At 32.4% G+C, this 144,179-nt stretch overlaps 4 protein-coding genes across 6 annotated transcripts; 2 read left to right on the top strand and 2 right to left on the bottom strand.

Moving 5' to 3' along the window:
• Positions 1-27,868: 27,868 nt before the first annotated feature.
• Positions 27,869-57,839, bottom strand: LOC143076244 (kinesin-like protein KIF22). 2 transcript variants are annotated; one of them, XM_076251974.1, is made up of 16 exons: positions 57,724-57,839; positions 53,277-53,426; positions 52,355-52,482; positions 50,571-50,728; positions 49,888-50,033; positions 49,001-49,174; positions 38,979-39,054; positions 37,175-37,219; positions 35,908-36,052; positions 35,324-35,459; positions 33,953-34,209; positions 32,835-33,008; positions 32,127-32,210; positions 31,402-31,526; positions 30,114-30,173; positions 27,869-28,568 (listed from the first exon to the last, which is right to left on the bottom strand). In XM_076251974.1, exons 1-16 carry the CDS (start codon positions 57,822-57,824, stop codon positions 28,545-28,547), a joined length of 1,983 nt encoding a protein of 660 aa, XP_076108089.1. In that variant the 5' UTR covers positions 57,825-57,839; the 3' UTR covers positions 27,869-28,544. The 2 variants fall into 2 exon arrangements, with proteins under 2 accessions (XP_076108089.1, XP_076108090.1); XM_076251975.1 differs by having other exon boundaries at positions 33,959-34,209.
• On the top strand, positions 53,844-57,046 carry LOC143076242 (zinc finger protein 862-like). The gene is made up of 2 exons (XM_076251970.1): positions 53,844-54,729; positions 55,080-57,046. Exons 1-2 carry the CDS (start codon positions 54,205-54,207, stop codon positions 56,673-56,675), a joined length of 2,121 nt encoding a protein of 706 aa, XP_076108085.1. The 5' UTR covers positions 53,844-54,204; the 3' UTR covers positions 56,676-57,046.
• A 1,131-nt stretch (positions 57,840-58,970) lies between the features above and the next one.
• On the top strand, positions 58,971-69,165 carry LOC143076243 (PAXIP1-associated glutamate-rich protein 1-like). Of its 2 annotated transcripts, none has more exons than XM_076251973.1 (4): positions 58,971-59,070; positions 60,597-60,898; positions 61,338-61,420; positions 68,104-69,165. In XM_076251973.1, the coding sequence occupies exons 2-4, from the start codon at positions 60,606-60,608 to the stop codon at positions 68,484-68,486; spliced, it is 759 nt and encodes a 252-aa protein (XP_076108088.1). In that variant the 5' UTR covers positions 58,971-59,070; positions 60,597-60,605; the 3' UTR covers positions 68,487-69,165. The 2 variants fall into 2 exon arrangements, with proteins under 2 accessions (XP_076108088.1, XP_076108087.1); XM_076251972.1 differs by lacking the exon at positions 58,971-59,070 and adding an exon at positions 59,410-59,439.
• A 9,597-nt stretch (positions 69,166-78,762) lies between these two features.
• On the bottom strand, positions 78,763-126,555 carry LOC143076241 (mitogen-activated protein kinase 1-like). The gene is made up of 10 exons (XM_076251969.1): positions 126,408-126,555; positions 105,738-105,864; positions 100,931-100,986; positions 88,958-89,147; positions 86,995-87,127; positions 82,718-82,789; positions 81,996-82,075; positions 81,466-81,544; positions 80,441-80,673; positions 78,763-79,328 (listed from the first exon to the last, which is right to left on the bottom strand). The coding sequence occupies exons 1-9, from the start codon at positions 126,512-126,514 to the stop codon at positions 80,441-80,443; spliced, it is 1,077 nt and encodes a 358-aa protein (XP_076108084.1). The 5' UTR covers positions 126,515-126,555; the 3' UTR covers positions 78,763-79,328.
• Positions 126,556-144,179: the final 17,624 nt, after the last annotated feature.

Here is a 144,179-nt window from a genome sequence, read left to right as displayed (position 1 = left end):
ATTTTAAATCAAATCACATTTAAATCATGTAATAACATTTAGTAATGAAATACTATCCTTATTACTTGTTTGTGAGAATTTGTCTCTTTCTACATTGTTAATTGAGATGAATCAAGTTACAGCATGCACGGCTGGTATGTTGTACACGAGTCTATAACAGACTGCATTGGAGGGTTTTTGCTCGAATGTTATATTTTGCGATTTACGTCTACGTTAAGTAAAGTTGTTGAAATTTACATGAGGCAAACATCGAAACGAGTCTTTGCCATAATTCGGCATGAATACAAAACAAAATAGAAACTATCATTACTAATACTCCTGGTAAAAAGAAATACACGTGGATAATTAAACTTATATTTAAGGTGGAACTTTTTATTTTAATCATCACTGCTACTTCACTGAAAGTTTTAATATTAAATGCGTCGTGATTGTAACATTATTTTCAAAGCAAAATGCGTTCAGATCACAACCTATACATTTAGATTTGTTTCAAATAAAAAAAAGATTCCCCTTACTTACTTCTACCTCTGATCACTGATTCATCTTCCAATTTAAATCTAAATATATGTACACATTCTTTAACGTTTTTAAAGTCTAACCCTTATTTTGACAATTCTGATCGATTTAAAAGTACAGTAATAACATTGATAACGTATGATTTATTATCTGCCTGTGAAATGCAACAATAAAACTATCCTTCAATACAATATCCGTTTCATATCACCTCATTCCTTAGGCATACGGTAAGTTCAAAGAAATGTTATCTTTTAAGTTGTTTGGTAAATCAGTTCGGTCTAAGTACATAGTTTGCAGTGTTAAATTTTCATCTATTTTGGAAATCACATTAAAAAAAATGTCTAATTACCACGCCTGGTAAACCATCTAATCTCAACCAAAATGTTGAGACGGAAAAAAGTATTCTGGCACTTCCTGTTGAGTCTTTCTGGTTCAAAATATCCAAAATAAACACAGGGTAGGTCGACTTTTCGTCAATATACTGAAAATCGATGATTTTTTTGTAAAATAGGAGAATGTCATGCCATAGATAATTGAATTAGGATTTGTTCCGTATATAACACGGACCAATATGATTTAGAATGACATTTCTCCTGCAGGTAAATGTGGTCAGTGCAGTCAGCTATTGACAAAATGACAGTGACATCATTGATAAACTAACGTATATATCAGTAAATTAGTATTTTTCTAAAACCTTATAAACATAAAATTACAGTTTGCTCTTTCTCTTTACTAAATTAATTTTATTAAGCTAAATATGTTATGAAGTAGATCATGTTGAGATTTCCTGGTATCGGTTGAGATATTCTGGAACAATGTTGAGATCTTCTGGTGATTGAAATTTTCAACAAGCTTAGTATCAATTATACATACAAATGTACAACCGCCAAAATTCATAAACTTGCCGTATATTGTTTGACATTTCAACTGTCATTTTAATCTTATCTTTTACAACTGTCATTTTAATCGTGTCTATATAGTTATGACAGGCAGCTTCTAAAGAGACCTTCGGTTGTAATAAAGTGAATAGTGAATAATGAATAGCTGTGCTTTTTCTGTATTAAAATTCTAGCGCTGGAGATTAATAGTCTAGTGCTGATGATTTCAGTCATTTCAAAATAAAGTACAAATTCGGAATCTGAACTTTAAAAAAAAAAGTTAAAATAAATGCAAATTAATTTAAAAACCCAATAGCATATTGCTTTGTTGATATTTTTTTCAAAATATGCAATCTTACAAACACCTGAGAAAATTTTATTTCAAAATTGTGTGCCAGCTGGTGTTAAATTTTGTCCATCCTGTTACTTTTTTTAACTGATAGCAAAAGTGATAATAGAAAAGAAAATATCCAATGAAATGTGTGGCTCACACTTGCATAGCAGTGTTCATTTGCAATCACATTGACATTTATCATTTATGAAGATTTCCCCCAAAAAAATTGCAGATAGTCGGAACGTTAAGGAAAATCATAACTTTTCTAAATTTTCAAACGCTCTAAAAAAAAAATTGCGGAGACAGTGGCATTGAAAATTTACTATTGTGTCCCTTTTCAATGATACTGACTGGAAACTTAGTCAATAGATCAGTTATGTTGATTGTCAAAATTATTATTCGCAGCACAATCGTCAAAAGCATTATTTTTTTACAGAGATCGAAGTACGATCATGGCCTAGTGTGACAGGGCCTGGAGTATACTATAAATGTTGCTGAATATTACCAAATATTAAGGATGTGCCCTGAATGCAGTTATGAACAAAAAATCTAAGTTGTAATCATTTCAATACAACACGATTACACTAAGTTCACTGGGGTAAAGCGGATTACCGTAACTGCATTCACGGTCATCCCAAGATGTCGGATGAAAATTTAGGTCAGTTTCTGTGTTGTCTGTTAAAGTGTTTCTATATCATTTTATTTACAAAGCATACATTGATACGATGTAAATTTATAAAAGACTCGCACAGAAATCACAAATTACTACAGAGAAATGTGCATGCAACGGAAAAATCGATTTGAAAAAATCGCTAAGATGACCGTAACATATAACAAGGATGACCGTGATTGGTATAAAGATGACCGTAACTTGTTAAGGATGACCGTAATTTGTAAAGGCTGGCTGTAATTCATAAGGAATGACCGTAACTTTTAAAGGAAGGCCGTCAATTCTAATTCAATATCCTTTTGTTGAGTTTGTCTCAGTAGGGGATTGGTTAGCGGATATAAATATGTTTCATAAATTTCTTTCTAACTATTTGCCGTATTTTTGGTTCATGATAATGGTACTAAATTGCATATTTCTCGTTAACAATGAAATAGTTATTGATAACGAAGTTAAAATTTTAATACAAATTGACAGCGATACGACGAGAAGTTGAAGAAACATGAACTTCAAGTGTGTCCCTAGTACACGGATGCCTCATTTACACTATCATTTTCTATGTTCAGTGGACCGTGAAAATAGGATAAAACTGTAACTTGGCATTATATTTAGAAAGATCAAATCATAGGGAAAATGTGGACTGATGCCTCGTTCACACGTACCTTTAATTCGAATTGCATTCGAATCGAATGCGAATCGAATTCGCGTATCGCGTCCACACACTCTTCTTTTTTTAATTCGAACTGATTCGAATTGGCTTATTCGAAATAACTAATTCGCATTAGAAATATGTTTTTGTTAATCCGAATTAAAAGTTAACGTCGTTAGGACAGTAAAGCTACTTTGACGCGCATTCCAATTCGAATTAAAATTGACGTTAGGACACTAAACGTTTCAAACTTTCGAATGCGAATTAAACTAATTCGATTTAGTTAATGCGAATCGAATTCGAATTACATGTGAACACAGCATCAGTTTCAAACTGATTTGACTTCAACGGTATAAAAAAAAACATTTTTTATTACATATATGTTTTTTTAAAGAATACAAGAAATAAAATAAAAAATCTTTTGGCTTGTAGTTGGAGGTTGTGCTCCGCATTTTTAACTCACTGGGCCACGATTGGCCCCATGAAAGCTTATGCCATCACTTGGCGTCCATCCTCGTCTGTCGTCGTAAAATATTTCAAAAAATTTCTCCTCTGAAACGATTGGGCCAAATACCTTCAGACTTTAACTTAATGTTACTTAGGGTATCTAGTTTATAAATTGTATCCGATAATATGATCCATCGACAAACATGGCCGCCATTGCTAAAATAGAATATAGGGGTCAAATGCAGTTTTTGGATTATATCTTAAAAACTAAATCTTGTACAGCCAATCTGACATGGAGTACAATTATAAAATTGGTCAAGATCTATCAGCATTGAACTTTTCAGACTAATCAAACAACCCATTGTTGGATTGCTGCAATAAAATTGTTAGTTTTAATGAAATTTTGCAGTTTGTTATTATTTTGGATGTTATTATAGATAGATATAAAATGTAAACAGCAATAATGATCAGCAAAGTAAGATGTACAAAAAATGTAATACGACAAAAATTTCAATTGACCCCTTAAGGAGTTATTGCTCTTTCAGGACAACTTTTCACAATTTGTTTATCAAGTTGGCTAACATTTTTAAAAAAAAAATTCTTTGAGAAACAGGTGAGCGATTCCGGCTCTTGAGAGCCTCTTGTTTTCAATTATACTTGTAAAGTGTCATTTTATCGCTCTTTTGTTGCATGTTTTCCCAACTTGTTCATGTACATGTCGAGTTGCAAATTCATTTTAAAATTTACACTCTCTACATATATTATATGGTGAATAGATATAGGAAGATGTGTGTATGAGTGCCAATGAGACAACTCTCCATCCAAATAACAATTTATTAAAGTAAATCATTATAGGTCAAGGTACGGCCTTCAACACGGAGCCTTGTCTAACACCGAACAACAAGATATAAAGGGCTCCACAATTGATAGTGTAAAACCATACAAACGGGGAAACTAACGGGTTCATCTATATAAAAAAAAACTATGTTTTTGAAGAACGTCTTTTTTTCTTCTACCTATAGGATAATACTCTCATATAAATACGTTTATCCCAACACGATTAATCATTTGATACTAAAAAGGTTGTTATATAAATAAGAATATTTCTTATAATTGACGGTCATCCTTTCACAATTACGGTCATCATTTACAAATGACGGTTATCTTAAAACCAATTACGGTCACCCTTGTTATGAATCGCTGATTCTGTTACGGTCATCTCGATTGTGATTTACGGTCATCTTAGCGATTTGTTCAAATCGGAATTCCTGTTCAATGCATATTTCTCGGTAGTAATTAGTGATTTCCATGTGAATCTGTTATAAATTTACATCGTATCAATGTATGATTTGTAAAGAAAATGATATAGAAACACTTTAACAGACAATACAGATAATAACCTACTTTTTCATCCGACATCTTGTGATGACCGTGAATGCAGTAACGGTCATCAGCTTTACCCCAGTGAAGTTGTACGTCACTTATAGAACTTGTATAAAGCAGTTTCAAAATCGTTATTTTTTTTTGTGATAAGTAATATAATGACAAAAAAGACATATTTTACTGACAAACAGATTATCACCACCATTATGAAGTCATCCTGTATGACAAATTAACCCTAGAAAAGGGTGTCTGTTCGATTGTTTAGTTTTTAACTATTTTCTTTCTTTATAAATGGAAGCATTTTCGACATTCAATAAAGTCTGTTAGGAATCGAAATCATCTAAAACATAATAATAAATAGATATTCTAAAATAATCTTATTTATACTTGTAAAGCATGCATTTTTCTATCGGCAATTTTTGAAATTGTATCAGTATTTAGATTTTAACTCACCACAGACAGAAAACATATATCAGGTTAACCGCAAAAAGGTAAACTCGAATAGTACCGCTCACTGATATAGTTTCGTTGTTCATTTTCGGAAATAACTTTATTTTTACAATAGAAATTACATTTAATTATTTAAATTAAACTTTAGCATAGCTATTTTAGCAGTTTTTGTCTTTAAATAGTAATATTGAACGCGTGTTGGATTGCTAGTCGTAGTTAATTTGAACTTTGAAACCTCAGTGTCCATATTTTAACAATAATATACTTAATGACACAAAGTAACCAGAAAGACTCAACACTGTGACAGAAAGACTCAACCAGTACCTTTATATCTCAACCATTTAGAATTTTTCATTTTCCTGCTTAGAATAGGCTTGACAAAAACTATTTTTGCAATTTACAGACGTGGTAATCGTAAAGCATAAAACACACACACACATAATTGACATATTTTCTTGCTAGATCATTAAAATCATAGCAGTTTTATCGGATTCAAAGAAAGTAAACATGATAATCCGCAGGAGAAAAGTGATTGTGACTTCAATTTCAGATATTTTGAAACAAACAGAGACATATTAGCTACAATTTTCAATTATCTTTGGCATGACATTCTCCTATTTTACATAAAAATCATTGATGAAAAGTCGACCTTACCTTTGTTTATTTTGAAAATTTGAACCAGAAAGACTCAACAGGATGTGCCAGAATACTTTTTTCCGTCTCAACATTTTGGTTGAGATTATATGGTTTACCAGGCGTGATTACAGTGTAACAGCATCAAAGTATGAAATTTTTTACTTTTTTGTTTGATTTGTAATTTGTTTATTATTTTTTTTGCGTGATGACAGAAAACAATCAAGCAGGATTACCTATATGTACAGTTTTGAATATGGTCATAAAGATTTAATCATATTACTTCAACTCTAAATGGCAAGATATAAAACAAAATATTACTTTACTTTTCGTATTAGTTGTGAAATATTTAAATTAATTAGGACAGATTGTAATGGCAACCGTTTTTTTTTTGTGTTATATAGTCTTTTTGTGTAGGCGATAAGAAATTTACCGTATGTTGTTCTTTGCCTCTTAACGTTAAATGCTAAATTAAAATAAATTTAGAAGAGTGCTATCCAAATATTTTTGCTGTATATACATTCCCTAAAGATATGCCATAAGCTTTCTTTAATTTCAGTGCAAAAAATGCACAAATCAGCTTCTGTTAAAGTACATTTATGAAAAACAGAGTTTGTGTATACAAGTCTATGTGATAACTTGAACTGAAAATTCTGAAGATTACTGTTTTTGTTGATTGAAATGCCATCGAGTACATTTTCCCCCAATCATCGATTTTACACATATAGTTGTAAATCATTTGTTATGTAATCTTGATGGATTTTCCTTAATATTTTCTAGAAATAGTTGATAAATATATCTACATGTTGGTTTTTTTAAGTTTTTCTATAATATCATTTTCAATAATATATAATCTACCGTGATCTGAAATTGTGTTCTTCCAGATACCTAGGATTGCACTAATAAGACCATAGTATTTAACAAAATTGTTTTTGACTGCAACTGAGTTTTACGCAGTTCAAATGTCAGTATGTTTTTTCCATCTGTGATTAAGGCATTTATAAACAATGGCAACAGTAGTATACCGCTGTTTAAAATTCATAAGTCGATAGAGAAGCAATAAATTGGGGTAACAAACTAAAACTGAGGGAAACATATCAAATATAAGAGAACTACGACACAAGAGAAACACAACATAATGACGTAATGACAAACCAAAATCTAACACGTGATAAGGGTCCTTATGCCGGCGTCACACTTTGGCTTATAGCCCGGCGTGCATCAAACGTACAGAGAAAATTGGCAAAGTCGGTATAAGTTAGTTGCACGCCAGAGGAACGCTAAGCAACCGTTTAACACGCGTTGCATACGTTTGAAGTACGTCGAAATACAAAGGTATACGCTTAGTGAACGCTTCAAATCGAGGAACTTTTTAAGCAGCATAAAAAAATTCATCAAGCTCAAGCGTCTGTCTAGCGTATACTTGTAGGTGTAATAACACCATTGATTTTCCCCTATTAGTCTTTGTTCATTTGTCACGTTTCAAAAAATTGTACAGTATTTACCTTTATTTCAACCAAAGAAATACTTTGCATGAATAAAGTTTAATCCTTTCCAGTGCTACAGTGAAAATGTCACATTACATTTCATTTCATATAAGAAAGTAACCATCACCGGAAGTAAACAACCCAATTTTTACACTGTTATTAACTGGTAACCTGTTTTGGTAACTATGTAACCTTAACTTTCAAAAATATTTTATAAGACCATCAAATAAAAAAAGAATGATGCTTTCAGACACCCAACATACATGTTTATGACTCAGAAAAATTTAAGTGCATTGAAATGCAGGGTTAATTTTCTACAACTGTCAAATTCAAGGGAATATTTTATTTGACCTACTTTCGTATGCAACCGGATGTGACGTATCATGATTTGGTGGTATTACACCACCTGTACGCTACACGCACGTAATACATACGCTACAAGTTTGAGACACGTTTAAGGCACATTGTTTATGCTTTCAGGTCATTCAACTTTAACTAAAACGTATGCGGGTGTGTTTTGTAACAAACACCCCATAAAAGAACGTCCAAGATATGTCCGGGACGCGTCTCAAATACGTTCAAGAAACTTTTTTTCTTTCGTAGCGTGAATTCCATATACGTTAGACAAACGCCAGACATGCACCAACATCAGTTCTTGAACGCTCGATAAACGCTAAGGGACGCTTCTCGTACGCCCAATACACGCTTAAAGCTCGTTGTGCACAAGCTACAGATATGATTGACAGGTTGAATGCATCCAAAAATACTAGCGTTTTGGCAGCGTACACGATTTTTTAACACGCCCGGCGTACGTCGGAGCTATACGCTTATGTGTGACCCCGGTATTAGTTACTTGGAAAAAGATACATCGTATGGATCAACCAATTCGTAAAATTTACGGAGTGTCATTTTTAATCTGTCCTTCTCATAACATGTTTGAGCAGTTCTGCGTGAGGAGCACATTCCTTCATTTAAAGTCCGTATAGTGTGAACATGCACGGGAATAACTTATCAATTGAGATATATAAACGCCATACGAAGAGGCAGAGGGTATGTTACTGCTAAGAAATGGTAAATTCATTATTGGGAAGTTGAAATCGACCCGTTTATCATAGATATTCGTGTGAAGTCGTCCATCTATTGAGGAAAAGGTCTAGGTATGCAGCACTCCTTCTAGTATCAGTAGTATGCTTAATTTCAAGTTTACTGGCATATATGAGATGCAAGTATTGGCTGAAATGTGGGTAATTCAATGATAGGACATATCAATATATCGGAAAGTAACATTAAAGAATTTCGCAATGTGCTTTTTCTGTTTGTCTTTTAGAAGGGATTGAATGAATTCTTCTTCATACGTGTACAAAAACAAATCGGCAAGTACGGGTGCACAATTAGTACCCATTGGAATACTGACTGTCTGTTGAATATGAATCCTCCAAACTCAACAAATGTATTGTCGAGCAAAATGTCCAGCATTTTGATAATATCATTTTCGGTTTATTTTCTTGTTGATTCAGTGTGGTTCTTCACAAAATATGAATTATTGTAACACAAAACAAGACATTTGTATTTACGATTCAAATTTTTATAGAAAAAGCTCTGTTTTATGAGATGGTGAAGTCGATCTTTCAACTGAGCATGGGGAATAGAAGTTATGGTTGTATGTCTTGTTTGCATTATTTCAATCTTTTTAAAGAAGAAATTTAATTTCAGCTCTTTACTCAGTTCAATGGTCCACAGTTACAACAGCCGTATAATTGTTTGTTTCAATTGTATTAGAACAGCAAACCCTGAATTTTAGCAAATACTAATCTGTGTAAATTTCAAGCTTATGTTTATAATATCGTCTTGCAAACATCACTGAGGAATTGAAATCTTATTTTTTCAAATAATGTATACAATTTATTATTTTGAATTTTGTTGTTGATAAATAGAAGAAACATTTGAGTATTATTTTTTTTTTTTAGCAAAAAATGGCTATCAAACTAGTTGATGACGGAAAATGTCTGATTTCAAGTTTCAATGCTACAATTGACGAAATAAATAGATTGTACCACAGTAAGACAAGGTATTGTATAGTTAAAATATTTTTAACACTGTTTAAAAACTTGGTCGTCTATTTATTTTCGATGCAAAATTCCAATTTTTTATCATTTTTTATAACGTGGGCACCAGTAGCAAAATTTCATAATTGAAAGATAACGTACATTTGTGTTCTTGTATCAATCGAAATATACTTAACTACAGATGATAACATGTTTAAATCACAATTATGTATCAGAGATACAGGATAAATATGAATGAATCAACAGCTGCATCATTTTGTACAATAAACATGAAGTAATTGCATCAAATAAATTAGCAGCATATTATATACGACTCAAGAAAACTGCAAATTTTAATATAGATTCAAACCGTTGATAAAAATATTAAAGGAAAGGAAAAGGGAGTATGTAATATAAACTTGTTTCGATATAGTTTCAACAGAACGATGGAAATGATTTATAATTTTGAACAAGTCATCAATTCTCCAAATGCGATGCAGTCAAATGTTATTAAATCTTTAAACGAAATCATAGTATACAGAATTTATTAATATCTAAAGGATTTATTGGCTCTTGGTTAAGATGAAAATTTGCTGTCTTGGTATGGAATTAAACGACAAAAAAAAAGACAAACAATAGTCTTCACCAAGTGACACCAAACTTACAATATACCGGTGTTGATGAATAAAGGGATGAACGAACAATTTCTAGCTTGACCAGAAGAAACAACGAAATTCAGATTGCAGTGTTTATAGTTTATAAATGCATATCAATAGCCTGCTGCAATTTCGTTTGCAGACGAATTGCATAGATAATATTGAGTATGAAATATTTCGGTATTCACATATATCAAATCTTTTTTCTGACTGTAAATTTCGAAATTCTAAAGAATTGTTTGCCAGCTTAAAAAATCAGTTTGATTTTTTGGTTATTATAAATTATGAATTTTAAATTTCTAATTTGTTTAATAGTATATCAGCCCATGCAGCAAGATATATCAGCAACAGTTTCAGCATGAAACAAGAAGAAGTGTTTGGATTTGCTGGTACAACAATTGGAAACTTTTGTCGTGAATATCAGTCGTACCATGCACAGATGATAACAAATGGTTAGATTTAATAATTCATTTTTCATGTCATATTTTCTCTGCAACGTGCAGTGAAGTAAAATCACAAAAATACTGAACTCCGAGGTAAAATCAAAACGGAGGGTCTCTGATCAAATGGCAAAATTAAAGGATAAAACACATCAAACGAATGGACATCAACTGTCATATTCCTGACTTGGTACAGGTATTTTCAAATGTAGTAATGGTGGATTGAACCTGGTTTTACAGCGCTAAACCTCTCACTTGTACGAAGTCGCGTCAAATTTAATAATATTGATAATAATACGTGAACAACACAAATAGACACAATCGGTAAACATCTTACGAATAAAGGTAAAAAGTATAATTCGGTAGGTCATATGAAACGTGGGAATTGGCAATTGGGTAAAAAAATATATATACTGTTACCACAACTAAATGGATGATTTCTATTGGTGGAAAATGCTTCTGTTTCTTTCTTATTCAAAATTATTTGTTCATTTGTTTTTGAACAGTGAATTCAAATAAATTTTTTTTAAATTTATATAATTAAAACGAATGATTTTAACTTTATCTACTCAATTTTTTGTTCATTTGTTTTTGAACAGTGAATTCAAATATTTTTTTTTTAAATTTATATAATTAAAACGAATGATTTTAACTTTATCTACTCAATTTTTTGTTCATTTGTTTTTGAACAGTGAATTCAAATAATTTTTTTTAAAATTCATATAATTAAAACGAATGATTTTAACTTTATCCACTCAATTTTTTGTTTCACTTGATCATTCGAAGGAGATCAAAGTTTACAAAGTTTTGTGTGAACCTTTTCTATATGATATGATAAGATGTTATTACACACTAGATTGATGTCAAAAGTAATTTTTTTTTCATAGAGCGGTTGCACCAAGTCACCAATCAACACTTTGGTGTTGACATAAGATATCATTCATGCACTCGTTTATCAAAATTTACTCTCATAGAATATTTTTCAATTTATATCAGAATATTATCAGAAAATAATAAAATTCGACTACCATTCCAAGATGTTCATTGCAAATTTTGACAATGCAATTTTCGGTTGTCATATCTCCTCACATTTTAAAACTACTTTGACTTTTTTCCTACAAAGGGCCAAGTGAGCTTTTCTCATCACTTTGTGTCCAGCGTCCGTCGTCGTTAACTTTTACAAAAATCTTCTCCTCTAAAACTACTTTGCCAAATTAAACTAAACTTTGCCACAATCATCATTAGGGTATCTAGTTTAAAAATTGTGTCCGGTGACCTGGTCAACCAACCAAGATGGCCGCCACTGCTAAAAATAGAACATAGGGGTAAAATGCAGTTTTTGGCTTATAACTCAAAAACCAAAGCATTTAGAGCAAATCTGTTTTATCATATCAAGATCTATCCACCCTGAAAATTTCAGATGAATCAAACAACCGGTTGTTGGGTTGCTGCCCCTAAATTGGTAATTTTAAGGAAATTTGGCTGTTTTTGGTTATTATCTTGAATTATATTATAGATAGAGATAAACTGTAAACAGCAATAATGTTCAGCAAAGTAAGATCTACAAATGGGTCAACTTGACCAAAATGGTCAGTTGATCCCTTAAGGAGTTATTGCCCTTTATAGTCAATTTTTAACCTTTTTTCGTAAATCTTAGTAATCTTTTACAAAAATCTTCTCCTCTAAAACTACTGGGCCAACTTTATCCAATCTTTGCCAAAATCATCATTGGGGTATCTTGTTTAAAAATTGTGTATGGTGACTTGGTAAACCATTCAAGATGGCCGCCACGGCTTAAAATAGAACATAGGGGTAAAATGCAGTTTTTGGCTTATAACTCAAAAACCAAAGCATCAAGAGCAAATCTGAAAGGGTAAAATTGTTTATCAGGTCAAGATCTATCTGCCCTGAAAATTTCAGATGAATTGAAACAAACCGTTGTTGGGTTGCTGCCCGTAAATTGGTAATTTTAAAGAAATTTTGCTGTTTTGGGTTATTATCTTGAATAGTATTATAGATAGAGATAAACAGTAAACAGCAATAATGTTCAGCAAAGTAAGATTTACAAATAAGTCAACACGACCGATTTGGTCAGTTAACCCCTTTAGGAGTTACTGCCCTTATTAGTCAATTTTCAACATTTTTCATAATTTTATGTAGATTTTACGAAAAAAATTTCCACTGTAATTACTGGGACACGTTCATTATATATAGAGATAATTGTAGCAACAAAAATTTTCAGTAAAGTAAGATCTGCAAACACATCACCATCATCAAAACACAATTTTGTTATGAATTTATCTGTGTCCATTGTTTAATATGCATATAGACCAAGATGAGCGACACAGGCTCTTGAGAGCCTCTAGTTTATTTTTTCTTAATCTTTGAAGGTATACCGTAACTATCGTGAATGTGAAAGAGTTCATTTCGAAAATGTGTTTATTGTATTGTAACATATTTTTATTACTCATATAACACTCAAAATTGGAATTTATCATTTAAAATTGAAAATGGAAATGGGTAATGTGTCAAAGAGACAACAACCCGACCATAGAAAAAAACAACAGCAGAAGGTCACCAACAGGTCTTCAATGTAGCGAGAAATTCCCGACCCGGAGACGTCCTTCAGCACTTTTCCTTATATGCTCTCTATATAAATGTGGTATCAGTGCAATGGAACAACTCTCTATCCAAGTGTGACGGAATTTGCTTTCATTAGTTAATACGGTAAACACTTAGTCAACCGTTAGTGGCTAAAAAAAGGTACTTCTTTAACACAGACGTCCCGGGTTCGTGTTTTTGTGGAGACAAGCAATTTTGTAATGAAATGCATGCTCTCCGGTTACACAAGTAACACATAAAAAGAAAATAAGTATAGGTCAAAGTACGGCCTTCTTCACTGAGCCTTGCTCACAAAGAACAGCAAGCTATAAAGGGCACCAAAATTACTAGTCCAAAACATTTCAAACGGTAAAACAAACGGTCTCATCAATATAAAAACAAAACGAAAAACAAGAACCACATATGAAACACACAAGCAAACGACAACCACTGAACAACAAGCTCCTTATGTGTATTTGACCCTTTAATTAATATGTTTTAAAGTTATACTTATAATTAAAATCGTATTTGCAGATTTTGGAGACCATCTATCCAGAAGCGTAGTAATTATAATAATTATACTCAAATAGAATAAATATCCAAAACAACGAGTTGTTGCGTATTTATTTTGGCAGCCCTTGTAGTTCATTATACACATTCAGATGATAGTCTTTACCTTTACTCCAAGCTGTTAACGTTTTGATTACTTTTATTTTACACTAGATATCTATTCTCACAGTATTTCTTTGATTTTAACTAAGCATAGAAAACGGATTTGGTAGTACTTTCCTAATCGATATGTTCAAATGACATAAAAAAAATCTTCATACTGGTTCCAAAACATATGTTGTCTATATATTTTTCTCTAAGATAAGAGATATAATTTCTACTTCCGGTTTTCAGAATTCTGTCCTCATATGATATCTTTTTTTCACTGATTAAAATAATATATGATTTCTCAATACTTTCACTAGAAATAAGGGAAATAAGTAGCATCTTCCATTTTACTAAAGGTGGCTTCAAGTGTTCTTAAAATATATCACTTCCACAAGAATAGCATTTTGGAAAAAAAAGAGGATCATGTACATAAGAAACAAGGCAAAAAAAAAAAACCAGTTCAAACATTAGACTAAAAAAGAATTTAATAACATGCTTCATGTAGAATAAAAATAGACACGTCAAAATTAAACACAATTCAGAAATGCATAACTATAGTTATTATAATCTCCCAAAAATAGTAACTATAAAAGGACAATAATTTGGCAGTTTGCCACTGACAAGTAGAACTGCGATGATGGACTGCATTGAGAGTAAAATCAAACTTAATGCATCGACACATATGATATATCCGTACTTGTATCTTACTATTAAAAACTACAGCTAGTATATCAATAACCGTAAAATTGGCTTTTTTGGTTGTAGTTTTATTTTGGTTTATTTGTTTTTCCCTTAATGAAAGTGCCAAAATTAAACACACGAAAATAAAGCAAACACTAAATTATGAATCGCCAAAATCGATGACCGGTACGACGATATCGTAATGTTAATTGTTTGGGGTAATATCTTATGCTATTATATCTTCATATATTTCCTATAAATATACAAATAGCTAAATCTTCAAATAAATATTGGGTATAATTTGAGAACACTGTATATTTTTTATTTAATTGTCAATCTTCTAAAATTGTTTAGAAAACACTAACAATAACATAAACAATAACATAAACGGGCAAAAAAGTGAAAAGCTTGCACACTGCTGTTGTTCCAAAAAAATTGAGCGAAGCACCAAAATTACACGAACCAAAATAAAACACAGTGAGTGAGAACCGACAAAATATTCCGACGCCAAAATTTCAAAATTTACGGTTTTGGTTACAATTTAAACACAAACCACACCGTTTACAGTTAGATATAAAAAGGATCAAGAATGACAATACATTATTACTGTTTAATTAGAAATGATTGTGAGGTTTATACCATTGCAAAAAGAGATACCAGAGGAACATTCAAACTCATGGTTCAAAGATAAACTAACAACGCCATGGCTTAAAATAAACAGAAAAACAATAGTGCATTTATCAAGTTCAGATATTCCAATGATTCAAACAGGATTACAACACACATGACAGATATTCAACATTTTTGATACGAGACTCACTGCATTTCAAAATGGACATCAGTTTCTTCATCTGTGTAAACAACTTTATTCTCCAACCTTTCTATCAGATCATGTAGGACAATATAATTTATTGACTACAAGGCATCAGTACAGCCTCATCAGTGTCTGTGCAAACAGACCAGAAGTATGTTCCTGATTTAAAACCAAATTGTAAACCTGCTCCGTAACCCGAGATGTATCAGTTAGGACAACAGTCCAAAAGTATGTTATTGCAAACCTGATTGTAAACCTACTCCATAACTCAGGATGTAGCTATGTCCAGCAACTTGCATCTTTAGAATTGGACAACATATACTTTTTAAATAGACAACTTTACATTTAAAATATGTAGAAACTAAGGAACCTCACAGTGTTCCTATTAATTTAAGATATTATAGATATTGAATTACATGTATGTCTTCCTATTGATGTTAAATATATTAATACTTTGGATATAGTGATGTTGACTGTCTAGGATAAATGTATTTTAAACTTTTCTTTACTCACACAATGTTAAAAAAACGGATGGCAGTATACATAAGCATTTAATACTACCTCAGAATCTAACAGTACTTTTTTTTGCTGTGAATTTTGACAAAATCTTTGAAAGAATTGTTAAATATATAAATGCATAATATAGCATGCATTGAATGATGAGAGCTTTGAGCCTGAAAAGAATTATTTTATGATTGCCTCAAATGAACAGAGTGCCATTTACTTCACATATTTGTTTCTAAAATTGTATCATGTTTGATTACTGAATTTATAGTTATCAAAGACATGCTTGTATGCAAATTAACAAGCACATGGGATATCTCCATGCATATACCTTGCATTTGCACGCAAACAGCTACAAGTGAAATGCAAAGTCCCATCTCCTCGTAGAGAACCCTCGCTCCACATTTCTTTTCGGCAGATTGTTATACAGGCAGTTTTTCCCAATTCTCACACTCTCAATTGCAATACTAAATGTATTTCTTAAGGTGTTCAAATCCATTATTAACCAATCTGGTGCAGCTTTCACATTTCAGAAACTGATACTGAATATCATTTTTATAATCACGATAGCATTCTAATGTGTGATTCCTTAAACATGTAAAATATTGAACATTTTCATTGGTGTTTGTTATATTTTTAAAAACATTGTTATCTTTTTTTTTTAATTCTTTTTTTCTTTCTCGGGACTTTATTGAAGTTGGATAAATCTTAATCCTAAAGCTTATGGGGCACTCGGCTGGTTCATCTGAGTTTTTGGACTTTGATGGAATTGTATCACTGGTTATTTCTAAAACTTCATTTATCCCTAAGCATTTCGGGGGGAAATTCTTCTAAATCTATTCCAGCGCCAGTTTGATAGACGACTGCTACTATACTAGCATATGGGCTATCTCCATGCAGACCTTGCACACCCCGGTTGCAGATGAGACGCCTAGTCTCTTCACCTAAGTAAAGACCCCTCGCTTCACATTCCCCGGCTGTCGTATTGTCGGGCATGCAGGTTCTTCCTCATACTGGAGGTTGCCAGCTGACTTGCTCAGGCAGGAACTCAAAATTGTCTTGTACGCTGAGTGTTTCCCTAGGGCTAAAACCAGATTGATTAATTGGTTTTTTTTTTATGTTAAAACTGTTTATTCATTCTATAATATATCTTTCTGCTTTAAGCCAGTAGGATTTTGCTAGGACCATGTTTTTTTTTACACACAGATATCCCTTATGTTACATTTGGTATTGTTTGTTCGGTCCTGGTATTTGCTCATTTACAAGGATGAGATCTGGACATTGCGTTAAGCCTTCCAATTGATATTTTATCGTGTGATTTTCTATGTTGTGACGTTATACTATTGTTTCAGAAATAGGGAAAAGGTTTGGTACCATTTAAACGTTTAATCCTGCTGCAAATGTTTGCTCATGTCCTAAATAGTTATCAAAGGTACCAGGATTATAATTAAGTACGCCAGACGCGCGTTTCGTCTACATAAGACTCATCAGTGACGCTCATACCAAAATATTTATAAAGCCAAACAAGTACAAAGTTGAAGAGCATTAAGGATCCAAAATTCCAAAAAGTTGTGCCAAATACGGTTAAGGTAATCTATGCCTGGGATAAGAAAATCCTTAGTTTTTCGTAAAATTCAATGTTTTGTAAACAGGAAATTTATTAATGACCACATTATTGATATTCATGTCAACACTGAAATGTTGACTAATGGGCTGGTGATACCCTCGGGACGAAACGTCCACCAGCAGTGGCATCGACCCAGTGGTGTAAATAGTTATCAAAGGTACCAGGATTATAATTTAGTACGACCGACGCGCGTTTCGTCTACATAAGACTCATCAGTGACGCTCATACCAAAATATTTAAAAAGCCAAACAAGTACAAAGTTGAAGAGCATAGAGGATCCAAAATTCCAAAAAGTTGTGCCAAATAGGGCTAAGGTAATCTATACCTGGGATAAGAAAATCCTTAAAGTCAGGAATCTCAATCTAAAGTCAGGAATCTGATGTACAATAGTTGTCGTATGTTTATGTTATGTATACGTGTTTCTCGTTTTGTATATAGATTACACCGTTGGTTTTCCCGTTTGAATGGTTTAAACACAAGTAATTTTGGGGCCCTTTATAGCTTTTTTTTCGTTTTGAGCCAAGGCTCCGTGTTGAAGGCCGTACATTAACCTATAATGGTTTACTTTTATAAATTGTTACAGAACTTATATATATTAGAAGGAGAGTTGTCTCATTGGCACTCACACCACATCTTCCTATGTCTACTAATTGAAATTTGCTCTAGTGGTAGAGTTTTACTTTAAGTTAGTGTGGGTTGTCAGGACATCTCAAATAATACAAACAGAACAAAATTTTACCTGAAAAGTTACACTCAAATACATTAAACATTTCATCTTATCGACATTGCCAACATCACGAATATACGTTGTGAACGATGTAAAAACAAAAAGTACAGAACATATAGATAGAATACAATGTAAACACAATAAAGACACTATAAAGTTGACATTGCGATGTTAACAATATCGACAAAACATCGTGGACTGGACATACTTTTTACTTTGGGGACATCGCTCTGTTTATTCGCGTTCTATATATTAGTTTACCTCTGATGAACACTGTATGTAATCTACAGAATGTCTATATTTGAAGTGTGGTGATAGATTAACAAAACAATGAGATTACGTGGATTGCTTGATATTCAATTACAAAACAATTTAGAAAAGCTGAGCTGATAATGAATAGTACGGCTACTCTAATGATGTTTAAGTATTATATTAAGTAATGTTGTCAACGGTTAACCGGTTAACCGGTTAAACGTTTGAACGACCCAATACCGAATACCAAAAAACACTAACCGGTTAACCGAGCTTTTTTCAATTTTAATATATTTAATTTGCATTGAAATCATAAAATAGTTAGGATTTATTTAAAAATGGTGGTCGTGGTACTTAATTTGACAGATCAATTGTCCAGTATATTGATTGCTATTGTTAATCCAAAAACATAAAATTAATTAGAACTTGTCTATCAGCTCGGAACAAGATCGTAAGAAAACAAAATTACTATACATGTGTATTTAACAGTAACTTTAAATCAGTAATACGATAAAAAAAAAAACGATTTACTTCATTATTTCATATTTGATCACATATTGTGTAGACCTCAATCTGAATGTGCAACCTCTGTCGTGCAAGGCTTTGTCAAACTTTAAACGAAAAATTTGTGAATGTAATCAATGTATACTTGACAGTAAGAGTAACATGCTCAATCATTTCAAATTTAAACACTCCACATGATTTTCGGAGAAAACAAGAGAAAATGAAAGAATCATCGGTTTCAGACATATTTTACTCTACGAGATCAAGACGTTAACAATGAACAAAAATATAATCAGGGACCATTACCCTTAAAGGAAGTCTCATTATTAATTCGGTTTGAATCATTCGTACAAGAAGAAACACATTGACGATTTCGGTCAGTGTTTCTGGTACGAATAATTCGCACCGAATTAATAATGAGACTTCTTTTAAAAGTAATGGTCCCTGATTATAATTTTGTTCATGGTTAATTTTTTTATCCAATTAGTGGTCTTTCCACAATAACCTGATTTTCTTTTGTGTCTTAATATTATGTCATCGGGAACTTGAAAAATGGTTCTTTCTAAAGAAAATATTTATAAATTTTAATAATTTAAATACTAGTAAGAAGATTGGTATGAGTGCCAATGAGACAACCCTCCTCTATCAAATTTAACTATTATAGGTGAAAGTACAGTTATCAACTCGGATGCTTTCTAACACTGAATAGCAAGAAATATAGGGCCACAAATTGACTAGTGTAACCCAATTCAAACAGGAAACTAATGGTCTAATCTATATAGAAAAAAGGAAACGAGAAACATCAATGAACCACATGAGCAAACAACAACCACTGGACACCAGGCTCCTAACTAAGGAAATGTTCATAAAAAAGCAACAGGTTTTACTTTTTAACAGATGCCAACCTTTACCCTCACCTGATAATTACATGCTAAGTCGCTTATAATTTTGTTCATAGTTAACAATTGATATTAATCTTTCAACATAATCTTGGATTTTTTCACTCTCCTTTTCTCCTTCTGTGCTTTTTATGCTTCGTTTGCGCTAAGACTTTTATTATCGCAATGTCGTAGCCGAATATCTAACCGTAGTTGGGCAAATAAGAAATATAATTTAGTGTTTTATATAGTTGTTAAACAAACATATATTGCATTATAAAGTTTATTTCATTTGATAATGGAATCAAAAACACATTGGGTCTATGTTCTACAGTGGTTGAAAATACATGCCAAGAATTCAAAACTAAATATATTCTTATAAAAGTCCTCGGTAATTAAAGCAGCCAGATGCTAAAACGCATATTTTTAAATTCATGTCAGCATGAATGCAACAATCTGTTAAATAAATTTTGAAAACAAATATCTGTTCAATGCCCTGAATAATGTTATTACAGGGGACCTCAACATGATATTTATTGAATGAAGTACTTGTTAAATGAAAAAATTGACATTTTTGAAATATATCTAATTTATTAGTACGATAAATTTCATATTCCTGGATTCTAAATATCCAGCAATTACACGGACAGCTTTATTTTGATACCATTTCCGACCTCTTCGCTTGGTATATAAAGGCAACAGTAGTATACCGCTGTTCGAATTTCATAAATCGATTGATAAAAAACCAAATCCTGGTTACAAACTAAAACTGAGGGAAACACATCAAATATGAGGAAAACTACGACACAACATAAACACAACATTAAAATGTGACACACACAGAAGCGAACTATTATATAACAATTGCAATTTTTATGACTTTTTTATCCGCGATAACAACAGCAGTTTTAGTTCTTTGTAATATCAATTTCACGTGTATCACAGCTGAAATCTACGACCACAAACTGTCTTCATTCAAGAATCATTGTAAATTTATTCTGTCAGAATAGAAACCATGTGTCATGAATGTGAAGAAATCTTTACTTTTGGTGTCATTTAAAATTGTAATTGATTCATTCGAAGATATTATTATTGCATTTGGATGCCTATCTGTCGTCTATTTTTCTCCACCATCAAGACCTATATAAAACATTTTGTCCACTTGATTAAAACCTTACGGGTCACGTGTCTGTGCTATCAAGTTGTCTTTATAAACTGTTATCACAGAGATATGTCTCGCTATTTGGAAACTTCGATAAAACAAATGGTGAAATTAAAATAGCAACACTTTAACATGCAAATATTCAAAGTCAATGAACCATGACTGAAGGTACATGGCTAAAAATCTCCATGGAAATGAGATGTCACAATGCTTATACAATGCAAACCAATTACCATTGACTTATCATAAGTAGTTCCTTTTAATCAAACCTAAACACAAACTAATACGTGTAAAGTAAGCAAAATTTCAAAGTCAATTAATCATAACTGAGGGGGCGGGGTCAAATAATGTCCGTGGTAATGAGATGTGCCAATGCTAATACAACTGCATACCAAATATCGTTGACCTACCACTAGTGTTCCCCATAAACCCACCTTATCACAAACTAACACATGAAAACTAAGCAAAATTTTCAAAGTAAATAGACCATAACTGAGGGGGCGGGGTCAAATAATCTCCGTAGTAATAAGATGTGCCAATACTGATACAACTGCATACAAAATATCTTTGACTTTTCACAAGTGGTTCACCATAAACTAGACCTAATCACAAACTAATATATGAAAACTAAGCAAAATGTTTGAAGTCAATAGACCATAACTGAGGGAGCGGGGCCAAATAATGTCCATGGTAATGAGATGTGCCAATACTGATACAACTGCATACCAAATATCTTTGACTAACCACTAGTGGTTAACCATAAAGTAGACATAATCACAAACTAATGCATTGTTGACACAGCCGTCGTCGCCTTCCCCAACGCCGGAAACAGCATACCTATGTCTCGCTTTTTAACTCCTTCAAGCGAGAAAAAAAATAATCCCATTTCTGCAGATGCAATGTGAACTCATGTTTGTTAAAACTGGATAAGTCCTTTTACTTCATCGCAGACACGTATCATCTTCAAATACTTATCGTTTCATTCATAGTTTGAGTGATTGCTAATGAGACAACAATCTTCAAAAGAAGATAACAAAAATACCGCACTCTACTCGGAAAGTCTCTTATCAAATGACAAAAACAAAATCTTAAATACATCAAACGAATGGAGAACACTTAATATATTTTTTGACTTGGTTCATGGTACAGGTATTTCCTTTTGTAGAAAATAGTGGATTCATCATGGTTTCATAGCTAGCTAATCCTTTCATTTGTATATCAGTTTTATGTTACACCATTTATTAGTCATTTTCCTGGGAGTTTGGTGTTTTTGTTATTTCACTTTTTATAAATCGACAATACATGAACAAGACAATTTTAAAACAAAAACATTTAATGTACAAAGAAAAGTAGAACTTTACTCAATAAAAGCTCCTATCGAAATCAGATCATCCTGAGATCAGATCCTCAGGAAAGGTGAGACTATCCTGTTTGCATACGGCATCCTGATACAGGTAACTGAAAAAAACTAGCAGTTGGGTCGATTTTTTATGTGTTGAAATCATTTAAAAAATGCAAGACTCTATGGTAGGTTGGATCAATTTTAATAATCTGATTTGATAATTTTTTCATTTGCCTAATTGACACTCATACCACATCTTCAGATTAAAGTCAATGGATTTATAATTATGCAGCAAACAATCATTATAAAGTACTAAGTTTAATGCACAAGATGCATACTTTAAAGTAGCATGTCAAATCCAATTACAAATAGTAAAGAGCTGATATCACAGAGGACCAATACTATAAACATACCTTGACTTTTGCAACAAGAGTGTACACGCTGAAATGTCTCACCTTCTTTACTTACCATTGATATAATGCTGATAGTCCTAAGTATAAAGCTTTATTAAAAACTGACATTAACCAAGATAACTAAACAAAGACCAATGAACCATGAAAAAGAGGTCAAGGTCAGATGAACCATGCCAGGCAGAGACGTACAGCTAACAATGCTTCCATACAACAAATGTAGTTGACCTATTACTTATAGTTTAAGAATAATAGACCAAAACACAAAAACTTAATACTGAGCCATGAGCCGTGAAAATGAGGTCGAGGTCAAATAAAACCTGCACGACTGACATACAGATCATAAAACATTTCCATACACCAAATATAGTTGACCTATGGCATATAGTATGAGAAAAACAGACCAAAACACAAAAACTTAACTATAACCACTGAACCATGAAAATGAGGTCAAGGTCTGATGACACCTGCTAGTTGGACATGTACACCTTACAGTCCTACCATACACCGAATATACTAGCCCTATTCCTTATAGTATCTGAGATATGGACTTGACCACCAAAACTTAAAGTTGTTCAATGATCCATGAAAGGAGGTTGAGGTCAAGTGAAAACTGTCTGATGGGCATGAGGACCTTGTAAGGTACGCACATACCAAATGTAATTATCCTATTACTGATAATAAGAGAGAATTTAACATTACACAAAATCTGAACTTTTTTTTCAAGTGGTCACTAAACCATGAAAATGAGGTCAAGGACATTTGACATGTGACTGACGGAAACTTCATAACATGAGGCATCTTTATACAAAGTATGAAGCATCCAGATCTTCCACCTTCTAAACTATAAAGCTTTTAAAAAGTCAGCTAACGCCACCGCTGCTGGATCACTATCCCTATGTCGAGTTTTCTGCCACAAAAGTTGCAGGCTCAACAAAAATCACATTAGTAATGCTGACTATTAGAAAATGCTTGTTCAAAGTCAGGAACATGACAGTTGTTGTCCTTTAAATTTGTTTAATGTGTTTGAGCTTTGATTTTTCCGTTTGATAAAGGACTTTCTGTTTTGAATTTTACTTAGAGTTCCGAATTTTTGGGAATTTACTTTTTACCTAGATAAAATAAAAAAAAGAAGATTTGGTATGATTGCCAATGAGACAACTATCCACAAAAGACCAAAATGACACAAACATTAACAATTATAGGTCACCATACAGCCTTCAACAATGAGCAAAGCCCATACCGCATATAGTCAGCTATCAAAGGCCACGATAAGACAATGTAAAACAATTCAAGCGAGAAAACGGCCTTATTTAAGTAAAAAAATGAACGAAAAACAAATATGTAACACATAAACAAACGACAACCACTGAATTACAGGCTCCTGACTTGGGACATGCACATACATAAATAATGCGGCGGGTTAAAACATTCCAAGACGAAACAACATTAAATATAATACAAAATATACACTTTTTATTTACAACATACACATATTGACATGAATGTCAACTGTACAATTACTGTTGATATCTTAAATGCAATATTTACAACAAATAAGTTCTTCATAGATAGAATAAGTAGAAATCAAAGTAACTAGTGAAGGAAGTGAAATAAAGAAAAAATACTTCTTAAATATTTCATTTTTCATGGTTTTAGTGTGTCTTAAAATAGATAAATGCATGTCTTATAATCTAAATTTATTAAAATATCATACAATAGAATAAAATTAACTTTAAAAGACAAAAGTGGTATACCACTGTAGAGAACAATTCAAAATTACTTATAATTAATAAGAAAATTAAAAACCAATTGTTCAGAGAACAATTGAAGGTCTTTCCACAAGTAAAGGTCTATTTTGATATTGAAATATGAAAAATCAGTTTAAAATGTTAGTTCCTATGGCTTTATGATGTATTTATATGAATTTAAAGCAAAGGTCAAAATCTAGAACGTCCTTTTAACCTATGACCTTGACCTAAATTTCAAGGTCACAAATCAAGGACCTTAAATCATAAGACCCTAGGTCTTTAATATGTTTGGTTAATGAGTAATACCACTTTACGCGTAATTCTAAATGTAAGATGGACAAAAACTCCAATTTATTGTATGCGCACCCTTTCAACCAAAATATACAAGTAAGGACATGTTGCAACTAACAATTTAGGAAAAAATATTTGTCAATATGTCATACAGTATTTGAAAATAAGTGAAAATAAGCCAAAATCAAATTTTAGAATATGACCTTGACCTTTGACCTTGACCTTATTTTCATTTTTTTGGACCAAGGATCTCAAATCAAGAGACCCTAGGTCTCTATCACTTATGGTTTACCAGTTAGAAACGCATATCACTTATATCAAATGCATAAGGGGAAATAACTCTCATATGGAGTTTCCAGATAGCTTCGGTCCAAATGAATTGCCTAATCCTGAAGAAGTAACAAGCAGTTTGGTAAAATAAATTTGTCGTAATCTTTTACGGTTGCGAAGGAGTAGTGGCCACAAGAAAAACAGTGTTTGGGAAGATAACTCTTACAACGTAAAGTATTTTGTTACGCAGTTGTAAATTTTAAAAGGGTATAAACTATACGACACCATATTCCAAATATCTAAGCGACATCTTTTGAAACATCAATACTACGCAAGAAAAAAATTTAGGCGGAAGAAAAAAAAAAAAAAAATAATAATAATCAGAACAAATACAATAGGTCTTTCCACGGAAAAGTGGAAAGACCTAATAAACTTGTTTAAAACTTCAATAGTACATCAGGTTATACATGTACATATATTCTTAACTCCTTAGAAACATCAAAATAAACATTTCAATAATGATTTTAGATTAAAACCACCATAGATAAACTATCATACCAGGATTAAAACTTTGTACACCAGAAACGCGTTTTGTCATCAGAAGACTCATCAGTTAATTAAGAGTTAAAATGGCAAAAAAAGTAAGAAGTTAAAGAACATTGTGGACTAAAAATTCCGAATTTTTTTTGTCAAAAAGAACAAACTTCTTCCAATCTTAATAATAAACATAAAAGAGATTTATTTATTTGTATGAATACACTGTGAGGAAATTCTAATAGACATTACCTGCAGTGACTGATATAATAATCTTCAACAGTAAAGGTGACAGAACATTAATAATCTAGATAAGTTTTCACATTCAAGATAAAAGATTAACAATCTTTTACATTTCAATAAACAAATATAAAACATGTACTATGCATTTGTATTTGTATTGGTTTTCAAAGGGTTTACAACAAATGACAATTTATAATATAATTTTTAATGTTCCACTTTCAACAACAGACACCACTTACTAAGGATTCATTACTTTTTATAGTGAAATACCAATTATATTGTTTAAATTAGAAATAAAAATTTATTTAATGTTCAACAAAGTATAGATTTTTATCTTACCTCCTATACATTTCTAGGAATGTGATTGGTTAAAAGCGTCCTCGTGGAAACCGTGTATATTCAATATTAGGTTAGTGGAGTTACGTCCCTTTATATTCCATATAAGGTAATAAGGAGGTGGGGCTTATTTCATACACGGTTAGTAGTGGTGTTACGTCCCTTTAGAAAAACAAAACAGTACTGAGAAAAAATCTTAAAGGTTTCAACAGACGAAGAAAGTGATGATAAAGTGAACTAAATTCAGAAAACACATTTAAATCTAACAAGTTGTCATTGTTGGCATCATGTTAATGCTAACTGTATTGAAGACTTGCCCATTTTGATAGGTCATTAGTCTAAATTTTACACGTTAAGATAGTCGGTAAGATAAATTCGTTACATAGTGTGCTAGTGATGTAATACGGTATATATGGAGTCAATAAATTCCATATGGGAATCGAGCTTTGCTCTCACCCCATATGGAATTTACTGACCCCATATATACCGTATTAGGTCACTAGCACACTATGTAACTAATAATATATACTTAGGATAAATGAAATTAAATATCCACAAAAATACAAATTTCAATAAAGTTGGTGTATAAATAAGAATCACTGTACTAAAAAACAAAAATATATGCCTTATTTTTCTATACATATAGATGCATACACCTTTGCTGCATCCATATGTACTTGTGTATATCAAAACTCCATGGGATGCAAATTTTCTTACTACATACAACAGTAGTAATTTATTTTCTGTTAATCAAAATATTTATTCAGTGATCTCAGGATGACTTAACATAGCAGTGTTCTATTGACTAGAAAAAAGCAAATAGAAAAGCTGAATTATGACAGCTTTGCACTCAGTAAAAATTTTAGTAAGATTTAGTTAAGGAATGACTAATATTTTTTCCGTCTACAAAAAAAACCAAAACATTATAACTGTGGTACACACTGAATAACCAGTGTAGTGTGTTATTGAAAAGTGTGCTTCAAATTTTTTAGGTTAGTTCAAAAACACAGAAAAATATACGTCATTTCTAACAATTTAATTCTTAATTCCATTTTTATGAGTAAATCATAAATAAACATGGTTGATGATGATTCAGTCACATTACAAACTTATGTCTATTAACTGATAGACAAAAAAAAGTTCAGCCAATCAGAAGACATGTTACATACAAAATTGAATTATTAATCTATAAATTACTTTTTGGTCTTACTTTAAATGTTGATAACCCAATAGTTACTTGCATTTGGAATTTTGTCTTGTATTTACCTTTTGATTATGGCTTCTGAATAATTTCTGTTATTGTAAAAAGAAATCTTTAACATTCATAACTAGGACAAGGATCATTTTGTAGTAGGACTGGCTTGCTAAATCATTGAGTACCCCATCCTATCATATCTTTCGATTATCTAAATTTCCCGATCTTATCATATATTGAAAACCATTTTTTGAGGATTTCTTGGGTACATGTAAATCTCAAATTCAAATGTTTAAATAATTACACATTTTCTTTAGGCTTTGAATGCAGAGATTGGCAAAACCATGAAATCAAATGTCCACAAAATTGCAAGTTTTCCTAAATTCACAAAAATTGATACCCACGAAAAATATATGAATCCATAGTGTTATCAGGCTATTCAAGTGGCTTATCCTTACCAGTTATAAGATAGCAAACCCAACTCCCCCCCCCCCCCCCAAAAAAAAAAAAAAAAAACCCAACCAAACTACTGTGCTTTTTACATACAAGGTATTTGGCCTCAGTCTAGGCAAATATCTTTATAACAGTCTAATATCAATTCTCCTTTTAAGTACAATACAGATCTTAACTCATGTTATGTATCTATGGCCATACATAAAGTTAGCTTCTTTGGCAAATTTTAAGCACCATGTTTGTAAAAAATATAATCCAATACTGTAAATTCAGAAATTATTGCGATGTTTTTTATTATTACTCCGACAGGGTTATTATCTTAATAATTTAAACTGGCATTTAATGTATTTCAGACTTATTTCTGAATTTAAAGTATACAACTTATAAATTTGAATGCTTAATACTGTTAAAAGAAATTTCATTGACGAGAACCAAATCACAATTTATAATATGGGTACAGAACCAAAAACTGTCAATACAGTGGACATTTTGGAGATAACCGACACTGATAGAAAAACCAGTCGTATAACTTATGGACATACTAATAAATATACAGAGGTACACATGTTGTGGGTAAATACACTATTGACAGTCTATTACACACAGTTCTACACATAAGATAGCAATTGAAATGTTTGAGATCATTTTGTATATTTTGTTTCATGATATTGAATATTTGTCTGTACTCCATTGCTGTCTTTGAGTATTATTTTATTATTATACCCATTCATGCTACTGTTACGAAATTACTCTGAAAAGATAAAAAAAAAAAAAATATTTAACTGGAAAAAAAATTGAAACAGGAATAATCAATGTGAGGCTGGATAAATCACTTTCATACTGAATAAAAAATTGAATTAAGTATACATATATCAGTGCCATAACAGATCTCATTTTCAAACAGTAAACATAACATGTTTTTTTTTACTGTCAATGACATGTTCACACTAAATCCATTGGATGTATGCTGATTGATATATTAGTCTTAGATACAAATTTTGTTTAAATTAGTTGTTATTAGCTATGAACTAGCTTAGAGATATTTTGTTTAGCTATGTGTTGTTCTGTATAAAACCATTTTTAACTGCTTATTACAGTTTTGTCTTATGTTGTGCTGTTACACCACTGTCCCACATAAGGGGGAGAGTTGGACAATTCAAACATGCATTACTCAGTAATATTCTGCAATGTGCTTACACCATATCTTCCTATATCTATTGCCTAAGTTAGACATTGGCGGTTCCAGGGGGGAGGGGGGAACCCCCCCTTTTTTTTGGACGATCAATGCATTTGAATGGGAGCATATAGTTGGAAAACCCCTTTACTCTGGGTTGGGAACCCCCCCCCCCCCCTCTCCTTTTAAAATGGCTGGATCCCCCCTGGTTAGAAGACTATTGTCAAGTGATTGGTATTTATTGCTGTACATCATATTTTTTCTTCATATATTGTATTGTACATCAGGTATTTATTTTTCTAGTTTTTATTATTTTACATTTGTCATGTTGAAGTATTTTATAGCTTGTTATGCAGTATGAGGTCTAAAACATAATATGGCACAACCTTTATTATTGAGAATCCTTGATAACACTTAAGGACAAAATAATGATAGCCCTTCATAAAAATATTCCTTTTATACAATGGTTCATTTTTTTACTTAAAAAATAGAATAGATATTTCAAAAGCACCCTTTGTAGGCAGCAACTAATACCTAATTGTAGTACCCAATAATAATCTGTTAATAGGAGTAAGAAGATGTGGTATGAGTGCCAATGATTCAACTCTCCATCCAAGGTCTCTGTAAAAAGTTTAACCATTTTGGTCAAACAAAGTTGAAGACTATTTCACTGATCGTATTCTTTTTTCTCTAATTCTATGGAAATATATCCCTTTCCGAACCCATTGTATAAAAAATTTTAATCAATGTGTGGTTGGCGGTGATTTCAGAAGATGATTGGCTGAGTCAAAAGGTCATTACCTTTCTCAGCTCCCTGAAATAATCAAAATGTTCTAACAGGTGTTAATGAAATTTGACAACTTCGTGGAAAGTGGAAGGCACTCAAAGGGGATTTTGGTTTGGAAAAGAAGGAAATTTATCTTTTAATCATTAGAGAAACAGATTATTACATAGTAACGCGTGGATTATCTGATTTATTCAATCTCAATAGTTAAATTATAAATTTTAAAGTCCTCGCCGAGGCTCGGACTTTAAAACTGATAATTTAACTATTGAGATTGGATAAATCCGATAATCAACTTGTATCAACATGATCAATGTAATAATCTATATTTATCTTACCTTTAATAAATTACCAATGTATCTATCTGTAAAACCTGGGATTGCCTTTAAATCTTCATACTGAAAGTAAAATATCCTAATGAGTTACAAAAATTGATAATTTCATCATACTACTTTAACATAAATGAGCCAAAACATCATAGCCTTTATTGATTTTGCATCATAAACACATTAGCCTTCCACAAAATCATGATGTTATGATAAAGTGGAAAATTAAGTGAGGCATAACTTTTTTTTTTATTAATTTCACAAAATGGTAGTTTTTATTCTTAAAATCATGAAATTTTATCTCAATAAAAACAAATAACTTTGCAGTAGACCATTCCAAAGTTTTTCTCAGCAAGTACTGTACATTAACCAAGTCAGGTGGTGATGTAAGTCAACAAATTTTCTAAATATATTTCCATATGTATTAATCTCATTTTTTCACATGTAAATTTATTCAGAGATAACTATTACTGTTAACCCAGCTATTACTGCAGGCTTTTATAAATAATAAGAAATAAACAATTGTAATTTCAGAAGATGCTGCAAGCAAATAGTGCTACCAAAATTAATAAAATGTATATTTTTATATTTGAACCATATATCCCGTCACAATTTTAAAAATTTTAAAAATTGCCAAAATTTCTGAATTTACAATATATATTAGCGTGAGAAGAAAATTACTGCTACATGACTTCTTCAGTGTCATGACATTAATGTGTAAATAATTCACTAATAAAGAAAATAGTTCAATAAGACCAACCAATTCAATGTTGGAGAAAGAAATTTTATGAATACGTAAAATTAATTTTAACATAGGGCTATTCCAGAAAAAAATGTATGGAGGGGTTGGAAGGCAGTTTTTGTCAGCACCCGCCACCCAGACAATTGTAATTGAGAATTATAGTGCATTATAGTGTGAAAAGTTGCTCTGATACCCATCACCCATGTATTATTAATATGCTGTGCCTTCCAACCCCCCCATACATTTTTTTCTGGAATAGCCCATATTTGAATATATGTCATGATTGTAATGCTGTGGCACATTCTTTCTATTGCTTACTGTGGGTTCATATATTTTCGTGGTTATCAATTTCCTTGGATTGAAGAAAAACTTTTATTTTCTTGAATATTTGATTTTGTGGTTTTGCCTATCTCTTCTAACAAAGCCTGTAGAAAATTTGTAAATTGTTGAAGATTCAGTTTGTGGTTCACCTGTACCAACGAAACCCATGAAAATTTGTATCCAACTAATAATAATGAATCCACAGTACTTAATAAAAAAAACTTGTTTACAACTTACACTTGAAAATAAACCATAATTTTCTCTCCATTCGTAAATGAGTTTGGCACGTTTGGCTCCTACTGTTTGTAATGTCTGTAAATCTTTCACCGATGATATGTTAAGTTTTTCTATAAATTCTGTATCTGAAAAATAAGTGAACACAGCTGTTACTTACTGACTGATCAAACTATATTTGAAAGAATATTATTACATTGTCCCCCCCCCCCAAAAAAAACCCACCTTATTTCAAATGAGTAACAAATCCTGTTATTTTCACTGCTTAAACATTGAAATTTTAGTAAAATTGTCTTGTTATGACATTGTTTTCAAAGTTGCATTAAAAACCAGGTAAAGATGCATTCTAAATACAGTTCCTTGCACTTTGTATTATTTACATAAAAAGTCAATGTAATAAAAATAATAACTTATCCACCACAAAAAAAAATTGAATCTTTACCCAAATCAGACTGATAATTTATTCATATGCCTCAATCTTTCCTAAATAAACAGGTTTTGCTTATTGTTGAAGATTATCAAGTGACGTGTAGTTGTTTGCATTCTTGTCTTTAAGCCTTTGCTGAAGTTATTGCCTTAAAGTCACTCAAGTATAAAATAAAGGTCGGAGTGATTAATTTTAATACAAAATTGTATAGTACTGTTCAAAGGAAAAATATAAAAAATATATCACTGATAAATAAACTTTCAGCATAATAGATGGGTTTTTTTCATTTCAATGAACATACTCATTTTCTGTTGTAGCTCTGGATTGAAATTCTTGGAGTTAGCTGATTCTTCTTTTTTCTTTTCTGTCTTTTCTTCGATGGACTCTATGAAAGGAAGAAAACACAAACAGTTTTTAAATACTCCTGATGCCACAATTTACTGGAGGGTGAAAGTTGGTACAAATAAATATGTTTTTAAAACTTATATTTAAAGATATGAAAAGCTGTTTTAAAATTATGAAAAGGGATGCCAACATCTTTGTGATGAAATTTGAATTGAAAGGCTAATTTCAAATTACTCATTTTGGTCTGGGCAATCAGATGTTGTAGCCCTCTTCTACATACTTATTTTTTTTGTTTGAAAATCCGTACGAATCTCCCCAAAATGTATCCCCTTAATCTCAACATTTCATTTAAGAACAATTTGTATTATAGAACAAGTAAAAACCATTAAATCATTTTTAATAGAAACTTAAAGAAAAATGATTATCAATTCCAAAATTCTGACTACATATTATTTTAACCCTAAATTTATACAAGCGTGAAAAAAAAATTGTATAGTTAACAACTTGAACTAAAAAAAGTATCTTTAAAAAAATACCACCAACAGCTTTGTGTTGCCTCTGTTTTTACACTTCAGGCTATATCCCATTAAACATTAATCTATACCAGTTCAAAAATATACAAAAACACTAATTCACAGATTTTCTTTACAAGCAATCAGCTAACCTGTTATTTCTAAAAATTCTGAGACAGCAGTAGATTTGAACCCCTTTTTGAAGAGTCTGGGCTGAGGTGCATATAAAGGTGTTTCACTAATACAACTAGCACTTTTAATTTTCTTCAAGTTTTTCCTAGGTCTGTCTTTTATAACAGCAGAATCATCCTTTGTGTTAGTCACATCTAAAAGATAAATGAATATAAACATTTATTATATCAAATAATCAAAATGAATAGTTATGAAATTAGGAACAAATTCTTAATATATGAGTTAACTTAATTTTGGGAATAGAGTGAATATTCTATACTATGCTCAATACAAAAAGTATGCCTCTTCTATTATAATATCACAATAACTGTAATATAAATGCCATGAACATGATAAAAAATATCCAGAGTAATTTTTTCTTATATAATATGACTTGCATATTTACGTTTGAACTTTTTAGTTCCTACTTCTCAACAAGCCTTATATTTCTTTGTATAATTTAAAAAAATCATTATATACTATTAATAAAGATTGTTTACAACTTATTATTACATTAGTTGCAATGAATTACATTGATTTCCCAGTGAAATAAAAACAGATAATTTCACATGTGAAATAAACATAGTTATTTCACTCCTCTGACATCATAGAACAATAGGCTTTGTCAAGAAATTGTCAATGATGTTGCATCAAATTGAATTGGAAATGCAAAGAAAAGAATATAGTTCCTTATATTTTATACTTTATTTCCAATTAAAAAGCCCATGGACAATGTAGTATAAAGTAACTATTCAATGAATTTAAATATAAAAAAATATTTAACTCATGACCGACTGACACCAATTGTTAACTCATGCCCTATGTGCATTTGCGAATTTGGGTTGTTAGGTCACTTAGTGAATATTTTTGTATATTTGAATTCTCCAATTATCTATTATTTAAATAATAGACTTCAAGTAAAGTTATGTGAAATTCCAGTTTTCTTCATTTATTCCAATTACAAATTCAAAGACATTCTTTTCCTGACAAAAAAATATTTTAAACACTTATATTGGTTTTAAAAGCTGATTAAAATTCTATTATAAGTAGTTTCCAATACAAGCTCAACATTTACATTGTGCATTTACTAATTACAGACCTTTACCTTTTAAGCGGTCATTATCTAGGTCACTGAGTTTACGTTTTGGCGTAACAGGTGGAGTATTGACAGCTAGTTGTTGTAACTGTTGTTTACTGACTTCCAGATACCCTTTTAGCTGAGTCATCATTTCTTCATTTGGAGGATTTTGTTGACCCGCGGTCATCTTTTTCATCTGATCCAGGAGGTTCTTCTCTAAATCTTCCAGTCTCCTGTTCACCGTATCTTCTAGTCGTGTTTGTCTTCTTAGTAATGGACTAGTTAAATAGAATTAGTACGATCAAAATGCAGTTTTTGGCTTATATCTCTAAAACTAAAGCAGAGTAAATTTGACAGGGGTTCAAATGTTCATTAGGTTTAGATCTATCTTTCAGACCAACCATACCATTTTTGGGTTGCTACCCCTGAATTAGTAAACAAATAAGAGCATTTGTTTACTAGTGTTCATCAAATAAAATATGCGCAATACATTTTCGGAAATGTATTGTTTACAAGATAATTCATTTTTATGAGGTTTAAATTCCAATGATCTCCCCTGGCTGTTGTTGTGTCGCACCACCACATGTACAACTCAATAATATCTTTTTTTGTGATACTTGAATAGTGGTAAAAACCAAGTGGTCCCTCTTAATTAATGTAAAACATCTACATCATAATTTGTTAAGAGTGAAGGTCAAATATAAGATAAACAAGAGTGTGTCCATAGAACAGGGATGCCCCACTCGCACTATCATTTTCTATGTTCAGTGGACAATAAAATTTCTGTAAAAACTCTATTTTGGCACTAAAATTAGAAAGATCATATCATAGAGATAGTTTCAAGTTGATTGGTCTTCAACTTAATTAAAAACTACCGTGACCAAAAACTTTAACTAAAATCTTTAACCTGAAGCAGGTCAGATGGGCGGATGAACAGATTCACAGACCAGAAAACATCATGCCCCTGTACTATCGTAAGTGGGGCATACAATGTTGGTTTGCATGTGATGAATTCTATAGCTTCTGTCCAGTTGCTCTTCAATGTATCAAAGGATACAGCCTACTAGAAATTTTCAGTCAGCAACAGCACAATTGCCAGTTAGATTTTTTTGCAATGTTATCATGTTATGGCAAGTATCTATATGAAAGTGTATTCAAAATACGAATGTGATTTATGTTTACTGTGGATTTATTTATTCTTATTGGTACCAATTTTCGAGAATTGAGGAAATTTTTATTTCCCTGCATATTTGAATTTGGGGTTTTAATAGTCTGTAAACAAACCTATAGAAAATTTGTATCCCTTTGGACATTTAATTTGTGATTTACAAGTAACCAAAAAATTGACGAAAAGTTGATTTCCACGTATAATAAAGAATCCACAGTATATACCTAAGGAAAGGAGCAGGATCCATCATTTGAGGCGGTTTATCTGGTTCTTTGGCTGTAAGTCTTGGCTTTTTAGCTGGTACAGGGTCCTGTTCTTGTATCATGGGAGTTTTGTTTGCTAGTATTTCTATTCTTGGTGCTACAAAGGATATAAAAAAGATATCTCATAAAAAGAGTAACTTTACTATAAAATATTGTCCAAATAATTCAAGTCTGCAATTAATGATACTTTTTGTTTTTGTTTTCAAATGTTATTCCAAAAGTTAACTATTTCTAGACTTTTTTGTACATGAAGTTTTCAAACTTTAGACAATGATTTAAGACTTTTTTTCTATAAAATAACTTTTAAACATTATGGTAATAATATTTTTTGTCAACACCTAAAAAGTTTAAAGCTATAAAACATTTTTGTAAAATAAAACATAAAAAGTTTGAATAATGGGAGGGAATTTCACTTCATTATCTAATTTCATGATACTATATACATGTATTTTACTGGGTTTTTTTTAACTAACAAACTGTTTCCCTGTCTATTGTATCTACTGTTTTTCCATCTAAATAATATCTTCTGTTTCTTCATAACTTACCAACTGTTTCCCTGGTAACTGTACTGTTAACAATCTTTTTACTTTTACTGGCAAAGTTAAGTGTACAATATGTATCATAATAATATCTCTCCTCGGGTGCAACATTAGTTATCATTACTGAATGACAGCTACCTCCTATAGAATCCTGTAAATCAAATCAAAATAAATTCTACTGTTTCAGGTCTGTAGCCAGGGGTTTCAAAGGGTTAGTATACATCCCCCCCCCCTAAAAACAAATAAACACTTTTTAAATTCTCTTTTTGTTTGAACTGTCACTATCAAAGTTGATTTTTTTTAACTGTGAGTTGCTGTAAGTGGGGTTCAAAATTATGCTGAGTCTTAAGGTGGTACCTAACACTACAGGGAGATAACTCTGTAAAATCAGCTAAACGTTTTAATTACGTTGTGTTGTAAAGGAAATATTAAGCTCAATGATCAAAATTGGTGTTTGTAAAACTGCTATATAACCAGTGTATTTTTTCTGATAAAATGGTTGGTTCAAAATTTTTAAAATTTATATATTTTGGTTAAAGGGTCAAAGTAAATACTTTGTCAAAATTTTATGAAAATTAAACGAGCCAAATTATTTTTAGTGAAAGTGTTGGGAACCACCTTAAGGTTGTGTTTTGTTTACTGTTGTATGTCTTTTGGTTATTTCTCATTTTTTAGCCAAGGCATTGTCAATTCTTTTTAAATTCATGAGTTTGACTATCCCTTAGGTATCTTCTGACTCACCTTCATGATGATGATGATGGATGGCTGCTTAATGTCCAGTGGCAAATTAATATGCATATTCAGGACTAGAACATGTAAACGTTAAAAGAATATTTTCTCTGCTTTGTTCTAGACCAACTAGCAAGATTTTAACATGCTTGTTCACAGGGTAAACAGTTTGCAGGAAGATATGTCACCTAACTGGGGGAATATGTTCTGAAACCAAGGAAACCAGTCTTGCTCTTACTCCTTAATGCTACATGATATGCAGTGAAGTAGTTAATACCAATTTTTAAGTCGTTAGTCCAAACGTATGACCTCCAATACACTACAACACAACCACCTAGGCAGTTAAAGATTCGATGTATTACACATTATATATAAAAAAAAACTTTGCATATGATATCATATTTCAATCATAAAAGTGACTTATCAAAAGAAGATGCGGTATGATTGCCAATGAGACAACTGTCCACAAGAGACCAAAATGACACAGACATAAACAACTATAGGTCACTGTACGGCCTTCAACAATGAGAAAAGCCCAACCTACCTGTAACAATCTAGTCAGCTTACTATTTCTGTATGGTATTCTAGGCTGAAATAAAATATAATATAAATGTATAGTTGAAACTTAACCCGTTCTGTGGTCCCACTAATCTGTTTCTCTAATGATTCTTATACATATGCAGACATTTTCAATCCTTCTTTTCCAAATATAATCCGCATAAAGATGTATCTTCCTATGTGACATCATCAGACATGGTCATCTTTTTTCATTACATTGCAATTTGAAAAACAGAGGAATGCTTGCAAATTTGAAGCTATAATTAAATTTTGACCAATGTTAGAATTGAGATCAAACACACCTCACCTCAATTAAATAAAAATAATCAACTTGTCAGGAAAAAAATACCTGCAAGAATTAGATACAGGTATATTCAATAAATACAAATACTAATGATAAACAATGGTCTTGAAGTATAGACTCTAGGTACTGACTAATAACGTGTTATAGTACTCTTTTATTTGTCACCGTGAATATGACTTTTACTGTTTAGCCTTTTTACAGTAATATCCATTTGACGTGGCTCAGTACTTATACATCCTGTCATTGCGTTATGTGCAAAGGAAAATTTTGGTATTCTTGTCTTTCATTTTTGCTTACTGTGAAAGTACTTTAATTTCGTGGGTATCAATTTTCGTGGTTTGGGCAATATTTACATGTTCGTGGGTTTTTAAATTAGTGGATTTTAGTTTTCTACAAAAAAAAATTAAAGCCTTTAGAAATGAAGGTTACAAATAGTCTGGATTGAAGGAAATTGCATAGTAAAAATTGACCCGTGTAAATCGTAGTGATAACACTAATTAACCCATGATAAAGTGATCAACAGATTAAAGACCATCAAAAAGTGTTAATTAGGCCATGAACATGTCACCTAAAGAAAACAGAAACATAAACAAATGCTATAAACGAATCTTGAAATGTCAAATAATACTTATCAAAATCAAGCCCAGCATGAAATTATTATTTCCCATATGTATGAGAACTATGGGGATATAAAATGAACTATTTATCATATTAGCATATATCATTACCTGAAATCTGACTTTTATAGATCAAAATTTTTTTTATGAGAATTATAAGATCAAAAGTTGTACAGTTTAGGTTATTAAAGATTAAATGGGTATAATACTGCATGCAGTTGTAGTTCTGTGACTGCTATTAAAGTATTCTCAGATTTGGCGTTATTTAATATATTCTCTAGATCATATCAGTAGCCGAACCTACTGATGGGGATCTTTCCATATCTTGATTTGGACAATGGTTGTTTTATTTTGTTGGACATTTAAATGCGTGGATGAAGTCATCCACAAAAACAACGAAAAATTGGTACCCTACAAATAAAAGTACTTTCACAGTATATGCTTTGCCTATATGCCTTATTGTATTTCTTTGTTGAAGTGCATATTTGTTTTTTATAATGATAAAGATTATAACACAATGTTGACTGCTGTACCCCTATTTATAACATTATTACCTATTTTTTTTGTTTGTTTTGTTCACACATTGATGTCAATATAATGGAATTTTATGCTACTGTCATAAATGGAGAGGTTTAACTAGCTTTAGAACCAGGTTTAATCCACCATTTTCTACATCAGAAAATGTCTGTACCAAGTCAGGAATATGAGTTTTCCATTCAGTTGATGTGTTTGACCTTTTGATTTTGCTATTTGATTAGGGACTTTCTGTTTTGAATTTTCCACTGAGCTGTGTATTTTTTGTTTTTTTTTTCTTTTTTCAATTACATCTTTTTTCCATTTTATACTTATAATTGTATCAAGAAACATACCAAGCAACAGTTAATAGAATCAACAACCTCTCCTAGCACAAACAGGGATTTGTTGATGGCACCACTTTCCTTTAGTCTGGAAAAAAGGTATTAACATGTCAGAAATTTATTTTTTTCAAATGTTATATATTTTGGTCACAAACATACTACTATTAAAGGGAAATTCCGCGATTTTTTACTTATCATCTAATTATGTTCATCTTAACATAAAAAACACATTTGCAAAGTTTTAAATTTATATTCCTTCTAATAACGGAGAAAATCAAGTATTTGTAACTTTTTTGGTTGAATTCTCGAGTGGGTCGTGACGTATTAGCCCGATTTATTGAATTCTGGGAAAAAATAAAATCTGTTTAACTCTTATAGCTTATCGACAATATACGTAATTAAAAGCGCACAGCTGACGAATGGTCGAAGTTATGAACCACAATATAAGAATGAACGAAAATGAATATGCATATACCGTTTTGTATTGATTGAATTAAACTCCTATAAAATTATCTCTAGTAAATGTTTTTGAATAAATTTAATTAATTATTGTTGAGATTTTTTTCATAAAATATTTATTGAACATTTTTACTGATATTGAACTGAAAATATTTCAGTTCTATTTACCGTTATTGTTTTGATAATCATTTCAATGCAACTAATGTGTGAGCAGAGTGTGTATATTATTTTGTAAAGGTCACTGTATATTTCTCGGCTTGAGGTCAATTCATTTACCTTGTAGCTATTTAGCCGCAGGTGTGAGTTCAAGCGTACACAGGTATAAATGTTGTTATTTGGAAAGGATAAACAGAAAGGATTAGAAAGAGTATGCTGTCACGATGTTAATACACTAAGATTTAATACACGATGAGAATAAAGATACAATAATTAAATTGTGTAAATTAATTGAAAATAAAATTCAGATTCGTAATTCCGAAAGTGTATACAAATAAAAGGAAACAATTTTTGATTACTTTCTTAGCGGCAATTGGCGTAAAGATTCAAATATGAAGCAAAAAATAGTAGTTTTAATCTTTTATAAAAACTAAATGCAATATTACCCAATTTGATATACCATTGTACATCTGTTTGATATCATTGACTTTACCGGAATTTCTTAACTTGTATTCAAATCTGGCTGTGTTTAAATGCTAATTAAACTATTGCAATTTTAAAGTTTTTAATTGACAAAAAGATAAAACATACAACATGCATGATTTTTTTTTAGTTTCTTTTTAACATTTCATTCTTACATAATTAAATTCATTTGACAATCATTTACACGAACTTTTTGTGAAAAGAATACCAATTATCTAAGCTAAGGCATTATTTTTTTTGAAGATTTTTGTACATTTATTTTTTAAATTCTATGATAATATTTGTGCAATGTTGAACATGATAGCCGTCATTAATCCAAATAAGTAATACAGTAGTTGTAATAAAAGTTATATTTTAGTCATGCATAACTGATATTGACGAATTTATAATAGTTCGTCCATACATCGTTGTTCTTGAAACAATCATTATTAGTATACATGTAAGTTTCCTGACGTATAAGAGCCATTGAGGATGAGCTCCAGAGAAATCAGACTAGTGGCGTTTCGTTCGTTTGTTTGTTGGGAAAGGAGAGGAAATGCAACCGCTTGTACAGATAAACGACAGAATTGCCATACAAGCATTTATAGTTAACACAATCAGAAAGAGTTCCCATCGTTAGACGGGGAATATGAAGGCTTCCAAGAATGAGGCCCCTCATGGGGGGGGGGGGGGGGGGGGGGGGGTCCTAGTAATCACATAATCACCATTTTTTTGCCAATATAATCACATAATCATTAAATATTTGCTTATCTTTAGTAATCAAATAATCATAAACTAAAAATACAGTCCTAGGTAATCAAATAATCATGAAATATTTGGCTTAATAATCAAATAATCATTAAAAAAACGGCCAAGTAATCACATAATCAAAAACCCCATGAGGGCCCTCAAGAATGAACAAGTGACATGTCTAACTCTGAACAGTTAGAAAACAGACTATCGACATCGACCGCTTGTTCTTAATATTTGAAACTGTATGCATATATATACGTATACGTTTATGATATATATAGTGATGAGTTCTTGCGTCTGACAAAAACTAAATTCCTTCATGGTTATATCTTGCCATACGTTTATATTGGTTTGTAAGGTGATTACTCACAATCGTTATTTGAAAATCCTGTTTGTGAGATGTAGATTCATTTCAATACAGAAATTTCGTCTATATATTTCACAAGTGTATAACACGGAGAAGCTCTGAAGGTCCATTACTCCCATTTTGTTTGGGTGTGAACCATCGATGTTTACAGCAATATCACAGAATAAGATGATGATGGTAGAAAGAACTATGGGCGTCATGTGGCAAATATTACATGCATATCGGACAATGAGTTGTCAATCTGTATGAAAAGATTTCCAATACAACCATATTATTGAGAAGGAATGTTTACATGCTATACTCTCGTACTAGTATTACAGGGTTCTTGTGGCGTTCACCTTAGACACACATCTTTTTAACTATGTTTAAAAAAAAGACAGGACCAATTTAATGTCATATTTCCCTATTTTTTAAATATAACTAAAAGTCTTTTATCTGACAAGAATACCCCTATTTAGCGAACAAGTAATTTATTCTTTTTTCTGTTATTGAATACCAAGAAAGAAAATAAATCCCGAAATTAATTTGAAACTTTGATACTCAAAAGTTTCCCAGCAAAATATTCACATTCCCTCGGGATAATTAGTGTTCGTCCAGTGGCATATATAACAATTGTGATGACGAATTACTTCCTTTGTTCGAGAACAATCTTATTGAAATATAAATCTGTGATTTTACTAGGTCCACAGCTTCAATGAACCAAAGCAAAAGTTATACATCGACCTGTATTTAAATCAAATTGGTTCTCTTCTTCTTCTGGTATACAATAGTCTATCGACATTCGATGATTACATACTGTTGGCATACGTGGACTAGTCTATTTACAACACTTTTACCCCTATTTATTCAAAATATATGTTTTTTTCTTATGTTCAATGTATACATGTATATATTTTAAATTGCGCTATACAGTCATTCCCAAAAAATGGGTACAATTCGAATGTAGACACTGTTAAAAAATAAATTTCAACTGAGCAGAGAGAGAGTGTTGTTTTCTTCTGTGTCTATATCTAGTCTGTCATTTTTTAAATTTTTACTTACACCATTTTAGTTGTTTTCTAGTTTTAGCATTTTTTGTAAGACAAGGTAAGTATGAACGTATCGGAGGTTAGTGTTGTTTAAAGTCATCTTAAAAATTGCATTAGAGAAAAACACAAGATTTAAATCCAGGCTCATGTGAAATGGATTACATTTACCACCATAGCAAACTGATTTATACGTATTATTCTGTATATATTGAAAGCAAATACCAATTTTAAGGTCTGAATTAATATAGTGTTTAAAAAATAATTCAAATAAGTAGTTTTCACAACTTATTTAGTAATAAATTTAAACTAATGAAATGTTATGCTGTATAATATTTTAGTTTCATAATACAGATTTCCAGGAAAAACCCTATTATTTATGTTTTGAATCACTTGTATGTATTTTTTATGCTTGTATTAGTCCACACCCCCATCTTTGTTACGGAGGTTGATATCAAACCAGTATCTGAATGCTGATACATAGTAACACTTAACGCTTTAATGCTAGCTTTTCTAAACAATTTATTGACATTACAAACTAAAAAACTGTTTTCTATCAAGTTATATGTTTCTTTTAGTCAAATGGACTTGTTCTTGTCAAAATCTCCGTAACGATTCATGAACTTTCACTCAAAAATATGTTTTACCTAAACCGAATACTGTTCAACTTAATTTTATTAGCTCTATACAGATAATGTCATCTTCCTTCACACCATAATGTATGTATTATACTCAACTATGAAGTTTTGGAGTCAAAATAGTTTCATTTCGAAAATTTCTATCCTCCGTAACGACATTTAAAACCTCCGTAACGTATAATTCCAGTTCTTACCAACAGCAAACATATAAAGGAATGTAAATATTGGAATTAAATGACAAACAAGACAACAGAATTAAACATTTTTCTTAGTAAATCGTTATCTAAAAAGAGTAAAGTCCTGTTAGAGAAAAAAAAACACTTTTTTTCCTTAAATTTCTATCCTCCGTAACGTAAATCAATGATGTCGTCTATGATTGACATCACCTTTTGATTTTTATTAGTGATAATTGATGAACTGATTTGGTATCTATAACAATGTACAAGAATTTCAATTGGTATGATCGTGTTTACATGCATCTTTAGATTTTTTTTATTTGCATAACCTCCGTTACATTGATGAGTCCTGAATAATCTTGAAAATGTTTGCCATAAACCGCTGCTAAAGTTATGATTGTCGTCGTAATTACACAAGTTGTGTTGTAGACTATTTCAAATCTAAGAAAATGGCTGATAACGTTTATTAAACGTTATAATGTTGCTCACATAATAGTGAAAAAACAAGTTAACCTTTCTCAAAACAACATTTTTTTTTCTCAAAATCTGTATTTTGTTTGTCTGTTTCCTTTATAATAAATGATATCTGCTACAAAAATGACTTTCGGCAGTGTCGGCAGCCGCTGATACTGATAAAAAAAGTCTCACAACTTAACTGTAAATAACTGCGTCACGGAGGTTATTTAAACGGAGGTTAGTTTTATTTACATTATACATGGAAATATGTAACAATATTGTTGAGTTGCTTTCTCAAAACTGATTATTGAGAAGCTTTATGGGTGCTTTCAATGAAATAATCATCATTTTGATTTGTTCTTGGTTAGTGCGTTCCAAAATACGCGTTACGTAGGTTGGATTCTTATATGCGACAATCGAAAAAAAGAGAAAGAGAAGATTTTTTTTTATTTTTCGTTTCATTGCAATAAAAGTTAAAGGCAGGATTTTACAATTTGATGTATCAACTTTGTTTAAAGTCACTTTGGGCATGATTTCCAATCATATAAATATGTTTTGACTGTCCCTAAAGATACGTTACGGTAGGTTATACGTTTATCGGCGACATTGGTTTAATGGGTAAATCAAAGTGTATATTATAAATTTTGATTCTAAAATATTTTTGTGGATAAAAATCAATATATAGTGTCAAATAAAAAAGCAAATATAATCATGATTTAGATGAAATAAAGTATTTTAATTCACACCGATATTTGGAGTTTTTCTTGGCGACATTCGGAATTCGTGTGATTTCCGTATATTGAATAGAAAATCACACAAATATATTTACGATATACATTACAAAAGAATATAATTTTATTTTAGTATACATATTAATCACTTAGAACACGAAAAAGATCATCTGTGACATATGTTAAGCTTGCATTTTGTGGTTATTTGCCGGCGACACTGAAATTTTGTAATTGTACCCATTTTTTGGGAATGACTGTATAGTTCCGTAACTTTCTATCCAGTCGTATAAACGAATCGTCGGCAAGTGCGTACATTTTTTTAAATCAATATTTCTGGTCTGTTCCAATCTGTCCTTCACTATTGACAATGACTATATATTACATTTTCCCAAATTCACCCTTGGAAAAAATATTTAAATAGATTTTAATTTCTTCAAATCTTATTTTTTTGGTATTATTTATATGTTTATGAATAATATTCTTTACACCAGAAATGTTATTTATAAACAAGCGTATGAGTTTAGTAATGACAAGTAAGAGAGAGTTGTATATTATTCATCTGATAGTTCAAAATGGAAAGTTATAAGTTATAAGTTATCAGCCGTGTACACTGATCAATACCTGCAGAAGTGAAACGATGCATGAACTTGCAAGCCCGACAGGAAATCGCTTGAATACCTGGACGTGTCACCTCACACCCCTCACAATACCTTTGGAAGTATTACCTTTAGCCATGCTGGTGATCAGATGAGGGAAGATCAAAATATATTTGTTTATTACTTTAAAGAATTATGAACAAATTAGATTTTCGAAAACAATTTTCACGGAACACTTATTTATGATTTCAACTTTGACTTTTCACCTAATTCCAATATCAACAGTTTAAAAACAACAGACCATGGTAATTTAAAAAAAGTAAGAATATTTTTCGTATCAAGTTAGTTAGTCGGATAAAACAACCGTACGATTGACAAGATATCGACACGCAATTACGACTACATCGGTTACTGTAGTTTTGTTTCTTTGTGGTTTATAGACATATCGTTTTTATTAATCGGGAAAGAAGACAAAATGGCGGATCGCAGAGAATTGATACTCTAAATTTAAAATCGATGGTGATCGCTTATCTAGCGGAATAAAACTTTAATATCTATGAATTTGAGCATTTTTATACAGAATGAACATAATATCAATTTTTGATTTTTTTGCGAAGTTTCCCTTTAACCCTTTCATGCCGAATGTATCCTTTTGGCACACCCGCGCGCATGCCGAATGTATCCTTTTGGCACACCCGCGCGCATGCCGAATGTATCCTTTTGGCACCCCCGTGTAGATGCCGAATGTATCCTTAAGGATACATAGATTTCTATTTTTAGACGGTCACAGTGCAAACAGTAAAAATAACGTTTAAACATGTTTCTTGGCCCCGTTGCTCCATGGATGTTATGATAAACACCAAATGCATTCGATATTTTAGTATCGGGCGTAAAAACACTGTTAAAATATGTTTTTTCAAAGATTGTTGAGGGAAAAAAAACCTCGTGAAAAACAAAATGGCGGAATCATAAACAATCGTGGTCAGGAGTTTCATTTCGAGTTGAAACATTGAGAAAACTTAACCTGCGGTCATGAAAGTCGTTTAAATTGAACAAAAGTAGTGATTGTACGTATATTTTGGAGTTGTGAGAAGGATATTTGTAAAACAACCTGAAATCGAGACTTTGATTGTCGCCATCAGGTGCACGACTGTAAATAATTATTTCTCGTTGCCGTTTGACAGTCAACCTTTCATTACCGATTGAGTCAGAGTCTTTTATCGTCGTTTTAGACACTCTCAGGAGTCTGTAGTGCTACGGGTTTTATTTCTTTTCATTGAAAGGCTGTACTGCAGTATGTAGGTCGACAAAACGAAAGTCCACTTTTTTTTTTAAATAGAACCGGATATTGACAAAATTGACAGCTGAGTCTATAAATAGTGCGGTTCATAAAAACACGTGTTGTTACATCTCATAGATTTATTATTTTACATAAAAGTGGTTTCGAAAGATGAGACAATATTCTGCAATCTTATTCGTATTTTAATCGATTGTAAATTATTTTCCATGATGTATCTCGTCTTGTGACAGAGGTTTTTAAAAGTCTTGTTCAGCATACAAAAATTTTAAAAGTTGTTTTGAAAAACAAATAATTATGTTGACAGAGAGTAAAAAAATCCTGAAAGATGCCAAGATGATTATTTTATGTAATAAATTGTTTTCTTTCTCATTTAAAAAAAAAACATTGTCAAAGAAGGGAAGTGAAAAAAATTATATTTGTTTTAGAAGGGAAGGGAATTTTTTTTTTCAGAATTGGAAAGGGGAAAAAAAAATTTTTTTTGCTGGAGGGAAGTGATTTTTTTCCCCAAAGTGAAATAACATAAGGTGTTGTCTGTTGCCTGTTGCTTCTGATTAATCTTGAGATGGCATCATTTATTATTGTTAAATAATACTGTTCCTGTATGTTTCTGAAAACAATATAGGGGTTACATTTTTTGTTTTGGAAATTATGAGGAAGAACTCCCCCCTCATGTAGCACACCAACACAAAAGATGAATGACCAGTGCGGCAGTGCCTAAAGTTTATTACAATTTGTAATGCCAATATAAGCAACCATTTTTAACACTAGGAAACATCTTTTTTTGTGTTCAAAAAGGGACTTCAAATGGTATATAAATTGCTTCTTCTCTCAGATGCCAAGTCATATACATGTAGTAGTAAGGAGTAAGAGAAAAAACTGATCAAATTGGAAATGGGATAATGGGACCTCATTAGGGTCTTGTAGCTGTCACCTTGTAAGTCAGCTTCTTAAATTAACACTGTTTATGGGACTAGTACACATAAGCAGGTATCTTCATACCACATTAATATATAGGCTTATATGTAAGTAACACTTGCTGCTGGATGAAAAAGATTAATTAATAGACTGGTAACAATGGTTATAGTATAACATCCTCACTCAAGTAATTTTTATTCACTTTTTGACAAACCATTCCATTAATTAACCCAACAATATAAACAGAAAATAAAAAAAAATAGTTTCCATTGTCCTCACTCAATTTTAAAATCAAAATTTATGATATGAATCCTCCTATTCAATGAGTATGCAGCATTATAAACTAAAACAAATTTCATAGCTTCCAAATGTTATTACAAACTATATCATGCAGCTCCCTGGTGTAGCTTTCCATCAATGAATTTTAAAACTGCATTTTGCAGTAAAACATGTACATGATGTATTTTAATCCCTTTTTGGCAATAGTTTTCAACGACTTCCATCTGTGTCTACATATCATGAGTTTAAATAAAACAGTACCCAGTAGTTGTCTGCATATATTATCTTCTTAACCTCTACTGAATATGATTAATAAATTTAACTATGATGAAAATAAATTTATAAAATATTAATTGCCAGCTTTTAGTATTTATTTGTGCTGCTTTAACAAACATCAGTTGATGTATTTGTCAATTTTATGTTGTCTTATACATCCTAAATTTTGACTACAAAGTTCAAATTTAATTTCAACAATTTTCAAAAAAAAAAAAAAATCACTAGGCTCTTTATCTTGAGATACAGCTGAATATTTGCTTATTTGTAGTACATTTATTTATGCTTAAATATTTTTTTTATATTATACAACCCCCATGACTCAAATCAAATTTATTGGAAATTTCATGGATTTAGAACTTTAAAAAAAATCACTTTTTGGGTTCATTTATTTTATTGGAAAGCTTTATCTCATTCACATGTGGAAGAATTAAGGCATTACTGGGGTTAAGTCATAAAGTAATGAAGTCCCATCGATTATTATTGCAGTTAACAATTATTTTTAATTTAATAGTTCAGTAATCGCACATCAACGCTGGGGGTATTATACAACTCGTCTCGAAGAGTTATTGTCCGTTATCGAGCCCGAGTTATCTTTCTTCTTTCGAAACCGTAAACAAATGGCGGCCAAAATCTACGTGAACGACAGTCTCGATTTACAAGTATTATTGCCAAGAAAACGAAAACGGAAACGGGTTTTGAAAGAAAATAATTCAGTAGCTCATAGAAATAGAATTTTGAAACACACGTGTGCTTAACAAATGTTGCCGAATGGAAGTGAAAGTGATATACGGTAGGCAATGACAAAAATTATCTTCCGATTCAATCAATCTACGATTTCGACACGCGTTTTTAAGGTAAACTGCTTTTCACTCTATGAAAAGGTTACGGACGCTCAACCTATGATATTTATCTACATTTTATCAAAATTTGACCGCACAACTCGCTACAGTTCCCGAGTTTTCAATGACCAAAACTACGAGGTCGTTTTTGCTGAAGCACATGTGAAATTAATCCCGGTCAGGCAAACGGCTCGTGCAAATAAATTTCGGCCAGGGAATCCCGCGAAAAAAATAAATTCAGTAGTGAAAGTGTTAACATATTTTCCATGGTTTTATGTTTTGCACATAATCATATATAATGAATATTTTTAATTTCTATTTTTCATTTTGTGTACGCTATAGTTTGAACAAGGAAATCAATCAGTAGATATAAGAAGATGTGGTATGTGTTGAGTGCCAATGACACAACTCTTCATCCAAGTAACAATTTAATAAACATGAAAAAGCCCTCTCACAGGCAAACAAGTCATAATTGAAAAATATAAGGGCATACACCATAAGCATGGTACACATTCTACTACAACCACACAGTCTAGAAATTTTTCAGAATAAAAAACAGAAAAACGGATAAAACTTCAATAAGCTTTTCATTCTATAATTTGTCACCTTATTCCTTTATTTCCTGTCCTTCTATTGTCTTCTGACCCAGCCAAGTCAATAAGATAGATTTTACCATGAAGAGTTTTATATGGTGCAGATTTCTGTGTACGTTTTATTTTCAACAGCAGTATGCTATGACTACGGCTCGAGCGTTCATTCAACTTGGTTGCAGCTACAGTTCTGATAAATAAGAATTATGCAACATTTAATTTGCATAACAATAATGTATATATAGATACCATATAGCATAAATTTTGATATTTGGTTGAAGTAATACTCAGGTCTACATGGTGCCTATTAAAGATGAATAACAAAAATTAAACACACTTAAATATATAAATTTTACTCCAATAGATATACTCCAATCTTAATTGACTATGATTGTCAGTTTTCCTATCAGAGGTCACAGTTTTCTGCGGGCACATCGGTTCCCTCCACTTATAAAAAGTGATTGCCACGATATAGCCCAAAAGTGGTGCTTAAAAGTGGTCTAAAAATACCATGAATGAATCAATCAATATACATGATATAACCTCAGTTTTTGTGGTATAAATCTGTCAGATCAAATAATAATTTTCAATTATTATCCTTTTAAATATTTTATGTCTCTGATGACTTTGTTTTTTGTTTCTTTTATGTGTATTAAAACAATAGATTACTATATATTCAAATGATCTTTAAAGGTAAGGGTGTTTGATTTGTTGCTAAACAGATTTCAATGTATTCTTATTTACCGTGAACAAATATATAAGTCCATTATCATTGGTTTTTTTTTATCTTTGTAATTTTTAGGAAAGTGACATATATACCGTACTTTGATGAAATAGTTTTCTTTTTCCACATTGTGACTAAAATGGAGAGTTGTCTCATTAGTACATCTACTTATTTCTAACCTGTTATTTGAGGCTGGTCCAAAGTAAGTTTTAAATTCATCAAAATTGCGTATCTCTTTCTCCCCCAGACCAGGTATTAAGATGTTTTTTTCAGTATCCTCTCTAATTGGTAAATCTGTATCTTTTGGATCCAGCAAGTCCATTACCTGAAATCATATTCAACATACAAATGTATAGTACATTTTACCATCAGACTAAAACAGATAACATCAGCTGACATATTATTAGTCTTCAATTCAACGAGACTGACTTGTTTGACACTATATAGCTTAGGTCAAAATAAAAATATAAATAAGTGAATATATTTAAATAATTTCTGTGACTGTATCTTATGAATCTTTACAATAGATATTTAGCTTATCAATTCCATCTGCATGCCAAATATATCATGTACTGTTTTACAATTCTAGATAGTGTTGTCTCTATATCCCATGAGTTCAAATCCCAGCAAGGGAAGCACAAAAATATGCTTCTACAAACTTGCAGATTTATCATTGTTGTGCTGATAGTTACAGTAGTTCTGCATATAAAATGTGTTTTCAGCCGTACATCACCTTCACTGGTGATCCAATGGTTTGATCTGTTGTAGAGTTGTCACTTGTTTAGACGTACTTGTATATATGTGAATAAACAAAAACTGGAAATGATATTAAAAGAAAATACTGTACATTTGTTAAACAAACCTTTTCATTGTAGATTTCTAAATATGAGAACTTCACACTTTCAGACCATTCCATTGTATCTGTCTTCTTCTGTTCCTCAATCAAATGGAAGATTCCATTTATGACACGAGGGATTACACCTGGATCAGTTGCTGAACCAAGCATGGTGTGGGTTTTACCTGTTAAAACATTACCAATTGTAAATATAAACAATAAAAAATATATTCATTAGGTTTCTTCTTACTTCATAACATTAAATCATTACAATTTCAAATTTCGTACAAGCAGCATGCTCACATGAACCATATTGTACATTTACACAATCACTGACAATTAATGTTTTTAATACATGCATGACATCCATGACCTTATCATCTTTAACTTTGAAATGACTGTATTCACTTAAGTATTTTGGTAGTATCAATATTGCTCAATTTTAGTTTTCTGTGTATTTTTTTTTTTATTTTGCCATGATGTAATGATTACCTCCCCTTTTTTAAAACTTTTTTTTATTATTTGCTTTAAATATCTAACCTACTGCATATCATGCATATGAATTTCTAGTCTTGAACATGTAATAAAGTAATATAATGTGTAGCATGTTTTAAACAACCAACAATTAATCTGACAGTATAGGCATAAAAAATAGTTAAATTCATTTAAATTTAAAACCAGAGATATATGCAGTCACTGACAGTGATGACAGCAGAAAAGGTCATTTATACCATATAACTGTGCTATTTGCCCAGTCAAAAGAGACGTTAGATATAAGAAGATGAAACTTTACCATACATTGTTTTGAACATGTTGAAATAAATATCTATTTGTACAATTTAGTACTAGACTCAAAACAGGATAAAAAAAAATTGCAAAACCTTGCATTCTACCTGTTTCTAAGACATATATATACAGGGGTTTCATTATCTTTCATGTTGATTGGTACTTTCCACGTTTCTAGGTGGTACTTTTCAATTTATTCCATGAATAACTTTTATACAAATTCCTACATTTAGGCGGTACTTGTCAATAGCATTGGAAGGTAAAAGTACCGGGTACCGCCTCCTAATGAATGGCCTGTATATATACTAGTTTTATATATCAAGACAATCTATTTATTTCTATTCCGTTATATTTGGAATTTCCCTATTCTATTTCTATCTTTAGACTTGTGGTACAAGTTTGGCTAGTATGTAAATCAGAAGTGGTCTGATGTTACTGTTGTTTTCTGCACGAATATTTCGAGGGCGGTAGTACGGGTGGGGTTTTATAGGCATATATAAGTCCTGATTACGTTTGATTATTATCGATGTGCTCGAGTAACTTTGATAGACGAAGTTAACGTTAAGCTCTGCATAATATATTACAGTTATGTTTGTATTGATATGTATTTAGAGGACATTGTGAATGCATATAGATGGAATTGTGGTATATTTTTGTAAATTGTAAAATGTTCACAAGATATTAAATGTTGTTTCGCTGAGAAAATAAGAAAGTTACTGCGAGCAAACAAACCTAAATTATGACTTGTCTCTTATTTAGCCATGTATTTAGTATAGAAATGTTTTAAATTCGGACGAATTCATGAGGGAGAATTTAAATGGTTTTAATATGTACCTTTACTGTAAATTCAGAAAATATTGTGAGTTTTTTGTTATGAACGCGAACAATTTGACTGGGTGATGATGGCTATAATAAGAACTCCCATTCTGATATCTTTTGCATATCGGAATGCAGATTTTCCTGAAATCGCAATAAGAAATGCATATATTAAAATACCTGAATTTCCAGTTTATTAAGATTATTACCTGCACCAGTTGGTCCATAGGCAAAGATTGAAACATTTTGTCCGTTGAGCGAATGAAGCAGTTGTGGCTTGACACATTCCTGATAGATTGTCTGCTGGTGTGTATTTATATCATATACAGCTGAAAAACTGGAGGAAAAAGAAATTAAATTATAATTCTTTTTTATCTTGCTCATCATGCTCATGTTACATTGTTTACTACATATACTAACAAATGGCATGACAAATTCTTAAGTAAATATATACATGTACATGTATACAGTCTTCACGCTGAGTGGCAGCCCAGGCTTGTAAAATTGCTCTCTGGCCTGTAAAAATTATATCTACAGGCCAACAGAATCTAAATAAATATTTTCTAAAATTGAGCCTCGGGCCTGTAGATTAAGCAGTTTATCGTGAAGACTGTGTATACATATAGCATGTGTTCATCACTGTTCATATCTTATAGACATGATAGAGCTGTAAAATGAACAAAATGTGGTTTACTTTTACACTAATCACAATCCTGTTCAAAATATAATTTATTATTTTAGTCTGAATCATACACAAAATTATGAACATTATGAATACCGTAAGTAATTCATGAATAGTTCATTTAGACTCTCACTCATTTCTTTCTTCTTGCTTCCTAACAATTGAAAGTTGTCACAATTTCATGACTGTTCATTCTTTTTAGCCAGTTCATTTAATTTTTAATCAATGAGTTTGAATATCACTTTGGTACCATGTAGAGGGTTATTTTCGCGGGGTGAAACTTTGCGATTTTCATTGAATAAGGTATATAAAATATTTGGCGGATTCAAAACTTTTATCAATTCCTTTGCATGTGCACTTTTAAATTTTAAATTACACCCTTTTTTTTTTAATTGTTCGGTCTAACAGTCTTAACTTAAGATATACATGTATTCATACATTTCACTCACTCATATTTGATGTTTTCATTGACATTTCTGTGGTTAAATATTTCTAAAGATTTTCCATCCACAAAAACACAACTTTTGTCATCTGTTTTTAAGGCTGGTCTTAACCTTACAACCACATTCACTTTTGTCTGCTTTTTATTCATGATCTGACTGAAAACAGAAAATATTATGCATATAATCAAGATAATTTACAACAAACATGCGTAGATCAGGGTACTTAGTACTTACTTGACTTATTATTTTCTGAACTGGTGAGACCAAAGATGCATAGATCTGCATTGTGCTATTGTGAAATGACTTATTAATGCCCTATAAGCAACAAAGCAGCGCATCCATTTTGGACGGGCAAATATACACTTTTTGACTGTTCAAAACTCCTCCCTCTGAAAAATCACAGTGCCAGTCATTTACTTCTTAACGAACAAAAACAGGAGGTTCATGGAAGAGCCTGCACAAACGTTCTACACTTACATTGTATACACAACGGACATAGAAATTTTACAATTATTATTGATGCAAGCTATAGTTTATTGTAGTTATAACATAGGTTTGTATTATTTTCAGTGATTTTGCTAGCGCTCGTCATTTTCGCAAAATACGAAAGGATTTTCGAAATGACGACAGTTTTTCAAATCAATTTCGTCACTTAAAATCTTTAAAGTATAAAAATTTTCGCCATAAAATTTTCCATTAAAATTACCTTGTTACATGTTTCAGACAAGTTTATGACCCCAAGCTAATTAATGGTTTCATGTTTTCAACAGGTGTCATAAACTGTTGGTATAGATAATCCGATAATTGGGTCATTAACGGTTATCATAAATAATCCATTTAAGTGATCATTCAATCAACGGGAACATTAAAGTCCGCTTGGATGCTATCATGAGTAGACTGCTCATAATTAGACAAACAACTCAAATTTCTCAAAATGCCTTTGGTTGTAATAAATAGCCAAACATTATGGACTCCACAATTATTCACGATTGTCACGTTACGATCCGCCATGATTACAAACTTCTTCACTTCATCACATGACCCGGGGTCAAAGGTTCCGGCTAAAGTTCACAACAGTAGCAAGAAATCTAGATCAGATCGTCTACAGAATTCCAAATTTAAACCACAATGGTCAAAGATTTTCCCATGCATATACTTTGACGCAGATGCCGACGCAATGTACTGCAAAGACTGCAAAACTGCCAAAATGATCAATTCCTTTACGATCGGATGTCAGACGATGTTAAAAGACAACATTCAGAAACACATAAAGAGCGCCGACCATAAGAAGGCCATTCAAACCAAGATCATGAGAACTGACTGGGACCAAGGCATTGCTACAGCCAACAAAACTCACGAGAAGGAAGTTACTGCTGCTATGTCCAACATCTACTGGATGGCTAAACACAACCTGTCCACATCACTGTACAACGGCGTCAATGATCTACTTGATTTCCATGTATGTGGTGATTGTCTGCTTTATTTTGTTTTAATAAAAATTGCCTTCGTCCCTTCCTCAATAATAAAAAATTATAGATTTTCTTGATATGGGTATATTGTCAATGAGACTTACGTTAATTCCGAAAATGTGAAAGATTCAATAAAGAAAAATAAGATTTTTTTTTACAAATGACGAAATGCCGAAATTCGTAGAAATGTCAAAGAGATAAATTAAATTATATAATTGTGTTGCTTTGTGGTAGCTATCAATGAGACAAAAATAAAATGTAAATTATTATTTGAAATACTTATGTTTAAGTGATGATTACGTTATGCATAATTTAATAATTTTTTACTTCTTTTTTTCAGGGTGTCGAATCTGTGTCTGCAATTCAGAAAGCCAAAAATGCAAAATACACCAGCTCAGACTCCGTCCTTGACATGCAGATTGCACTAGCAAAGGTAGTCGACGAGGAAATTATTGAAGACATGAAAGCCTCTATCTACTATTCAGTCATGCTTGATGAATCAACTGACCGTACAACAGAAAAAACTCTAATGTTATATGTACGTTACATAAAATCAAATGTGTCTGTTACAAGATTTTTATCTGTTCTTGAACTGTCTGGTGGTACTGCTGATGTTATATTTACTGCTGTAAAAACGCTATTTGATATGTATGACTTAGACTTTTCAAAGTGTATATCCATCTCTACAGATGGTGCTAGTGTTATGACTGGTATACGGTCAGGTGTAACTACTAAGTTTTCAGAGCAAAATCCTTTCATAATTAAGACGCATTGTATTGCACATAGGTTAGCCTTAGCATCATCACAGGCAGCAAATTCTATAAATTATTTAAAGAAATATCAGGGTACTCTTAATGAAGTATACAAATACTATCATCATTCATGTAAACACATGTCAGAGTTAAAAGCTATGGCTACTATTTTTGACAAGGCAGAGAAAAGGTTTCAAGAGGTGTTCAGTACTAGGTGGTTGTCCTTTGAAGGTTCTGTTTCCTCTCTTTTGCATAACTTTGATATCTTGATTGGCTGTTTGCTTGTGGATGAGGAGGGTGGTAACATTGTTGCTGGTGGCTTGGTTAGGTTCATTTCTACTTATGAGTTTTTAGCTGTCTCTCACTTCATGGGTGATGTTATGGGTATTGTTTGTAGAGTGAGTCGTGTATTTCAGAGAGAGGATCTAACCTTTTCTGTTATCAAGGATGTTATTGACCCTGCCTGTGCTGCTATTCTTGGTATGAAGTCTACTGCTGGGCCCAAGTTGGAGTCCTTTCTGTCTGAAGTCCCCTCTGAGGTTCAGGAGAGTGGTAACTTTCTATTTGGTGGCAATCTTATCAAGGACAGTCCCAGTCAGAGGTCAAATTTTGAGAGTCTTAGGGTCAAGTTCATTGATCAGCTGGTTTTGAATCTTCAGAGTCGTTTTCCTTCTCAGCAGATTTTCCAGAGTTTATCCATCTTTGACCCCCAGTTTGTTCCCAGTGCTGGTAGTCAGGAGTTGCTTTCCTATGGTAAGGAGCAGGTAGATTTTCTGTGCAAGCATTTTGGTCAGGATAAGGGTGGTCACAAGGCTCTGATTAGTGAGGTTCATTTCAGGGAGGAGTGGTTCATGTTCAAGCAGGTCTTACCAGGTTACAAAGGTGTTAGGATGGACAGTGCTTTGTCTTCACTTCTGTGTAAGGATTCCTTTGCAGTGGACTATCCTAATGTGGCCAACTTTCTTTCTATCTGTCTTGTTTCTGCTTTATCTTCAGTTGATTGTGAGAGGGGTTTCAGTAGGTACAATCTCATTAAGACATATCTCAGGAACAGGTTGATGGTCTCATCTGTTAACACTCTTCTTAAGATCTGTCTCCATCCTTCTGACTTGAGGTCTTTTAGGTTTAGAAGGGCTTTTGAGTTGTGGTGCAAGGCTAAGGACAGGAGGATTTTGTTTTACTAGTGGACTCTAGTGTAAACTTTGATGTAGTTTAATATAGTTGTCAAAGAATGTTAAGCAACTCTTTTTTTAGGCTAAAAGTAGCTTTATTGTAGGTCAAATAGTAACTATTTTTATGTGATATTGAATAGTAGCTTTTATGTAGATCAAATAGTAACTATTTTTATGTATTGTGTAATATATATATGTTTTTTATTCATTAATACTGTTTTATTTCAGGATTTATTGTTATATCTGTATCTGTTTACTCATGAAATACTGAAATAGAAAATAAAATACTAAACATGAAATAATGATGTGTTTTTTTATTTATTTATACGCTTATGAATTTATTGGCTTGGAAAAAAAGTGGTAAGTTTTTGTCTTCCGCAAAAGTGACTAAAGGTTTCAAAATCCTAGCTGAAACCCTGATTATTTTCATGTTATTTTAGCCCTCACTATTGTTCTGGCAAAAATAATTACGAATATAATGCCTACCCATGTTTAAACTACAATAAAGTATAGCTTGCATCAATTATTTCTTAAATTATGAACATATGGATAGTCTACCTTTCCATGGATGGAAACAAATTCCTGCGAACTAAGAGGTACTCCAGTTTTAGAGGAAACTGTCACGCAGTCTGGGGCCAGTAGTAGTCAAAATAATAAACGTACTATAATCTAAAGTGTAAAATTTACACTTTTAAATTAGGTCTTTTTGCCTCGAAAAGACCTTATATATCACGTCCGAATAACCTTTTGACATCAAACAACAATCACTTTTAAGTTGTGACGTCAAATGCTTAGAATTATGATGTCAAAATTTACAGGACTTTTTTTAAATAGCCTTGCCAGACATCATAATTATTAATATTTGGACCAAGCCAGTGGCAGTAACACTAACAGGGACAAAATGTTGGGTTTTTTTGGTGATCATCAGATGGATTATGATGCAAAGAGAGTATACATATTTCTTATTGTATGCTGGCAACATTTAATGTCTTAAGTCAGGATTCATGGGTAATTTTTATAAGTGTTTTAGAGGTATATAAATTTAGAATATAATCCTTACAATGTTTTGGTTCTTGTTTCTGTATTTTGAACTTCCCTCGCTTCCGGTTGGTCTAACCAATCAAATTCGGCGAAACAAATCTTGGGCGTTTTCATATCCATTTCGGTCTCTCCCGAGAAATCCGAAAGATTTGTTTATTTGCGGGAAGTTGATCTCAACAGAATTTCTTCTATACATGCTATCTATATAGGTAAATCATGTAATGCTTTGTGAGCTATGCAATAAAAATTATTAAATCTCGAAATAATCTTGAAACTGATAATTAAGTAAACATTCACGAATAAAAAATGTTTATGTGATATTAATAACATAAAGTTACCCAATTTTGCTGTAAAGTGGTTCATGTTTACACTCGCTACAGATACAAAAGGTTATTTTTAGCCTTTCAAACACTTCACAGGTTCCTTTCTGCGAGCTAAAGTTCTGTTTGAAAAGCTTTTGACAGAAAACTTACTCAAATTCAATACAGTGTCAAAAAATAGTGAAATTGACATATATATATATAAAATCTAAAGAAATGAAACCGACCATATTTCAAGAACCTTTGTGTGCAAAGTTCAAATCCTGAGTCCCCTTTAATATTATTCACTTAAGCTGCTGTAACTAAAATTCAAACAAAATTGCAATGTTCACATTACAGGAAACCAACCAAAAAACAAGGAAATAAGTGGGTCTCATTGGGGTTTAACTTTTAGCGTGACGCTGGATTGCTGTTTTTTTGTAAGCGTGACACGTGAAAGTCAAAGGTATCCGGTCGTTCCAGCCCCAAGTCGATCTGGCCTATGTTGATCCAGCCCCACGTGGGTCCGGCCCCATAATAAATGATAAAGAATAAACTATACAGACTTTTAATTAGTATAAATAGAATTTGTAAAAAGTATCAATGACGGATGACAACAGGTTAGTGTGAGGAATTTTAAGAACTTCAAACAAAAACAAAGTTTGTATCACGATATCAGCTTGGGGATCGGCTTCAACAGTACCATTGTCAGTGTTCCAGCTAGCATGAGATGGAAATTTTGCGCCCCTCTGCCCTTTTTAAGCGCCCCTGCGCCCCTCTGTGTCCTTTTGAAAAATAGTTTAAAAAACGATCTTTTTTCCTCATATCGTCGCCATTTTGTTGAGTTCTTTATACACATGTACACACACTTCATTAAGACAACAGATTAAAATTAACAAGTCACAGGGCAAACTTGAAAACACATATATAATCTCTTTTCAGGACTATCAATATTTTTCAATAATTCTAACTTTGTTGTACATGTACATGTTTACTAAGAAATCGAAGACACAAATGTATTTATGAACGTTAACTTGAATTGAACGTTACTAAACTATAGTATTAAGGTAAACTTGTGCTTTTTCAAAGTCAATGATTTGAAAGGCCCTTTCACTGTTTCAGTATAATAAAACAAATGTGGCCCCTTAGAAGCAATTAATATTCCAAATCGACAACCTTGAAAGACTATTTCACTTCGGGATGTGACCGTCTGGTGTTGACAATTTTGGATATTCGCCTTTTCTACAGGCCATAATTGTATATGTATCAGTAGCAATCAGTATGCATCCTGTAATCTCTTTTTCATATTGTTGTCTCTTGTAATTCTTTGACTCATAAATTTATCTTGAAAACTTCTAAATTCAAACAGGATTCTCACTAATGATTTTGAAGGCGAATCCAGGGACTCATCATTTTTGACCATGTTGAGTCAAACAGTAAGAAGAAGATATTTTATTGCAATATGATTTACTATATTAGTCTCCATGGCCTAAGAGAGCAATGAAATGACATTAAATTTTGAGCACTTTAAAATGAGGATATCTGTGTTCAGTTAATACAAAATTTTACAATCTTGATGCATCTATCATGTCTATGGACTCACCAGTTTTAAAAATGGTGAGTTCAGACAGATTTTCATGAGTCCAAAGATCATGGACTCGCCGAAGTGAAAACCCTGAATTTTACATGATAAATATAACACATCCACAGTCCATATCTTAAAAAGTGTCCATGACATTTACTGAACAAATTTAATTCTTTTTAACCAATTAAACATTGTTAAAGTACTTGTCGCTTTATGTTCTGGGAATGATAAGGATAAGTAAGTAATGTCCTATTTGAATTAAAAAAAAAGTGCAGCATAAGTGTTTAACCCCCGTTCCCTAATGACCAATCACCATTTCCAAATGATCGGAATCATTTTTAGGTTGTTTTCAAAAGTATTCACCAAATCACTGCATTTAAAACATACTATTATTTATTATTATAAAGATTCATCCAATGTTGACAAATTGTTTCCATTTTGATGCACAAACAATAAAATTAATATTTAAAGTTGGTGAAAAATAGTCAGGATTTAATAAATTTTCTTTTGGTTTTTGAAAAATTTTCTTATTGCACAATGACAAATCTTCTATTTTTAAATGGCTTTCTAAATTTGAAACATTTTTTTAATTCAGTTGAGTAATTCTTTACCAATTTCCTATCAATTATTAACAAATTATAGTTGATTTTTTTAGAGCATTATAATCATGATAATATAAACCTGCAAATAAGGTTTAGAAATAAGATCCAGATGTAAACAAAATATATGAAATAATATAATATTTTATTGTTATAAGATTTAATATAATAGTTATATAAAACACATGTTGTGTTAGGCTCTGATCCTGTCCATAATGTTATAGTATGGTATTAGTTTTCTGTTTTGCTTTTTCCAATCATATTGTGTTGTAAAATGATGCCCTTTATGGGTTCTTGATTAGATTAATAAAATTCGTATCTTCTTACCTGCACATAAACATATGATTCTACAGGGGAGACATATCTCTGTGTCAACAATTTATTAATAGCTGTTAGTTGGTATTTTCAGAACATTACAATGATGAGTGTGCCCATTTATAATGACAAGTCAAAGAAAGAGGTGGAAGAGTATTGGTGTGTAGAAGGAAGTGATGATGAAAAATATGACCCATCAAAGTCTGGCAAAGGATTATGGGAACCAAGTGCAGAGGACATTCTGAAACTGTTTGAAAAACTTGAAAAAAATAAAATTTTAGATATCAAATGGAAATGTCCTGGAAGAAAACCACCTAATTCAGAAATTGAGAAGGATAGAAAAATAGTGGAAACAGAAGAAAAGGAAGAAGAAATCAGTATGGAAGAAGAGAAAAAGTATGGAATGTTGGAAAAAAACTATACAAAAGAATACAAAATATCATCAAATATCTCTAAACAACATAAATTAAACTTTGCGACTGATTAGTCGGGGTATTTTTCAAACATTTACCCGTTCAACAATGCAAAACACACTTGTATATCTGGAGTCAGTCATTACTCTTGTATTCATGTGCCAGAAACAAAAAAATTGCTCCATATATTCATCATGACAAAAGTTTGTGGAAAATTGATTAAAGCCATGCAAAATTTAAATTTTCTTTATACATAAACATAAGATTTTAAAGGTTTTCGTGTTCATTCAGAAAAGACGATCTTTTGAGAATTCTAACACTTCAAATTCTATTAAATTCTAACTTTATATTAACATAGTATTTTTTTAAACGCAACAGATTTGATTGACATGTTGTAAACTACATTTTACCTTATTTTACAGACCAGAGCAGCCAACAGAATTTGATTTTGATGATGATGAATTTGGTGACATGTCAAACCCAATCACTCCAAGACGTACACCAGGTTTGTAATTTGATAAGAGACAAACTAGTTCTTACACAATATAAAAAGAAGCTTACATGTTAATATCTGGTAATAAGAATTCAGGCTGCCGTTTCATAAAACGATCGTTAGCGTACGTTTGAACGTTAACCAAACGTAACGCTAAAATTCCGTTTCATAAAACAATCGTACTTTGCGATGGTCGTACATTGCGTGTGAATCGCGAACGCTATTAACGTGTGGTTAAACCTGTCGCAAAGCGATCGTTAAATAAAAGATGGTCGTCGCCTTGCATACTTTGGGGTACTTCTGACGCCAAATTTTTAGACGACAAAGGATTTTCGGGGAAGGATTGAAATCAGTGACAATATAAATGACACATATATCATATCTCGTTACCGTCTTGGTAGACAGGGCATATTTAAGTTTGCAGATACGCTTTTACCACGCCTTGAAAGGACGACTTTGGTAAATTTCTCAAACTTTGACCTCCTTTAGCACTGACTTTCGAGTAAAGTAAAAGATAATTTGCGTGCTATGTACTTACAATTCATATGTATAACAAGTTATTTCAACAGAACAATCAGAAATATCTCGACCAAACCATTTGTTTGTGATATATGAACAAAAACATTTAGACAAAAATTTTATTCTAATGTTTACTGTTGACGCTACTAAAAGGTGTCTTCTATCACGTCCGCGTTTTTAGTAGGGAGTGCTTGTTTGTCCAATTATAATAACTCCGGTTGAAATATAATATTTTTTTCTTTTTTGATTTCGAGGGCATTTGAAAATATCTAAATCTATCAGTAGATGTTAATTAAAAAAAAGCAGCACTCTTTCATGAAGATATGGGAAGGGTATATTTAAAAAAAAAAAAAACCTTGTCAGATATTTTGATACTGTGCGAGATTTAACATTAAGGTTCGTTGGATACCAATTTTCATCAAAAATCGGAACCCTTTCTCTCGCGATGTTATGCTGCTGTCAGCGTAAACGTGTACTTTTACTAAAAAAAAAAATCCATTTATCAGTAAACTACAGAATTAAAAAAAAATCTTAGATGTTATTTTTTGGTCTTCAAGATGACCTTCTGTCTAATTTCCATAACAATCCATGAAGGTTCATGAATTTGTCATGTCAAAAAATGTAATCCAAGACTTTCTGTAAATGTGAACTGTAATATTCAAAGTCCATTCATCAGAAATATACTATCATGTATAAATGAAAAAAAAATATTATATTTTCAAACATTTGCTTCAGACATTTTAAACAGTCATTCAAAAACTTCAGCAAAACTTAAACCCTAGACTGTATCTACTTGTTAATTGTAAAAAAAAAAAGTCTGTTTACCAGTAAAAAACGGAAAATGAAAAAAAATATTTTCAAACATTCACTCTGTCTTTTGGTCATAAACAACCTTCTGCATGTCCAATTTCATGAAATTATATGAAGGGCTGACAAAGTTACTGATGTATCAAACAAACTTTAACAAAAGACTGTACCTAAATGTTGAACCCGACGCCGACGACCTAATTCACGGTGGGTACGGTTGTTCTGCGACAGAACGTTCTGTGCTGGTGATTTGGTCCTGTCAGGTGCTGGTGGGTCCTGATTCTGTGCTGGTGGGTTTGTTTACATTGTATCAGAACGGCAATAAAACGACTGTTTTGTTGCTTAATTTTTCTCTGATGCGTCTTACGTACCATGCAAAGTATATTACAACAATATTATATTGCGATTCGCTCGTGTATGTAACAATGTTTTAGATTTTAACGAGAGAAATTTATGTATTACTGAACAATTATTACACCAGGGTTTTCGATATCACAAACTAGTCAAAACATTTACTAAATTTTATCATCGGTATAAAGACATCATTCGTAAATATAGCTCAACATGCAGACTTCTAATACGTTCAGGTATTTCACATCCAATTTTTTATGGAAATATTCTTTATAAAGCACAAAGGTGTCAGTATTCACCTCAGAAACTTACAAAACCTTTGAATAGACTTATTAAGAAGGGATATAATTACGATACTGTTGTCAAGTCATTAAAGATTGCATATTTTGGCGTTAATATTGAGTCACTGATAAGGTTTTTGCATCGGAACTAAACACATTTATTCTAAATACAGTTGTTGGCATGACACGGGTTATGTTCTTCTCATATATGTTATGATGGTATGATACTAAACCCCTAACGGGATGGATTGTGCCTGATGTTCATATGATGAAATCATAATCTTTCAGTCAGTTTAATTGAAGTCTGGAGCTGGCATGTCAGTTAACTGCTAGTAGTCGGTTGTTATTTATGTATTATTGTCATTTTTTTTATTTTCTTTGGTTACATCTTCTGACATCAGACTCGGACTTCTCTTGAACTGAATTTTAATGTGCGTATTGTTATGCGTTTACTTTTCTACATTGGTTAGAGGTATAGGGGGAGGGTTGAGATCTCACAAACATGTTTAACCCCGCCGCATTTTTGCGCCTGTTCCAAGTCAGGAGCCTCTGGCCTTTGTTAGTCTTGTATTATTTTAATTTTAGTTTCTTGTGTACAATTTGGAAATTAGTATGGCGTTCATTATCACTGGAATAGTATATATTTGTTTAGGGGCCAGCTGAAGGACGCCTCCGGGTGCGGGAATTTCTCGCTACATTGAAGACCTGTTGGTGACCCTCTGCTGTTGTTTTTTATTTGGTCGGGTTGTTGTCTCTTTGACACATTCTCCCCATTTCCATTCTCAATTTAATTATGGACCTTCTATTTCTGTAAACTTACCAAAATTATATCACATGAATTATCCCTCTACGCAAAGCTGTCTTTATCCATTTTTTGTTATTTTAAAAGACAAGCTTGATTTATGTTATCATCAATTGGTCAACGGCGGACGGCGTAAATAATCTTTAAAAATGTAATAGCTTAACAGATAACTGTAACGATACACTATTACAAAGTCCACAAGCGAATCATGTATTACTTTTTAGGCATTTGATTTTAAATAAGACAATACAATTATTTTGCCGTCTAAAAAATTCATCCGAAATATATTTGTATTATCTGATGAAAGTAATTACACGTTATAGTTCCCTGGATAGTTCATAATATCACATATACACGTATATACCTTCAAATTGCTGTTGTTTTTTCTTCAAAATCACGACTGGTCATACAGTCAAAAAAATCTGAAATCGCTTCTAGAATACAGTCAGTTCTAGACTGATCGTACAGTAATTTATTTTGGGATCCTCAAGGAAAACATATTTTTTATGGGAAATACGAATATTCTACTTAAATACGAAAAGAATATTGAAACAGTATATATTTACCTGTAAACTGATGCAAATATTTGCAATAAAAGATTATTTGCTTTGTACTACGAGAGCAAAATTGTCCATCGATTTCACTTTTTTCTACCAAGTTGATGTGATGCACACGTATATTTTATATTCTAATGCATGTTTTTGTTACAGTTACTCATATTTATGATGCTATATATACCTTGAAGATGTTCAAAGCACTTTGTAGATATAGGAGTAAACAAATGATGAGAAAAGTTACCGTAGGCAAAACCGTCCTGTTAGCCAGTTGGAAATCATCGCTTCGAAAATCGTGACTTCCGGATAGCGTACAGAATAGTATCTACACTGTGTAAATGGCAAAGTTTTTTCACAAAATAGTTTTGTCGTGTGGATTACGGTATAGAAAGCGGACTCTATGAGCATTTTTGTTTTATTTTTTCAGTTCTAGATTTTCTGAAAATGAGCATTTTTGTGTTACGCTTACCGGCTGAAATAGTTTAGAGGGTCATCTTTTTAATGGTTTACATATGAACCCATAAGAAAAAAAAAATGAAAAATCTCAACTGTTTTACCAAAACGTCAATGGAGATTACATTCTACGGAGGTTACATTTGTTCATTTATCTAAGATCATCTAACATAACTGAAGATAGAAGTGGTACTAAAATTGAATGCTGAGATCTTTTGGCTGGGGAATTTATTTCCCAAATTGTGTTTGTTTAGAATAGACCATTCAACGGAGATGTGACAATTTTCAACTTATCCAGGACTTGCATGAATATTATTCTTTTAGTTAAGTTAGAAACAATTTTAGTAAGTCTACCTTTTTGGAGAAACAATTATTAATATGGTTTTCTTGGATTAAGACTCTTACTCTTCGTCGTTTACAAGCATATTTTTCTCCAACGATAGAATGTGCGAAATCCTGGAATTCCCGTTCTAAAAATAAATAGCGATTGTATAGCGATCGAAAAATCTAACGATTCGTCAACGTATGCTTTATGAAACGCACGTAAACGTAATCGTTATGTAGTCGTTAGTTACACGCTAAAATCTACGTTAGTCGTTATTAGCGATTGCTTTATGAAACGGCAGCCAGTTGTGTTCCTGTCTTTCTCTGCAAGATCCAGTAAAGTTTTCTAAAACATACAATGAATTTTGATTTTAATTTATCTAGGGTATGCTTTGCCTTAAAATTATTCTAGATGCAGAGGTTTATCAGGGGCGTTCCAGTATATTTCAAAGAGGGGCATAGAATACAATCTTTCTCCGAGGGGAGCGAGGGGGGAAATTTTTTTGACCTTTTTTGGGCTGAAAATAAATAATTGTGAAATGCACTATTGTAACAGTTCCTGACTTGGAGCAAATATATTTTATAGTTAAACTATCAGAGTTCTCTCCAATAATTGTTTTTGGTATATTAAAATGATTGGATGGATCTTAACACCAGTAGACCAATAAAGAGAAATTCAGAATTTTAAGGTATAAGGCGTTACTTTTCATTTCAATAGTCCTAGCCTCCTAGGCCAGGATTTTATGAACTGGAGGTGTAATTCCGATAGCCCTGATAAAGGGTCCATGGGGAAGGTCAGAAGTTCCTGGATTTCAACAATTTAACATCAAGTTATGAAGTATAATAACAGACTCCATGATACAAATTCATGAAAAGTAGTCTGCCTTCGGATCTTTCAAATTATGTCCTGATTAACATCAATCTTTGGAAGAAGTTGTAAAAAGTTAAAAGGTTATATGAAATGGGCATGAACAATGAAAAATAAATCTTTAACGATAGCTTTTTCTGAACTTTTGATATATATTTAATACATGTAATATATATACCCGTTTTGTTAAAAAAATATTTTACACTGTTTTGGTCATTTGGAAAATGTTGTTTGTGCTGTATTTGGACCCCTTTACCAAGAAATTCATTTTGCATGCACATGTATAAAAATGCGCTTTTTATCCAACGCAATTATAGGTTTGAACTTTGTTTTCAATTTAGTAGATATAAAAAGATGTGTTATGAGTGCCAATGAGACAACTCTCCAACCAAGTCACAATTTATAAAAGTAAACCATTATAAGTCAAAGAACTGTTTTCAACAAGGAGCCTTGGCTCCCACCAAACAGCAAGCTATAAAGGGCCCCCAAAATTACTAGTGTACAACCATTCAAACGGGAAAACCAACCGTCTAATCTATATAAAAAACAAGAAACACTTATGACCACATCAACAAACAACAACTACTGAACATCAGATTCCTGACAGGTGCAAACAATTGCAGTGGGTTTAAACGTTTTAATGCTACCAAACATTCATTCACCCTTATCTGAAACAATAGTGTAACATTGTATTTATAATACCCCTTTCTAGATATTAGTCAAATCTGACCACTTCCAATGCGAGGCAAAAAAATCATTAATAACCCCATTTCAGACAATTTAGCTGAAAATGCAAACCCGTTTGTCAGAACATACCCTGTATAATATATATTGAGTATCCCTCTCATAGATGTAGAATGGTCATTGGGGAAGTGTTACACAAAACAACTATTTCCTGTATAGATTTTCTTACCATTTTGGTTGTTTAAAAAAAGTGTGTCTAAGTCACCCATTGGATGGGCCTGCCCCTGTTTATCTACTCAGAGTAAATTTTGAGGTGAAAACACAGCCATTTTAGCCAAAGGGTCCACATGAACCTTAAATCGTAATAATTAATCTTGCATTAATAAAATTAAATGCAACCAATAACTTCTGAATTTACAGTCATGGCAGTAGATGTGGGGGGATAGGACCTTTATCCGGGATCGGCTGTTTTTAAGCTCGTGATTTCGGGATTGACCCTTACGGGATCAGGGAATTATTTTTGGGGATTTCTGGATGCCTGGATTTACTTTATTTAATTTCGGGACCTCTGGATTTTGGGATCAAGACCCCTCCTATCCTCCCTCGTAGATGAATATCAAATTAATAATCACCATCACTTTGTTTATCACCCAAATTTTTGTAAAACCATATGATAGTACTGAAATCAAAATTTTAACAAGAATTCTTGATAATTTTTTGTCCAGCTTTAAATCTCACATCTCAGTACCCAAATTGTAATTAATGAAATTAGTTGACAGTCTGGAAAGTTCTGTTATCAACAGAAAAGTTAATATGGTCTGTTGTACTGTCCAATATATTCTTTTACGTATTGATGTTTGTGTCAAATCTAAGAGCAGAACACAGACTAAGGCCACATGACCAATGTGTCTTCAACACAGCAAGAATATCATACCTCTGGAGTAAGCCATCAACAGCTGACCGCTAAACAATATATAGTGTATACTTATTCAGCTATTAATAGACATCACACTAAAATATTTATATATAAGACTGAAATTTTCTATTTTTAGGAGGAAAGACCCCTAAGTCACAGAAGAAAGTTGCAACGATGGACAAAGTTCTTAAAAATATTATGATAGAAAGAAAACAAGCAGCATTACAAAAGGAAGCAAGAAAGTTAGCTAAATCTCCAAGAACACCTCAAGGGACACCAAGACCTAGACTTGGTACCCCTCCTGTAGCCTCAAATATTGGACAAAATCAACACAGAGGAACTCCCTTAAGACCACCTACAGTGTCTGAGGCTGCTCCTATAAGAAATCTGATGGTTTCTTCAGTTTCTGATACAAATCCAAATGGGCCACCGGAGACAAAAGATGCACAAACGCCAGGGAACATTTCTGCTGAAAATTTGTCAAAATTTGAACAAAAAACAGAAGATAAAGTCTCATGAAAGGAATTTTCTAATAGGAAAAATGATTTTTGAATGTAATCCATGCATGTTTTTTTCTTATTATTATGAGATTTGTGTCAAATGCATGCTACTAGTGAAAGTTGACACTTATACTGAAAACAATGAAACGCAATATCTTCGTCCTTTTTAGTTGTTGACATGGGGAGGAATGCTGTAATGAAAAAGGAAAAATCTGATAACTTGATGGAGGCGATGTTTTACAATAAAAACTAGTGACAGGATTCCAGAAATTTTATCATGTTTTAGAAATTGCCACAAATATATTCAAAGTATTATGGCAGTTTTTAAACATTTTTAACATGATGAATAGCTTGTACAGTCAGTGATGATAACATTTTTGTGATAGATGTTTTTTTTCTTCAGATTTGTAGGTTTTTTTTGGGGGTCATTAACAATTAGTTTTACATTTGTCATGCTGTTTGTCCATCATCTAAGGTTTAGGTATCTAATTGATTTAATCTCGTTCTGCGAAATTACTCAACAATAGTATGGTAGTTTTGAGAGGAATTTGAAAGTCTTTGCATACTGGAGTTATGGGTCTTATGAAAACTGGACTAAAATGAGATTCATGTCCATGAAATATGTTGTAAGTTCATATCTGATAATGAAAGTTAATATATAGATATTGGATACCAAAATTAACACTTTTTTGTTATTATTTGTTGTTTTTATTTTCACCTAAAACCCGGAGTTGTGAACAGATCTAGGAACTGCCCTGTTAACTCTTTAATTCTGTTTGTTCATATAATGATTATGTTGATAGTCCTAACTATAAAGCTTCCCTACAACTATCATATAAATTTAAAGTGATATGAAACCTCAAAATTAAAAAAGAATGATGCATATGTTGGTTTTTTTTATAACAAAATAGATAGTTTTCATTATTAAACTTATGTACTTATTCTTTTTTCTGAAGAAAATTCATTAATTTGTTCACATTTAGCATGTTTAGAAGAAGTTTACTGTTTTTAAATTGCATGCTTCCAGGAAGCAATTCGCCAACATATTTTTTGTATGCAAGAGACCTTAGTGCGACATATCTGGTGATCGCAATACCCATGGATCTGTCACTGAAATGAAATATTATGTGATTTTACATATAATACATGTGCTTAATATCCATGCTTGTTAGTTGATTGTTTACTATAAGGTGACGATTTGTAAACTACAGCTTCAAAACACAACAATTAATGAAAAAAATATACGAAATATTTGCTTAAGAAAATATAAAATCGTGCACAGAACACTTAGTCTATTGTTGAGCATTGGGATAGTGATCCGGCAGCGACGGCGTTAGCTAACTTCTTAAAAGGTTGTCCTAATGCTTATAGTATTTCCATGAACCAAATACAGTTCTATTGCTTTTACTATTAGAAAAAAATCAAAAACCCAAAAACTTAACATTGACCACTTCACCATGAAAATGAGGTCAAGGTCAGATTACACCAGCCAGTTGGACATGTACACCTTACAATCATTCCATACACCAAATGTAGTGGACCTATTGCATACAGTATAAGAAAACAGAAAACTAAACATTGATCAATGAACCATGAAAATGAGGTCAATGCATGTCAGATGAACCATGCCATGCAGACGTGAACAGCTTACAACAAATGTAGTTGACCTATTGCTTATAGTTCTAGAAAAACAGACAAAAACAACACTGAGCAATGAACCTTGAAAAAGACTTCACGGTCAAATAAAACCTGCGAGTCTGACATTTACATCATAAAATATTTCCATGAACCAAATACAGTTGTCCTAATGCTTATAGTATTAGAAAAAAAATCCAAAACTCAAAAACTTAACATTGACCACTTCACCATGAAAATGAGGTCAAGGTCAGATAACACCTGCCAGTTGGAAATGTACACCTTACAATCATTCCATACACCAAATGTAGTGGACCTATTGCATACAGTATAAGAAAAACAGACCAAAACACAAAAACTTAAATATAACCATTGAATCATGAAGGAATGAATTCATGGTCAAAATGACACCTGACAGTTGGACATGTTTACCTTACAATCATTCCATACATCAAATATACTAGACCTATTGCTTATAGTATTTGAGATATGGAACTTACCACCAAAAATTAACCTTCATTGATCCATAAAATGAAGTTGAGGTCAAGAGAAACTGTCTGACGTGCATGAGGACCTTGCAAGGTATGCACACACCAAATATAGTTATACTCCTAATAAGAGAGACATTAAAATTACAAAAACACTTTTAGTATTCACTGAACCATAAAAATGAGGTCAAGGACAATAAACATGTGACAGATGGAAACTTCGTAACATAAGGCATCTATATATAAGGTTACGAAGCATTCAGGTTTTCCACCTTCTAAAATATAAAGCTTTTAAGAATATAGTTGACCACGCCACTAGATCACTATCCCTATGTCGAGCTTTTTGCGACAAAAGTCACAGGCTCAACAAAAAACGAAGAGACAAGAAAAACTGTATAAAAATATAAGTGTCACTCAGTTTAGGTATGCAACTTTGTATTATTGAAATACTTGCTCAGTCTCGTTATTCCAAATACAATATTGATAATGCTGAAAGCAGTTCCTATTACCATTGGAGTGCGACACAGGTCCTGACACCGATTTAAACATGTTTAAGTGAAATGATGAAACAAGATTGCACACACTGAATTGTCTGGCCTGATTTACTAATCATGATTTAACTTTTATTGATAGTGTAATATGACGGTTTTTCTACAAGTATCGCAATCTTAACATAGTAAGTGGTTAATGTAAATAGAGTCAAGGTCAGATGTACCCTACCATACTGGCATGCACACCTTTCACTCATACTATTCATCAAATATAGTTGACTGGCTGCTTATGGTATCCGAGACAGACATCTATGAAAATTAACATTCATAAATGAACCATGAAAGTAAGGTCAAGGTAGGAAGAACCCTGTCAGACACGCATGTTCAATTTACAAATTACAATCATTTTATTCATGGAATATAGTGAACATATCCAAAGGCAGATTTAGAGGGAGAGTATAGGGTTCCTATATATTTGTTTGAAGAATTTTGTGGATTATATAGGGAAACACTGAGGTATGACTGGAGCGCCATTTGATCACTGATCCATGAAATAAGGAAGAGGTCAGGTGAACCCTGTCTGCTGGACAAGTAGACCTTTCAAGAATTCTGGATACCAAATAGAGTAAAAATATAAGTACAATAAATATACTCATGACAACAAAAATTCTAGTAGTTGAACCATAACAAGACGCTGTCACAACGACAGCAAACTGGATTTATTAATATTTATTTGTGTCCTGGCAATATCACAAGAACCATTACTGATGAATGGTAAAAGTGAAAATCGTCAATATCAAATTTGACCTCCATTTTGTCATCAGTATCAACATATTAAAATTTGAAAAGCTTAGATTGAATGGTTCATGAGTAAATGCAACAACGTGAATGGAAACGCCATTTTACAATCTTTCAAGAACCATAACGCCTGAACGGTAAAAGTCAAAATCGTCATTATTGAACTTGACCTCTATTTTGTCATCAGTAACAACATAAAAAAATTTCAAAAGCTTTGGTTGAATGGTTCATGAGAAAATGCACGGACACGACCGGAAACACCATTTTTCAATCTTTCAAGAACCATAACTCCTAAACGGTAAAAGTCAAAATCGTCATTATTGAACTTGACCTCCATTTTGTCATCAGTAACAACATATTAAAATTTGGGAAGCTTTGGTAGAACAGTGCATGTGTAAATGCATGGACACTACTGGAAACTCCATTTTTCAATCTTTCAAGAACCATAACTCCTGAACGGTAAAAGTCAAAATCGCCATTATTGAACTTGACCTTCATTTAGTTGTCAGTAACAACATATCAAAATTTTAAAAGCTTTGGTTGAACGGTTCATGAGTTAATGCTCGGACAACATTTGATTGCCGGCCGCCCGGCCGGCTGCCCGCCGTACATTCCCAAATCAATAACTGACATTTTTGTCACAAAAATCCGGTTAAAAATTAGATCAAGGACAATGAACATGCATATAATGGAAACATTGTGGCATAAAGTTTAAACATCCAGGCCTTGCGGTCATTAAAGTTAAGTCAGTTTTTTTTACAAGTATAAAGATTGTACAATGTATATAAAGTAAGTCATTTATATTTGAACATTTGCATTTTACTATCAAAAATACAGAAAGCAAGACATATCTCTGTGTCAACAGTTCAATCATAAAATTAACATATCCAAGTGCCATAACTTCTGTATAAATAGTTGATCCATGCTGATTTACAAATTTGTTCAAGATGTTGCAGAGTTATATATCAATTTCATTGGAATCCAAAAAAGACTGGAGCAGTAAAAATCTAACATTTCAATTGATATTTTATAGTGTGTCTTTCTATTTTGTGATGTTACATTCAGTTTAGGGTGAAGGTTAGTGCCTGTTAAAGCGTTTAAACCCGCTGCATTCTTTTGAACCTGTTCTAAGTCAGGAACATGTTGTTCAGTGGTTGTCTTTGTTGATGTGATTTATAAGTGTTTCTAATTTTTTATATAGATTAGACATTTAAGGGGGTAGACCTTGGTTCAGGGAGATAACTCTTAATTCAGTGATGCGTTTGTAAAAGTCAAATTTCATCAATGTATTGTAAGCATTTACCTGAAACAGATTGGAAATAATCTATGTAACATAGAAACTTAGAATATATTGATGAAAATGGTTGACACAAACGCAGATTGGAAATAATCTATGTAACATAGAAACTTAGAATATATTGATGAAAATGGTTGACACAAACGCAGATTGGAAATAATCTATGTAACATAGAAACTTAGAATATATTGATGAAAATGGTTGACATAAACGTACTGATGATTTTAAGAGTTATTTCCCTTAACCTAGGTCTACCTCCTTAATTTTCCTGTTTGAATGGTTTAACACTAGTAATTTTTGGTGCTCTTTATAGTTTGCTGTTCAGTGAGCCAATGCTCTAATTATGACATGGATGGAGAGTTGTCTCAGTGGAACTCATACCACATCTTCTGTAAATACCTACTAACATGATTTGACCATTGCATGTATTATTAAGAGGATGGACACCGATAGGTTAAATACAATCAGCATCATAAAGAAAAGAACAACACACACTGCTACCTAGTTTAAATTTTAATGATAAGTACAGCAAAAAAGTACAAAAATACACATTATAACAATATTAATGGTATTGGGTAAAAATTCTACGACAAAAACAATAACAGTAGTTATTTTTTTAATTTTCACACCATATAGCACAAGAATTAATATAAAGTTTCAACAAATATAAAAAGCACTTTAGAATATACCTGTATACAACATATCAATATTTTTTTTAACAACTTAACAAATTTTAGTACTTTATAACTATTTTCCCCATACTATATTATTTTGAACGTTACAAATCTATTTTGAATATCAATTATTTCATACATGAAGTACCATGTTTACATACAAATTTTGCCGCAGTGAAATAGAAAACTACCGTAATTGATAGATCTTGTAAGTGATTACATGTGCCAAATATTTTTAGTGATTTTATAGTTCTATTTAATATAGAAAAATCTATAATTAATGAATCATTTCACAATTGAATTGTTAATATGGTCAATATGTACTTGAGATTTTCTTTAATCTTTTAAAGAATGATTTATATATTCAAATGGAAATATACATCTGAAGAATTACAAAGACCAATAGGTAAAGTTCTTTTGAGCATGTATCCATAATCTTGAAAGTTATAAACTATAGTAATTCGGTAACTATGGTTAAACCTTGAACTTATTGTGTCAATTGTAGATTCCATCAAATCACATTGCTGTCTTTGTATCTAATAATTTTTCTTAGAGTCTGTACTTTCATTTTGTAAATATCTACAATTATATCTTAATATGTTTACTTCTATATCATTAGTATTAGTGTTTTTTTTAACTTAATGTACAATGACAATTCTTGTCATCCTCAATTTGTGTTGCATTGCAAAGACTATAATTTTAAAGATAACTAAAACAGAAGCTAGAACAGGTTAAGTTACAATTAAGGGGAGACTATCTATTAAATGTTCAAGCTCCATTTCAATATTTTTTCATTTATAATTTCTTAAATGTGGTACTTTAAAACAAGCACAAATTAATGTGAGATTCCTTATAAGTATGTATACATAATAAAGCATTCAATGCTATTTTACTTGTGATGAGGCCACATAAATACTTACAAATTAGTTTAAACATTTTTTATAACCAGACATTTATTACTTGAAAAAAATATGATGTTGTGGTCTCTTTTTTCACAAACCCAGCGAGTTATGATATTATGTGCAGCTGGTATATATAGTAAGACTCGAAATATGACTCTTAAATTTAAATAGATGATTAATTACAACATGAAAAGCCGATTTTATTTGTGGCCTCCAATTCTTGTCTTCTGTGTTTCTAAACAAATCTCTTAATCACAAAGTGAATTTAAACATCTTCTGTAAATTTTAGCAATCTGTCAGCATTTAATCAATTGGCACAAAAATATGACCATCTATTAAAGATTTTTTTTGTTGAATATATTTTATATAGTTTTAGTTTTTCTTGATTAGGTTCATGGTGTGTGACAAATCACATTAAAAATCTTTTTGAGTGTTTTTAACATCATCTGTATCAAATTATATTTAAGTACAATTATTCTAGTATCAGTTTTTATCCCTCATAAAAATTACTATTTGATATATAAGTAATTAGTATGCTCTACACTATATCTGAATTTTATATATTCATGATTTACTTACTACATGTTACATGCAAACTAAATCTTAACAACGATAGATAGTATACAATATATTACAAATTGTCAATAAGAGAATATATTTACTTCACATGACTGGAATGATTGAAAGATTAATGAAAAGCTGCGTCAAATCCAAATTCGTCTAAAGTTCAAAGGTTAAACACAACCAGAATGACTGTAAATTCATTTTAGTACAAGTGATTTGTTGTCGAAAAATCTTAAAATAGCTTGTTAATCAAGATTTTACTTTTTCAACATTTAATAGCAATAGTTTTGAAAAGAAGGAATTATGTGGTCTGCGAGATCAAAGTTCAAAGTTCACACTTCCAAATGGTCGCTGAGTTCAACACCATTTACAATATATCTAAACCCAAAGTTAGATCAGAACAGTCCATGATTTGGTTTGTTCAGAACAACATCCATTGATAAAATATATCGTCACACATCACCAGACAAATGTTTTATTTATTCATTGGTACATGATATCTGCCAGGATAAACAACAGTAAGCAAAACATAGTGTAAGTGTGAACACATATCTTATTGTTCTCATCTCGTCACCAAAGAACGCCGAAAAATTGTTACAATATTTGTTTTGTTAAATGTTTTTGCCCGTTAGTCCGCAATTTGATGATATTACATAAGAAAGCCAAATTTTTATTCATCTTTGGATGTGTCAAAGATTTTAAAGACATCCTTAATAGTGTAAGAAAGTCAATTTTAACCAAAATGCTAATTTATCTAAACAGTACTCAAAGTCTGAGGAACTTCTTCAAGATCTACAGATGCACTTCTAAACACTGGTCATGAACTGAACTGATCTAACCATAAAAGACAGCAACTGTCAACAATAATATTGTAAATGAAATACATATATTCATTTAATATTTATACAATTCTATCTATAGTAACATAAAAAATATTAATGACGAAGAAAAAAAACGTTGATCTTCTTCACGACATCATTATCTATTCTACCAGCATGTTACATGTACAAATTCAAGGTCATAATATAGGTCAATTAAAGGAAGAAAATGCTTACAAAACTGAGGTAAAATGAAAGGCTGGTATAAAAATAAACTTTAAGGGCACTAAAAGTAATAATTCTCAGATATACAGTTCTATCAAATTTAAATTATTCAAATTCATTTTTTCCCATTTTTGAAATTGTAAAATTGCAGTATTGCAGTCAGCTATCAGAATCTTTTAAGTATTGCTACAATGACAATTTACTGGCTTCATCAAATTTACATTATTTACTACAATGATGAGAATTTGGAAATTATTTTTAATATCAAAATTAAAAAAAAATAATAATGATAACAAATTGACAAAATGCCTCCTTTTATGAGAATTTTGGAAGTTAATTTCTAATATCAGATTTCAAAAAAAATAATAATAATGATTAAGATTTGATAAATGCCATCTGTTATGAGATTCTTAAACATGAAAATGCAAGGAATAAATTTAATAAATCTATTTGTACCAAAAGCTGATCAAAAGGAAAAATAATCATTATTTTTTCCTAGTAAAATAGCTCTCTAATATTCTCTGACGACACAAATTCAACCTGATTTCAAAATCGTCAATTACTATTTAAAAAAATTTCAAATTGTACTCTGCCAAAATGTTGAAATTAATAAACGGCTTCATTTTTTAAAGCAATAGATGTAGCAAAGATCATACTTAAAGTAAGAACTGTCGATCTTACAATAACAATGAAATGATTGACAATACGTCTATACAAAACCTAGCTGTCTTCGAGTTGAATAAATATTGCAATAATGAAATGAAAATGATTAATAATTTTAGAGTTGACAACTAATAAATGGAATGGAAATTTAAATAAAACTGAAATATAGATACACCTTGGTCAATGATACAAAAAAAAATGTGTAAGATTGTGCTGTGATTTTTTACATGGTCTTATATGAAACTGTGTTGTACTCAATATGCACTTTTGTACTGAAAATGGACACATCATTAATATCAACTAATTACAGCATTAATATTTTTTATTTCAATTGAATGAAAGAGCTGTTAAAACTATGCATCATAAATTCCAGATCATTAAATAAAATTAGTCGTAAATATCAAATTTGGATCTGTCCATTTACAAAACAAATATTTTTAAAAATCTAATGCATTCTGGGTAATATTTTCCAAAACACAACCACAACATTCTGATTGGCTAAAGACATCCAAAACAGTAAGAGGTTTGACCATCAGAACTAGCTGTAGACATTAAGATTCTGAAACAGAAAATTGTCCAGGTACTCAATACAAATGCCACAAGTTAAGTGTCAGAAAAAAAGAAAAACCTATTGAACAATTTTTTATAGGGCAGAATGATTATTAAGTATCGAAAACATCGTCATAATCCTTTTTTACAACATGAGCAATGTTTTATGATATGAATATGCTACAATATCATAAATAATATGAGTTGCGACTATCCAGGATACTGGTAATATAAACATAACTTCAAAAGATTTACAGTGTACATGTATATTACTATATGCTATACAAAGAGATATTGACAGAAATTTTACTATAAATTACATATCTACAATAAGCGATGATTCAATTTTCTAAACAGTTGGAATGAAAGATAAAATCTATTGAACAGATTTTGGAAGAACTTATCATTTTGTTTTTTTTCTCTGCTAACTAATAAATAAAATTAATTCAAGCATAATATAATGTAATACAAATCATAAGCATATCACTAAAAGAGTTTCCGTATCCTTAAAACATTCTGAAATTGACCTTATTGACATGATTTTTTTTTATCATAGGTAACAGTTTTCAAACCTCCAAACTTGAAGATCTTCCTACCGAAGATTAATGTTTGAATATATTTTGGGTATGACCTACATCTTCAAACTTTCAAAATAACCCAAAAATTAAAAGAAGCTAAAAGCTCCACAATGTTCCTTAGGGCTATTCCAGAAAAAAATGTAGGGGGGGGGGGGGGTTGGAAGGCACATTATATTAATAATACATGGGAGATGGGTATCAGAGCAACTTTTCACACTATAATGCACTATAAGTCTCAAGTACAATTGTCTGGGTGGCGGGTGCTGACAAAAAGTGCCTTCCAACCCCCCAACCCCCCAACCCCCCCATACATTTTTTTCTGGAATAGCCCTTAGATACATTGTCAGCAAAATAAATCCATTCATCATACAATACTTATAACCAACTTGGCTGCATATTTATACAATTTGTCAACGATCTTGGACATTTTTTATTTATCATAAAACAAAATCATTGTGTCTTTGATTTTTCATTTTTGACCAGGACACACAGTTTTTTAAGTCAAATAATGGTGGACATGGACAAATTTTCAACGAAGAGATTTGGATTGGAAATCGATAAAACTTGTCTTTTAGATACCTAGCTGGAAGTTGGTCTTAATTGAGATTTTCACTTTTTTTTCAATATAGGGAGACTTCAAAGGAAAACTTACAACATTTTTATACAATCTGATTTCAGAAAACAATTAGAAAAAAAAGAAGAAATAAAAGCCGCAAATTTATATCTAGCAGCTGCTGAAAACTTAAGTGAAAAAAATCTAAAAAATTCTCCTAATTCCTGCCCTTAAAACTCATAATCTATGTATGCTCTGATCTTGTTTCATATAATGTTAGAATACCAAAAGTGTATATTAAACAAAATAGTAAGTGAAAAATACTCAAAAATGAATGTTTACAGAAAAAGAAGAAATTAAGCAAAAAATGTCATGACAAATGATATCAAAAAGTGAAAAATACTATCACATTTATAAAATTTTCATGGTCAACATGGAAATAAATACTTGTAAGATATAGGTCATATGAATACACTAGCTTGAATTCAAGCTTCTTGATGAAACAGCTTTGACATAAAGCTTCTTGGTGACAAAGATTGTCCTATGACTTTTTGATGATGATTTTGGAATATTCCAGCTGATTATGATATGATGTTATATCTCCTCTAAGTAAATATCTTCTTTACCTGAAACAGAATAATTCAATTAATGATAATGAGACAAATATTAACTTGAATGTGTGTCAATAGGTCACCTTGTCTAGCTTGTACTTTCCTTTTGTCCATGTTCAGTCAACCTTGAAATAAGGATAACATAGTTTTTTATCATTAATTCAAAATAATTCATCTCACATTAAACATGTATTGTAAGTTTAAAGTTGAGGTGACAGTGCTTGCAGGATGACGGACACAGAGACCAGAAAAATAATGCCCCTCAAATGATTTTCTGTTTCTAACTGATTGTCGGCCATTTGAATCCATGGTAATAACTATGCTCAGTCTGTATGTGTCTGTCCCAAATCTGGAGCCTATCATTCAGTGGTTGTCGTTGGTTGCTGTACATCATATTTGTTTTTAGTTTTTTTTGTATACGGAAATGAGGCTGATAGTGGCCTTGTTTGAATTGTTTCACATTTTTTATTTTGGAGCCTCTTTATGGATTATTATTGGGTATAGGTTTTGCTCATCATTGAAGGCAATGCAGAGATGTCTAGTTGTAAACTTCTGCATCACTTCCTCTCTGGTGGAGAGTTGTCTCATTGGTAATCATAATGCATCCTCTTATGTTTAAATACAAATTATGCAAGATATTTTGTGTTCTTTAGAAAAAGTTTGGTTTAGATCATGCATGTAGATTTTCATTAAATTAGTGACAATATGATTTCCTTAAAAAAAATTTAATGAAAATTCCTAGATATATATTTAAATGTTCATCTATCCAGATTCTCCCACCTGTCAATCTATTACTGTAAATTTTGAAATTATTGCCTGCATTTATTATTGCGATTTTGTCATTTTAAGACTAAAATGCGATTTTAATTTATGTGATATTTAGAAAACTCCTGTTTAATTCATTAAAAAAGTTTCCAAATGAGAGTTGAAAATATTGCGATTATAACCCTGTCCCATTTTTTCATAATCCTAATAGCATAGCAATAATTTCTGAATTTACACTATCTACAATGTGCCACATATTAAATTGAGAATGGAACGGGGAATATGTCAAAGAAACAACAACCCGACCAAAGGGCCTTCACGGAAAATCCCACACCCAGAGGTGGTCCATATACCATTTTTACCTAGCTTTCTATTCCCATTTTCTTTTTCAGATCAAGTGTTTCTTGGAATATGAGTTCCTTTAATCGTTCTTTGGGTAGATCATCTAATTCCATTTCAAATGTGAATGGTTCTTCTGCGACAGGTTCATCTGCAGGATCGTAATATTGTTCCAGATATGGATGCTCCAATGATTGTTCCACCGTGATCCTCTTGTGTGGATTGAAACATAACATTTTCTCTAACAGATCTAAAGCTGAAAAAGAAAGATACACACTATTATTAATGTATAATTATATCTAGCAACAACTCATCTGCTTATACAAAATCTGATTTTTTTTATTACTTTAGTTATACTTCAGAATCAAACAAGAATGTGTCCATAGTACATGGATTCCCCATCTACACTATCATTTTCTATGTTCAGTGGACTGTGAAAATGGGGTAAAATCTCTAATTTGGCATTAAAATTAGAAAGTTCACGTCATTGGGAAAATGTGTACTAAGTTTCAAGTTGATTAGACTTTAACTTCATCAAAACAAGGAAAAAAAACAAATAATTTAAGAGAATCTTAGTTAAAACCATCAACATATTCTTACAGCCATAATACAGTTGTTTCTAGGGGTTTGAGATAACAAGATCACACTTATTTAAACATAGTTAATGAATGGCTATTATCTATTTTGAATTTATTGAACCATAAAACTAATTTTTGACTCTTCACATTGAATAATCCGCGAAGCGGATTATGTAAAATGTGAAGAGTCAAAAATTAGTTTTATGGTTCAATAAAATCAAAATAAATTATTGCCATTCATTATAAATAAATTTCTATCAAAAATAAGGCTCAAGGAACATTTTATATTATTTATATTAACAATAACAACGTACACACATGTTGGCGTATGAATACACGTCAGAGTGGGCGTGTCGCCATCAAAATTGACAACATTGAAAATAAAACTAATAATTTTAACCAATCAGAAGACAGTAAATACACCAAATTTATTTATTGATTAATATCTTACAAAAACCAATTTAACCTACCTTTAGGGTCTGCTCTAGGATACAATCTGCTCCATGATACCTTTGGTTTGTATGGCAAACTTTGGATGTAACCTCTAGCCTAAATAGACCAAAAAGTCTTATTAACAACCAAAAAATATCACAATTTCAATGTTACTCTTTCTTTAATCATAATTTAGATTGTAGATTTTCATTAGGGTGAAAACATACAAGTTCTTATGACCATAAAAATTTTATGCAAATCTAATATTTAGGATAATTATCTTCAAACTCTTGAATCCCTGAAACATATTTTTAAGTTTTTTTATAACCTGCTGCCAATTCAGAAAATACATACCTAAAATGCTATCAATCATTAAATAGAGAATTTTTATTTTCATAGACTTTTCCGTCGCAAATAATTGCAATAATCACATTTATAAAAGCATCGCTATAACTCATGATTACACTCTTCTTCTTGAGGTACTATAATATTTCATTCCTATTCACCCAAGTGTAGAATATTGCATTCTACATTTTTATTTTCAATATTCAAGATCAATTGTACTTACCTTTTCATTTATTATACAATCGAGATCTTCTTGACTTGGGGAACCTAAAATTCCTAATATGTGGTTCAACTGGTCTAGATCTGAAGAGAGGTTAAGAAATTTTTGCTCACTAATATGTTGAAAATAGAACAATGTTGACAATTTTTCCAAAGGAGAAGGTATGATTTGTGACCTATTTGTTGTTAAACAAAATCCATCTAAAACTGTCTTTCACTCACAAAATCAAATGTTATACATATATACTTTTATGAATATTGTAGTTTTGGTTTAAATTATACCCTTGATGTTCAGTGGTTAACGTGATGTTCAGTGATCGTTATTTGTTGATGTGGTTCGTAAGCATTTCTCATTTCCTTTTTTTTTTTATATATAAAGATTGAATTGGTTTTCCTGTTTGAATGTTTTTACACTAGTAATTTTTGGGGCCCTTTATAGCTTGCTGTTTGGTGTGAGTCAAGGATCTGTGTTGAATGCCATACTTTAACCTATAATGGTTGACTTTTTACTCATTGTGACTTGGATGGAGAGTTGTCTCATTGGCACTCATACCACATCTTCTTGTAACTTGTATCCTTTTCCACAGGTTGTACAGCCTTAAAAATGTCAGTAAATTAAGCAAAATGGTGAAATGATGCTAAATTGAGACAATTTTATTTCCAGATGCATAGATATAACAATTAAGATAGCAATCTTAAACATTTCTTTGATTACAAAAAGGATACAATGTTTTCCTGGAAACAATGGTCTGTTTGACAACATCTCTCCCAGTATACATCCAACTGACCATACATCAACTGAAAATCTGGGTTAAGGTCAATAATTAGTACACATGTATAAAGGTTAATATTTAGTACACATGTATAGCATCATTAGCATGTATATATGGTAATCAACATTCTGTTTTGACATTATCGAGTAAAGAAACTTTACTTACTATGCTTACAGATGATATTTATATCTTATTCCATTATAATAGATCACTTTCTTTGGCTACATGAGCTGACTTTCATTTGAGGAGTCATAAAAAGGTGATAGTGTTGTTGTCACAAGATTGTGGGTCTTTTTTGTAATTGAAGGTTCTATGAAAAATGTCTTCTGTAGTAAATCTAGGTGCATACCTTGCCATAATGTAAAGACATTATAAATATTGTTGAAGACGATTCATTAATTTTCTTTGTACTTTGTAGAACATTGAAATTTATAGTTCACCTATTTCCACAGTGTATATATATATATATACTAGAACACACCCGTGATATCGCGGGTCCATGACTGAATTAAAGTATATAACTATGCGCAAGCCTTATTTTAGTATTAGTATTGTGATCTAATAAATTCATGCGGATTATAAGATACACACTTTTCTCTGCTTTCAAATCTTTCTGTTTGAACCCGTCGAACTGGAACTTATCAATTATTGGTAATATTAATTATTTGGAAAACAAAAGGTCCTGGAATGGAGTATTTTTTAATCAACAGCATTGTCCTATATTAGTTATAAATAAAGTTGAATTCTTTGATTCGCTGTTTTACGTCATGCCCGCTAACAAATTGAAAACTGTACCTATACGCCAATAGGTAACAATTTGACAATTTAGTAGTGTCAACCCTGTGATTATGACCCGTGTATATAGCATATAAATCCTGAATACACCGTTTGGTGGTGCGCCTGTCAGATGCGGAACGTACAGATAAGGTAATAGGTAACAGGGGAATATACTATTGGTATCGGTATCGGACTCGACCCGGAACTTCTTAATTATTGGCAATATTAATTACGTGGAAAACAAAAGGGCCTGGAGTGGTGTAATTTTTAATCTACACCTTTGTACTATATTAGTTATATATAAAGTTGAATTCTTTGATTTGTCGTTTTTACGTGATGACGGCTGACAAATTGGACTTCGTAATTTTAGTATTATAGATATCACAGTAGCATGGGTTCGAATCCCGGCGAGGGAAGAACCAAAAATTTGCGAAAGCACATTTACCCAACAATAAAATTGAGAATGGAAATGGGGAATGTGTCAAAGAGACAACAACCCGACCAAATAAAAAAACAACAGCAGAGGGTCACCAACAGGTCTTCAATGTAGCGAGAAATTCCCGCACCCGGAGGCGTCCTTCAGCTGGCCCCTAAACAAATATATACTAGTCCAGTGATAATGAACGCCATACTAATTTCCAAATTGTACACAAGAAACTAAAATTAAAATAATACAAGACTAACAAAGGCCAGAGGCTCCTGACTTGGGACAGGCGCAAAAATGCGGCGGGGTTAAACATGTTTGTGAGATCTCAACCCTCCCCCTATACCTCTAACCAATGTAGAAAAGTAAACGCATAACAATACGCACATTAAAATTCAGTTCAAGAGAAGTCCGAGTCTGATGTCAGAAGATGTAACCAAAGAAAATAAACAAAATGACAATAATACATAAATAACAACACAATAATACATAAATAACAACAGACTACTAGCAGTTAACTGACATGCCAGCTCCAGACTTCAATTAAACTGACTGAAAGATTATGATTTCATCATATGAACATCAGGCACAATCCTTCCCGTTAGGGGTTTAGTATCATACCATCATAACATATATGAGAAGAACATAACCCGTGTCATGCCAACAACTGTTTTTAGAATAAATGTGTTTAGTTCCGATGCAAAGACCTTATCAGTGACTCAATATTAACGCCAAAATATGCAATCTTTAATGACTTGACAACAGTATCGTAATTATATCCCTTCTTAATAAGTCTATTCAAAGTTTTTGTAAGTTTTTGAGGTGAATAATGTTAGATCTGTAAAGGAGTAGGTTCAGTAAGACCCCTTTTTGGCCCCAAAATTAAGCAGTTTTGCAAAATTGTGAAAATGTAATCTCTTAGCTTTTTTTTGGAAAGTAGAATGCTTCTGCTACATAAATATGTGCTGTTTTTGACAATACAATGCACATATATTGTGTACTAGCATCATAAAGTCATGCTAAATTACTGAAATCTTCACAATTATAGCATTTTAGTTAAATTTTAGACGGTTTCCGTCTTAAATGAAAGTGGCCGCATTCGTGTTCATTCATAATATTGAAATGTAAGTTGTATTTGATGATAATACATAACATATATAAAGGTTGAGGATGAACACGGATGCGGCCACTTTCATTTTTGACAAAAACCATCTGAAAAGTGACGTTTTTTGGCATATTTGATAAATTTTTCATATTTAAGCTTCAATCGGAGCGTTTTTAATGACTGAATCAGTTAAAATCTTTAGCATAAACTAATCGAATCAATTAAAATAGACACTTAAGTGTTTAAAAAGTGTCCTAAATATCTCGTTAGATGAAACTGAAATTTGGGGCCAAAATTGGCCCTTACCGGACCTACTCCTTTGCTTTCGCAAATTTTTTGTTCTTCCCTCGCCGGGATTCGAACCCATGCTACTGTGATATCGTGACACCAAATCGCCTGCACTGCAGCCGTCCCGCTAGACCACACGACCACCTGGGCTCTATATATATATATATATATATATATATATATATATATATATATATATACACCTTATCGCTTGAGTTTTTAACATCATACAACATTCTCTTTTCCATCAGATATTTTCTTTTATGACATCAAAATATAACAGGACTTTTTGTGATGTCCATTTATGGCAGATAAATAGCGATAAGATTTATTATACTTCATGTCAAAATGCCAGATTTTCATTGGCTAATACGAGGGTGTCAATTTACTCTATTACCCTTCATGGAGACGCTTGATCAAGTGTGCGCTTTATTAAATACGACTCTATCCTATGACAAATACTCTATTACCCTTCACAGAGACGCTTGATCAAGTGTGCGCTTTATTAAATACGACTCTATTCTATGGCAAATACTCTATTACCCTTCACGGAGACGTTTGATCAAGTGTGCGCTTTATTAAATACGGATGTTTATGTACAATTGTCATAGTTTATTACTTTGAATTTTAAATTTAATCGACAGTAATAACAGAACATTCAGTATAATAAATTAAATAACACATATCTGAGAGGGTGATAGAGCAGATTGTTACCCCTCGAAAAAACATTGTCAACCTTGGCTTCGCCTCAGTTGACAATGTTTTCTCGGGGTAACAATCTGCTCTATCACCCTCTCAGCTATGTGTTATTTATATAGTATTGCCCCTCATGATGTCATTTGATTATTTGTGTTGTTGGGTTACTACTTCCTTTAATCCATAAGGAGGAACTCACAATTATAAAATGACTAAAACCAAATCATTTTCATTGTAGTAAATTAACAGTAGAATAGAGACTACTTGATCAAATGAAATTTGCATTCTATTCAATAAATTTTCCATAGAAGTGTTATCACAATGGTTTATTGATCCGGTAATTAAATAATAGTCGTGTGGCATGAAATGTGTGTTAATGATCTGATCCTAGCTACAAAATTACTTAATTATTCAGTGTTTGTGTTTGCTTTTCATTGAAATATATAATGACAAATTTTGTAAATATATTTGATTAATGACTTTTATTTTTGTGTACAATTTCGATAATTTTAAAAACAAATGTAGTGGAATTTAATCATGTTAATAAAAATCAAATATTCATAGCTGCTGATCACAAACATGTTGAATGTTGGTGTTATAATTATATTATGTTTAATTCATTTGATTGTACAGTGTTTACTTTTCCAATACTGTGAAATCATTTATTTTTTGTGGGTATCAATATTTCGTGGATTGAGGAAAACTTGCATTTTCATGGATATTTGATTTCGTGGTTAGGCCGATTTCTGTGTACAAAACCTATAGAAAATTTGTACTTCGTTGTACATTTAAATTCATGGATCACCTGTACCCAAGAAACCCACAAAAATTGGTATCCAACGAATATTAATGAATGCACAGTCGGCGGTTTCTATAAAATTTCTACAATATCGAAAATCCTCTGAATACCAACCAATTGAAACATTTTGATAAAGGATACTTGATTTTGTGTAGCCTTTAGAGTTAAGCATGATTTCTGGAGCTCTATACCATCGTGTGGCTACATATTCTGTCAGGAAACCAGTGTGGTCATGGTCAGGGTCAGCAACTCTTGCTAAACCAAAATCACAAATCTAAAAAGAAAATAAAACAATGGTCATGGTCAGCATGGTATAATTATTATCTTAAGACTCCTAAATCAACCAATCATAATACTGAATTTGATGTTTGATGTTTGAGTAAAGTTTCATGACTGTCAAGTCGGATTACAAAAAAACATTTTATTTTTCAATTCAATGTAAATGAATTCTAATTTCCTTCAAAACACGATGAACAATATTTTTTTTTAGAATGGAAGAAACAGATCAAACAATTGTATAAGAATCAAAATAAATCTTTCTTGTATTTTTCTAAAAATCTATATATGCTATCAAAACATATATAGGTTGTTTCCATGCGAATTGCCAGGTAAACATTAAGTTGTTATTCATTTCCTTAAAATATATTCATGAATTATCAGTGAGTTTGTCTGATCTGAAAATAATCTCTAACAAAAGATAAAAAATCTCCCAGCATGCAATTTTAAGATGCAATTTTCTGTTGAAGAATGTCAAGTAGGAACTAAGCTTAGAGATTAAGAGTCTCTTACTACTGATCACTTAAAATCATCAGATATAACAACCTGTCCTATAAAATAACAAACTTGATTAGAAAAGTAAATTCAATTCACTGAAACTACAATTCCTACTAGAGATCAAATTCATTGATTTATGTAAAATGACAATTTTAATCATGAAAACGGTTTAAACGTGAAAAAGTCTGCGGAAAATTTTAAGTTCAACCAATCTTCAAACATAAATGACAATTTTTCTTTCCACTTTTGACAAAAACCATAAAATCAACATGAAAATAGATAAAAGGGAAAAATGTACTCTGCTGCATAATGAAAGTTTATACCAGAGGCTACTGAGAATTAAATTGTTCATCTGAATCATGTTCTTGACCAACATAACAAAATAAGCTGTAATAGGATATTTGACTGATAAGTAATATTAGTTACACAGTGTGTAATTGTCCTAATACGAGAATTTTATTCACCCGATAAATTCAGTATTAGGACAATTACACACTGTGTAACGAATTTATCCTGATTTTGTTATATTACATATTATTATATTTAAATTCAATATAAGGACAATATCAACCAAATATATTTTAGATATTTAATCTAAAACTGTGAAAAATTAAAATATTAGGACTATGAAGCAACTAATTTTTTTTATTAGGTCAATGGTATAAGGGAGATAATCCCAATTGACGTAATAAATAAGGGAGATAATTTCTCTTGACGTAATAAAAAATTGTACTGAAATTTATTAGGACAATATCAGCCAATCAAATTGCGAGAAATTACTCTAAATCAGGATAATAATTTTAATCATGTTAATGGGTCAGACTTTTTGGATGGATGATTGTTGATAGAAACTAATAACTGAAGCAAATAAATTGTCACTTAACACTTTCAATTACAATTCTAACTTAAATACCTCCTAAAATGCAGATAAACCCATATCAAAAGACAGCAACTCAAAACACATATCACTTCAAATTCTAGACATCTAGAAGGAATTACAGCTTATGACATGAAAATCATCATGCACTCTTTATTTTACAATATATTTAGTTTAACTTATGGTGTTGGGATGTAGTCTTACTGAATTTTAACATCCAATCCCCCCCCTTTTCCCCCCACAAATCTTCTTTGATTCACACTACTGAATAAAATATAGATTTTAACATGCTATACATTATATTGAAATGCCTTCAGACATATCATTCAAAATCTCTCGTAGTAGTAATGGAGACCCAAGAATGAAACTCATTATATATATTTAATCTGAAACAACAGCACAACACCATATTTAAACCTGTAATTCATTGAATGAGCATAAACATAAAAATACCTTCAGATCACAAGTTGTATTCAGTAAAAGGTTGCTGGGTTTCAGATCTCTGTGTAGTACGTTGGCTGAGTGTATGTATTTGAGTCCCCGGAGTATTTGGTACAGGAAGTAACACACATGGTCGTTACTCAGTTGCTGCGTCTTCAGTAATTTGTACATGTCTGTCTCCATTAAACATTGTACTATATATCTAATCAATTGTTAAGTCAAATAAGCTTTAAAAGCAAAAGATTGCGATCAGAAAAAAGTTTTACATGCTGGAGTTCTCTCCCTTGATATTATTGATACCCAGAATGTAAAGCTTTTATTTTGAGAACCCATATTAATTTGTGTTAAATTTAAACAAAAGGTGTAGTTTGTTTGTTTACTATGCAAAAAAATTCTGTGCAATGATTACCCATATTATTGTATAGCAATAAAATATTTCCCACAGAAAGTAACCAAAAGCTAGCATGCAATAAATTCTAATATTGCACTAGTGCAATAAATCTTCAAAATTCATGACGTCATCAACGACAAAATCTTAGTTTAAACCAATTTTTACTTTAAAATATTATATTGCTATACAATAAAAGGGTTATTGCATGAATATTGGGGAATATTGTCCCTCGTAAAACATATATTGCACTCGCAAGCTCTTGCAATATAAAATTCTACTCGGGAAAATATTCCCCAATATTCATGCAATAACCCTATAATATTAATTAAGTAATTATGTTTTGAAAAGATGTTGTGGAACAAACAACATAGACACCTACTTTTAACTACATACAATTTTTCTTGAAAATATTTTTCTAGTCCTCTGTTTTTTCTAGAAGACAAATACTATTCAAATATTGGAGGCAAAACTTTCAGTGGTTGCCATTATAATTCGCCTTTTCAGAATCTAAAGGACTATGACTATGGGTAATCTCATTGTTGGAACACAAAAATGAAAATGACTTTCAAGTCATTGGTTCAATTTCTATTGTTTAGAACATTTCAAACCAATCCTAATGTTTAGGTGTACGCTTTTGAAAATATTACCCAGAATGCATTTGATTCTGAAACGGTGAATTGTCAGAACAGAAGGTTGGACGGAACACAGTCAGATCGTTGTAATCAAAGCGTGGACACAGGACCAGTATTTTAATCAGATATAAATTTCTGGTAGTATCATTAAAACAAACAATGTAATACTATAATTTCAGGAATTATTGCAATGTTTTTATTATTGCTAAAATGCGAAAGGGTTATAATCGCAATAATTAAAACTCGAATTCAGAAATTTTTTATATGAATCAAAGTCTTTTTCTGAATATAATTGCATTTTAGTCTAAAATCACAGATCACAATAATGTATGCATGCAATAATTTCTGAAATTACAGTAAACAATGGTTCCATAAATTCATATAACTAGTGAACCATTTTTCCATTTTTGTTGAGCCTTCGACTTAAGTCAAAAAAGCGAGACTAAGTGATCCTACATTCCGTCGGCGGCGGCCACAAATATTCACTCTGTGGTTAAAGTTTTTGAAATTTTAATAACTTTCTTAAACTATACTGAATTTCTACCAAACTTGGACAGCAGCTTGTCTATGATCATAAGAAAGTATCCAGAAGTAAATTTTGTAAAAATAAAATTTCATTTTTTCCGTATTTTACTTATAAATGGACTTAGTTTTTCTGCGAGGAAACATTACATTCACTCTGTGGTTAAAGTTTTTAAAATTTTAATAACTTTAATAAACTATCCTTGATTTGTACCAAACTTGGACAGAAGCTTGTTTATGATCATAAGATAGTATCAAGAAGAAAATTTTGTAAAAATAAATTTCCACTTTTCCGTATTTTACTTATAAATGGACTTAAGTTTTTTTGCCAGAAACAAAACATTCACTCTGTGGTTTAAGTTTTTAAAATCTTTATAATGTTCTTAAACTATCCTGGATTTCTACCAAACTTTGACAAAAGCTTGTTTCTGATTATAAGATATTATTCAGAAGTAAATTTTGTAAAAAAAAAAATCACTTTTTCCGTATTTTACTTATAAATGGACTTAGTTTTTCTTCCAGTTAACATTACATACAGTCTGCAGTTAAAGTTTATAAAACATTTATTAGATTCATAAACTATCCTGGATTTTTTACCAAACTTGGAAGCTTCTTTCAAACTAAAGACAGTATCGAGAGGGAAATTTTTATTGATGTTTTTCCTCATTTTTGTTGAGTCTGCGATTAACAGCAAAAGTAGGCGAGACACTGGGTTCCGTGGAACCCTTACAAATTTTTAGTAAACAACAGGAACAGTCTTAGATAAACAAGTTATATTTTATAATTTATCAAGCTTGATCAATATCAACAACAATTATACTGTGATTTATAGTACAACTGTCTGCATCAGAAAAATCAACACAAAACAAAGAACTCAAATGAATCAATGACATTTTGAAACCTAATCTTATAGATAATCAGTGTTAACATAACTTTTAATGATTTTTCTTCTTGAAATATCTGTTCTGCCATAATATTATGCACTGTAAATAAATTTTATGTAAAACTTTAGGTTGCATTCAAATATTCTTCATCTTATTGCAGGTCTACTACTATTGTGATGCATTATAATCACAGAATTATACTTTATTCCATGATTTAAATGGATAACTCTTACAAATTCACACATTAAAAGGGTTTTAAAGTTAAGTTTCTTAAATTACTCATTTCTGCTAGAGCGATTTACAAATATTATGTGTAGTTCAAAAATAATGAACTCCAGGCTATAGGTGAAGCACAAAATTAAATAAACAAAATTTGTGAGAACAAAATAAATGAAAAATGGTACCCACAAAAATAAATGAATCCATAGTTGTTACAGTACCCTTGAAAGTACATTTTTTTTTTTTTTTTATAGAATTGAGAACTTCAAATCTAAAACTATTACTCTTCCAATAACACTTCTAAAGAAATCATTTCCTTAAACACGTGTTATTTGGTTTGTTTTACAGAGGATTGACCCACCTATTCTTAATTGATACTTTATAAAACATTAAAAACAAATGGAGCAAATTAATCGATCTTTTAATATTAATGCAAGTCGTCATTCACAAAAAAAATACGATTTTAGTATTGCTTAAATTGAGTGCAGTTTATATCATCCAGTTCCTACAATCATAAAATATAATATTTTACATCTTTTTAATCAAGTGATAATATCATTCAATTATAACCATTATTTCTAGTTTCCAATAGAGCAATGATAGCAATGAATTCAATCAATTTCATAAACAATAGGTTGAAATTTGAAAAAAATAGGTAGGACAGGAGTTTTGAGTAAAAAAAAAGGCAGGATGAGACACTTAGCCAAAAAAAAAAAAGGCAGGATGACAATTTAGGTAAAAAAAGTCAGGATAAACTAATAAAAAAAAAGGCAGGACAGAGATTACAACTAAAAAAAAATGCAGGACAAAATTTTTCATCCTAGCCCCCCCATAAAAATCAAATAGTAGCTCCCTTAGATGCCACTAAAAAATATTGTGCACTTACATAAGATTCTTGTACATTGAAGGAAATAAACATTTGACAAACTTTAAGTGGTTGCAAAATTTTAAACAAAATTCTACTTTGATTTTTTTTTATTATATGTTGTTGGATCAAAATAATAGTTCACAATGTCTGTTTTCTCACTTAGACATGACTTAGACCAATCAAATTAAGAGATTTTCCCTATTATTTTTAAGGCCTTACAGTTGCCTAATACATGTATCACTAACGACAGATCCACTTCATTTGAACTTGTTGGATAGCTGTTTCAATGGCAATCGTACCACATCTCCATATCTTTATAAAGAGAATAATCATGAAACCATTTTCATATTCTAGTGGAGAACAAAACCAGCTACTTCAAAAACCTAATACATAGAATGACCTTGTCATAATTTCCAAAGACTTTCATCAATGCAGGACTTACATAAACCCAGAGAAAAGTAACTGCCCTTTGGATAAAAAATAGAAGCATAATCCTAATTAATCCAGACAAGGAAAAAACAAGTCATTATATCTTAAACAATCGCTGAAGATTTATCTAGGAAAAGTTTAAATGACTCTCGGCAGATAAAAAATCAATGAACAATATTATCTTATGGAACAACAACATTACATGAAGATCAATTTAAACCCCAATCATTTAAAGTACACAAGAAACAGCATTATGGTCGCTCGATGATTGATGGAATTCGTCACGGAACCATTTCAAATTTTTTTTCTGCATGATCTTTACTTTATAAAAGAACTCGATGAACTTTGAATCTGCTTCCATCAGTGAAATTAAAGATTTGAATGAAGCAGATTGTGAAGGCAGACTCGTGGAATGCTCAAAAACAAAATTACAGATCTATATGTTAGGTTTCAACAATTTCTCCCATCTCTTACAAATTTTCATAACTAATTCAATAATTTTGATAAAAAAATTGGGGGAAAAAAAAATCCATAGTTTCTGACAAGAATATCAAACTTGAACTCTGATCATTCTTTCTACTAACTGCTTCCCCTTTCAAACAATAATGCTTCTCAATTTTTATCTTAAGGGAAGTATAAGGAGATGTGAAGTTTATTGGAATTCGAGGACAATAAATATGGTCTTTTCATCTTTCCCAATTTCAAAATTTCTCATCAATGGAACCACTGACTTGTATGGCCAAATTTACATTCTAAAGAATACTTAATCCATATATACTTAACATTGATAAACAAGAAAGTTAAAATCATATTTGAACTTTAAAAATTTGAAAAATGTAAAGACTTAAGTATGTAAAGGTTAAGTCATACTTGACTTTATTAAACAAACGTCTTGTCTGATAGAAGGATGAAAATGAAGTAACACCCTGGACAGTACTAGAAAGGGGATTATATTGAGTTATATTTAAGTTTTATTGCAAATGAACAGGGTTGTTTATATATGTATATATTGTGTACAAGATGTAAGTTTAAAAGTTTTTTGACACCTACCTTCTTGCAACAGGTGATACAGGTTTATCTTATAAAATGTACTAGTGTCATGTTTTAAATTTAAAAAAATACACTTCAACCTAACATTAAGTGCTATTCTCCTTGTCTTCAATCTGGAAATGAGGATAACTGAATGGTTCAAATTCTAATTTTATTTTTTTCCTTATACCATATCCATATCCATACAAAATCTTTGTGTGGTCTCATAATGTTTTTGTATCAATGCTCAGTATTAGACTGTATCATGAAGTTGTGAAAATATGACAGAAATATGCGAAGCAAGAGACTGTGTGCTTGCATCATCCATTTTTGTTCAGCAGGTCATAAAACACTGATAACTTGTACAAAAAATCTGTACAATTATAATTTGTACAACATTACAACTTGTACACAACATATATATTCTTACATTGGTACCAGTGAATTATCAGAGTTATCCAATCAAGATGGTTAAATCATTTAACTCTGAAGTCTGATTCTAGGCCAAAACTTTAAAATTGATAAATTCAAACTATCAAGATGGATAAATCCCAACAATCCATGAGTAACTCTGTGAGAATGTGTTTCTCATTAATAATTATCAAATAAAACGAACAGAAACCAATTTTGGGATGCACAGACGAACGTATAGACTGACAAGTTTAAAACTTCATGGCCCTTCTACTAAAACAGCACAAAATTCATACTAGATCTATCCAATCAAGATAAATAAATTATTCAACTCTGAAGTCCAAGCCTGGGCCAGAACTTTAAAATTGATAAATTTTAAACTTTCAAGATTGATTAAATCCAATAATACATGAGTAACTGTAAGAATCAGTTTCTCATTGATTATTATCAAATAAGGAGAACAGAAACCAATTTTGGGATGCACAGACGAACTTATAGACTGACAAGGTTAAAACTTAATGCCCCTTCTACTACGACAGGGGCATAAACAGCACAAAATTCATACTAGATATCTTAAGGATCAGTCACCACAAGTTTGGTTGAAATTGGTTTCATAGTTTAAGAGGAGACCACAGACGAAGACAACATTGATAATGCATTGTGATTGGCATTATACATGTATCACATAGACCTTTGGGCCAGGTGAGCTAAAAAAAACAATTGGACCTTATTGACAATTCATACTGCCTGTCAAACAAACAGGATTTTAACAAACATTCTATAGAAACTCAAGAATCTATGTAAATCGCCTCAAAGGTTTTCTGCATACTTAACATTAGAAGACATTAACAATAAGCGTCTTTCCTTGTAAGACGATGATAGCAATAAGGTTCGGACAATAATTGTCAATTAGTGATCAATTTCCTTTGTTTCTTATAGAGTCTATTGTGATGTCATAAATTCCAGGAATAATTGGCTTTGTGTCAAGACTCTTCAGATGTCCATTAGACTTGATCTGTTGATTAAAATCTTTTTTCAATTTACGGAAGCGAAATGATGGCTGGTTTTTTGAATTTTTTTCTTACATTAAATATCTTTCAGGGGTAATGCACCAATAAGGTGTTTTTTTATACGAGTTGATAGCCTTTTAAAGCCATGATTATGAAGTCTCATATATTTCCAAGCCCCAAACAAAAACTTCAGAATTTACTTTTATTACATCTAATTCTATTTCTGTCAGGGCCTTGATGACCAAGTGTTCTAAGTAGTTCTACTACCATAATCACCTAAACCAGTCAACATTGAGGTTGTGAGTTTGAACCCTTCAAGTGTGGGTGCACTAGATTACAATCTTAAGCGACTGCAGATTTAGAATTGTCAGTTTTCCTATCCAAGGTCGTGGTTTTCTCCGGGCATTTCTGCTTCATCCACCAATAATAACTGGCCCTCACAATATACCTCAAACATGTCAAAACTCAAAAGTGATGCTTAAAAGTGGCGTTAAAACACCAACAATGAATCAAACAATCTGATTCTGTCTTTTGAAATATAGATAGGGGTATATGTCAACCCCAAAACACACAAAAAAAATCATCGAGCAATTAAATTAGTCTTTAACATATTAATAAGAAAGGTATTTCATTTTCACATTTGTCTAAGTTGTTGTGATACATACAACACGTTTGTTCATTAATTCTCCAAAGTTTGGTGGTTTAACTTTTGTATTCCAAGGGTATGCAATGTTACAGTTCAAATAATCTTAATCTACCTTTAAACCAAACCTATTGAGAATTTGGAATTGTCCAGACAGACATTGACGAGTTATTTTTCCAAATCTGAAATGACACTGTTATATATATATACTTATAAATGGAAAATCACTGGTACTTCTGACATGTCTGAGGTACTGTATTAAAACATTGGACAAAACAAGTAGCTAATGAGGTAATAATTTTAACCTGCAAGTTACTGAAAACCAAAATTGTCTGTAAACGTTGTAGTTGTAGCCAAGAAACAAAAAATTATCTGCCATCATGGTGCAGAAAATATGTCTCTTCAACTTCAATAGGAAATTATGTAAGCACAGAAAACTCTTGTAGGGTTTTAAATTTGATTCAATGCAATTAAACTTCCCAGAAAGATATTCCTAAAAGTGTTAAATTAATTTAATCAGTGTCTACAAAAGGTACTGTGTACTTTTATGATGATAATAAACAAACATGCATTTAAATTAAATTTGTCACAAACAACTGCCAGGCATCATAAAATGTCACTTTTAATGGCATTAGATCATCTAATTTAGATTTCAGCCATGTTCCCTGTACCATTTGAGCAAATCAATAAGTAAATTTAAAACTATAAATGGACTTTGTGTCAACATTAATCTGTTTTAATTTCCATAAAATAGATGAACATGATAAAGGCCAAAGCCACAAATGTACTCAAAGCACTTAATTTGTATGCTTCAGTTTTTTAAATGAGGCAGTTCCCAATACAGGAGGTCTCTGATGGAGGACAGGTTATTTGAGGTTAATTATGACATTTTAACCTCAATCAGAATCTCTACTACAATATTTTGGACAGGTATCACCACCCCTATGATATACCAGTTCTAGACAATCTTTACAATAATAATTATTTTTTGTTTTTACATAGTTACCCAAAGTATTTTTGATAGCAGTACAAATTATACCAGATGCTCCGCAGGGCATAGCTTTATACGACCGCAGAGGTTGAACCCTGAACGGTTAGGGCAAGTATGGACACAACATTCAAGCTGGATTCAGCTCTAAATTTGGATTGTGATTAAATAGTTGACACAGCATAGGTTTCTGACACAGAATGAATGTGTTCTAATGAACTTAAAATTTTTGTTTCTCTTAGAGCAATTCACTATGCTGTTGAATATTAATCCTCTCAAAAAAATGTTTGAAGAAATTTTCTTTTTTATTTATGAAATTTCAAATGAGAAAAATTGAACCCAATTTTTTTAATCACATCCCCCTTTCCCTTATTCCAAAACTAATCTCAATTAAAATTTCTAATGGAGTTTGCAACAATAACTACTCATTTAAATACATCATAAAATATTAAGATGTAAAAAAACTGCTTGTTATCACTGAATGGTAAAGATTATTTTAATTTATCAGTTGGTAGTAAAAAGTGAATATACATTGTATATTGTATATAACAAAGATTTAAGTTGATTCTGGACAAAGAAAGATAACTCCAATTAAAAAAAAATCTTGCTATTGCACAATATTTTGCAATTAGATATTTCTTGCTTACTATTCTGGACAAAGAAAGATAACTCTAATTAAAAAAAAATTTGATATTTCACAATATTGTGCAATTAGATATTTCTTGCCATTGCGCAATACTGTGCAATTGAAAAGACTTGCTATTACACAATACTTAATATAATAATTTTAGATCCTGATTTGGACCAACTTGAAAACTGGGCCCATAATAAAAAATCTAAGTACATTTTTGGATTCAGCATATCAAAGAACTTCAAGATTTCAATTTTTGTTAAAATCAGACTAAGTTTAATTTTGGACCCTTTGGACTTTAGTGTAGACCAATTTGAAAACAGGACCAAAAATGAAGAATCTACATACACAGTTAGATTTGGAATATCAAAGAACCCCATTTATTCAATTTTGGACCCCGATTTGGACCAACTTGAAAACTGGGCCAATAATCAAGAATCTAAGTACATTTTTAGATTCAGCATATCAAAGAACCTAACTGATTCATTTTTTGTCAAAATCAAACTAAGTTTAATTTTGGACCCTTTGGACCTTAATGTAGACCAATTTGAAAACGGGACCAAAAGTTAAGAATCTACATACACAGTCATGACAGTTAGATTCAGCATATCAAAGAACCCCAATTATTCAATTTTGATGAAATCAAACAAAAGTTTAATTTTGGACCCTTTGGGCCCCTTATTATGTTGGGACCAAAACTCCCAAAATCAAACCCAACCTTTCTTTTATGGTCATAAACCTTGTGTTTAAATTTCATAGATTTCTATTTACTTATACTAACGTTTTGGTGCGAAAACCAAGAAAAATGCTTATTTGGGTCCCTTTTTGGCCCCTAATTCCTAAACTGTTGGGACCTAAACTCCCAAAATCAATACCAACCTTCCTTTTGTAGTCATTAACATTGTGTTTAAATTTCATTGATTTCTATTTACTTAAACTAATGTTATTGTGCAAAAACCAAGAATAATGCTTATTTGGGCCCTTTTTTGGCCCCTAATTCCTAAACTGTTGAGACCAAAACTCCCAAAATCAATCCCAACCGTTCTTTTGTGGTCATAAACCTTGTGTCAAATTTCATAGATTTCTATTAACTTAAACTAAAGTTATAGTGCGAAAACCAAGAAAATGCTTATTTGGGCCCTTTTTGGCCCCTAATTCCTAAAATGTTGGGACCAAAACTCCCAAAATCAATACCAACCTTCCTTTTGTGGTCATAAACCTTGTGTTAAAATTTCATAGATTTCCATTCACTTTTACTAAAGTTAGAGTGCGAAAACTAAAAGTATTCGGACGCCGGACGACGACGACGACGACGACGCCAACGTGATAGCAATATACGACGAAAATTTTTTCAAAATTTGCGGTCGTATAAAAAATTAAGTTTTGACAAGCTTTGACCTAAATTTATAAAGATTTTTTTCTCAAATGTGGTGATCTAGTGGTTTCATTGAGTCCCATTTAAAGAAACCTAAACATTTATAACACACACCAAAGCAACATTACGAGTCACTCAGTTGGCCTTGTTTAAGGTCAATGCATTAGCCATATATCATGTATATGTAGCTTTTAGCCATATATCATGTATGTAGCTTTTAGCCACACCCCTCTCACCCCAAACCCTTTTCACCCTATGAGTCATAATGAATGCCTCAGGAACCTTCTAACAATTATTTTTTCCCCTCATAAGACAACTTAACTACATTTGCAACAATTTTAAAAGATTGGACCAAGACGTAAATTACAAAATCCAGCTGTGCTGTAATGCACATCAATGCTCAGACAACTATCTCAATGAGACATGAGGAAACTGACTTGCAATTAACACATAATTAAATCAACATTTAAACTGTATGATGTAATTAGCCTTGATAGCTACGTCTAAAGAGACTCTTGAAGATATTGCCCCTGTTTTCCAAGTGGATGGAGCAAATTGTTTGCACAATTACACAATCATTGACTGGCATGTACAATGATGTAAGACTGCAACTTATTGTTTATTTTATCTAGCTTATTTCTTTTGAAGTTTTATTCACTGCTCCTTTCAAATTAAATATCCAATTACAGTTTTTTAGGTAAACTACATTAACAAATGAATTAATTATGTTCTAACTTCAATGCTTTAATCGATTTCAATAAAAATGCTACTACAAACCAATAATGAAAAGTTTCTGTTTCTATCATAATACAATTGAACAAAATAAAAGAGTGCTGCATTAGATATTGGTGTCTAGAATTAGCCAATTATGGGGGAATTATTTTCAAGTGTACCTATTTTTGTGGATTGATGAAAAATGTATTTTCTTGAATATTTGAATGCATGATTTTGCCAAACTCTGCATAAAAGATTATTGAATAATTTGTATTTCATTGACCGTCAATATCATGGTTCATCTTTACCAACATATAAAATCCACAAAAAAACTGTTTCTTAGTGCATATCGTATAGCCGGTTATTTTCACGGTTGTAAAATTTCACAATTTTCAATGAATAAGGTACATACAAAATATTTTGGTGGTTGATATTATTTTGGGGGATTCAATGTTTTTATCTATACCTTTGCATGTGCACTTTTAAATTGGTGAAATATATTTTGGCAATTTTGTTCTATCCGCATAAGATAAGCGAAAATTTACACCCTGCGAAAATAACCTACTACACAGTATTACATGACCATACTCTTTTTAGTATTTTTCTAACTTCTTTTTCTTACAGTGAGGGCTTACTCATGGTCAAGTGGTCTTAGAAGTCCATATTCAGTGATCACTAGCCTGTCCACACTGAGGTTCTGTGTTTGAACCTCACTCCTGGGAAGTATATATTCAAATCCAATCTCATTGCCAAAGATTGACAGTTTTAATGCAGAAGGGTGGTGTTTCTGTATAGGAACTCAGACTTTAATTCTCTTTAATCCAGGATATAGCAAAATTAAAGGATGCTGAATGTTGCATTTAATACCAACCATTAATTAGTTAATCAATCTAGAAATATTTAGAACAAGATCAATAAACTGTTATCACAGAGATATGTCTTGCTATTTTGTAATTTTGATTATGCAAATGTTGCAATTAAAATGGTAAGGCTAAAATTCAAAGTCAATGAACCATGACTGAGGTACATGGCATAACCATCTGCATGGAAATGAGATGTGTCAATGCTAATACAACTGTATACCAAATATATACCGAATATTATTGACCTTCCACTTGTGGTTCACCACAAACTAGGCCTAATCAGAAACTAATACATTGTTGACGCCAACGCTGAGAACAGCATACCTAAGTCTCACTCTTTGACTTCGTCAAGCAAGACAAAAACTGAAAAGGATACACATCTTTCATATCATCTAATGTTGGTGCTCTGAGAATGTCTTGAATATTGATAATCTGAAAAATAAACAAGATTAATTTATTGCTAAAATTACAATTTTTATTTTTTTGCCTGAATACATGCTGTTAACAAAATTATATTGATACCATATAATATATATATATCAAAATTTGGCCAGATCTATCATGTCTTTGAACATTTCCAAATTAACCTCAAAATGCTCTGTGTCAAAAATGTACAAAATACCAAAATATAGACTTTTCAAAATACTGCAATATCAACTTTATTGGTGCTCAAATTTTAGATGCCAGAATTTCCTGTTTGATGCTTAGATCAAATACTTGCTCATTCAAACATAACTATTTTCTGACACTGAGACAGTAACTTTTTCTTATATTTTTCTTAAGGCAATTTATATCAATTCTTTACTTATAGACATTTATTTCAAATGTCAAAGTAACACTGCTAATTCAATACAAGTCTTATATATAATCTATCTGTATCTCACTAATTCAACACAAGTCTTATATCTATCTGTATCTCACTAATTCAATACAAGTCTTATATATAATCTATCTGTATCTCACTAATTCAATACAAGTCTTATATATAATCTATCTGTATCTCACTAATTCAACACAAGTCTTATATATAATCTATCTGTATCTCACTAATTCAACACAAGTCTTATATCTATCTGTATCTCACTAATTCAATACAAGTCTTATATATAATCTATCTGTATCTCACTAATTCAATACAAGTCTTATATATAATCTATCTGTATCTCACTAATTCAACACAAGTCTTATATATAATCTATCTGTATCTCACTAATTCAACACAAGTCTTATATCTATCTGTATCTCACTAATTCAACACAAGTCTTATATCTATCTGTATCTCACTAATTCAATACAAGTCTTATATATAATCTATCTGTATCTCACTAATTCAACACAAGTCTTATATCTATCTGTATCTCACTAATTCAACACAAGTCTTATATCTATCTGTATCTCACTAATTCAACACAAGTCTTATATCTATCTGTATCTCACTAATTCAACACAAGTCTTATATATAATCTATCTGTATCTCACTAATTCAACACAAGTCTTATATCTATCTGTATCTCACTAATTCAACACAAGTCTTATATCTATCTGTATCTCACTAATTCAACACAAGTCTTATATCTATCTGTATCTCACTAATTCAACACAAGTCTTATATCTATCTGTATCTCACTAATTCAACACAAGTCTTATACCTATCTGTATCTCACTAATTCAACACAAGTCTTATATCTATCTGTATCTCACTAATTCAACACAAGTCTTATACCTATCTGTATCTCACTAATTCAACACAAGTCTTATATATATAATCTATCTGTATCTCACTAATTCAACACAAGTCTTATCATGTATATCTTGTATATATCTATTCCAAATGAAACTTGATTAAAATAGATATAGATTTTCCCCCTTCATTTTGACATCATTGTCATTCTAACAAACTGTCTGTTCACTTTCAAACGATGTCAATAGCTGGCTAATTGATTTCAAGGATGAAACAGAAATCTAATGTTTTCGGTTATTACTATGTAGACACAGATGGCTAATCAAATTGTTTTCTGTTGTTAACTTTCATCTTTAATCTGAGAATTTATTCAACAAATGGTGGCAGTTAAATTAGTTTTTTACCCTTTATAATGAAAATATTTAGTTGTGTTTTCAGACTACCTAATATATAACCTTACATAAATCATTTTTCAACAATTTTGGTTGAGTACCGTAAGTGTCGAGAATTTTTCTTCTATAATAAACTTTACAGCTTATCCATAGAGAAAGTTCACACAATTCTATAAATAGAAGCTGATCTCATAATATAGATGCTTTCAAGAGTACATGTACAAAAAACATTGACAAATATTTGCATCACACGAGTAAACGGTGACGTAACGATGTTTCGTATAATCTGCACTTTCATGGAAACATTATGACGACATGGTAAATAACAAATTGATCGCTCTAGTCTAATATAGTACTACAATAGTTCCAACAAGTGAAGCCATTATCCCCAACTGCATTTATCTATTTTAGATCTCCTTGTCTATATCGGGAATTTTTATGACAGTAGAATCGGCAACCTAATCAATCTCCTGATATTCCATTTATCAGCTATATTGTATTTTTTATTACCGTAGCTGATTCTGGACTGGGAATGCGATGAACAACTTTAATTCCAATGTTCAGGGATGCTTTAAGAAATGCACTTATAAATATTAAACAATGAAATTCCATAATTTTTTGGAAACTAATTTAATTGTACATGTTATTTATATATAAGCTAATAATAACATTAGATGTATGTAGAAACTTATAAAGACTTAGCAACACAAACCCAACCAATTACTGGGTGTGATCAGGTGCTCAGGAAGGGTAAGTAGATCCTGCTCCACGTGCATATGTCATCAGTCATGTTACTCATGTAAGTACAAACCCATTGATAAACTTGTCTAATTCAGTAGGTCACATATATCTTGGGGGAAAACAGACTTGGGGTAATTGTAATTGTAATCGTTAATCAGCTGTAATTGATTACTATTTTTCAAGTAATCAGTGTAATCATTAATCAGCCAAAAATCTGATTACATGTAATTTAATTTAATCAATTACTTTTTAAAATACCCTGTAATCATGATTACTTTTTGATTACATTCTGATTACAATGAAAAAAATCTAAAATTGTGTTTTTGGTCATTAAATGAACCTCTTTGTTATTCATATATATGATAAATTTTAAACATACTAAAATGGTTTGGTTACATCAAGCATGTCTACTTCAGTAAAAAATAAAGTTACAGTACTGAAAAGTCATCATTAGCCTAAGCAGAGACATATAATACAATTATATATCTTTTTGGTAAAAGATATTGTACATACATGTATTTTCATCGTTTGATAACAACTGTTATATATTCAAGTAATACTTTTCTTTAACCCTGAATTATAATCTTTTGTTAATTTTTGTGATTTTTGTCAACTTTGAATTGACAGGTAGGAGACTAATTAATGTTTGTTTTTATTGCAATTACCAATTGAGTATAGCTGTAGGGAAATATATATGATAAAAGATAAATCAGACATGAAAATTTATCTAATTAGCACATTAATTAAAAGTTGGACAAATATGTTGTTTAATTTTTTTTTGTATTTGGACTGGACATGTAAAATGCAATGATTTTTAGTACTTACATATTGTTTACAATTTGATTTAACATTTCTATTAAAATTTAACATAGTTTTAACTGGTAACTTTATTTCATCCATATTTAAACTTCCATAAACTGCAACTTGGAATACATATAAATTATGAAAGAGCGGTCAGAAGACAAACAAAAAACTCTTGATTATGATATATCTTTATTAAATTCAATTCAAAATAATTCAGAGATCATTGGTGATAAAGTGTAATGTATAAATATGTAGTGAAATTTGGTGTTTATTTAAATAAATGAAGTTTAATTTAAAGTTATCATTTTATAATTGAACCAAATGAAATACTTTCTCAAAAATGCTATAGTTATATTGAACATTTATTCATTCACATCATTCAAAATGTTTTGTTTTTAAATTCATTGTAATCAGATGTAATCATGATTACTTTGTCAATGTAATCATTAATTTAATCAGATACTTTCAGAAATGATGTAATCATTAATTTAATTTAATCGTACAAATGACAAAGTAATTGTAATTTAATCAATTACATCGAAAGTAATCGGACCCATCTCTGGGGGAAAAGGGAGGGGATTGTAGTAACAACAATACCCGGACACGTCCACTTGTATTTTTTGTCTATCTGATGAGATAAGCCTTTTTCAACTGATTTTTATAGTTCGTTCTTATGTTGTACTGTTATACCACTGTTCCGGGTTAGGGGGAGGGTTGGGATCCCACTAACATGTTTAACCCTGCCACATTATTTATGTATGTGCCTGTCCCAAGTCAGGAGCCTGTAATTCAGTGGTTGTCATTGTTTATGTGTTACATATTTGTTTTTCGTTTATTTTTTTTATTTTTTACATAAATGAGGCCGTTAGTTTTCTCGTTTGAATTGTTTTACATTGTCTTATCGGGGCCTTTTATAGCTGACTATGTGGTATGGGCTTTGCTCATTGTTGAAGGCCCCATGGTTACCTATAGTTGTCTCATTGGCAATAATACCACATCTTCTTTTTTATATGGTAAGTAAAGTTAATCTTTTGCTGTATTTAACTCCCAAAATTATCAGATCCAAGCAGAATACATGTATATATATATATATATATATATATATATAGAGTATTCTAAGACACCTGCAAATGAATAGAAAATGACATTTTTGTTTTAACAGACTTCGCCAGCATGATCAGCAAGAATATCTAACAAGCAAGAAAATGAAAAGAATAGGCATTTTATATCAAAATAATCCAAAAACATTCCCTAGACATTAAACAGTTGAGCAACACAATTTTCCCCAAATACATGTACCAGAGGTGAAAATATTAGTACTTCCAGAGAGAAAGTGGTTCCTACTCCACAGTTCTAGATACTTTCCCATCATGCAACGTTAACTGTTTGTGTGCTCTGGTCTCTGGGGTTTCCCGGTGTGTTAAAGAACAATTGGTGGCCTTCACCTATCTATGTCCTTTGGTTGGGGTTGTTACGTCTTTCCCTATTTCCATTCTTCATTTTTATCTCACTGTCAATTAGTATGGACCTCTTGATAGTACATTTACTTATATTAGCATACTTACATTTTCATGTTTGAATCTGGTTAAAATTTTAATTTCTCGGAGTGTGCGCTGGCAATATGTCTGATGTTCAAATGGAGATATTTTCTTAATGGCGACTTTTTGGCCCGACCCAGAATCTTGAGCTGATCTGTAATAAAACAATGTTTTTAAATTAGATATGTACTAATAGCTTTTGTTCACAAACTATATTCCCGCTATCACTTCCCACCTATTTCTAATTTAATCACAAAACTGAACAGAAATGTAAAGTTTTCCTATCCTAATACAGGTCATTCAAGTGTCCATCCCCCCTCCCCCCCAGCCAATGAGGAGGGAACTCCAAAATTTCAATTTATAATTTCCAGAAGTTTTTTGTAAAAATCTTCAGTTCTTTAATTTATTGTGACTTCAATTTATTTTATTCTTAAATGAGATCATGACTTTTCAATAAGATTGGGCAACTGCAGCCTCACAAAAACTTAAGATGACTTTTTTCTGTGAAGAAAAAACATCAAAAATATGGTGCAGGTTATTTAAAAGTGTGCACTGCATTTTTTGGTTATTTGAAAAGACAGAATAAATATATAACAGCCAGTTTCTTTCAATTTAATTTTAGTCCCATTTTCAATGATCAAATCAGAAAAATCTATGAGCTGATAGACAAAAAAAAATTTCAGCCAATAAGAAGACATGTTACATCCAAAAATAATTTAAATCATCTTATTATACCTAAATTAAGTAAACCTTAAGTATATAGTCACAAACACAGCTGTTTTGAAATATTTAGATTTAGTATATATATTATAATTAGAGAAATTGGAAGACACAGTAATTGTGTCTAGTGGAGAAGATACATGTGATAAAAAATATAACGTGAGGATGGATTTGAATAACTGATATTCAAGTTTTATATAAAGTGACACAAAACTAAATAAACGATATCATTATTCATTCATCATGTTCATTCAATACTCCATGAGGAAGCAAATACGTTTCATTAGAATACAATTCATGAAATTAATCTTCAACATGTCCCTCATTAAATGAAACATCAACTTCAAATACTATACAAAAAGACAAGCAATAAAATTTGAATGTGGCAATGAGATAAAATGTCAATGCTGTCAAGGACTGGAGGGTTATATTAACATTCATAAACCAGCAGTGCTCATTACATCAAGGACTTTTATAATTAAACACAGATCTTTTACACCAGAAGGAAAGCATTACAATGTATTTATATCAATTAATTTGTGTTTCATACATATTTATTTGTTTGTTTAACGTTAACCTACTCTGAGTAAAATAGAGAAAGGAAATGGTGAATGTGTCAAGGCGACAACCACCCGACCATAGAGCAGACAACAGCCGAAGGCCACCAATGGGTCTTCAATGTAGTGTATTCTTTTAAGATGCATGATTTTTTTGGAGACATGTGTATCTTTAACAATAAATGCACCCGAAGAAAAAACATTTAATCAAATGTATTAAATTCAATAAATTTGATTCAGAGACTTGCTATGCTAAAATAAAATTTGTTTTAATCTGTTGCAGCTTATATATACATATACATGTATATATATATATATATATATATATGAATGTAAATAAAATGCCTTAAATTGTATATAATGCATTAAATCATGCATCATACATTGTATGTACATTTGTACATAACACATAAAATTGAATATAATTCATTAAAATGTGCATAAAATAGTTTTATCTGTCATCAACATCAATTTTTCAAATAATACAAAACATTTATAAGCAAGATTAATGTCATTAAGATGACTTAATCATAATGTGGTACATAACAATACAGGGAGATAACTCTGTAAAAATCCACTTAACCTTTTAAACACATTCTATGATTAAGGAAGTATTAAGTTTCTCAATGTCAGATCAAAATTAGTATTTGCCAAAATGCTATTCCATGTATACCCCAGTCCAGTAAAATGAGCAAAATGAATTTTAGTCCAGGTGTTTGGTACCACCTTAGCAGTTCTAATGCCTTGCAACAAGCACATGGATATACATAAATCATCATAGTGCCACATACCTCATTTGCTACATTCTAAAGAGTTGATGGATTTACCTAAAGGGCCTAAAATTTTGACTGCCACTGGGTAAATTTGGTGTTATCCATCAAACAATCTAATTATACCTTCTATTGAACCAAACATCATGTCAGAAAACTTTCAATTAAGTTAATTGGGCTTTATTTACCTTATTGACATTTCAATATTGATCAGTAACAACAGAAAAGAATTGTAACCATTCGTCACACAATTGACTGTCGCTAATTACAGATCATTGTTAATTGTAACAAATTTCCAATAAGAGACAGATTTAAGGGGGAGTCCCAGGGGACCCGAGCCCCCTCTCTGATAAAACTTTGGTTAATTATATAGGGAATCACTGAAGCATGACTGGAGCTAGCCCCCTCTTAGGCAGTCAGTGGGCCCCCACTTATGAAAATTTCTGGATCCGCACTGCCAATGACCATAAATACATGCATGTAAAAATGTATATAAGTGTATAAACAGATAAGTTAACAAAAAAGATGTTCAGTTAAATCTCTTCAGGTACAGATGAGAAATAGAGTAGATATTGTAATGTATCAAAGAGACAACAACCCAACCAAAGGACAGAAAACAGCTGAAGGCCAACAATGGGTCTTCAACAAAGCGAGAAAATAATATTTCAGAGTGAGTGTTGTTGACTGGGAATGACTTAATCTGAATCATTTCTTTCTATATATACAAGTACCGGTATACGTAGGTGCAATGTTTGTCTAGATGACAGGGTTAGAATCAGTTTTTTTGTCAAAATTAACCAGTGGACACCCTGTTTAGTAATTCCTCCAACTGACACACATTACAAGATATACAAGAAATATCCCTCTGATATACAATGCATGTATATACGTAGCTGTTTTTCATTTTTGATTTTTTTTTAAATACTGGTTCACATTTTTGTAATACATACCATGGTAACTTAAAATCCAAAATTAAAGATAACATTATATACTGTTTGTTACATCTACCACACTAGATATCTTCTTAATTTTAACAATAGTATTTAACATGTACAAGTCTAAATTTCCATGATTTATTTTACAAATGTACTGCTACAAAAAATCTACTGTGCAAGGCTTTCTTCTGACTTAAAATCAATATTCTAAGAATAATTGGTAACTGGGTTATGGTTGCCATTCAGTACACAATATCTCTAGGTCAATTACTCTGTGTTACATAGAAACTAGGTAACAACATAGTAAAACATTACTTTAACCTGTTATTTGATTTTGTACAACAATCAGTTGATCAGATGCTACAAGGTGTAATACAAAATTGTACCACCATTTGTCCATTGATTTAATTTGCCCTGTTAAACAGTCTTAGTTAAATCTGCACTGTTCAAAAAACTTTATTTATAAATGAGACTGGAAGTAGGGAATGTGTCAAAGAGACATGTACATGTACAACAACCTGAACAAAGAGCAGAAAACAACTGAAGGCCACCAATGAACAGTTGGGACAAGTTTGGATGCAGTATTCAAGCTTGACACTGTCTGAATTTGGATTGTAGTCAAATTTTTGACATAATATAGGTTTCAGACACAAAATTTTATGTACCTAGTATCCTCTGATATAAAAAAAATAATTTATTAAACATTTTAAATTTTGTAAAAAAAAATTCGATCCCACCACCTACTTTTATTACCCCCCCTTTTTTTTTCATTTGACATATGACCATCAAACTCAATCCCAGACTTCCATTTGAGGTTAGAAACCTTGTAGTACAAATTAAGATACTGAGAGAGATCCATATACATGTACTTTAACACAAGTTGTTGTCTGGAAATTAGAAAATTGCTTGATTTTGGCCCGAGTTTATTTGCCCCTAATTCCTGAAAATTTGGGGCAATTATCCCCAAACCCAATCCAAGCATACCCTTGGAGATATAAAACCTTGAGGTCCAATTTCAGAGAGATCCATACACTTTCACACAAGTTATTGTCTAGAAACTACAAAAAAAAATATTTTGGCTCATTATTATTTAAATGTTGGTTTCATATATATGCCCCGCAAAATCAATCCCAAGCCCTAAAATAAAAAAAAATTTGTTTCCCCAATCCCGACTGACCCAGCAAAAATGGTGCTTCTAATAAAATGTTATTGAACTTTCATAGAGATCTATTCACTTAAACTAGTGTTATTGACCGGTATCTAAATGCGACTTTGGACAACCATGACATGATACCATTATACAAAAAAAAAAGTGACCATAAATTTTTATTTCTTAATGTTATTAAATTTCACTTTCGTAACAGATCATTTGTCAAACATTCAATGTGTTACCAATTATCAGTCTGTTAAGTTTCATGTGTGATCACCTGTGGCGTTTTTGTCACTTGTCACCGTATTTTCAAAAAGTATAAATAACAAAAAAATACAAAGACAATAATTTTTCACAAAGCCAGATGCTGATTGAAGATTTGGACCATACAATGTATATAACTAAAGCAAAAGAGGACTGCTATTCTAAATTTTCTTAAGATTAACACTGGGACCCCTTCTTTTTTGCTTTTGAAATAATTTTGTACTGCTTCAAGAGTGTATAATAGTTAAATTTGCAAGAAATATGGGAAGGTCTAATTTTTTATATGATACATGTATATTGGTATCATGTCATAGTATTGCTCAATTTAGCAAAAAATCTTCATTGAAATCAATACAAATTTTTCAACCCATTTCAAATTTTTAAGATCTTTCAACACATTTATTTTGTGTCAGAAACCTATATTATGTAAAAAAAATTTGATCAGTTTCAAGCTTGAATATTGTGTCCAAACTCGCGTCAACTGTTCAGGGTGTTCGAACACCGAGATCATATCGGGCTGTGCTCGGCAAAGCATTTTATTCTGTATGTACATAATTTGTATTAGCAAGATTGTTTGCTGCACTCTATCCTGATCATTGCCCAATATAACAACCATTTTATATTATCTTACAAAATGTATCTTTAGCATGATACCATGAACATGTCCATTTTATAACACAAATTTAACTAAAAAGTCTATAAATTAAGGAGCTTGTTACAAAATCAAATATAGTGTTCTGTGGAACCCAGTGTCTCACCTACTTTATGAATCTTATAAATATTTTAAAAACTTTAACTGCAGACTGTCATGACTGTATGTAATGTAAACTGGAAGAAAAACTAAGTCCATTTAAAAGTAATATATGGAAAAACTTTAACCACAGAGATTATTTGTGGACGCTGACGCCGATGGAATGTAGGATTGCTATGTCTTGCTTTTGGGACAAAAGTCACAGGCCCAACAAAAAAGGTCTAAATATCCCTTTTGTTAGAATGCAATTAATTTACGGCAAACTATATGTATGAAATACTGTGTTTCTACTTTATGTACATTTGTACTTCAAACAGGCCAAAATCAATCCAAAATATCTTGAGTTATTCATGAAGGTTTTTTTCTTTTTTTATATTTCAGTAGTGTACAAAATGTATTTATACCTAAGCGTTTTGGAAAAAATCTGGCTTGGTATGGTGTATTGCCCTTTTTTGAAAAAAATTTAGTCATATTTTATATAAGTGCCCTGCATTTATTCAAGACAAGTTCTGTGATTCGATTGTCTTATAACCCCGGCGAGAAGAAATTCATGACTTCATGAACTATCATGAATGGTTCGTGAATGTTCATGAATGGTACATGAAAATTCATAAATAATTCATAAATGAAGGTTCATGAATCTAATTCATGAACTGTTCATTAAAAGTATTTTATGAATGTTCATGAAGTTTTGATGAATCACTAGCTGCTCATAAAAAATCATGAAATGTTCATTAAAAGTATTTATGAATGTTCATGAAGTTTTGATGAATCACTAGCTGCTCATAAAAATTCATGAAATGTTCATTAAAAGTATTTATGAATGTTCATGAAGTTTTGATGAATCACTAGGTGTAACATTTATAACTTACATCACACGTATAAATGAGTATCATAGATACCGTTTCGACCGTTCAGAGTAGAACATTTTACATAATTATTCGTGAAATATCATAAATGTATGGTGTTTTTATTTTTTTATTCCTGCAAAATAAAAAAATAAAATAAGATGAAATAGAAGTTGTAGCTGTATTTTAAGATAGATATTATATACAAAACTAAAATTTTAAAAGGAAAACGTATATTTTAATGAAAGTGAAATACATTTTCAAAACATTTTCAAACACCCATATTAAGGGGAAGTAACTCTTGTGATTTTAAATTTCTACAAACCGGCAAACCCCGCAAATCGGCTGTTTCCGTAGTCCAACGGTCGACCGATTTTGAGAAGTTCACTGAAATACCATAACAGGGACGAATCAACTTCGGGCCGATATTATATGGGACGAGATTGACACCTTGACTTAAACGCACTTGCAAATATGACGTCATATGATTACGCTGGATAACAAAAATGGAGAATCCAAACGCAGATGTTTTCAGATAAGTATTTGATTTAACATATAATGATTATGAAATACAATTTGTTGAGGCAATATAAAACATTTAGGATTTTAATCTGAGCAAAACATCAGAAAGTTTAGGCAGACAATAAATTAATGAAGAATGATAAATTGATATATTGTTGTCACATTCATAACAGACATATCGTAATCTGACATGTAAATGGTACATGGGTATATATGATAATCTGATATGTAGAAATTAAATTGTGTGAATAATATTCATCGTAAATTAAATTGGTGAAACGTTAATAATAATTTAAGTCGCCAGTTTCATCTTCAAGGGATAAAAAGGGGGGGGGGGGGTACTAAATTTGAGTTTAACTTAAACTTCCAATGCAATTTAAGATGCATAATGCTGTTTCTATTGAATGTATTGCTTCATACAATCATTACCTCTTGAACAATTGATTCTTTGTGGATATTTTTGTACTTTTAGGGGATTAAATATGAGCTGCCAGCAATGATATGAAACAGATTTTATGCAGACTCCATTTTAATACCTTTATTCAGCAATTATTGTTGGAAATACAGAGACAGCAAGTTTTTAATTACAGAAAGGAAGAGAAGTTTATATATCACACATAATTTTTATATTAGTTAATCAGTTTGTGGATTTACCAGTGATAATTCCAGTGGAATCTACTGGAACAATTCATGAACAAGAAAGGTTCATGAACATTTAAGTGTTCATGAACTTCAATGTTCATGAACAATTTATGAACAAAGTTCATGAACAATTCATGAACAAGAAAGGGTTCATGATCATTGTTGTTCATGAACATTTAAATGCTCATGAACCTTTCTTGTTCATGAATTGTTCATGAACATTAAAGTTCATGAACATTACTGTCGATTTTCAGTTCATGAATTGCTCATCAAATGTTCATGAAGATATGATGAACTGTTCATGAAATCTGTTCATGAACAGTTCATGAAATGTTCATGCATATTCATGAATTATTCATTATCATCTCACAGGGGAAGTAGAACCATTTCCAGTTATTTCCCTTTGGACGTATTCAAATTCTTAATTTAATTTAGATATATGTGATGTTTCAGCATTTTTAAAGTGACCCAGAGTTCAAATAAAATGCATGATTGAATTCAAACTCATATCTAATGATAGTACTGCAACTAACCTAGGTCAAATAAAACAATTTGTATGTTTCCTAAACTACATCTTTGAAAAAAAATAGGGTAGGTAGGTAGAGAATTTTTTTTATTTAACAACTTTTTTTTTACATTGAGTCTATGTGAGAGAAATTCTGACTTGAACAGTACTGTGCATATTGATTCAGATGCTCAGCAGGGCCCAGCTTTATACGACCGCAGAGGTCGTACCCTGAACAGTTTGGGCAAGTATGGACACACCATTCAAGCTTGATACAGCTCTGAATTTCTTCTTCTTCTTCTTCTTTAGTCACGGAATACCATCAACTTTTTGAGGATTACTTTCCGGCGCATGCCTGTATGAGGTCGCTTTAAGTTAATTTCATATATTTTTTATTAGTATTACTTTTATTTATTTACGAAATTTGGATTGTGATTAAATAGTTGACACAGCATAGGTTTCTAACACAGAATGAATATGGTCTAATGAACCAAAAATGTTTTTTTGCTTTTGATCAATACACTATGCTGTTGAATATTAATCTCCTTAAAAAGAGTTTGCAACAATAACTTCTCGTTTTAATGCATCATAAAATATAAAATGACATACAGTCATGGTTAAAATTAATATTAATTAATAGTAACTTCTAAAATGTCTAAATATAAATTTACAGCTAATCATCTCAAGACAATCATCATTTCTTAATACATACATAATTTTCAAGCAGTGTAAGGGTAATCAAACATACATGTATATATAAGTTTTCTTTAAATGGAATTGGCTTACCTCCCTTACACTACTTTTAAATTGTCTAAATTGTCCTTTAACCAGAAAAACTTTTGTTTTTCCCCTTTTTTGCCCCTAAACTGCTAAATGATTTGAGCCATAACCTTTCATAACCATCCCTTTAGTAGTATGGAAACTTGTGGTATAATTTCAGACAGATTTATACACTTGAACACAAGTTATTGACTGGAAACTACAAAAATGCTTATTTGGGCCCCTTTTTGGGCCCAAATTCCTAAACCTTTGAGACCATAACCCCCAAAATTAATCCAAACCTTTTACCTACAAGTGGTAGTTAACATTGTGGTACAATTTCAGAGCAATTGAAATAGTTATACACAAGTTGATATCCTGAAAGTAGAAAAATGCTTGTTTTAGGCCCCCTTTGGGCCCCTTATTCCTTAACGGTTGAGATCATCATCCCAAAATCAATTTCTACCTTCCTTTAGAGGTATTGAACCTCCTTATAAAATTTCATAGAGATCCATTCACTTAAACTAAAGTTATTGTCCGGACACCAAATGTGTCATTGGATGATGCAGACAACAACATCATACCATTATACGAACGCAAATTTTTTTTGCGGTCGTATAAAAAATTACCAAAATAACTTTAAGGAAGGCTATAAATACATGTATACAGTAGGTATGGAAATAGGATACACAAATATTTTTTTATTTGCCTTAATTTAAATGGAAAATATTGTTGATATATATATAGCTATCACAAGTAGTTTTTATGAAATTCACTTGAGAATCAAATTTAACAATTGTTGATGCTGCTGCTCGTAAAACACCATGCATGACTGCATGTATTAAAATCATTTTGCAGCTTTAGTCACAGACGAGACAAATCCAGTATGCAATTTAGAGGTGTGGATTGATTGAGCTGTATTATCTATGTAAGTTCTAGAGTAACCATACATGTACATATAATCGTTGTGAATTCAAGATTACATTAAATCAGGATACAGAAACACACATTATTTTCACAGGAAGCCTTGATTTGGCCTTTATTTTCTTCGGGAGAGACCTAGCTGATATCTTTTTAAAAGGTCTGCAAATTGGCCTAAAATCAAAGTGCTGGATAGCACCTCTGGAAAGTTTGCAACTGTAGCTGTGTATTATTCCAAAAAGATTATAGACGTGTATTATTTCAAAAATGTATTTCATCACAGCTTGGATGTTTTAAACTAAACCATTGTCTTGTCAGTAATTATCAAAAATCACTTTTTTCATGTTTGTCATAAAAAGTTTTGATATTTTCTATTGCAACCTAAAACTGTAGATCTTAAATATTGAAATATGGACCATAATTTGGTATTCGGCCTTTGGTTTCTTTTTGTATCCTTTTTTATAAGTTCTAAAACTTTAACTTTTATTCTGTGGGTTGTGTTGGTGTTAGAATAGTATTAATGGAACAATTGAGTTTTTCAAGAAAAAAATAATACATTTTGATTCACCGTTTACATGACAGGAAACCAAACAGGAAACCAATATCTTTATTTTCTTTATTTTGTACAATATATTTCAAAAGACATAAATGAACACCATTACTAGTGTTACTTGCTTCATGTTAATATTTAAAATTTATTTTCAATGTTTAATTAAAGTTTTTTTTAAACGCGACAGGAAACCATAAGAAACCGAAAGCATTTTTTTAGTTTTATTTTATTGCAAAATCTGCTTAAAATAGTCTGAACAGTATACTTTTTCTTAAAATCCATCTTAAATGTAACAGTATTATAAAACTCCTAAATATGTGCTTGTTTTGAAAACAATTAGTACAATTTATTCAGAAATTTCCATATTTTCTTCATTGATACAGGATACTATAATCGTTGTATCTTGATGTTTTAGCCAAAAAAATGTATTTATATTTGGTTTTGAAATTCCAGTTATATACAATTTATTCCAAATCATTGGCAATGTAAAATTCTTTAAATCCAGTAAAGAAAAAACTTTTAACTTGGAATTAAAATCTTTAAAATAGGCACCATGTGATATTTGTGACCTGTACACCATCTACATGGTTTCCACATTTTAACCTACTTTAGTGGGCTAAAATCAATAATGTACTTCCTTTCAAGTCATGCATGGTAAAAGTTTACTTCTCCTTTGACAAGTTTATTGCGTTTCTGAAAAGTGTTTGCAGAACATGAATAAAAAAAACATATTAAAAATTGTGACAAAGATACCAACTTTGTACATTCCAAGTGTAAGGGAGCTACCATTTGATTTTTATGGGGGGGCTAGGATGAAAAATTTTGTCCTGCATTTTTTTTTACTGTAATCTCTGTCCTGCCATTTTATTTTTCACTCTGTTCGGTCCTGCCTTTTTTTTTTTACAGTTTATCCTGACTTTTTTTACCTAAATTGTCGTCCTGACTTTTTTTTTTTGCAAGTGTCTCATCCTGCCTTTTTTTTTTACTCAAAACTCCTGTCCTGCCTATTTTTTTCAAATTTCATCCTAGCCCCCCCCCCCCCCCCCCCCCCCATAAAAATCAAATGGTAGCTCCCTAACGGTATGTTAACATTTATTTTTTATTAAGTTATCTTTATGGCACTGGCTACGGTTACATGGAAATGTAACAATAATAAAAATATTATTGTTACATTGGAGACTAATTGCCGGAATGCAAAGTTGGGCGAGGAACCGATTAATTACAAATGTAACAATAATTACTGAGGCTACGGTTACATTACGTTATTGTTACATGAAAAACAGCAATGTACGCTATATTGATTAAACTTAAATCTTCTATAGTTGTATTGCTTCATTCTTTCATATGTACTAAACAATACTTGTAATTTAATACTGATAAATAATAAAATATTATTATTCAACAAATGGTGTACAACTTGAATAGTTTTTCTACGTATTCATGGTTTTGATGTTCTTAAAGATACTACTCAAGATTAGGAGTGTGACTGTCAAAAACGAAAAATATAGTTCAATGGTTTCACTTTTTAAAAGTATTTAACTGCACACCTACTCTTATTACTGTCATTATACTTTGGACCAATTTTGTTTATGGTAAAAAAAATAAAACTTGGGATGCGTTTTCAACGAAACTGAAACAATATCAACTTAGACATAAATTTCATACAGCTTTATAACTTGACGCAAATTGATAATCAAAAGCAAAGTTTGCTAACTGTAACTTAAATACTAAGAAATTCTGTATGTACACGTATCCGTGTGGGACGTAATTTCGTTCATCAAAAATGTGTCGGACTTTAAAAACAACTTACTGGATTTGTAGAAATTGTCATTGTAAATAAAAAATTACAGTAAATAAATTGTATGTTATAAATGTATGTAATAAATGTCCTCAACTTTTATTATTTAGTACATATTACTAGTCCCATCGTACATTGCTTTTTTTCATGTAACAATAACGCAATGTAACCGTAGCCTCAATAATTATTGTTACATTCGTTATTAAACAGGTCCTTACCCAACCATACATTCCGGCATTTAGTCTCCAATGTAACAATAATATTTTTATTATTGTTACATTTCCATGTAACCGTAGCCAGTGCCTATCTTTATTCACCTAAAATATCCAGTAATATTTACTGCTGAAGCAAAATCAATCCAAAGAGCATCGGCACAATGATAAGAGACGTAATGTCTATTGAATTTTCTAAGGACCCTTTACATCGTTATCAGGAAACAAAGTGTGTCATAACGTCTGTCAAATCTGAAATTGATTTTGTCAAGTCATTGGGCATTTATTTTCACACAAGATCGTATGTAACATTATGCACATAGGAAAAACAATAGACCCCCGGTGCAATCTCTTTGAAAATTGTATTTTCCTTTTTTAAACAAGACGAAACAAGTCTACAGATTATGTTTGCTAACATCCCGTTGGAAACAAAAACAATGTTTAGACCTAGTATTTCATACATCCGGCCGTAAGGGCGTGATCACATGTTAGTCACATGTTTCACGTATGACTGGAAATGATTAGAACTTAACGACAAAAACAATTTTAATAAAAAAAAGGAAATAACTGGACTTCTGTTTCGTTTGAAATGTAACGCATAACGATAACGTCATTTTCTAACTTAATTATTACGAAGAACAAAACTAGAATGTAAATCATCTCTGATTTACCTGTTTGAACATCTCGCGAGAGTTCATATTTGCATATTGTTATAAAGAATTCTATTACAACAAAGCAGATTACATCATCTAAAATTTGCGTTACGAAATTGGAAACCAAAGTAACGCTAGTGTTCTTACACCTGCTGCAGAAATACTTATAGTTCTCGGCATTTTCTTCTGACTATTCTTATTGGACGATGTTCTTTATTATTTGAAAGCAAAAGTTACGAATTTGTCGGTGACGATTATCTATAAATCAGTCAGCGTTATGCACTTCGGAAGCGAAAAGTAACGCGAGAAACGACACAAAAATACTGTCGTATAATCTTTGAAATTTGTCAATTTCAATTTTTTTTCTAGGGAAGAGTAGCATACACTTGTATGTTGATAAAGATAAAGGCATCTTTAGATGTAGTTACAACTTTTCTTACAGTAATACACATTTTTATCACTTTTCTATCGTTATAGGAAACGAGCCCAATAGCAAATTATGGTCCATATACAGAAAGCTCTCACTGATAATTTCTTTTTAAGTACCCATGCCATGTCAACATCAAGGGCCTGTGAATTAGTATTTTTCTATTGGTTTAGATCCTTCATATTTGTTTTTAGTAAATTAACACGTAAGTTTTTTTGTTCAAATTGCTCCACATGTTTCCTATCGGGGCCTTTTATAGCTTTCTGCATTTATATGGTTCAGATATTTCTCATTATTGACGACAATATGGTGTCCTATAGTTATTTATACATTTTCCTCCTTTGAACTCTTTTGGATAGAATTGGTTCTTTGCAAAAAATACCACATCCTTTTTTATAAATAAGACAGTTACAGTAACTTAAATCAATACAACTGTAATGAAAGTGAATTTATATTAAAGGCTTTTATCAAAAATAGGGAACGTGTCCATGGGACACAAATGATGCCCCTGCTAGCATTAATGTTATAAAGGGTCACAACTCAAGAACTGTAAATGTGCATGACGCTACCAAAATGTGTACTTGATCTGAGTTATGGGGTAATAAGCATTGTGTAAACATTCTAATTACACAGTATTGAGCAATAGATTGGTTAGATCTTGACATTTGTTTTGTGTCAGAAACCTATATATTATGTCAAAAATTTGATTGCAATCCAAATTCAGAGCTATATCAAGCTTGAATGTTGTGTCCATACTTGCCCCAACTGTTCAGGGTTTCGACCTCTGTGATCGTATAAAGATGTGCCCAGCGGAGCATCTGGTTCCATTTGTAACGAGGCACAACCCTAGAGCAGTAAAAATTACTCCACCAAAATTCAAGATTGATCTTTGTTTTTTTGTTAAAAGTATTCACTGTATAAATTTCATAACATTTGGTTGAGCGAACTTAAGTTAGATAACTGAAACGAAAATATTCAGCATTTTTTTACATATGTAAAGGGGCATAACTCTAAAATGGTATAACTATCGCCACCAAAATTCAAACTTGATCAGTATTTGTGGTAATGAGCATTGTGTATAAGATTCATAGCATTTGGTTAAGACAAACTAAAGTTAGAGAACAGAAACTAAAATTTCCAGCAACTTTCCTATTTGTTAAGTAGCATAAAATGCTAGAATGGTAAAAGTGATGCAACTAAAATTCAAACTTGACTTGTGAATTGTGATTATAAGCATTGCGTATAAGTTTCATACAATTTGGTTCAGGCAAACTAAAGTAAGAGAACAGGAACGAATTTTGGGATGTACAGAGGTACATGTACGTACAAGTAAGGGAAGGACGTTCATACTTACAGCAGAACAAGGATAAAACTCAATACGGTGGGAGCATAACAACAGCAGTATGACCACAGGAATAAAAAGTTTATATACACTAGTCATAGAGGTGCTTATAACCTGTAACACATTTAGTTGCTGTTGTGAAATTAAGCATTGTCTTATGAGTTAAGAACATTTGAGAATTTTTGTTTTAAGCCATTAATTTGATATATTACGGTAATCATTGCCTCTGTGTTTGGGTGACAAAGCAATTGAAGTCTATTTATATAGGGCAGGGTATGCCTTAAAACTTTTCCAGATGCACAGGCCGCGGTTTGTCTGTAATCTATCTAAATTTTGAGGTGAAAATGCAGCCATTTTAGCCAAAGGGTACACATCATGAACCTTAATCATTTCTATAGAACTTGTCTTATTACCCTGAGCTATAATATTCGAAGAAGTAGATGCTGACTTGGTTGCTTTTAATACGGATGCTATACATGTATGATAAGAATTTACAATAATACACCAGAAGTGGTATGATGTAAATTATTGTTAGAAGACTGAAGAAGAACTGACGTTAGGTCAATGTTTTTCTGCTGTCAGTTTGATCCACTTGAGCATGCTGAACGAGTAAAGTTCCTTATATCCACATTAGAATGTGAAACAATAAGTATTTAAATAACGGAATTAAGTTTTCAAATGATTTTTGGCATCAAAATCTTCCGATCGATGTTTAGACAAAAACAATGCATTTTTAAAAAAAAAATTATCGGCAAAGCCGGTATTTACCTTTACTCGTCCTTGGCGTGAGACGTTAGACATATAATATAATTATCGAGTATTTTATATTCTTTCACATGTGTTTTGTTTAAACAAACCATTATCACTTTTCAATTATCCGACGGCTAGGTCAAAATGTCAACTTGTTCTCGCGTTTTAATCAGTCATTCCGGATTCTTTCGATACACTCAGGATTTTACCACGTTTACGTACGTACATATAGTAAACAGGTAAAAGTAGAGCGGGGAAATGTTCATTCATGAAATATTCATGAATGAATGAAAACGCAATCTCGCGTAGATTTTCTTGTGATTTTCTCTACAGCGCATGGCAGATCTGCGAAGTAGTGTTTGTAATACTCGTTTTTAAAATGAAGTTAAATTCATCTGAATCGTCGGTGAATATTCATTTCTTTTTATTCAAGCTGTAATCTTTTCAGTCAAAACAGTAGTTACTCAAAATTTTAAAAGAATCTTCCAAGAATCAGAACTCAAACACTAGTACTACACTATCTCGGAGCAGAATATATTGCGATAATCTGTCAACCGGAAGTTTGAGGCCGACGCCTAAGGAAAGTAGCAATAGCAAGCTATAGCAAACTTTCCAAAAATGTGAGTTATGGTTGTAATAATTTGCGGACCTATAAGTTATAGGCATGCTAAGTTAGAGGTAGGCAAATTGCCCGGGGGCTACTTCCTATATACAATGTGATAGGATGTGTGTGGAATAGGTCACATTTTCAAGCTTGACAATGTGAATAGGTCGGGAAAACTATCAGAAATATGGCAGATTTTACAGTATTGTGTTCTGTCTCCTACTTTCATGTTGCTAACGTGACGGAGACAAAAATGAGTAACGTTAGCGACATTTGGACATGTCACATGAGCAACAACATCTTTAAAAGTTAAAATGTATGCACACAGTGATGTTTAATATATGCCTGAAGTAATAAAATTGTACAGTCTGGTCTAGAATTTCTAAATATACAGAATGTCATTTGCAGGTGTACTTTATATCAAATGAATACACAAGAAACCAAAAAATTAGTAACGTTAGCGACATTTGGACATGTCACATGAGCAACAACATCTTTAAAAGTTAAAATGTATGCACACAGTGATGTTTAATATATGCCTGAAGTAATAAAATTGTACAGTCTGGTTTAGAATTTCTAAATATACAGAATGTCATTTGCAGGTGTACTTTATATCAAATGAATACACAAGAAACCAATTCGTAATAGTAACATTAGCAACATCTACTATCATGACATTACGTTTTGTTGCGAACGTCTTTTTGATGGACGGAATACATTTAAGGTCCTCTTGTAACGATATTACATACAACTTACCTTCTTTGCTTCGCCATCATGTGAAGGAACTGACTCCGAATCTATTTCTGCAAAGGGCGATATCGTAACTCCTATACAGGAGAGTTACAGATCTAAATATATGTTGCTCACGTGACACTGATTTGGACGGAAACCTCGAGCAGTAACGTTCGCAAAAAATAAAACAGCCAATGATATTGATTCCTCAAGTCCTTTGACCCCCTTACGTCATCCAAATTTAATATGATTGCTATTTTCAATTATTTATAAAACCCGGGATAAAAATAACTACAATAGGCTGTCTGAGAACCAACAAGAAAATTGCGATCGTGACATACCACAATGGACGGAAAAGTCGTGACGTTAGCAACAATATGATTAAATTACCTTTTTTAGCCTTTACCAATAAAAATCTGCCTTAAAGTTATGATTAAAACACAAAAGAAGACTTTTTATTAAAATATAAGTCCATGTTATTAGGCTCCACTTATAAATAATACTTCAAAATTCCACTCCAAATAAGCTGGATGTCAGTAAAGTAGGTCATGATGTCTATTCCATGTCCAATATTTTGAAATTGAAAACCCTCTAATTCTAACAAAAAACACAAACACAAAGTAATTTTTATTTTTATTTACTCAGAAAGACACATTTTATTCAATAACATAATGCATTACTCCATTACACAGTCTGTTTCACAGTTTCAGCAATTGCTTTTTTGATGGATACAAAAAAACAATAATTCCTTCTTATTGTAAAATCTGCCATATATGATAAGAGCACAACATTTTAGCCTACGCAATATATGAAAAGGTATACATTTTTAAAATCTAAATTATATGAAAAGAATAGGGTAATAGAACCCCAGTGGCACCCCTATCAATTAAGTATTCAAGTAGCCCCCCCCTCTAGGCAATTGGTAAAACAAATATCATTAGAGACCTACATGGTGAAATGAATAAGGTATATATGGTTCCGCAGCATACTGCGCCCTCATTGGCCTCAATATTTTATCATGACATGCCAGTAAACAGTCAGAGCTCAGACATAAATAAGTCTGAATCTGCTTTTGACTTATAGATGTCTAAATTTGTAAGTTTTAGGATTTGTCTCCCTTTAATGCAAGACATAATACGACTTAAATAAGTCAAATATTGTTAAGCAAGAAATGATTGACCAGAATCAAAAAGTTGCAAATATCAACTCCTACAAGTCGATAAGTTACCAAAATTGGTCAACTTCAAGACCCACGCATACTTATAAAAAGGTCATGCATCTAAATCAAATAATGACAACATTGAAAGCCAATGCCTTGTCTTCTAAAGAAAAATATGAATGAGAGTCTGAAAAATCGGGGATCATGTTAATTAACCTTACAATGCAACCACCTGGATCCACACTTAATGAGGTAAAACATCTGTGTTTAGTAAGGATGTTCAATTAGATAATTAAATATAGATAGATCAAGTCCTTGTGAACTCTCAGACAGGTTTTTACTGTCAAAGGTGGTGTAGTTTGGCCACCAAGTCAAGTTAAGTTTTTTCATCAACATAAATAGACCTAAACAAGTCTGTCTGTCATTTTGTGACTTAGATAAGTCTAAAATTGAAAACACATTTTTATAAAGAATACAGTGATCGGGAAGGTCGTGCGCCCTGCGCCTATAGCACATTTTTACCAGAAATGGCGCATAGAGTGACAAATGTAAGCGCCCACGTGGCGCACAATATTTTTCACATCGTTTCGAAACGTTTAGATATCGTCAAATGGATTTCCGATCGTGTTCCGTGCCGCCATGTGTGTGTACACAACTGTATAATGTTGCTCCAATCATAGGAGCACCTATATATATTTTTGGGACGTCTCATTGTTTTCCTATGGTAATAGAACCATGCGGTTTAACGTCTCGGGTGTTTTCCTATGGTAATAATAGAACCATGCGGTTTAACTGATAACCCAAAAAACGTAATCAACCGTCATTCATGATATAATTTTTTATAAACAACTATAAATTTGTGAAATTTGGCTATTACAGACGAGATGTAACTCTAATAATAATCTTTAATTTAGTTTAGCTTGCTATTATTTCGATTGAAAACCCCTGAAGCCTTTTTATGAATATAGTTTTTGTCTCCATAAAAGGCGCTTAACTGTCCTTGTCATTTTTTGGTCTTCGGCCAGTTTTGACATTTTGTAAACATGACCAGCGAATTATTGTTTTGTTCTATCAATTAGTGATACTCTCTACTGTTATTTTTGTCATCGTGATAAAGTAATAATATTAATACATGAAGTGCAGAGGAAGTGCCTGAAATGTCCTCTAATACGGAACGTCTGGAATAAGTATGGTATCGACGAAGACCCAAATTTATTGTTAAAAAAACCCAACATGAACATGAACAAGCCAAGGCAACAGTACCAGTTTAGACATTGTAAATAAAGGTTATCTTTAACCCTTTCAACGCTATACACGGCATATGCCGCGATGATGTACGCCGTTCGCCACTGCTATTCGCGGCATATGCTGCGATGAAAAAGGATTTTTCATAAGGACTCTTAAACCATTCGGTTTTCATTCGGGTTCTCTCTAATTTTTCCTCGTTTGAATCTAGGATATGCAAGGTCTCATTTGCGCTTGAAATCCCGACAATTTTTATAGTAAAATCATGCAGTAGAAGGAAAATAGAAGGAAAATAAAAACGAATATTTTGACAAATGCAAATGGCGGAAATCGGAAACGAAGCTGTAAATATGGAAAAATTTCAGCATTTCCTTGGCGAAACTTACAACGAGGATTAGTTAAAAGGTTTCTTGTTATCTCAATGTGTTTATTACATAAAATTCGTGTGGGAAATATGATTTGATCGATCATTACGAGACGTAGAAAAAGGGGGGAAAACGGAGGTTGACTGAATTTTTTTAGGACGGAGCTATTTATTTGTGCCACGATTACATAAAACGTTATGTATGGTACAATACGCTACGGAATCGGGCAACTGGTGTCTTCTTTACAATATGGCAGATAAAACAACAAAATAAATGAAGACTAAAAGTAGTTTTTATTCAAAATTCAACACAAATGTAATAAATTACACCTTTTACCTGTTAATTACCTGAAAAGGCAGGTAACCTGATAAAAATTTCAGTAAAATAATTGCCTAACATTACAGTTCATGCTCTCCTGAGCATTTTTCATGCAATAACTTTCTCTGTATCTCATATAATAAAAAAGATACAGCAGTCTGAAAAGGAAAATACTGTTCTAATGAATGTACTAAAAAAAAATGCAGCAGCAGCAGCCATTTTTCTATTTTTTTGTGTAGCGTTGAAAGGGTTAACATTGTCTGCTTTGGAAGAACTTATTGTATATTCATTGAAATTACAGAATCACAGGAACAATATCCATGATATTATTTAAAATCGTAAAGGTATTAAAGTACCAACACCTCTTTGCCAAAAAATAATGATACTTTTGATTTTTTTACCGAAGTCAATTCAAATGGCCCACTCATTTGACAATATGGCCCATTATTTTTTAAAATGGCCCATTGAATTTATTTTTGAGGGGCCCTGGGCCCTTAGTGAAAAAACCCTTCCAGATCACTGAGAATACATGTTTTGACTTCTTTAAGTCAAAAACAGAAATAGACTTGTTTATGTCTGAGCTCTGACTGGTAAAAAATTTATGTTCTTAAGCAGATCCAGCAAAGCAAAACATTGGAAATTTAGTTGAATGAAAGGAGACTTATTGGACAAACCAAATTACAGAACTGAGTCTGACCCATAAAACCACAATCAACTCCGCCAGCCACAACCTACATGACCTAATCATGCTAATAATAATTTTTAAGACATTTTGTTATTGTTGTGTATTGATTCTTTTTAGCTGCAGTAAAACTTCCTACAGACCCTATAGTTATTTCACTCAGAAAGCCTGAACTGGTAGTAGAAGGGTGGTGTCCTAGGGTGAGGACTGCAAGCATCAAAATATTACAGAGTATAATTTTAGGGGTAACATGTTATTATTTTAGCAACGGTCACACGTGGTAACAGTTCTTGTACTTTATAAGCGATGTCAGTTGCACAACTGTTTATTGTTGCTTTTAAAGAAGGTAACTCTATTTGAATAAACTGGTAACTAATCCGTAAACCTGTTTTGTGACATACTTTTCGAATGCTTTTACCGTGCACAGCGCTGTTTTGACATTTGCTGTGCACGCAACAATCAGAATGTGACACCAAAATGCAACGTCTCCCGTCGTGTTTTTAAATAACTACTTACACAACCATTCCATATGCACCCTCTCCAATGTACATTAAATTTGTATACCGCGGTCCAACCTTAAACTCTTGCTCCTTTACCATCTCAACATTCGGTTTACTCGCCATGTTGAATTCTAACTATCACGTGATACTATTTCATTTACGTCATCACGGGCACCTGCATTGTGCAAAGGGATTTAACTGCTGTTCCAATCACACTGACAAAAAGGGGGAGGCTACGTTTCAGGCTTCTTTTTTCCGTCATAAGGAGACAAACCCTGTAATAAAATAATTGTGCTAAGGGATTTAACTACTGTTCCAAATAAACTGATAAAAAAGGGGGAGGACTTTTCGGTCAAAAGGAAACAAACCCTTCAGTAATAAAATTATATATTTATTCATACTAAAGAGTATTGAAAAATCTCTATACAAATCCTTGATAATAACTGAAATTATTATATATAATATATATTTTAAACAAGTATTCTTCTTCACTTGGCAAAACATGAGAGACCGTGGTATGACGTGACTTTTGTCTCTGTTGCTACCAAGGATTTGTCATATGGGCGTTTTTCAATAAAAGCGTAATTTTTAGACCTAAAAAAATTGGAAAATCAACTTGTCTAAAATTTAATTTCCAGAGTTATTTTGAATACCTCTATTACTATAATAGACCTGTTTGTAAACAAAAATTGCAATCTTAAATATTCTTTAAAATGATATTATTTTCATGATTTGTGTACTGTTTCGTAGGGGACAAACTTCTTCTAAACACATATATTTTTTGCAATATTAAATGTTTCCTATAGACATTCCATTTTTTTTTACTTTAAAAACTAGAAAAATATCAGTTTTTTCTGATTTGGAAAACCATTTTTATCGATAAAGATTAGACAGTACTTCACATATGAAGGTTCAACTCATGTTACGTAGTGAACATTTTGATGCGTTTCGTAGTGGACAAAACCGTTTCGTAGTGGACAAAAAGTTTCGTAGTTGACATCAACCCTATCATATGTTAATAAAAACATAATAAAAATTACATGAAACTAATCCTTGTTATTTGTTTTGCACGAATATAATTAAAAAAATATTAAAAAAAGACTGCATGGTAGTGGTAGTGTCCACTACGAAACGTTTTTCTCCCATACTTGTTTCGTAGGGGACCGTATCGTAAGGGACGTATTTGTATGTTTTATTTTTCCCCCACAATCCCTATATTGCAATAGTAACAAGACTGATTGTATTCATCAAAGCATTTATCAAGCTGTACACTGATATTTTTTTCATAATTTTAAAACCAGATACTGAAGGAGATTTGACCCGTTTCGTAGTGGACATTATCAAAAATACGGTATCACTCTGGTCCATTTAATGTGCTCAATTTTTCTTATCAACAATTTAATTGCCGTTATAAAAGCATCACTTCTTTTGTAAGACCCTAATGTTTATATCTCTTGCAAACAAAAATGACATTGATTTTTATAAAACTGTTTATTGGCAAATTTTAATGACTTCGTTTCGTAGTGGACATTTTGTGAGGGACACGCCTTCTGAAATTAAAAAAACCTATATTGAAAGCTGTTAAGTAAAATATGTTGGCTCTGAACATACTTTTGAATTATCAAAGAACTTATGTAAAGTAAAAAACCATTTATTTCTTCATTTTTTTACAATATTTTAGAGTATGAATGTTGAACAGGCGGTCTAGGGACATGCCATTTTGGTTGTTTTGGACCATTCAAGAGTCAATATCTTATCATTCCCTCTAAAAAATAAACTGTTTCTTTGCTTAAAAATGTTAAATCTAATTCAATGTACTGACTGCACAAAACATTACTTGCAAAGATCAAACACATTTTTTTAAAGTGGCTGGGACAAGAAATTACGTTTTTATTGAAAAACGCCCATATATATCAGATGTATCCTAAATATATATGTCTCTGGTCTTGTCGTAACGTTCGAGATCCCTTCACCGTGATATATATATTTCTTTGATATTGGCTGCGACCAATATTGTTTTCAACACTGACCAAATGTATATCAATTAAACCTAAGGAGCGCTGAATAAACATCATATAACGATAGTTCTTTTTAGTGATTTTTTTTTTTACCTTATTTGATAGACTTTTGAGTGAAAAAAAACATAACATGATGAAAACTAAAACCACTAGTTTAATGAACAGTAACGTTTGATTAAAACAAATAAGTATGATAGGGGGCTGATAATTTTCTTTCAGTCATATGGGGGTAATGGAGGAAACTGTGGATTTTCTCTTTTTTCATGGGTTTACCTTAGGAAGGAAAAAGACAAGAACCCCTTCCACCGTGAATATAAATTTCATCCACCTTTTCAAAAAAATATATCGATACTTTTATTCTCAGTTAAAGATAAAAAAAAAAACGTACATGAAATTTCTATATATTATTTTTGTTCAATAAAATATTGCTTCAATAGCGTTTATAGAGCTTAAAGTGACGAACTTGTTTACGAGTCGACTTCAGGGAACTTTATTTAGATATATATAAAAGTGAGGAGATGTAATATAACTGCATATATGATAAAATTGAGAAAGGAAATGGGGAATGTGCCAAAGCGACAACAACCCGATCATAGACCAGACAACAGACGAAGACCACCAATGAGTCTTCAATGTAGCGAGAAACTCCCGCACCCGTAGGCGTCCCTCAGCTGGCCCCTTAAAAATACGTATACTAGTACAGTGATAATGGATGTCATACTAAACTCCGAATTATACACAAGAAACTAAAATTAAAAATCATTCAAGACTTACAAAGGCCATGCAGAGGCTCCTGGGTTGGGACAGGCGCAAAATTGCGGCAGGGTTAAACATGTTTATGAGATCTCAACCCTCCCCCTAATCCTCTAGCCAATGTAACTAGAGGCTCTAAAGAGCCTGTGTCGCTCACCTTGGTCTTGTGCATATTAAATAATGGACACGGATAAATTCATGACATAATTGTGTTTTGGTGATAGTGATGTGTTTGTAGATCTTACTTTACTGAACATTCTTGTTGCTACAATTATCTCTGTCTATAATGAACTTGGCCCAGTAATTACAGTGGAAAATATTTTCTACAAATTTACAAAAATTTATGAAAAATGTTAAAAATTAACTATAAAGGGCAATAACTCCTTAAGGGGTCAATTGACCATTTTGGTCATGCTGACTTATTTGTCAATCTTACTTTGCTGAACATTATTGCTGTTTACAGTTTATCTCTATCTATAATAATATTCAAGATAATAACGAAAAACAGCAAAATTTCCTTAAAATTACCAATTCAGGGGCAGCAACCCAACAACAGGTTGTCTGATTCATCTGAAAATTTCAGGACAGATAGATCTTGACCTGATAAACACTTTTACCGCATGTCAGATTTGCTTTTAATGCTTTGGTTTTTAAGTTATAAGCCAAAAACTGCATTTTACCCCTATGTTCTATTTTTAGCCATGGCGGCCATCTTGGTTGGTTGGCCGGGTCACGCCACACATTTTTTAAACTAGATATCCCAAAGATGATTGTGGCCAAGTTTGGATTAATTTGGCCCAGTAGTTTCAGAGAAGAAGATTTTTGTAAAAGATTACTAAGATTTACGAAAAATGGTTAAAAATTGACTATAAAGGTCAATAACTCCTAAAGGGGTCAACTGACCATTTTGGTCAAGTTGACTTATTTGTAAATCTTACTTTGCTGAACATTTTTTAAACTAGATACCCCAATGATGATTGTGGCCAAGTTTGGTTTAATTTGGCCCAGTAGTTTCAGAGGAGAAGATTTTTGTAAAAGTTAACGACGACGGACGACGACGGACGACGGACGACGACGACGACGGACGCCGGACGCCAAGTGATGGGAAAAGCTCACTTGGCCCTTCGGGCCAGGTGAGCTAAAAAGTGAACGCATACCAATACGCACATTAAAATTGAGACAACTATCTAGCAGAGTTGAAATATAAAGGCCTCCGTTCGGCCTTCAACAGAGTTATAATGAAGTGGTAATAAGCAAGTATATAGTCCATAGTATCTTCAACTATGAGAAAAACTTATAATGTTTAGTTCGCTAAAAAAGGGCCAACATGAAAAATGTTGAACAATTCATACGAGAGTACTTAACGCCCTAATCATCATATCAAAACAATTTTATAATACGAAAAACAAATACATATTTGATCGACCTAAAGTTAGAACCCACCGCAAACATGGTTAACCATGTTTGTGAGCGCTCTACTCTCCTTAAACCTGGGACATCTGTGTTACAGCACAACATAAGAAAAAAAATGTAAAATTCAGTTGTAATTTGCAACTCAAAATATCGATAAGAGGCACTTAAACAAAAGACACAAAGCATCGAAAAAGTTCTTGTAGTTACTGAAATCTAGTCTGATATGTTTTAATTTTCCAAAAACAAAACAAAATAGGTGTTATTTGTCCTAAAAAAAAAATTGTAACTACTTTATTAAATTGACAACCTGATTTTAAGAATATGTTTATTCAAAGTATTATTTATTTCCCATGGACTATGTCTAAATTTAAGGGCTTTATAAACAACACCGCCGTTAAAATTACGATGGGATATCCTGTTTGTAATAAAAATTCTTGAAGCCTAAAATTGAAACCAAATTTTTGTACAAAGAATTGGTATATATGTTTTAATTAATTTGTGGTAATAATATAACAGTTTTTTAATTCAACTGTTATTCATAACTCATAATTCATAATTAAGTTCATTGAAATCAAACCAACTACAAACACGGGGAGAGCAAGTTTACAAATATATTGTCACACCATGAGAAGGGACTAAAAAAATTGTTCAATTTGAAACAGGAGTGTACGAATGGTCCTACGCTACAGACTCGACATTCACTAAACATGCATAATGAAATTCATGAATTGACATGGTTGTTCTTGTCACACAATCATACACAGTCACAAGTTTTGAAATCGATAGTTGTCATCGTAAAAAAGACTGCTGTTTTTATGTCATGTGTGTATGATCGTGTATGTTATCAGAATATTGGTGTGATTCTTATTGCTCTAAAGAAATGTTTGAAAAGGTAATTGTTAATTCGCAATTTTAAATACGTCATTGGTATGCGACTAGTACTGCAATACATATTCTGCGGTGTCGCAGGTTCATATAATACTCAGTTTCGCAGTAGGCGGAGCTTTAAAGCGATATCTGTATAGTTTACAGATGCAGCATAGCGATATATGTATATGTAGGGCTGTATCTGTATAGTGCAGGATAAAAAGAAATAATATACTGCAACTAGTTGTGTTTATTTCTTTAATATAGTAATACAGCTCTATATTTGTGCAATGTCAATTTCATCATTGAACACTTTAACCACAATCAGACCGCGCTGAAGTACGTCCATTATTCATAGTTCATTATTAAATATTCAATAATGAATAATCAAATAGTTTACTATTCACTATTCAATGTTAAAAAATCAATAATGAAAAATGAAATAGTTATATTTCATTATTCAACTTGAAGCGGTAAAGGGTGATTTAAAAATTTTAAAAAATTGATTGTGACACTATAGCTATATCCTGAGCCGCCATGCCCATTAGAGGGTTTACGGAGGACCTTAATGCCAGAATAAGTGTAAAAATGAAGAAATAGCCAATTTTGAACAATCAAATGGATATTTTGAATAATGGAATGGACTGTTATAACCCTTTAACCACAAATTATAGATATACCTTATACCTCATTCGAAAGCTTATTAAGAGAGGAACAAAAGGTATATAGTCAACATGTTCCGCAACAGTTATTAGAGGAGTAACGAAGGACTTAAATATCGAAATACGCGTAAACATTGACAAATAGCTCATTTTGAATAATGAAATGGATATTTTGAATAATGGAATGGTCTGCAAGGACCCTTTAGCCCTAAATTATCGATATACGTTATACCTCATTCGAAAGCTTATTGAGAGTGGAGCAAAAGGTATATAGTCAATTTGTTCCGCAACGGATATTAGAGGAGTAACGAAGGACTTAAATATCGAAATACGCGTAAACATTGACAAGTAGCTTATTTTGAATAATGAAATGGACTGCTGCAACCCGTCAGCTCCTAATTAAGGAAAACATGATCATACACCAAATGAAAGCCTTTAAATAGAGGAATAAACTGAGTATAAACAATATGAGTCACAATGACCATTAGAGGGGTCACGGAGGACCTAAATGCCAAAATATGCGTAAAAATGAAGAAATAGCCAATTTTGAATACTAAAAGTAATGAAATGGATATTTTGAATAATGGAATGGACTGCTATGACCCTTCAGCCTCTAATAACAGATATAACTTATACCTCATTCGCAAGCTTATTAAGAAAGGAACAAAAGATATATAGTCGATATGCTCCGCAACGGATATTACAGGAGTAACGAAGGACCTAAACATCGAAATACGCGTGAACATTATGAAATAGATGATTTTGAATATTTTTCTCCGGATAAAAAAATAACAACAACTGCTGTGACATTTTTTCCACCGGATCAAAATTCACCCGGATATAATTTGCTTTACACAAACACCAATGCAGCCTTGAAAGATGTTGAAAAAGGGGCCTCCAAAGCCGTCGACCATGTGGTTGATAAAGTGACCCGACCCTGAAAACGCAGAATGACAACTCAACAGTCCAATGTTCAACGCAACAAATCGCAGCAAATCCGGTTGAACAACCGGATCTCCGGTTCTGGAATTGCTACCATCCACGACTTCGTGCAACGCTATAAATAAAAACATAATGTCCGACATCCTTATTATCACCGAAGGGTTGACCTTCGACGAAAGTCTCCAAGAATATCAGGTTCACGAATACGAACCTCAAGCTGGTGCCAACCAGAATAATCCAGATGAGATCCGAATCAACATCGAAACCCTAGACTTCCTCCATCCCGCTGAAAGTTATCTCTTGGTAGAGAGGCGACTGCAAAATAACCACGGTAGTGCATATGCTAATGCAGATCTAGTGTCTCTCATTCACAATGGAATCATGTATCTCTTCAAGACCATAAGTTACAATTAATGTAAGCTCTCAGTCCAGCTGATCGAACATATCAACGACCCAGTCGTTGCCATCCCCATGCTAGGAATGTTGATTTATCCAAACGATTTCTCCTAATCCCAAGGTCTTAACTACCTGTGGTACAAATATTCATCTACCGCGGCCAAAAACACAGGGTTTGCAGCACGTCATGGGTATATTATCACCAAGCCCGCCAACAAAGGATCGTTTTCATTCCCTATACCACTGAGACACATTTTCGGATTTGCAGACGATAACAGCACGATTGTGTATGGATTCAAGCATGAATTGTCACTCGCGACTCAGACGACAATGTCATCCTGCTGCTTCGCCAACGACATGGCGAAAATCAACCTGAGTAAGATCTCTTGATTTGTTCCTCAAGTCCTTCCTTCCTTCCGATGAAAAAAAAACTGCGGTTGCACAAGACCATCAAGAGCAAGAGTAAGATCGATTGTGGTTTCCGAATACGACATTGTGATTCTACAAGTGTTACGCAAACCTTACAGTTCCACTGGCGTATGTCTGCCAAGAGCGGTCGGGAGAAACCGAGACACATCATCGTAGCATTTCAGACCGGTAAAAGTAACGATCAGACTCAAATTGCAGCCGTGTTCAACAACTGCCGGTTGCGAACTATCTATGTCACTCTCAACGCAGAACGCTATCCGGCGGTAGACGTCAATGCCAGTTTCACACAAAACAAAACTAAACAGAGTGTACAAAAATGTCGGAGAGTAATGGAAAAACTACTTCAACATGGACCGTCTCATCAGCAACTGCAACATTAACCACTCCGATTTCGTCGTCGATCTGTACCCACTGTTTGTCATTGATGTGAATCACAAGTCCGAGAGGTTGAAAGAGTCGACCTTTGACATTAAGATCCTGATCGAGTTCGAGTGCAATGTACCTGCAAACACCGAGGTATTTGCACTTGTGATTTCCGACCGAATCCTGCTGTTTGAATCCGATGGTCAGAAAATGAACATCCTGTACAAAAAGTAAAAAAAATGGAAGAAATTCACCAACAAGTAACTCCTCTATAATTTGAACCTATAACTCTATCCTTAACATTCATATGCATACAGGTAACAATTCCTTCCGCTACTCTCCCGACGATGGTGCCAACTGGTTTTCATCGCACTTAGCACAGGTTCTTATGCCATCGAAGACATCAACAATGAAATACAGCGGCAGCTACGGCTCAACAAACACAAAACGAGCGACACTAAGAGCAACGCTGACCCTCGCAAGACACTATCAAGTAGACTTCAACGTTGTCAATAGCATCAACACTGTCTTGGGATTCAAGTGGCAGATGTACACGTTCGATATGATCACAAACGGCTATACAGAAGGGGAGCACATCAACAGCATTCTGGTGCATAGTGATATCATCCATGGAAGTTATGTAAACGGTACACAGCAGTCTTCCATCTGTAGCTTTTTTTTCCCCGCAGATGGTCCTGGTATGAAAATCATTAAACCTTCAAGAACCTAGTAAATTTGCCAGTGACCTTGCGAACCACTAATCGCATGCAAACATATCTCAACGATCAAGACGGTAGGCACATCGATCTCAGAGGTGAACATCTCAACATCCGTTTTCATCTTCGAGAGAAATGAATATTAAAATGATTTATCACGAACATGGTTTGAACTTGACAAATTGTTCCATGCAAAACTGGCTCACCTCTCGGCAGGTTCAAAAGATTACCAATCTTCTCCAAAAGGTACTGGTGGTATGAATAGGGAGCTGAGTACCACCCAAATGAAGGAAAACGTGCAAAAAGTAGGTGTATTCCTAATCACGTTGGCAGGGCTGGCAATGAGTGCACCCATCATGATAGCAATAGACCATTCTTCCAGCCTTGGGTGTTGTAGCCTTGAAAGGTTTGGGTGGTTTAAACCGTCAACAATGCCTTTGGGTCTGGATTGTACCTGAAACGTGGTGGATGCGTTTGCACAGTGAATCCCAGTGACAACGGTCTCTTCCTCGAACCCTCAAACGCTGGGATTACCTATGGGTATGGATTCTACTTGAAGCGTGGTCAGCAATTCCACCACGGACCCGGTCTGATCTTATATATTTAGGTGCTAACAGTCCCTTCAAAAACATTCCCCTCCTCGGTATGCTCATATAAAAATAATGGATGATTTAGATTCTGGTTACCTGCAGACTATAGTCGAATGTGTGGAGAATCAACTCGATGCAGAAATTCGAAGGTATCAAACTACCTTGAACGCCTATAAACGTCTGGACAAAGTTGTGTCTGTAGCACTTGGTGCTTGCTCTGTGCGTAGTTTGGTGTTAACCAGCAGTGTCCTGGCTTCAGCTTTGGCCGGTATAGGTGTTATAGCCACCCTTTCGCTGATGTCCCTAGCTTGCTGGAATGCTACCACCGTAATGGATCTCACACTAATCTCTACGCACGTAACAAAAAAAAAGAAACACCACGATACCTTGTGATTGGCCCAATCCAAAAAGTTCTTGGTTGTCAGCTCTGCTTTAGCTGATGATGAATAGATCGATGATCGATGATGCCCAGTTTGGGAAAGTCGTCACCTGCCTAAAAAACTTCTACGACCATCAAGATCAGCTGCAGCAACCAATGTCCAATTTCAGCGAGGATCTGTCAAAATGTTCCTCTAAAGTTTTTCCCACTATCCCCAATTCAATGGTTTAGACCCGATTTTCAGGCCTAAAAAACATATCCTAACACTCCCAATCATACCACCCAAGTCAGGAGCCTGTAATTCAGTGGTTGTCGTTTGTTTATGTGTTACATATTTGTTTTTCGTTCATTTTTTTATACTAATAAGGCCGTTAACTTTCTCTTTTGAAATGTTTTACATTGCCATATCGGGGCCTTTTATAGCTGACTATGCGGTATGGGCTTTGCTCATTGTTGAAAGCCGTACGGTGAACTATAGTTGTTAACGTCTGTGTTATTTTGGTCTCTTGTAGATAGTTGTCTCATTGGCAATCATACCACATCTTCTTTTTTATATTATCAAAAAATATAAAAGTTGTTGTAATTATACCCGGTACTAACTATTCATTTACTAATATACTGTGTATTCATTTCAGGTATCAGTCATCCTTATTAAAGCAATAAACCTAGGAAGATGTTGACTCTCATTTATGACTGATACTCAACTAACAGCTTAACCACAGTGAATTTACAATGCCAGTTCTACAGTGCTATAGACGGCTGTAATTGGAAATCTCAGGACCTGGATGAAGCATTTGCTGCTGCTCTAACCACTGCTCTACAGATTCATGACAGAACCGTCCACCCACCTCTGGATCAACCGTCAACGCACAAGTTAAAATTATACCCACCGTCTATAGCCACAGGATGTGATCCAGATCAATGGACTGCATTCACCAGACAGTGGAAGTGGTATAAATCAGGGATGGCGATCACAGACAATGTCTTGCCTACAGCCCTTTTCTACTGCTGTGACACTAATCTGCGTACAGATATTATGCGTGACCTTCAAGGTGATGTTGCTAGTATGCTAGAGACAGATCTTTTAAAGGCAATCAAAAGGCTGGCTGTCAAATGCACACTAGTCCAACGCATAAAATTGAACAGGATGACTCAATCACCTGGTTCAAATATCAGAACTTTTTTGGCCAGTCTCAGAGGCCAAGCATCACTGTGCCAGTATAAAGCAACGTGTAAAGAATTAGGTTGCAACCATATATTTGACTATAGTGATGAGATAATAAAAGACAATTTAGTAAGAGGTATTGCAGACCCAGAAATTATGTCTGACCTGCTAGGTGACTCCAAGACAGATAGAACATTAGACGAGACTGTATCATTTATTGCTCAGAAAGAGCAGGGTAAAGTCACAAGCAGTGCAGTAGGAGATTCAGCTAGTGCTATGAGTGCCACATGTAATACTCAGAAGCGACCGCGAGCAGCTGGAGCCAAATGTTGGGCTTGTGGTGGTCCTGCTCATGGACAGAGGAATGCTCGCAAGGCCAGGTCTAGATTCTGTGAAGCTTGGACATTCACATGTTCTAAATGCACAGTCAAAGGTCATTACATCAAATCATGCAGCAAGTGCACTACCTGTGGCGTATGGGGCCACCGTGATGCATCTTCTAGAATCTGCGCTCAAGGTAAGGGCCACAGGAACCTGTCCACTCAAGGGAAATCAACCAAAGATCAAGAACAAGAACAAGTTGGTTATATCTATGAGCAGCTGTGCACTACATCTGAACAGACAAACCAAGTATCACGTCTTGAACATCACATATTTGATGGACACTGGGTGGCTAGACCCTCAAAACCACACCCAATGCTCCTGGTGAACATGACACCCCTACCTGAGGACCATTCATCGTTTGGACATCCCATTCAAGACACTTCTCAGTTTAAGACAATCACTATGTCCATGGTGGCTGATACAGGATGCCAGAGTTCAATCATACCTTTACAATCTGCAAACAGTCTTGGCATAATAGAAAAGGAACTCCTTCCAGTAAAACTTGTGATGCGTGGAGCTATAAAGGAAGACCTCGGTGTAATTGGAGCAGTCGCAGTAAGTGTTACTACAAAAGATACTACTAGCAGTGCCATGTCAACACGTTTATTGTGTTATGTCTCTGATACCACGGAAAGAGCTTTCATTTGCAGAGAAGCACTCATATCTCTGGGAATTATTCACACCAACTTTCCTAATGTATCAACAGTCACATCTCCAAACATTGCTGCATCTATGGAAAGCTCTGAAGATGTAACCTGCTCTTGTCCTAGACGTCGACCTTCACCACCACCTATTCCCACATCTTTACCACCCGGTCTGAAGGCCACAGAGGAACATGTAGAGTCACTAAAAGAGTGGCTTCTTGAGTACTATGGTGCTACAACATTTAATGTATGTGAACATCAACTTCTACCACTTATGAAATGTGAGCCTCTTCAACTCCATGTTGATCCTAATGCCACACCTGTAGCTGTCCACAAACCGGCACTTGTTCCTATCAATTGACAGGATAAAGTTTATGCTGATCTTGAGAGGGATGTTCGCATTGGTGTTCTGGAACAAGTACTAGTAAGTCAAAACACACCTACAACTTGGTGCTCAAGAATGGTTGTAACCAGCAAGGCTGATGGCACTCCAAGGCTGACAGTAGACCTACAACCACAAAATCGACATTATGTTTGGCAAACACATCATGTCCCAAGTCCTTTTCATCTAGCTGACCGTGTCCCTCAAGGTATGAAAAAACAGTGACAGACGCTTGGAATGGGTACCACTCAGTGCCTATTCGTGAAGAAGATCGCCATTTCACAACATTCATCACACCATGGGGGCGCTACAGGTACAAGGTTGCTCCATAGGGATTTGTGGCCAGCGGTGACGCTTACAATCAACGATTTGATGCTATAATATCAAACTTCAACGACAAGGTAAAATGTGTGGATGACACGTGTATGTGGGCGAACTCCATTGAAGCAGCATTTTTTCAGGCATGTGAATGGTTCGACCTGTGTGCTCGTAACGGCATTACATTAAACCCAAAGAAGTTTCAATTTGCTCAAGACACTGTCAATTTTGCAGGACTTACAATCACTCCAACAAACATACGACCAAGTACTAAGTTCCTAGATGCAATTAGCAACTTTCCAACACCAACTGACATTACTGGTGCAAGAGCTTGGTTTCGGCTCATAAACCAAGGAGCATATGCATTTGCAATGGCAAGACAAATGAAACCTTTTCGTGCTCTATTGAAACCATCCACCACATTCTGCTGGACAAATGAATTAGATGAAGTATTTCACAAGTCAAAAGAGATCATTATCCAGGAGATGAAGGAAGGTGTTCGTCTTTTTGACCCTGCTCGTATGACATGCCTAGCTACCGACTGGTCTGTTGACGAAATTGGATTCTTTTTGATGCAGAAGTACTGTCAGTGCTCAAGTAAAACCCCTACCTGCTGTAATGACGGTTGGAAACTATGTCTAGTTGGCAGCAGATTCACACATCCAGCAGAAAGTAGATATACTCCTATTGAAGGTGAGGCCTTGGCTGTTGTGTATGCACTTCACCAAACACGCTACTATGTTCTTGGTTGCAAAGACCTTCTTGTTGCAACTGACTACAAGCCACTACTACAGATTCTGAACGATCGATCACTCACAGACATCGACAACAGACGACTTTTCAACCTCAAAGAGAAAACTTTAGGGTACAGATTCACAATTCTTCATGTACCAGGCAGAAAGAACCTTGGTCCAGATGCAGCGTCACGGTATCCTGTTGGACCACCAGATCGTCTGAACTTACCTGGTGAAGCACCTGAACTTGATTCCCTAGTTAACATGACTGCTCATTATCATTCAGTTACACTTACCAGTCTATGTCTACATACAGAGGATAATGATACAGCTAATGACGCCTCCACAGTCGCTGCTGCCACTTGTGCCGTGAATGCTGTTATCACAGTTGTTACTTGGAACATGGTTCGTGAGGCCACTGCATCAGACCCTACATTTGTAAATCTAATCAGGCAGCTGGAAGCAGGGTTCCCAGAAGACCACAGGAGCTACCAACAGACTTGCGTCCTTACATCGCTTTCCATCCAGTTTATGCACCGTGGATGGTGAAGTTCTTATGGGGCAACGAATTGTTATATCTCCAGCTCTTCGCAAACCAGTACTCAATGCTTTACACGCAGCCCACCAAGGAGTTAGCGCTATGCGTGCGGTGCGAGGGCCATGGACTCTGTATATTGGCCTGAGATCACAGTAGATATCGCCCGGGTGAGAGACCAATGTGTTCACTGCCATCAGATGGCTAAGTCAAACCCTATGCAGCCACCATATGACATAACACCTCCAGATGATTTGCAGTGACTACTTCACATATAACAGTAATGACTATGTAGTTATTGTTGACATGTATTCAAACTGGCCAATGGTATACAAGTCTGAATCAGGTGCCGAAGGACTTGTCAAGAAACTTCGTGAGACGTTCGTGACATTTGGAATCCCAGAAGAGTTGACGTCTGATTGAGGTCCACAGTTCATAGCAGGGAAGACTCAGGAGTTTTTAAAGGCCTGGGGAGTTCGTCATAGACTTTCATCAGTTGCAAACCAACACGCTAACTGCAGGGCTGAGATAGCAGTAAAAACAATAAAACGCATGCTGGTGGACAACATTACTGCTGTTAGATCTCTGGATGTTGACAAATTCCAGAGAGCCTTACTAATGTACAGAAATTCTATTGACCCAAAGACAAAAGCATCACCAGCATTGATTCTTTTTGGAAGACCCATTCGTGATGCCATTCCCATACTGATGGGTAGATATTCCCTACATGAAACATGGACTGAGTTAATGTCTCACCGAGAGATGGCTCTTGCCAAACGTCATTCAAGGGAACATGAACGATGGAATGAACACACTCATCACCTGCCAACACTACAGGTTGGAGATCATGTATACATACAGAACTTTGTAAGCAACCATCCCAGGAGATGGGAACGTACAGGAACAGTTGTTGAAGTACGCCAATACCACCAGTATGTTATACGCGTAGATGGCACAGGCCGAGTAACTATCCGCAACCGCCAACACCTTCGAAAGTTCACTCCTTTTCAAACCAACCAAACACAAGGTACTTTGATGGCACCTACTGCAGTTCAACGTCAATAAGTGATCTTGAGCTCTCCATCTACACTCAAGACGACACAGTCACAAGTGCCCAAGATTCCAGTGTCTTTATCACCAACAAGAATCTTAAGTCAACCAGCTGCATTGAATGAGACACCAATTATAGTCCCCACTCAAAAACAGGCGACTCAGACTCAGACAATTCAACAGCCTTCACAAATAGATTTGGACCAGTCATTCCACCAGACCCCTGAACCAGATGTACCTTCAATGTCTAGAATACCACGTGCTCTATTCCGTCTTCAGCCACATAATAAAGCTGGAGAAAAGGAACTATTGACACCATGAAGACCGAGCCGCAACACAACAGAACATAACATTGATGAATCAGGAACTGATTAATGAAATACTAGTATGCAAAGACATTGATAAGTGAATCTAGAGACTTTGCGTTTAAAATTGTGCAAGGACACCATACATTTAAAATTGTGAAAGGACACCATACGTTTAAAATTGTGAAAGGACACCATACGTTTAATCTTGTTCGCTTCCGGATGACTTTAACAGAACATTCCTGAAGATCTATTTTCTAATAGACTTGACTTTAATTGTTTAATTTTTTTTTCGTATACCAAAAAAACTTGTCCCCGGGGGAGGAGATAACTAATCATTTACTAATATACTGTGTATTCATTTCAGGTATCAGTCATCCTTATTATTAAAGCTATAAACCTAGGAAGATGTTGACTCTCATTTAGGTACGCCTGGATTTTTTCATCCCATAGCTCATGATTTGCAAAGCTCCATTGATCTCTCTCTGTGCCCAGACGGTGGTCAGCTGTTTGTTTAGTTTTTCACATACCCAAGTGCGGATGGTATTCCCTTTCCAGCACAAGGTTATAATTTTTGCGAACCCACACTCCGTGTCAACATCTTTAATGTCTTTGACAATCCAGAATGAGTCCAGACCTACTTCTCGCCATTTGAGAGTTTCTTCGTCAGTATTTTCCAAAATGTCTACCTTTTGTGCAATATTCTCTCTCTGATCAGACATATTTGTTATCTTACAATCCATTGTGTTTATTCTATCTGTGGAATTTTTTGGTGTGTTTTCTTTCTTCCACAAAGATACATTTTCCCTCGACCCCAACCCCCACGTTTTCCTTTTCAAATCCAGCCATCCACGTTTTCCACTCACAACCTCGTCAACGAGCGTGCAAGATTTTTGGATTTTCAAAATGTTCACGCATATTTCGATATGTAAATTGTACGTCCTTCGTTACTCCGCTGAACATATTGACCATATACCTTTTGTTCCTCTCTTTATAAGCTTTCAAGTCCGGTATAAGGTAGATCTGTAATAAAGGGCTGAAGAGTTCCAGCAGTCCAATCCATTACTAAAAATATCCCGGATTTCATTATTCAAAACTGACTACTAGTATTTCTTAATTTTCACGCGTATTTTTGCATTTAGGTCCTCCGTAACCCCTCTAATGGTCATTGCGGCACATATTGTTTATTCTCAGTTTATTATACTGTCAATAAACGTTGATTTAGTGTAAACATTTTCTTTATTAGAATCTAGCGGGTTGCACCAGTCCATTCCATTATTCAAAATAAGCTATTTCTCAATGGTGAAGCGTATTCCGATATTTAAGACCTTCGTTACTCTTCTAATATGCGTTGCGGAATATTTTGACTATGTACATTTTGTTCCTCTTTAAATAGGCTTTCAAATGAGGTATAAAGTGTATCTGTAATTAGGGGCTAAGGTTCACATAAGTCCATTCCCTTATCAAAAATATCCATTTCATTATTCAAAATTGGCTATTTCTACATTTTCATGGGTATTTTGGCATATAGGTCCTCCGAAACCCCTCTAATGGTCATTGTGGCTCATATTGTTTATACTCAGTTTATTCGTCTATCAATAAGCTTTAATTTGGTGAACTAGTATATGTTTTTCCTTAATTAGGAGCTGAAGGTTTGCAGCAGTCCATTCCATTATTCAAAATCAGCAATTTCTTAATGTTTTTTCGTATTTCGATGTTTAGGTCCTTTGTTTCTCCTGTAATATCTGTTGCAGAACATAATGACTATATATCTTTCGTTCCTCTCTTTATAAGCTTTCGAATGAGGTATAAGGTATATCTGTAATTAATGACTGAAGAGTTCCAGCAGTCCATTTCATTATTCAAAATATCCATTTCATTATTCAAAATTGGCTATTTTTTAATTTTCACGCGTTTATGTCCTCCGTAACCCCTCTGATGGTAATTGCGGCTCCTATTGTTTATACTCAGTTTACTCATCTACCAATAAGCTTTAATTTGGTGTATAATGTTTTCCTTAATTAGGAGCCGACGGGTTTGCAGTAGTCCATTTCATTATTTAAAAAAAATCAATGTCACACGATTTTGATATTTAAGTCCTTCGTTACTCCTCTCATATCCGTTGCGGAGCATATTGACTATATACCTTTTGTTCCTCTCTTGATAAGCTTTCGAATGAGCTTTAAGGTATATCTGTAATTAGGGGCTGAAGGGTCCTAGCAGTCAATTCCGTTATTCAAAATATCCATTTCATTATTCAAAATTGGCCCCCAGCTCCCACCCCCACCCCCTAGATCCGCCTATGGACAATAACTGTATATTGTAATTAAATATCAGCTGTATTTGTACGAGGTTAGGAAACAAGGTGTGTGCGAGCTTTTATCATTGTCTTTATCCTGCAATTAATTCTGTATATTTTTTGTGTTTTGAAAGACACAAAAACACATGATTTGCATTTACTTTCGATTTGAAATCCCTTGATGTCCGCTATTAAGGTTCATCATAACAAATGGACAGATATGGCCGTATTTTCATCTCAAAATTTACTCTATGTACAGAATTACCTGTGCTGTTTGGAAAGTTTTAAGGCCTAGCATCCACTAGATATATAAACATTAAATGCATTTGTGTTTAAGAAAGCTAAATTTTTTTTTGTTTTTGATGGGCATTTTTTTTTCCTTTCTTCAGAAGGTGTAAAAATAAACAAACACCTGAATTACTTTGATGTTGTCCACTCAGCATG

The sequence above is a fragment of the Mytilus galloprovincialis genome, chromosome 5 (assembly GCF_965363235.1).
Source record: "Mytilus galloprovincialis chromosome 5, xbMytGall1.hap1.1, whole genome shotgun sequence".
Taxonomy (NCBI): Eukaryota; Metazoa; Mollusca; class Bivalvia; order Mytilida; family Mytilidae; genus Mytilus; species Mytilus galloprovincialis.
The sequence above is the reverse complement of the archived record's forward strand: the minus strand, read 5'-3'. Positions and strand labels throughout refer to the sequence as shown.

What these genes read in the sequence shown, in the direction of transcription:
- LOC143076242 (XM_076251970.1), top strand. Translation starts at nt 54,205, where the DNA reads ATGCCTTTGGTTGTAATAAATAGCCAAACATTATGGACTCCACAATTA. An exon ending in ATGATCTACTTGATTTCCAT is followed by an intron (nt 54,730 to 55,079) that starts GTATGTGGTGAT and finishes TCTTTTTTTCAG; the next exon opens with GGTGTCGAATCTGTGTCTGC.
- LOC143076244 (XM_076251974.1), bottom strand. Translation starts at nt 57,824, where the DNA reads ATGGATATGAAAACGCCCAAGATTTGTTTCGCCGAATTTGATTGGTTA. An exon ending in TGACCGCTTAAAAGGTAAAG is followed by an intron (nt 33,009 to 33,952) that starts GTCTGTAATTAG and finishes TTTATCTTTTAG; the next exon opens with ATGTGACTAACACAAAGGAT. An exon ending in ATTATGGTTTATTTTCAAGT is followed by an intron (nt 30,174 to 31,401) that starts GTAAGTTGTAAA and finishes TTTTACTTTCAG; the next exon opens with TATGAAGATTTAAAGGCAAT.
- LOC143076243 (XM_076251972.1), top strand. An exon ending in AGTATGGAAGAAGAGAAAAA is followed by an intron (nt 60,899 to 61,337) that starts GTATGGAATGTT and finishes CTTATTTTACAG; the next exon opens with ACCAGAGCAGCCAACAGAAT. An exon ending in CACTCCAAGACGTACACCAG is followed by an intron (nt 61,421 to 68,103) that starts GTTTGTAATTTG and finishes TTCTATTTTTAG; the next exon opens with GAGGAAAGACCCCTAAGTCA.
- LOC143076241 (XM_076251969.1), bottom strand. Translation starts at nt 126,514, where the DNA reads ATGGCGAGTAAACCGAATGTTGAGATGGTAAAGGAGCAAGAGTTTAAG. An exon ending in CCAGATTCAAACATGAAAAT is followed by an intron (nt 100,987 to 105,737) that starts GTAAGTATGCTA and finishes TTTATTTTTCAG; the next exon opens with ATTATCAATATTCAAGACAT. An exon ending in TTAGATGATATGAAAGATGT is followed by an intron (nt 89,148 to 100,930) that starts GTATCCTTTTCA and finishes ACAATTGATTAG; the next exon opens with ATATATAGTACAATGTTTAA.